The sequence below is a fragment of the Sciurus carolinensis genome, chromosome 10, assembly GCF_902686445.1.
Source record: "Sciurus carolinensis chromosome 10, mSciCar1.2, whole genome shotgun sequence".
Taxonomy (NCBI): domain Eukaryota; kingdom Metazoa; phylum Chordata; class Mammalia; order Rodentia; family Sciuridae; genus Sciurus; species Sciurus carolinensis.
The window spans coordinates 56,990,955-57,112,850 of NC_062222.1; the positions used below are offsets into that span (position 1 = coordinate 56,990,955).

The window sequence follows — 121,896 nt, forward strand, 5'->3', positions numbered from 1 at the left end:
TGTTTCTCTATTTGTACATGGAGTAAAGGCGCACCATTTATATAATCATAAATTTGCATAGGGTAATGTTGTTTGATTCATTCTGTTATTTTTTCCCTTCCCCCCACCCCTCCCACCCCTTTTCCCTCTATACAGTCCTTCCTTCCTCCATTCTTGCCCCCCTCCCTAACCCTAACTCTAACCCTAACATTAACCCCTCCCACCCCCCATTATGTGTCATCATCCACTTATCAGCGAGATCATTCGTCCTTTGGTTTTTTGAGATTGGCTTATCTCACTTAGCATGATAGTCTCCAATTTCATCCATTTGCCTTCAAATGCCATAATTTTATCATTCTTTATGGCTGAGTAGTATTCCATTTCCTTAGAAACCTCGGTACCATGGGCTATTTGTCTCTCCTGGGGCAGAGTCGGACGATCCTATCCCGGACGAGCCCCCAAATATTGGGGTTCAATATCAACCGATCCCCAGAAAGTCAAAGTGCACACACGGCAATGCAAATCACACAACAAGGTTTTATTGCAAGCTCGAGCCTGGACTGCAACCAGCCTCTCAGACCATTGCAATGGCTGAGTGGGGAGCGGCCTGTCCAGGCAGTCTTGATCTATAAATTCAAAGAGAAAACCACCAAAAGCAGTGTTTCATAGAGGAGATGCAGGGTAAAGAAGAAACGAAAAGAGGAAACAGCAAAGGAGGCAGCCTAAACTAAAGTGAAAATGACAGGAATTTGAAGCAGAGAATAAATGTGACAGATAAAGAACACAGGTCTTTGATATGAGGACCCAGACCATTTCGTGGGGAAGAAACCTGAGAAAATATTCCCACTAGCATAATTCCCCAATTGTAAACATGTTAGCCACAAAATATCAAAAAGAAATTCAATAAAAAAGAAAATATAAATGTTAGGGTTTTTTTGGGGGGGTGTTTTGTTTTGTTTTTTTGTTTGTTTGTTTTTTCAATCCTGGGAATTGAACCCAGGGGCATTCTACCTCTGAGCTATATCCCCGGTCCTTTTTATTTTGAGATAGGTTCTCACTTAGTTGCTCAGATTGGCCTGGAACTTCAGATCCTCCTGCTTCTGCCTCCCAAGTCACTGAGATTAGAGGCATGCATTACCTCACAAATATTGTTAAACCACATAAACTTAGTATATAAGCCCTAAAAACTTGCACAATCTCAATATGTATAGAAATATTCCTCAGGTTAGAAGTTGGGTTGGAGTTTAGAGCATTAAAACTGGTGCTCAGCTCCTCTACCACAACCCTTGACCCTGGAGTTCTTGGTCGCAGATATACCACAAGGAATGCTGAGTAAAAACCAAATGAAAATGCTGCATTGCTTTATTAGATAGGCAAGCCTCCCATATTCTAGTAATTAGTGGCAAAGCAGAAGCCTAGGGATAGATGTGTGAGTGGGCCTTTCTACTCCCTCACTGGCCCCCTGAGGAAACCACTGACTGCCTACACAGATGGAAAGGTAGCAACAGGAAAAGCAGAGGATGGGCCTTCTCATACATATTCACCATACGGGAACAGGGAGCACACAAGAGGACAGACCCTCCTACCACACCAACTGTACAAAAACAAGACAGTGGATAGAAGGGGATGGGGCACAATATCTGACTAGTCTGCTAAGATGCAGTGAAGCTGCTTCAGAGTGAGGAAAGGATACAGAGGTTCTCCTTCCACAGGTAGCTATAGCTTCCAGTCCCTGGGTGAAGAAAATATTCAGACATGGTACCCTGCCGATTGCCAGGGTTCCACAGCACCAGTAGTTATGTCTGAGAGAAGGAATTCTCTGTCCTTGAGGCTTATCTCCCTACTTTGCTTCCATGTGTTGGAATTATCAAGGATTGAAAACATTCAGGTTCTCAGAAAGTAGCATCCCAATACACCAAGCTCCGCCTCTTCTGATGCCCACCTTGCCCTTGGTGATAGGAGAGCCAAGAGCAGTGACTATTCCAAGTCCCCCAGTTTTCCAGTACCATCTATATAACATTATTAAAGCTATGAATTGGAAAGGATGACAAAATAGAAGAAATAAATCCTTACAAAGTGAATGTCTATAAAGATTAGATCAAATTCTGAAATGAAAAAACAAAAATCATTTGTGAGCTTTGGCTAAGTATTTTATGTAAACTGTACTTATTATTGTTTTATTGTTATTAACAGCATCCGAACAGTCCTGACTTTTTGAAGATGCCAGAACAATTTGGAATATTATTCAATTGAATCTGAATCTGTGTGGTTAATATATTACCTGACAAGATAAATCAAAGAAAGCTATGAGCTGTAAATGCATATTTCTGTTGCTGTCTCAACATAAAATAGTTATAAATGGTATGGCATCTATACTCATAAAATGTATTCAAATTTCCTATGTTAATAATTACGATTACTGAAGTATTTATGAATAGAATCATGTGATGTTTAGAAATTATTTAAAATTAGTTCTGGGGTGATGAGAGTGGGGGATGAAGGAAAAACAAAGTTATATTGACCATACATTTATAATTTTTGAAGCTGGTAGACAAACTCCATAGGGAATTCCATTATACTGTTATCTCTACTTTTGTCTATGTTGAAAATATTCTACAATTCACCAATTTTTACTGGAAAAAAAGTCACTATATATTATACACTTAAATAAAAATACTATCACATAATTTTGTGTTTGAATAAACTATAAACTACTCTATTAAATAAGCCGCTAAATAGATTTTCTTTTCAATACCTTTTTTTTGGTTGTTTTTTATTGTAAACAAATGGGATACATGTTGTCTCTCTGTACATGGAGTAAAGATGTACCATTTGTGTAATCATAAATTTACATAGGGTGATGTTGTTTGATTCATTCTGTTATTTTTTCCCTTCCCCCCACCTCTCCCACCCCTCTTTTCCCTCTATACAGTCCTTCCTCCATTCTTGCCCCCCTCCCTAAACCTAACTCTAACCCTAACACTAAACCCCTCCCACCCCCCATTATGTGTCATCATCCACTTATTAGCGAGATCATTCGTCCTCTGGTTTTTTGAGATTGGCTTATCTCACTTAGCATGATATTCTCCAATTTCATCCATTTGCCTGCAAATGCCATAATTTTATCATTCTTTATGTCTGAGTAATATTCCATTGTATATATATACCACAGTTTCTTTATCCATTCATCAATTGAAGGACATCTAGGTTGGTTCCACAATCTGGCTATTGTGAATTCAGCAGCTATGAACATTGATGTGGCTGTATCTCTGTAGTATGCTGATTTTAAGTCCTTTGGGTATAGGCAAAGGAGTGGGATAGCTGGGTCAAATGGTGGTTCCATTCCAAGTTTTCTAAGGAATCTCCATACTGCTTTTCAGAGTGGCTGCACTAATTTGCAGCCCCACCAGCAATGTATGAGTGTACCTTTCTCCCCACATCCTTGCCAACACCTGTTGTTGCTTGTATTCTTGATAATCGCCATTGTAATTGGGGTGAGGTGGAATCTTAGTGTAGTTTTGATTTGCATTTCTCTTATTACTAGAGATGTTGAACATTTTTCCATATGTTTGTTGATTGCTTGTACATCTTCTGTGAAGTGTCTGTTCATTTCCTACCCCATTTGTCGATTGGGTTATTTGCATTCTTGGTATTGAGTTTTTTGAGTTCTTTATAGATTCTGGAGATTAGTGCTCTATCTGAAGTATGATTGGCAAAGATTTTCTCCCACTCTGTAGGCTCTTTCTTCACATTGCTGATAGTTTCCTTTGCTGAGAGAAAGCTTTTTAGTTTGAATCTATCCCAGTTGTTGATTCTTGCTTTTATTTCTTGTGCTATGGGAGTCCTGTTGAGGAAGTCTGGTCCTAAGCCGACATGTTGAAGATCTGGGCCTACTTTTTCTTCTATAATCTGCAGGGTCTCTGGTCTGATTCCAAGGTCCTTAATCCATTTTGAGTTTAGTTTCATGCACGGTGAGAGATATGGGTTTAGTTTCATTCTGTTGCCTATGGATTTCCAATTCTCCCAGCACCATTTGTTGAAGAGGCTATCTTTTCTCCATTGCATGTTTTTGGCACCTTTGTCTAGTATGAGAAAATTGTATTTATTTGGGTTTGTGTCCGTGTCCTCTATTCTGTACCATTGATCTACCTGTCTATTTTGGTACCAATACCATGCCATTTTTGTTACTATTGCTTTGTAGTAGAGTTGAAGTTCTGGTATTGTGATACCCCCAGCTTCATTTTTCCTGCTAAGGATTGCTTTAGCTATTCTGGGTTTCTTATTCTTCCAGATGAATTTCATAATTGCTTGCTCTATTTCTGTAAGGTACATCATTGGGATTTTAATTGGAATTGCATTGAATCTGCATAGTACTTTTGGTAGTATGGCCATTTTGACAATATTAATTCTTCCTATCCAAGAACAAGGGAGATCTTTCCATCTTCTAAGGTTTTCTTGAATTTCTTTCTTTAGTGTTCTGTAGTTCTCATTGTAGAGGTCTTTCACCTCTTTTGTGAGATTGATTCCCAAGTATTTTATTTTTTTCGAAGCTATTTGAATGGGGTAGTTTTCCTAACTTTTCTTTCTGAAGATTCATCACTTATGTATAAAAATGCATTGGATTTATGAGATTGATCTCATAACCTGCTACTTTGCTGAATTCACTTATGAGTTCTAAAAGTTTTCTGGTGGAATTTACTGGTTCCTCTAAGTATATAATCATATCATCAGCAAATAGGGATAGTTTAAGTTCTTCTTTTCCTATTCGTATCCCTTTAATTTCTTTGGTCTGTCTAATTGCTCTGGCTAGAGTTTCAAGGACGATATTGAATAGAAGTGGTGAAAGAGGGCATCCCTGCCTTGTTCCAGTTTTTAGGGGGAATGCTTTCAGTTTTTCACCATTTAGAATGATATTAGCCATGGGCTTAGCATAGATGGCCTTTACAATGTTAAGGAATTTGCCCACTATACCTATTTTTTCTAGTGTTTTGAGCAAGAAGGGGTGCTGTATTTTATCAAATGCTTTTTCTGCATCTATTGAAATAATCATGTGATTCTTGACTTTAAGTCTATTGATATGGTGAATTACATTTATTGATTTCCTGATGTTGAACCAACCTTGCATCCCTGGGATGAAACCCACTTGATCTTGGTGCACTATCTTTTTAATATGTTTTTGTATGCGATTTGCTAAAATTTTGTTGAGAATTTTTGTGTCGATGTTCATTAAGGATATTGGTCTGAAATTTTCTTTCCTCGATGTGTCTCTGTCTGGTTTAGGTATCAGGGTAATATTGGCTTCATAGAATGAGTTTGGGAGGGTTCCCTCCTCTTCTATTTCATGGAATACTTTGAGAAGTATTGGAATGAGCTCTTCTTTAAAGGTTTTGTAGAACTCGACTGAGAACCCATCTGGTCCTGGACTTTTCTTTGTTGGTAGGCTTTTGATGACTTCTTCTATTTCATTACTTGAAATTGGTCTATTTAAATTGTGCATGTCCTCCTCGTTCAGTTTAGGCAATTCATATGTCTCTAGAAACCTGTTGATGTCTTCGAAATTTTCTATTTTGTTGGAGTATAGATTTTCAAAATAGCTTCTAATTATGTTTTGTATTTCAGTCGTGTCTGTTGTGATATTTCCTTTTTCATTCCGAATTTTGGTGATTTGAGTTTTCTCTCATCTTCTCTTTGTTAGTGTGGCCAAAGGTTTATCAATTTTGTTTATTTTTTCAAAGAACCAACTATTTATTTTGTCAATTTTTTGTATTGTTTCTTTTGTTTCAATTTCATTGATTTCAGCTCTCAGTTTAACTATTTCCTGTCTTCTACTACTTTTGGTGTTGGTCTGTTCTTCTTTTTCTAGGGCTTTGAGCTGTAGTGTTAGATCATTTATTTGTTGAGTTTTACTTCTTTTATTGAATGCACTCCATGAAATAAATTTTCCTCTAAGTACTGCTTTCATAGTGTCCCAGAGATTTTTATATGATGTTTCTTTGTTCTCATTTAGCTCTAAGAATTTTTTTAATTTCCTTCCTAATATCTTCTGTTATCCATTCATCATATAATAGCATATTGTTTAATCTCCAGATCTTGGAGTAGTTTCTGTTTTTTACTCTTTCATTTATTTCTAACTTCAATCCATTATGATCTGATAGAATACAAGGTAGTGTCTCTATCTTCTTGTATTTGCTAACATTAGCTTTGTGGCATAATATATGGTCTATTTTAGAGAAGGATCCATGTGCTGCTGAGAAGAAAGTGTATTCGCTCTTGGTTGGATGGTAAATTCTATAAATGTCTGTTAAGTCTAAATCATTGATTGTGTTATTGAGATCTATGGTTTCTTTGTTCAATTTTTGTTTGGAAGATCTGTCCAGTGGTGAGAGAGGCGTGTTAAAATCACCTAGTATTATTGTGTTATGGTCTATTTGGTTTCTGAAATTGAGAAGGATTTGTTTGACATACATGGATGAGCCACTGTTTGGGGCATAGATATTTATGATTGTTATGTCTTGCTGATTTATGCTTCCCTTAAGCAGTATGAAATGTCCTTCTTTATCCCTTCTGACTAACTTTGGCTTGATGTTCACATTATCTGAAATGAGGATGGATACCCCAGCTTTTTTGCTGAGTCCATGTGCATGGTGTTTTTCCCCATCCTTTCACCTTTAGTCTATGGTTATCTCTTTCTATGAGATGAGTCTCTTGCAGGCAACATATTGTTGGATCTTTCTTTTTAATCCAATCTGCCAGTCTATGTCCTTTGATTGATGAATTCAGGTCATTAACATTCAGGGTTATTATTGAGATATGATTTGTATTCCCAGTCATTTGGTTCATTTTTTAAATTTTATATATATATTTTTTTTGACATGACTTGGTTCCTCCTTTATTTAACAATCCCGTTAGGATAATTCCTCCCTTTGCTGATTTGCTTCTTTGTTTTTTATCTCTTCCTCATGGAATATTTTGCTGAGAATGTTCTGTAATGCTGGCTTTCTTTTTGTAAATTCTTTTAGCTTTTGTTTATCATGGAAGGATTTTATTTCATCGTCAAATCTGAAGGTAAGTTTTGCTGGGTATAAGATTCTTGGCTGGCATCCATTTTCTTTCAGGGCTTGAAAAATGTTGTTCCAGGCCCTTCTAGCTTTTAGGGTCTGGATTGGTAAAATCTGCTGATATCTGTATTGGTTTCCCCCTGAATGTAATTTGGTTCTTTTCTCTCACAGCCTTTAATTGTCTTTATTTTGTATGTTAGGTATTTTCATTATAATGTGCCTTGCTGTGGGTCTGTTATAATTTTGTGTATTTGGAGTCCTATAAGCCTCTTGAACTTGATTTTCCATTTCATTCTTCAGATTTGGGAAATTTTCTGATATTATTTTATTGAATAGATTGTTCATTCCTTTGGTTTGTTTCTCTAAGCCTTCCTCAATCCCAATAATTCTCAAATTTGGCCTTTTCATGATATCCCATAGTTCTTGCAGATTCTGTTCATGATTTCTTACCATCTTCTCTGTTTGTTCAACTTTGTTTTCAAGGTTAAATATTTTGTCTTCAATATCTGAGGTTCTGTCTTCCAGGTGTTCTATCCTATTGGTTGTGCTCTCTATGGAGTTCTTAATTTGGTTTATTGTTTCCTTCATTTCAAGGATTTCTGTTTTTTTTTTTTTTCAATATCTCTAACTCTTATTGAAATGGTCTTTTGCTTCCTGTATTTGCTCTTTTAACTGTCGATTGGTGTGATCATTTAATGCCTCCCCAACAGGAGAGACTCACCTGGTGGCTTTGAGTTGGTCCCAAGTCTCTCAATATCTCCTCTTCTTGAATCCTGAGTCCTGGAGCAACATGAAATGCAGCCACCCTCTAGTCCGCCATCTTGAAACACCCCTCAATACCTGTTAATTTCTTTTCTCTTAGCTCTACTTTATCATAATTTACTATAATCACACTCTAGGATATCAGAGTCTACATAAATGAAAATTTTAAAAATAAAAATAAATCTACAGTCTCAAATTTCTACCTCAAATAATTGCCCTTTAATCTTATAATAATTGTCAGAATACATAATGTTTAATGTTTTAAGTTCAATGATCTGTAATTGGCACTAATGTTATTTTTTATAGTCAACTGAAGGTAACATGGTACATTGCTTACTAATAATATAGAAAGTAAAAATATTTATAGTTAAAATATTTAACAGTAAGATTTATATAAAAAGCAAAATGGGAGTTTTTAAGCTATCATACTTATAGATATTACAATGGACAGTTACAAAGGATAAGATAGATAATATCAAAGTAACAAAGACAAGCTTTCAACTTGGAATAATTTCTGAAATCTATTAGTTTTCTTTAAAAATTATCTACTAGTTGGTGAACTCTGAGAGAAAAACATCTCTGAAGCTTTGGCTGAGGAGGGGAGCAAGATCTCAAAGCAGAAACATATTCCTGCTTATTTTTCTCTTTAATTAGAAAGAGAAGCTGGTCAATTTATCCTCGGTTGGCATTGTGGGGACTAAGACACACCCCTCAAGTGGTTGGCTTTTCTGGAGTAATTCCCTTCATCAGCATCTTCTCTCTCCTCTTCTCCTCTCTTTTGCTTCCTTGAATCTTTTGTAGGTTCAATTTGAGAACCACCTCCTACTCCGATCTTTACAGCCACAAGGTGTTTTCATTCCCTGATCTCCTTGGGTTCTTAGTCTTTACTGAAATCTTAACACTCACTGCTTCCATTGTTTTTCAAACAGACTTGTAATACTTGCTGAAGGCAGAACAAACTTTGAATCCATCCTCTGTCCCTTGCTCAATAAATACATGTTGCTTGATAACAAGTTATCCTCAGGAGTGTCCAAATAGTTTATATTTACTCTTTTTTGTGTTGGGGTTGGGAGAGTGGGCGCTGTGGGAGATTGAACCCAGGGCCTTGCACATGCTAGGTAATCTACTACTGAGCTACAGTCCCAGCCCACATGCACTCTTTTGAATGGAATTTTTCCAAAACATTTTTTTATATTTTTCTTTTCTCCCAAATAAAGAATCTCAAATCTAATCTTAATAATTCATATTTATTATTATCACTAATTTTTATGCTAAATTGTGATCCAGTAACCTCTATCACTCCTGCAGTAAGTGTCCATCAATCTTCTAATTTCCACATCTATTTCTGTGATTTGAAAAACAAAACAAATATGATTTTTCATAGGAAAAGTACTTAGAAGTTGGATACACTGACCCTTCTTATAATCCCAGCAACTCAGGAAACTGAGGCAGGATTGCAAGTTCAAGGCCAGCCTTAGCAATTTAGCAAGACTCTCAGCAACTTAGCTAGACTGTGTTTCAAAATAAAATATAAAAAGGGCTGTAGATATAACTCAATTGTAAAGCACCTCTGGTTTCAGTTCCCAGTGCAAAAAAGAAAAACAAAAAAATGATGTTAAAATTATTTGTACAGTCATTGAAACCCCAGAGTAAGGTGCATAGGGTTTAAGTTTCAACCTTAGTCATTCCTCAGTAGCAGAGGCCTCTTCTCTTCCATGCACCCAGTTGAAACTTTTAGTTGATGTAAGAACTGTACAATTCTTCAGAATGTATACCTAATTCCTGAGTTACCCAAATATATCTCTCTCTAAATGAAGAATGAATGTTGAATCTTTATTTGACATACTAGAAAAAACAAAAATCATATACCAATAATACAATTGGTAACATGTAGAAAACTTAAGAATCATACTTCAAAGACATTGAAAAGTATGCAAACTACTGACAGCTGCCTGCTTTTCCTGGTCTTTTGAAAGACTAGGGACAATTGAAGTTATACTTCCAGAGTGTCAAGCCACTGAAACAAAGAATAGAGCTTCACCCCTTTAAAGAAAAAAAAATTTTTTTTTTTAAGGTTTGAAGGGCAATCTACTTTCTCTTGTTCTAAAAAATTTCTCCAGGGGCTGAGGATGTAGCACTATCCGGCACATGTGAGGTCCTGGGTTCAATCCCAAGCACTGCAAAATTAAAAACAAATAAAATAAATAAATAAAATTAGCTCCCTAAAGAATTTCTCCAGAATTACCTGTACCCTCTCCCCCCAAAGTTCTGGTCCAAATGTGAAAATCTGTTTAAGGCACATATGTCATGGACCTTCAGGTTATTAAAGATTATTAAATTCTTAGGAAATAAAAAAGGTGTATTCTCCAACATAAGAAGATGTTCAGGTCTATTTCTTAAAAAAAGAAAGAAAGAAAAGCAACTTCTGTGTGTATGAAATTTTAAAACTTTCTAAGTTAACAGGGTGCTCAGTTCTTGAATTTAGAAGACAGTATAACCACAGTACTGTTCATTCTTCCAAGAAGGAATAAAGTTTTTAGATGTATGCACTATCCCTTCAAACACCTTAGACTTTCACAGTTCTCAAAATGCTACTAGGGTGCCCTCTGGTGTTGTTTTTTGTGTTTTTCCATCTCCTAGGTTTTGTTTTTTTTTTTTTTTTTTTTTTGAGATAGGGTCTCACTAAGTTGCTTAGGGCCTGGCTAAATTGCTGAGGCTAGCCTTGAACTTGCAATCCTCCTGCCTCAGCCTCCGAGTCACCACGATGACAGGTGTGCACCACCATGCCCAGCTTCCTAGATGCTATTTTCTTTAAGACAAATAATTAGGAAGAGAAAACAACAACTTTCATTTATATCATAGTTCAATTTTGTTTGGGTTTGGTTTTTTGGTACTGGAGATTAAACCCAGGGGTGCTCTATCGCTGAACTACATCCCCAGTCCTTTTCATTTTGAAACAGGGGTTTCACCAAGTTGCCCAGGCTGGTCTTGAACTTTCCATCTTCCTGCCTCTGCCTCCCAAATAGCTTGGATTACAGTGTAGCCCACTGCACCCGGCCATAGTTGACATTTTAAAGAGTACTTTCATATGTATTATTTCATCTGATTTCTTTGACACTTTCCGCTATACCATAAGTCTCTTGAGGACACAGTCATTTTCCTATTCTTTGAGTGCCTTACAGATGGCCATGCACCTTTGAAGTAGGCAGTACAGAATTTTTAACTTCATTGAAAGAACGTCACCTGTGTTATAGAACAAACATGATCTTTTACCAATTGACTTTATGAGAACAATCGTATTTAAAAGCTGAACATTATCTTATGGATGAATGAGAACAAACTGGGGAATGTTCTTATTCTTAGGAGATACTTGCCAAAGAAATTAGAGGTGAATTTCATGAGATTTGCAAATGCCTTTCAGATGGTTCCTCAAAACAAGAGAGATGGAAACAGAAAGTAAATTCAGAAAAAATATTAATTGGTATATCTAGGTGAAGGACATAGAAGTATTCCTTGTTCTTTTCTTCAACTTTTGAAATTTTGAAATCTTTCAAAATTAAAGATATGGTGAAGGACATTTCAAAATAAAAGTTTGGGGATGAGATGCAGTCGAGTGTGTTTGCCTCGAGGCCTTGGGTTGGACCTCCAGCACTACAAAATATTTAAAATAAATAAATAAAAGGTTGGATGAAGATCCAAATACAATAATCACTTTTTAAATATGCCTGTGTTCATCTAAACTTCAGTTAAACACCTTAAGGCCAATTTCTTCCTTATGGCTAAAGATAAGATCTGCTCTCTGGAACATCACAAAGGAAGCCAAATCCCTCTGCTAGTGAAGTCAGTGGGCATGAGGCTTCTCCCCACCATCACATCTTCTTCCTTCCTAATTATACTTCTCCTTAGTATGACATAAACTCAATATTCCATGTGCAGTGTAAATTTACCTAGTCAGAATAATATGCTAGTAAATGCTGTCTGTATTTTTTAACTATTTTGTAGTTTTCTCTCATTGTTGATAAATATTGAGCTTTATAAAATCTCTAAATATTTCCTCTCTGAAATCCAATTAAATCAGGTTGTTATTCTATAACATTAACCCAAGAATAGAACATTTATTGTCTCAGAGGTTTCAAGACCTTTTTTTGGAAGGAAATTGTAAGTAAACAAAGCACTTAATAATAAAGAAGAAAAACTATGTCTCCTTATTTTATTGTTATTAAATAACTTTGTATCCCTTTCTACCCTTCTGGCAATAAAACTCTGTCCTATAGACCTACTTATAAAGTAGCTAATAAAATTTCAGAAACTCGTCTTAAAAATGAACCTTTCTGTAATTAAACCAAAGGAGTCTGAGGAAGAGATGAAAGAGATGTCCCTTCTCCTGGCAGCTATGACAAAAGAAATACAATTCTACATTATAAGCTACTTCAAAAAGCCTGATTTGATAAGGTATTAAATTAAGAAAGTTACCATGAATATCAAGTTGTTCTCAGCAATGTGGACACGTGAATACACATAACTGTTACTAGAAAGTCATTTTTCTTTGTTAAAAAAAAAAACAAAACTTCATTCCCTGCTAATATAAATGTTATTCGAACCAAGGGGTCTTGTAAGAGTCCAAAGTCTTTAGAAAGTGGTAAACTGATCTTTAAAATCAACCTCTAAAATGAATCTATAACTCTGGTTGTCTTATTTTGACATGTTAAGAATGTTACAATTGACATCTCTGTATTTTTCTGTCAAATTAGAAGAAAAACATTAGCACAGTCCTTTTCTCTCACATGCATAATGGAATAATTAAAAACTTATGCCTTTGTTATATTTACTTTTCTAAATCTGAGTATAAAATTTATATTAATATGTCTATCCATGACGGTAGAAACAGAAGCATGACATAGCAGGAGGCAATTCTATAACCAGAACAAATATCAATTCCAATGAGAACAAATTTCTGCCTCCTCCCTGATGAAAGAGATCTGGTGTAATCAACTTGTCACATAGCAGCTATCAAATCTTGTGACATTGTACCACACTGGGGACACAGGGTTGCTGGTGTTGCCACCAGGGTTTTTAGCAGTGGCAGAGCTGGACAGCCTTGGTAAGGGAATGTCTATGCTCTTGAGCCCAGGCTTATCTCCACAGCTAATAACATTTATAAGCCCACTGAGTAAGTTCTTCAATGGCCTGTGTTTACTCAACACAGTATCCCCAAGGTTCCCTTGTTCACCTGATTATCGGCAACATCCTGCCAAATCCCAGACCTCCTAGTGAGAATCACATGGAGCATACATTTCCTCAAACCTAGGGCTCATTAGGAAAGATCCACCTTTTCTCCAAATATCCTTATTACCAATCTTACAGTCCTGTTACTTCAAAATCCCAGGTCATCTGACAAAATCATTAATAGTAATTAATGATTCATTACAATCAATCACTAATCAATGTAGAGCCCTACTTCAGGCTCGTTCATTCCTGTCAAAGAGGACTCACAGAGACATACTGCTTGAAGTTCTGTACACTAACAAGATTTCCCAAGTCTAGCACTACTACCTACCAGAATATTGTGCTGGACATTTGTAAACCAACCTGAAATTCTCTTCCTCCTCTATGAACTGCTCATAAGAAATCTCCCCAAAGGGTGGAAGTGAAGTAGGATGGTGAGCTAATTGCTCAGACAATAGTTTATGCCTTCAGATTCTGCTTGTGTCCAGTCCTGTAAATATCACTTCCACTTGATAATGTAATCTTCTTGGGAACATCCAGCCTTACAAATCTGTGGGTAAATAATACTGCATACATGGTGAGAAACCCAGATAACACAGTTACCTGGAATGTCTCACAGTTAGGCATTTAATCATAGCCAGGGCTGAAGAGGCCATGACTTTGCTGTAAAACTGCATGATTCTACTCTTAGAGGATGCTAGGCATCATACATCCTGCCACAAATACTCTGTAAAAGGAAAGCATCAGACTTGTCCTCATGTCTAGACAAGCTGGAGAGAATTCTTTGCTCTAAGCTCTACTCAAAGCTAACAGTCCTTTAAATCACACTATAACCTAATGGGGTAAGTTCAACTTCTTAGTATGATGAATAGGACAAAAAAAAATTTCACCTTACACAAGCAAGGAAAGAATCAGCTATGCTGAAACTGAATTGGGAGTCAGTTGGCCTTAGTGGTACTGCATTGCCTACTGACCTGCATCTGGCTGTGGCATGGACTGAAAAGAAGGCTTTCTCTGCCTAGAGAGCAATTTATTTCAATATAAGTAAAAAATCAAAATATTTTACTAAAATCTTGGTTTTAAGTAAAAACGGATACAGAGTATTTGTGGCAGGATGTATGTATGATGCCTAGCATCCTCTAAGAGTAGAATCATGCAGTTTTACAGCAAAGTCATGGTCTCTTCAGCCCTGGCTATGATTAAATGCCTAACTGTGAGACATTCCAGGTAATTGTGATATCTGAGTTTCTCACCATGCATGCAGGATTATTTACCCACAGTTATATAATCACATAACTATATATACACACATGTGTATATCACTATAAATAGGTAAAAGCCTTCCAAAGATGATGATGCCTACACTGACTACCGATGCATCAGTCATGATGGATACTGCTTCTTATAAATAGCTCCAGTTCAGTTTCAGCAACAAGCAAAAATGAGCTCCACTCTGGGAGATAATCCATGATTGTTCTAATTCCAATTCCCCTCTGCTGGTGACTGATCTGGAGTGGATATATGACTAACTTCTGGTAAACGAGATATAAGAAGTCAGCAAGGGGATTTTTGAGGAATAATTTCCCTCTTGATAAAAACAAAAGAGAGAGGGTGAAGAGAAGACCCATTCCTTCTACCTTTGGATATTACCACGTAAAAATAAGGCAGGCTAGACCTGCAACGATCACCTTATGACCATGATGAAAAAGACAAGAAAGTTACAAAGTAGCTGGCATTATTGGGCAACTGAACTTACTAACGCCCTCCAGGCTTTTGGCTATGAGAGATAATAAACCTTCATTTTTAAGCCTCTTTTACTTAAGTACTCTCTTATTTTCAGGCAAAACAACCTAATTGGTACATATGATATCTCCTTTGCCACCTACGAAAATCACAGTGGATCAGATATTATCCTGCTGTCTATCTTAGTGATTATGCCTCACTAGTAGGTCTCTATCACCAAAGTACTGGTACCCTGGTTGAAACCAAGAAATCCATCTCAACTATAACATCCCCCACCAACCTACAGGGGAATGAACCACATCAATCCCAACAGTGGATTTTCCTGCTGAGCGCAGTTGCAGATGCCTATAATCCAAACCAGGGGGGAGGCTGAGACAGGAGGATCACAAGTTCAAGGGCCAGCCTCAGCAACTTAGCAAGGCCCTAAGCAACCTAGTGAGAACCTGCCTCAAATTATTAAAAAAAAAAAAAAAGTGGATTTCCCAACACCTTAGTGCAAAGTGTACTTCTAGGGCCCTCTTAGAAGCATAGTAAATGGATTAGGTAAGCAGGTAACACATGACAAATTGTCCCCAACTTTTCCCTCTCTGCCTTTGTGTTTCTTCCTTTACATTATAAAGAAATATCTGGTATCTCAACTTCACTTAACACAGATCATTTTTGAGCTTGGGGTTCAACCTATAAATAGAACAATCTCAACTATTCTGTTAGAGCTTATACAATGAATAAAGAATTTCTACTGAGGGCACCTATAGTGATAAATTCAGTCTGACCTAAAATAATGTTCTGAAATTGAAGAAATCCTTATAAGATAGAAAGATTTCCCATGTTCTTGGATAGGCAGGATTAATATTGTCAAAATGGCCATACTACCAAAGGCACTATACAGAGTCAATGCAATTCCAATTAAAATCCCAATGACATTCCTCATAGAAATACAGAAAGCAATCATGAACTTCATCTGGAAGAATAAGAGACATCAAATAGCCAAAACAATCTTGAGCAGGAAAAGGGAAGCAGGAGGTATCACAATACCAGACTTTAAACTATACTACAGAGCAATAGTAACAAAAGCAGCATGGTGTTGGCACCAAAATAGACAGGCAGACCAATGGTGCAGAATAGAAGACACAGAGACAAACACACATAAATACAGTTACCTCATACTAGACAAAGGAGCCAAAAACATACAATGGAGAAAAGACAGCCTGTTTTAAAAAATGGTCTGGGAAAACTAGAAATCCATATGCAGTAAAATGAAATTAAACCCCTATCTCTCACCCTGCACGAAACTCAACTCAAAATGGATCAAGGACTTAGGAATTAGACCAGAGACCCTGCACCTAACAGAAGAAAAAGTAGGCCCGAATCTTCATCATGTTGGCTTAGGATCAGACTTCCTCAACAAGAATCCCAAAGCATAAGAAATCAAAGCAAGAATCAATAACTGGGATAGATTCAAACTAAAAAGCTTTTTCTCAGCAAAGGATACAATCAATAATGTGAAAAGAGAGCCCACAGAGTGGGAGAAAATCTTTTCCACCACATTTCAGATAGAACACTTATCTCCAAAATTTATAAAGAACTTAAAAAACTTTACACCAAAAATATGAAGAACCCAATCAATAAATGGGTCAAGGAACTGGAAAGACACTTTACAGAAGATATACAGGCAATTAATAAATATATGAAAAAGTGTTCAACATCTCTAGTAATTAGAGAAATGCAAATTAAAACAACTCTAAGATTCATCTTACTCCAATTAGAATGGCTATTATCAAGAACACAAACAATAATAGATGTTGGTGTGGATGTGGAGAAAAAGGCACACTTTTATATTGCTGGTGGAGTTGCAAATTTGTGCAGCCATTCTGGAAAGCAGTGTGGAGAGTACTCAGAAAACTTGGAATGGACCCACCTTTTGACCCAGTTATCCCACTCCTCCGTTTATACCCAAAGGACTTGAAATCAGCATAGTACAGTAACACAGCCACATCAATGTTTATAGCAGCTCAATTCATAATAGTTAGATTGTGGAACCAACCTAGATGCCCTTCAACAGATGAATGGATAAAGAAACTGTGGTATATATAAACAATGGAATATTATTCAGCCATAAAGAAGAATACTACTATGACATTTGGACAGAATGGACTATGGACAGAATTGGAGAATATCATGCTAAGTGAAATAAGCCAATCCCAAAAAACCAAAGACCGAATGTTTTCCCTGATAAGTGGATGATGATATATAATGGGGATGAGGGCTGGGGGTGAGAGAAGAATGGAGGAACTTTAAATTACGTAGAGGGAAATGAGAGGGAGGGGGTATGAAAAATGGTGGAACGAGACAGACATCATTATCCTATGTACACATATAATTACACAAATTGTATGAATCCACACCGTGCACAATCATAGAAATGAATAGATGTACCCCATTTGTGTACAATGAATCAAAATGCAGTCTGTAAAAAATAAATAAATAAATAAAATAATGTTCTCTTTTTGCCCTAGAACCCACAGAATTTATTCAAACAAGAATCAGTCAGATATTCATCAATATGCATTTATCAAAATAAAATATTAATTATTTTGGTGTTTAACCTTTCACCTTCCACATTTAATTTGGTAGTTTCCCCTCACAATTTAATCTATAATTTCAGATCTGAAAATTATGAGGGATGGTGGTAGATGGAATACTAGGACCCTGTCTTCTTATGGAAATGCTGCTTGGGCAAGGTCCTTATATAGTCCTCAAATCAGACAGTAACATCATCAAACAGGCAAGAGAAAATGTTACAGTGGGCATGGAAATATAAGTGGAGATCAAGGATTCATGGTTATCAGATTCATTTGAACTTTTTAATATATTTTCATTCCAATTTTTGGTATCCTATTATCTTCCAGTCAATGCCCTAATTTTCACATAAGATATCCAATGTTCCCATGAATCTAATCAATGCTGTAATCAGAAACCTACACTATCAAACTCTTAAATTTGTTTTTTAGATAGTGTAGCCTTACAGCTTTAAAAAAATGGATTAGTCTTCTATTATTGTCACAGAATGCCCTTAGGTTTCAGTTCATACCCTGGACCAATAATATGAAATTTTGAGCTTGCCATTCTTTCATTAAACTGTCTAGAACTTTTAGAGAAAACCACTACCTCCACAGACTTTGAATGACTCATTCACTTTAATGTTCTTCTGTGGCAACAACTCTATAGTCCTTAGGGCCTTACCTTCAATACTTATTTCCAGGAAATAAATGCTGAATTTTTTAAATTGAAGTTCCTGCATGCCTAAAGCTACTCATTTTTCTTAGAGTCAACTGAATTTTCTATTTCTTCAGCTTCCACTAGGTCAGGAAACTAATCACAGTAACCCATTTCATTGATTGTCTATTTTCTCATAACACTGCCAATATCATTTTTAACTGATTTCATTGTAAGTCACAAAAATCAATTCTGGTTTATATAAAATAATAAGGCATTTATTTAAAGGATTTTGGGTAGGTCACTGAATTATCAGAACTAGAGACATACATCTTGAAATTACGTCTAAACCTAGATAGTAAACTGATCTGGTCACTATTTCCCTTGCCCTTGGGCCAAAGAGGCTGCAGATTGAATCAATACCACCCCTTGACAAAGGATACCACCACCGGCTGTCATCACTGCCCCAGGAAGTTAATCATATTTGCAACCACTAATTTCACCGAAGATTTTCTATCTGAGGTTCACAGATTTCAGTTTGAAGTTTTAGCTATGTGAGTTACGTGTCCATTCTCTAGTTGTAAGGCAATATTTTCAGGCTTATGGAGAACTTTCCAAACATAGGAAGGGCATTTTAATGTCAGGCATCAAAATAAAGAAATACATCCATCTCAAAATTGCTTGTGAACTCATTTGGTCTTGGTTGTGTTTTTCCTGACTCAATGAAATCTTGGACAGATTTCATAACTCTTACAGTGAATTTCATATATATATATATATAAAGAAAAAAGTAAATAAGTCAAAAGTAATTGACTAATTTCATCCAATATAAAACTTCTCTCCCAATTCAGGTCTATCTCAAATTGAAAAGTCTGCAGTAGGGCAAGAGGAAGAAATTCGCATCTTCTGGTTTCCCTGCTCCATCTCTTCCATCACATGCCAGCCACTGCTTCAAGCCTTCTCCACTGTGTAGCCTGCAATGAAGGGGAAACTTGAAGAGATTATGTTTTACATGGCCAGCAATCTAATATTAGATTACAGTTGCAACATAATCTTAGTGCCCCTCTGCTGTAGTACGTTGTAGATACTGCATTCCTTTTTCAGTGGGAAATTTCCATGAGTTGCACAAAGAACTCCTGCCCCATATGGGATCTCTGGCCTACCACTCCTTTATAGGGATGATTCCTTCCATAATCATTCATTCAAGACTGTGCCTTAAGTCCTTGGCTTCCATAAAGGCCACCTTACCTGTCCAGGTGGAATCTGGTGAAGTTACTTTCAAGATGATTTACAACTGTACCTTTCCAGAGTCCACATTTGATCCATGGAAAACATGCTTATCCTTGTCCCCACTACACTCTGATCCACTTTATTCTGCCAGCGTAGACATATTGTTCTAGTCAGTCTCTTTCCTTAATTTTTTTTTTTTTTTTTTTTTTTTGGTTAGATATCAGACCTTGAGTCTTTTCTAGATTTCAGAGAAAGTATTTCAATCTTTCTAGGTGGTTTTCTTCTCTTGGCTTCAGATGAAGAGGAAGTGCTTCCACCACACTCACCATTGAAATAGAAAGGACATATACAGTACACTGAAGACTCTCCAAAGAAACCCTCACTTCCAAATATTTCCACCCTTCCCTGTGAATTCTTTGTCTTTTATTATGTAAATTGGAGATAGGAAATAAGTCAATACTGAGGGAAAAAATTTATCTATATCTTAGCATGTTCTACACAAGGTGGTCTAGAACCTTGCTTTATAATGTGGAGGTAATTAGGCATCTACATTGCTTGGCCTTGAGTTCTTAGCCAAAACTAAAACAGAATAAAAAGTCTCATTTTGAGTTCCTGTTATGTTTAATTATAAAATTATTCCTTGTACATCCCTAGACTCTCAATCTCCATAGTATCAAGGAAAAGATATATTTAAGTTACAATAATGAGTACCTTATAATAAATCATTGTCTACAAAAAATATAAAAGAAATTAACTTCTTCTGAACAAGACAGTCAAACTGAAGAGTCTCTGACCTTCTTATTCTGAGTGTTAGTCTTTAAAAGTGACAGAAAAAAATTACACTTTTCAGATTTATAGCTGCACACTGTACTCTATCCTCGCTATATTCCATCTGTATGCGTCCAGGAGAGTTTGATATGTTGCTTTGGTGCCTCTCCATATAGACTCTCAGTATTTGGTAGAACTAGAACCAACCACTTTTGGTTCTCTCATGTTTAACCCATCTGTGGCTACCTTAGTTATAGTTTCCTGTTTCAATTAATGTGATCTGTGGCAATGGCTGTCTCTTATCTCTCTAAGATAGTATGTATGCAAGCAATGTCATCTAGAGCTAGAGAAAAAGAAACCAACCAGTTCCCCTCAAGATGAAGTAGATAATTGTTTCATAAATTCTTCCTTCAACTCATTCAGTACTTATCTTTCTTTTTGTGAGCTTTATGAAATATGCTTCAACTTTTTGAAATCTGTTGACTATGTCTAGTGTACACTACTTAATGTAGTGATGAATTACTTTCACGTAGTCCTTCAGTTCAAAATACTCTTGGCTTAAGGATCAGAATTAAGTACAAATTAGCAGATTCTCCTGTTGTTTCCTCTTCTGGATGAAATGGAAAGAGATCCATCAAGTATTTAATAAATGGTCGCTGTCAAGTGGTATCAAGTTAAAGTTCCCCAACACTTCGTTTTGCTGCTATGCCCATTTTGTGATCTCTATATGAAAAATATAATCTCTATTATCCACCTGCTCAGGTTATTTCTACTATTGTCCACCACACTGATTCACAGAAGCCTCTTCGTGTATCTAAAAGTTATAGAAAACCTTCAGGAAAATTCCCTAATAAGACTGGTGACCTCTCATTTCACCTTGTGTCAATTTTCCTTCTAATAAAAGATGTGATTAACACATTTACTTACAATTCCTATTTTTTTATAAACTTTATTTTTAGAGTTTTGGCAAAATTGAGCATAAAATTCAGAGCTCTTTGTACCCCCTGTTCCCAACACATGTACAAAGTTCTCCACTATCCCATACCGGAGTGATACATTTGTTACCACCAATGAGCCTACATTAAAGTATCATTATCACCCAAACTCCATAGTTTAGAATTCTTCACTCTTAGTGTTATATATCCAATGAGTTTTATGGAAATGCACAATGACATGTATCCAACATTATAGTATTTCAAAAAATAGTTTCAATACCCTCAACATTTCTGTGCTTTCACTTTTCATCCCACCACCAAACTCTGACAACCAGTTTTTATTGTTTTTCTAGTTTTTCCTTTTCCAGAATGTCATATAGTTGGAATTACACAATAGGTAGCCTTTTAAGATTGGCTTCTTTCACTTAGTAATATGCACTTACTACTTCCTCCATATTGTTTCATGGTTTGATAGCTCATTCCTCTGCCACTTCATAACATTCCATTGTCTAGATATAGTTTATTGATCTACTGATCTACTGAAGGGCATCTTGGTTCCTTCTAAGTTTCAGCAATTATGAATAAAGTTGCTATGAACATTGGTGTGCAGGTTGTATGGACATATTTTCAGCTCACTTGGGCAAATACTAGGAAGCACAATTGCTGTGTCAAAAAGCACAAGTATGATCAGTTTTTAATAAAACTGCCAAACTGTCTTCCAAAGTGGCTGAATTATTTTACATTCCTTCCAGCAAGGAATGGTTTCCTCTTGCTCTATATCCTCACCAGCATTTAGTGTTGTCAGAGTTTGGGATTTGGGCTACTCTAATGTGTGTGGTGATATCCAATTGTTTTAATTTGTTAATGGCATATGATATTGAACATCTTTTATATGATTATTTGACATCTGTATTTCTTCTTTTTTTAAAAATTTTTTTAGTTACAGATCAACATAAAACCTTTATTTTACTTATAAATTTTTATGTGGTGCTGAGGATTAAACCCAGTGCCTCACACATGCTAGGCAAGCACTCTACCACTGAGACACAACCCCGGCCCCATGTATTTCTTCTTTGGTAAGGTGTGTTCAGGTCTTTTGCTCCTTATTAAATCAAGTTGCTAGATTTTTTAATTGTTTAGTTTTAAGAATTCTTTCTGTGTTTTCTCTAATAGTATTTCATCAGTTGTCTTTTTCAAGTACTTTCTCCCAGTCTGTGGTTTGTCTTCTTTTCTCTTGACACTGTCTTTCACAAAACAGAAAATTTTAATTTACATTATTTATCTGTCCACACAGTATGTTTACTTTTCCCACTAAAATGCTCAGCATATTAATTATGTTTGTTATAAATGCATGATCTGATAATTTCAACATCCCTTCCCTCTTCTGGTGTTATCAGGTAAAGGGTTTCCTCAGTTCTTATTCTCCTGAAAGATTTCAGTTGAGAAAAAGAAAAAGCATAAAGGGTTTATTTAGTGAAATGAAAATAAGGTGGAATGGCCCATTTTCAAAAGAAGAAAACAGCCTGTATTCTCCCACATGGTAAATTTTCATATTTAGCCTGGGAAACTCCCTCTTCATATATTATATATATTTGGAACAATTAGTGTGGTTTCCCACCATGCCAGAAACTTTTTCAACATAGATCATATCCATTTTCAACATAAATCATATGCAGATAGGGAGCTCTCTGACCACAAGAAGGTGATCGTTAGGTGGGTGGTGTAATAGCCAGTTGGGTGTGGCCCAGGGGCAGAGCCTGAATTTCCTTTCCCTACCTCCCTTGCTCATGTCTATCAAAACTACCTACTCCCACACTGGGACTGGTTATGATGCTTACTCTGTCCATTTGAACTGTTTAACTTTCTAGAGTGACTGCAATTTTTTATTGAAAAGCAGATATAATGTACTAAGCAAAAGGAACTGCAGTAAATAGATCTTTAGTAATAATAGTGGTAAGGTATAGAAAGGAAGCAAGCATTCTAGAGTTTTATGATTTGGTCTCAGTCTTTTAATGAGCCTGGACCCCTAGGTTGTGAACCTCCGAGTGCTTCCCAGTTTATTTTCCTTCTCTTTCACCCTTCCATAGGTGGTACAGGATGGCTAGAGGAGGCTGATATTAAATATTTCACTTCTCCCAGCAATGATGAAGCACTGGCAAAAATCACCATAAGTTAGGCCTTGAGGGCAAACCTTGTTAAGAACAGAATGTCCTGTCACATTTTAAATATGGTTACTTTTTTACTCACCTTTCAGGGAAAAGCAAGGAATTTTTCTTTCTTCTTCACTGTGACAGTAAAATAGGAACTTAGGAGTACATAAAAGAAAGATATACTGAGTATCAAAAGATAAAAGCTGTTTTTGGATCCAAGATGGCAGACTAGAGGGAGGCTGCGTTCCTTGTCGCACCTTAACTCGGGTTTCAGGCAGAGGATATCTGTTTCTTGGTAAGGCAGTTTTTGCTGCTTATTGATCCCCTGCTGTTTATCCCATTTGTCTACTGTGATCACCTGCTGTCTACCAGCATATGGATGCCTTTTTGAGTGCAGATTGCTCACTGTCAGGTGCCTATCATCCGCCATTTGCCTGCCTCTTGCCTGTCCATTGCCTTTCTTACACCTATTCATCACTTACCGCCTGGGGTTCACCTCCCGTCAGACAACAGTCAGCAAACTGATCGCCAACCACCAGTGGAGCACTAGCTGCCTGCTATTACCTGGAAGTTCACTGTTACAGTACCTGCAGGTTTGATTACACGTGGCTGCCGCCATTTTAAGTCAACAGCCAGGCCTCGCAGGACCCCTGGCCGGACTGACTGAGCCCCATCTCCAGGATCCCTCAGCCCGACCAATCACTCCCTGCCTCCGAGGCCCTCACATCGACTGACTGCTCCCTGCCACCAGGACCCACAGACCAAATGACTGCGCCCTATCACCGGGACCCTAGACCAACTGATTGCACTCCGCCTCCAGGATCCCGCAACCACATCAAACACACCCAACCTCCAGGACCCCTGCCTGACAAACCACATCCCGCCTCCAGGACCTCCAGCTGACCACGGCCACACCACGAGCTGCAATTCCCCACTTGCCAACACATTTGGAAGCCAGAGCAGCCATCTTGGGTAATCCTGGAAGCCGAAGCTGTAGCTCCCATCTTTAGGTGGGGCAAATCCCATCCTGAGACGCCTGCTGGAGACTGGAAGCTCATTGTCAGTCACCTCTCATACATCGGGCTACTGAAGACTGGGAGGTTTGAATACTATATGACTGTTAACAGTGTAGATTTTCTTTTTTCTCCTTATTGAACAATTTTAAGTTTTTATTTCTTTACTTTTCTTGCTCTCTTTTCCTTTTGTTTACCTGTTCCCTCAGAGTCTCTTTCTCCCTTTTTGCATGCTAACAACCAATTTCTTTTGATTATACTCTCACCCTTTCTATTATCTAGAACTTCTGTATATTCTTTTCTTATCCCATTAACAGCTACATCCTACATCCCTCTGCATCCTCTTTGTCCTCCATTAGAAACTGCCAACCTTATTGCAAATCTGTTTGTTAGACTGAAGATAATATTTGAACTCATTCTGTTTATTACAATAATATTGTTAATGTCCTCATAGGAGCTATTTGGTCTAGGATTGCACACTGTCTGAATTGGGCACTGCTAATATTGATCTCCCCCTTAAAGAAAAGGTTTGGGAAACCTATAGGGCCACTATAAGCCTATAGGGGGAAATCTGCAATACCCCAGATCTGCACTGCTAGAGGGGAAGATACATGAACAACATGAAAAAACAAGGGAAGAAAGCGATCCAAACAAATCTAGATTCTATATTAATAGAATCCAATGACAGTATGGTAGAAGAAATGTAAGAAAAGGACTCCAGATTATACATGATTAAGATGATTCATGAAGCAAAGGATGAGATAAGACAGTAAATGCAGGCAATAATAATCATACCAATAATATTTCAAGTGCTGAAAGAACATGGTTGCTGACCAAGAATCCTATACCCAGCAAAACTAATCTTCAGATTTGAAGATGAAAGAAAATCCTTCCATGATAAACAAAAGTTAAAAAAATTTACAAATAGAAAGCCTACACTACAGAATGTTCTCAACAAAATATTCCATGAGGAGGAAATGAAAAACAACAATGTAGGTCAGCAAAGGGAGGAACTACCTTAGAGAAAAATCCACTCAAAGGAGAAATCAAGCCAAGTTAAAAACCAAAAATAAGCCCAAATGACTAGGAATACAAATCATATCTCAATAATAACACTGAATGTTAATGGCCTAAATTCATCAATCTAAAGACATAGACTGGCAGAATGGATTAAAAAGAAAGAGCCAACAATATGCTGCCTTCAAGAGACTCATCTCATAGAAAAAGACATCCACACACTAAAGGTGTAAAGGATGGGAAAAAACCTACCATGCACATGGACTCAGTAAAAGAGCAGGAGTTTCCATCCTTATATCAGATAAAGTGGACTTCAAGCCAAAGTTAGTCAGAAGAGATAAAGAAGGACATTTCATATTGCTTAAGGGAACCATAAATCAGGAAGACATAACAATCGTAAATATCTATGCCCCAAACAACGGTGCATCCATGTACATCAAACAAATCCTTCTCAATTACAGGAATCAAATAGGCCACAACACAATAATTCTGGGTGACTTTAACACACTGCTGTCAACACTGGATAGATCTTCCAAACAAAAACCAAACAAAGAAACCATAGAACTCAATAACACAATCAATAACCTAGACTTAATAGACATATTTAGAATATTCCATTCATCAATGAGCAAATTCACTTTCTTCTCAGCAGCACATGGAACCTTCTTGAAAATAGACATATGTTATGCCACAAAGCAGCCCTTAGGAAATGCAAAAAAATAGAGATAATGCCTTGTGTTCTATCAGATCATAATGGACCGAGAGTAGAAATCAATGACAAAATAAAAACAGAAATTACTCCAACACCTGGAGACTAAATAATATGCTATTGAATGAAACATGGATAAGAGAAAACATCAGGGAGGAGATAAAAAAAATTCTTAAAGGTCAATGAGAACGATGATACAACATATCAAAATCTCTGGGACACTATGAAAGCGGTACTAAGAGGAAAACTCATTGCATGGAGCGCATTCAGGAAAAGAATGAAAAGTCAACAACTAAATGACCAAACATTACAGCTCAAAGTCCTAGAAAAAGAAGAACAGAAAAACACCAAAAGTAGTAAAAGACAGAAAATAATTAAAATCAGAGCTGAAATCAATGAAATTGAAACAAAAGAAACAATTCAAAAAATTGACAAAACAAAAAGTTGGTTCTTTGAAAAAGTAAACAAAATAGACAAACCCTTAGCCACACTAACAAAGAGAAGAAGAGAGAAAACTCAAATTACTAAAATTTGCGATGAAAACGGAAATATCATGACAGATACCATGGAGATACATAACATAATGAGAAGCTACTTTGAAAATCCGTATTCCAACAAAATAGAAACTAACGAAGACATTGACAAATTTCTAGAGACATATGCTCCTCCCAAACTGAACCAGGAGGACGTACACAATTTAAACAGATCAATATCAAGCAATGAAATAGAAGAAGCCATTAAAAACCTACCAACCAAGAAAAGCCCAGGACCAGACAGATTCTCAGATGAGTTCTACAAGACCTTCAAAGAAGAACTCATTCCAATACTTCTCAAAGTATTCCAGGAAATAGAAAAGGAGGGTACCCTACCAAACTCATTCTATGAAGCTAATATCACCCTCATACCCAAACCAGGCAAAGACACATCAAGGAAAGAAAATGTTAGACCAATATCCTTAATGAATATAGATGCAAAGATTCTTAACAAAATACTGGCAAACCATATCCAAAAACATATTAAGAAAATTGTGCACCACCATCAAGTGGGGTTCATCCCTGGAATGCAAGGATGGTTTAACATCTGTAAATCAATAAGTGTAATTCATCATGTCAATAGACTTAAGGATAAGAATTATATGGTTATTACACTTGACAAAGCATTTGACAAAATACAACACCCCTTCGTGCACAAAGCACTAGAAAAAAATAGGGATAGTAGGAACATACCTGAACATTGTAAAGGCTATTTATGCTAAGCCATGGCCAACATCATTCTTAATGGAGAAAAACTGAAACCATTCCCTTTAAAAATGAGAACAAGACAGGGATGTCCTCTTTCACCACTTCTATTCAACATTGTCCTAGAAACTCTAGCCAGAGCAATTAGGCAGACTAAAGAAATTAAAGGGATACGAATAGGAAAAGAGGAACTTAACCTGTCACTATTTGCTGATGACATGATTCTATATTTAGAGGATCCAAAAAAACTCCTCCAGACAACTTCTAGACCTCATCAATGAATTCAGCAAAATAGCAGGATATAAAATCAACACGCATAAATTTAAAGTATTTTTATACACAAGCAATGAAATATCTGAAAGAGAAATGAGGAAAACAACTCCATTTGCAATAGCCTCAAAAAAAATAAAATACTTGGGAATCAGTCTAACGAAAGAGGTAAAAGATCTCTACAATGAAAACTACAAAACATTGAAGAAAGAAATTGAGGAAGACCTTAGAAGATGGAAAGATCTCCCATGTTCTTGGATAGGCAGAATTAATATTGTCAAAATGGCCATACTACCAAAAGTGCTATACAGATTCAATGCAATTTCAATTAAAATCCCAATGACATACCTTACAGAAATAGAGCAAGCAATTATGAAATTCATCTGGAAGAATAAGAAACCCAGAATAGCTAAAGCAATCCTTAGCAGGAAGAGCAAAGCAGGGGGTATCGCAATACTAGAACTTCAACTCTACTACAAAGCAAGAGTAACAAAAATGACATGGTATTGGTACCAAAATAGAAAGGTAGATCAAAGGTACAGAATAGAGGACATGGACACAAACCCAAATAAATACAATTTTCTCATACTAGACAAAGGGGCCAAAAATATGCAATGGAGAAAAGATAGCCTCTTCAACAAATGGTGCTGGGAAAACTGGAAATCCATATGCAGCAGAATGAAACTAAATCCCTATCTCTCACCCTGCACAAAACTCAACTCAAAATGGATCAAGGACCTTGGAATCAGACTAGAGACCCTTCATCTTATAAAAGAAAAAGTAGGTCCAAATCTTCAACGTATAAGCTTAGGATCAGACTTCCTTAACAGGACTCCCATAGCACAAGAAATAAAAGCAAGAATCAACAACTGGGATAGATTCAAACTAAAAAGCTTTCTCTTAGCAAAGGAAACTATCAGCAATGTGAAGAGAGAGCCTACAGAGTGGGAGAAAATCTTTGCCACTCATACTTCAGATAGAGAACTAATTTCCAGAATATATAAAGAACTCAAAAAACTCTACACGAAGAATACAAATAATCCAATCAACAAATGGGCTAAGGAAATGAACGGACACTTTACAGAAGAATATCTACAAGCAATCAACAGATATATGAAAAAATGTTCAACATCTCTAGTAATAAGAGAAATGCAAATCAAAATTACCCTAGGATTCCATCTCACCCCAATTAGAATGGCGATTATCAAGAATACAAGCAACAATAGGTGTTGGCGAGGATGTGGGGAAAAAGGTACATTCATACATTGCTGGTGGGGTTGCAAATTAGTGCAGCCACTCTGGAAAACTGTGTGGAGATTCTTCAGAAAGCTTGGAATGGAACCACCATTTGACCCAACTATCCCACTCCTTGGCCTATACCCAAAGGACTTAAAATCAGCATACTACAGAGATGTAGCCACATCAATGTTCATAGCTGCTGAATTCACAATAGCCAGATTGTGGAACCAACCTAGATGTCCTTCAGTTGATAAATGGATAAAGAAACTGTGGTATATGTATACAATGGAATATTACTCAGTCATAAAGAATAATAAAATTATGGCATTTGCAGGCAAATAGATGAAATTGGAGAATATCATGCTAAGTGAGATAAGCCAATCTCAAAAAACCAAAATATGAATGATCTCACTGATAAGCAGATGATGACTCATAATGTGGGGTGGGAGGGGGGCAAGAATGGAGGAAGGAGGGACTGTATAGAGGGAAAAGAGGGGTGGGGTGAAGTAAAAAATAACAGAACGAATCAAACACCACTACCCTATGTAAATGTATGATTACACAAATGGTATGCCTTAAAAAAAAAAAAAGATAAAAGCCCATAAACTTTTGGAATGCAAGAAATACCCATAAACTTTTGAACCGCAAAACAAGCAACTTTGTGCAACTCAAACCAGACCTTGTCCTTGTCCTTAAAAAGTAACATGATACAAAGGCCATTCACAAGCACTAGGAAAACTGGCATGAAACTGCAGAACTCTGCCCTGACTCCACCTCTAGTCCAGACCTTAGCTACAGTCTCACTATAAATATTTAACACCCTAGACCAGGGGTTGCTGTCTCTCTCTCAATATCTCCCTTCAATGTGTATTCCTTGTTTCACCCCCAGAAGATGCCTCTGTCTGTCTCTTAGACCAGTCTTCCTTCAATTCATATTTCTTCCTGATTCCCCAAGGATGTCTCTTTCAAGATACTTCACATTCTTATGTGTATAGCTGCTTTCCTAAATAAATCTGGCCACATCTCTGTCATGTGCTAAAATTCTTCTCCATCACATATACCAAGGACCCCACTTGTCCTGAGTCAAGGTAACCCTCCCTAGGAACTCCTCTGGTGACAAGAACTCATAGAATAAAACTCAGAAGTATGACTGCACCCCTTCCTCATTACTGGGTGTCCCTAGAGTTCTTTAATTCTCAAATTAAACTGCAAGACTCCAGCAACTCATCAGTTACAGATCAGGTTCCCTTACCCCAGTAATGGTGCCTACAAACTTGAGTTTCTACTCTGGTAAATTGATTCTCTGTGTTCACCTATCTGTCTAACTTAGGGGCAGCAGTTTTCCTTGTGGTCTTACTTCTCATATTCTAAAAACATATTTTCTCCATTTGTTCAGCTTTTCACTGGAGTGATGATTTCTGAACACTTTACCTGTTAGACCAAAAATCAGAAATCCTATTATTGTTAACAAGATGCTACAAAAATGCAAATGTCTCTTCCCAGAAGATAAATGTATCTTCCATAGGGAAAAGAAAATTAACTCTACTAAAAGCTCTTTTTTTTTTTTTTTTTTTTTCACTAGAAATTGCTTACTGCATTCCAAGTAGAAGCACTGGCACATACAAGGACTAGAACCAAAAGAATCCTTTTAGAACCATTTTTTCCCAACATACTAGATGTGGAACACCTATAAAAACTTAAATTGAGCAACAAATATACCATTTATGGTAACTTTGGAATAATTATTGTGTTTTTAGGTTTAGTCTTTTGAGAAAAATAATAAGTGATTAGAGTATTTGAAAATATCTCATGTATTTGAAACAATATATAAAGGCTATGTGAATTCTAGATTATGATTTCCAACCTATTTTAATGCACATGTGTCAATATTTTTGCAATATTCAAGAATTGAAAACTTGGGACTTAATGGGTTAAAGAATTACAAATGTTCCATAAGGTTGGGGTAAGACTTGCATGGCAGAGTTGTGAGAAATGAAGATGCAGAGGTAAGCAGAGGTTAATCAGGGCCTCACTGGTCTAGCAGCAGAATTTGGATTTTATCCATCTCTTAGCCCTTGAAGATTTTTAAGTAGAATAAGTACATTTGTTTAAAATTCAACTTAACCAAAAATGTTTAGAGGCAGAAAAGAAATGGCATTGATCAATTTATATTTTATAAAGATCATGAAAGAGGTATTAAGTTCATTAGATTCAGGGATTCAGAGGTCTAGCATCAATGAAATAGATGGGAAACTCTTTCAGTAACCCTGTAAGTCCGCAGCAAGGGAGGGTAGAGGAAGAACATGATGTGATAGACATTAAGGGCTTAGAGGATACGCAGGGACAGAGGGAGAAGGAGAAGGTGTGACTTACAGGCTTTCCATGGATAGTATGGACACAGATACATAAAGAAAAGTCCCGTTAAGGACAAAAATACAAGATGAGTTGTGTTTTAAAGACTAGAATCCTAATAGAGACAGACATCCAGTAGGCAGGAGCCCACTCAAGCGTGGAGTTTAGGGGAGCCATCCGAATTGGAGATAATAATCTGGTAATCATCATTATATAAAAAGAAGTTAAAAGCCATAGTGTGAATGAGAGGGCGGAGTGAAGAAAGGGAAGGACTTTGGAGAGAATCTTTGAGATCATCAATCCTTATAGTGTATATTCAGGAAATGAGCCTTGATACAGACTGAAAAGCAAATAGGAAAAGTGGCTGGTAGGGTGTCTGGCAGAGCCATTGTAACAAAACACAGTGTCTACAACAATCAGCATGTTAAGAGTAAACCAGCGGGACTGGGGTTGCAGCTCAGTAGTAGAGAGCTTGCCTAATATGTGTGAGGCACTGGGTTCCATCCTCAGCCCCACGTAAAAATAAAAGGTACTGTGTCCAACTACAACTAAAAAAAATATGTAAACCGGCAAATACTCCAACCTTCTCTACATTGTGGTGCACATTTAAAACGTGGACAGGTTCTGGAAACTTTGTTGCCCTCGACCCTCCTTACAAAGTATGAACTATGTACTACCCCAAATCCTACACACCTACCAGGAGCTGCTGGTAAAAGCGTGAGAAGCGCCCAGAATGAGCCTCTCTCTCTTTTGTGCCCCTTCATCAACAGTCTCACAACTTGGTTTCCTCTCTTCGTGAAGAGTCCTCTGAGAGGTGGTATTTTTTTTTTTTCCAGTGCTGGGGATTGAACCCAGGGCCCTATGCTTGCAAGGCAAGCACTTTACTAACTGAGCTATATCCCCAGCCCAAGAAGTGGTATCTTATCCTGTGCTCCCAAGGGCACACAACGTGTCTAGAAGGGAAAGCAGCATTTGCCTACAGGGCACAAACATGAAGCAGGCCTGTCATTGTTTCTCATGCTCTTCCTGTGGAATTCCGGTTTCCTAACCTTCCACATCTCTTTTAAGCCTTATCTGTCATGACTGGCCCAAATCTTTTCCCAAAAAGACTTTTCGCAAAGAAGTCTGTGGCAGGACCCCTGAAGACAGAGCACCCGAACAAGCGGAAACCCACGCACCAAACACTGCGGTACCACTTCACCCCCAACCCCAGCAGCCGGCTCGCGCCAAGACTCAGACACGCCCTTCCGGTTCTGGCCGCGCCCCCACAGAGCCACGCCCCTGCCCTTGCACCGCCCATCTCCGGCGCCCACAGACCGGTGGACATGGCGAACCAGGTAACTGTGAGCATGCTTCGGGCCCGTGCTAGAGGAAGGAAGAACGCGGGTGGCACCAGGCCGCTCGCAGAGGCGCGCGGCTCGGCCTGGGACGGGATCCCGCCGCCCAAGCTGAAACGGAGCCCCCGGCCACCTCAGCCGGAAGGAGGGAAGGAAGCTTTGTTTTGTCTCCTCACTCCGGCTAGTTTTGCTTTCTGCTTCTGGAACTGCCGGAGCAGGATGGGGGTGGGGAGGACAGGAGAGTGGGGGCAGGGACTGGTCAAGTCCATGTCCTAATACAAATGGCCTTGGAGAAGCCATTCCTTTTTACGCGAAATTAAATAACTTGCTTGGCGTCGTGCAAAGGCGGAAAAACTGCAATCATCCTTACTCCTAAGTCCTATTGGTAGTGCTTCAGGGTTGCAGTTCATGACTTGGACTATGCTTAATTACTGTGCCACCTGGAAGTGTAGTTTGGGAAGACTCTTAGGTTTCTTTCTTTTTAATATTTTTGAGCTTTTAAGCACCAAGAGATTTATGCCCTCCGTTAATCCTTGCACAACACGTCTGCAAGGCATTGTTCCCTTCTCGGAGACCAGAAACTGAAGCTTAAGAAGTTGATTGTGCTTCGTGATCACACCAAAAGCAGCAATTCAGGATTCCGACTCAGTTCTGTCCATGAGTGACAAGATCCTGAAATGCATATTAAACAATAAAGGCAGAAGTACGTGAAAAAGATGAATTATCAGTCCAAAGTTGCTGATTGTTTTAATGTTTTACAAACTTTAGACGTTTTCTGGAGAAATATATGAACGTAAATGTTGAAGTTTAAAACGATAAATTCTTAAGGCTCTTTCAGGCTTAATAAGGAGTTGTTTTCCCTTATTACCAAGTATCTTCGGAGAGTGAAATATTCTAACTCCTAAGATAGTTTAAATGTTGAAGTAGGGCAGTTTTCCCTGGATTTAGAGTGGGGCTTTGTTTTGCTTAGGATTCTCAGTGAAAGGAAAAGTTTAAGTTGCTTTCAAACATTTTTTAAAAGGGAAAGGAATCAAACTTGGATTTCGTATAATTATTTATCTGTTGTTTTGACTCTGCGTTATGTGACTAAATTGTTAGCATTCTAAATTTGATGCTTTGGGATTTTGAGATCTGTGGTACATTAGGATGAAAAAAGATCCAAATGGCAGGGTCTAAATTCTTTACTGTCATATTTAATACCTACATTTCAAATTTAAAAGCAATATTTTGCAACCTCGCTAGTTACAATGGCCATTCCTTATATCTTTATATAGTTCACCTCTCCTTTTCCTCAACTCTGTTCTTCTGCCACTGATAACTACTTATTTTTGCAAAGCTTCACTATGTGGAGAACTGTATTAGGAACTTCATATTCACTTTCATTCACTTGAAATAATCCTATCTGTAGGTGTTTTATTTGTAACTACTTCCTCATTATTCATTAAAAGCGATGCTTTCCCAAAACCCCCAAGGTTACATTCTTCCTTTTTATATCACTTTGTGTCTGTTTCTTTAAATCACATTTAAAAATTATTGACTTACTTGTCTGTCTGCTGTAAACCTTTATTCTGTCAACATACTACATAAGCATTTTGTGAACTGTTCAAAACCTTCCTCATTATGCTTGATTTCCTGGTAATGGGGAAGCATGTGTACTGACTATAATCTCTTAACTTTCTATAGATACATAGTATAAGTCACCTATGTAATTTAAAATTTTCCAGTAGCCACATTAAAAAACAAAAGGAAACAAAATTGTTTTAATAGTATACTTATATAATCCAATATATTCAAAATACTATTTCAACATAATATTTTAAAAAATATTATACAGTTGAGTGCAGTTTCACATGCCTGTAATCCCAGCTACTCCAGAAGCTGAGGTGGGAGAATTACAAATTCAAAGGTAGCCTGGGAAACTTATCAAGACCTTGTCTCAAAATTTTTTAAAAAGGGCTGAGGAAGTAGCTCAGTGACAGAGTGTTACTGGGTTCAATTCCTGGTACCACCAAACAAACAATATGTGTGTATATAAATATATAATATATATGTACATATATGTGATATTTTTACTTTTTTGTGCTAAGTCTTCAAAATTCTGGCATATTTTACACATACAGCAAAGATCAGACTGTTTTGCTAGTACTGAAAACCATATGTGGCAAAATCCAGGTATATTAAATTTATACATGTTATGTGGCAGAGGCTACTGTATTAGCATAGTTATAAGTTTAAGTTCCCCCATTCTGATACTTATCTTCCTTCCTATCCTGTAGTTTTGCACTAAACTGGTGCTAATTTAAACCATTCTGAGCCAAAGAGTTTAAGAAGGCATATATTAAACATACAGCCTCATGATAGATCTACTGTATCAGATTCTCTTGGGACCTATATTCAAGACTTCTTAGCCAAAAGAGACTGTTGTATCAGATTGAGTAATCATCTCAAGTCTTTTTATTGTATTCTATGAAATCTACAAACAATTCTTTATATCACTTAGGGGTGTATGTCTCTCTGTGAATCTGTGGTATACTTTCTAAGATTAGCATTCTTGGTATCTAAATCAACCACTAAATAAACAGTTTAGGAAGATAAACAGCTTACTCTCTTTTTCCTCCCTTTAGGTTATCAAATGCAAGGCTGCAGTTGCCTGGGAAGCTGGAAAGCCTCTCTCTATCGAGGAGGTAGAAGTAGCACCCCCACGGGCTCATGAAGTTCGAATTAAGGTAAACAATACACCTGTACATTGGGAGAAGAAAGAAAGATTCACAATTAGGTCTCTGGGTGCGAGAGTAGATCTGAGGTCTACAGAGAATAAACCCCAAAGGACAGTTCAAGGAGAAGATAATGAAAGTATCCAACATTAGAATCGACATGCTCTTACCTCTCACTTGTCTGGCAAAGCACCATTCCTGTGGATTACTAGATTACTGCAATTGTGACTTTTATAGTTTAATGTGATTTTGTAAGCTCCTGCCCTTTCTGCTGATCCCATAACTTAAAATGTATGGTGTAACATTGGAAACAAGAATAAGAATAATACTCAAGTTTTGTTAGAAGGGACTCCAAATAAGATTTGGAAAGAGGTTCCTGATTAACTAAAGCAACAAGCAAATGAAGTCTCCTCGCTTGCTTAGAGAGCTTTAAAATACACTGTCCCTGGTGGACAAGGCCAAGGGTTCAGCGAGTTCATTATTCCAGTGCCTCTCAACCTCCACCGTGGCAAAGAGGGTAAGTTATTCGCATAGAGAGGCATATTACACAATGCCAGCAATCCTGGCATTTATAAATGTTAAGCATTCTACTCTCTACTTGTTTTTTATATAAAATTAATGTTTTAAAGTAGTGACCATTAAATAATTTTTTCCTGACATTCTACAAAAATGTTACATTTTAGGAAAAGATTTAGCTCTCTTTTGCTATTACTTTAAGTATACTTCCTCCCACCCCCCCCCCCCATCGTACTTCCAAATATATACTGCACATATTGGCTCATGCTGCTAAGGATTATATGTATCAGATGGGGGAGCACACAACCAAATAACTTTTTGAGACCCTTTTCAACTCAGACCCAAAAATCTAAAATCTTGCAATAGTTAGTGTATTTTTCTTCTTCAAGTTCAGAAATTAAACTGATTGTGTTTTTGCCACTGAAGAAGAGTATTTGTCCTGGATATACTAAGATGAACTGTCTAGGTACTATGAGTTCAGCTTTCATCCCTGAGAAACTGCTAACAGATAGCAAAGAGTGTTATATTGTACGTGGCCAGAAGCAGAGAGGCATAAGTACAAATACTCCAATATTCTGTGCTTTTTGTGCTTTGGAAAGACAAGATACTTGAAAACCAAAAAAACAGGAATAAAAGGTTTATTTAAATAGAAATAATGTGGCAAAAGGGTTGGTTCCACTAAAATCTCATAGTTCGGGCCCAGACTCAAGCAGACTGGCATATTTCAGAAATAGTACTTTTTTTAGATATCACATTTCCAGAAGCCATGAGGAAGCCAACAGTGAGATGGGCTACACTTGTTTTGCAACATGTAATATCCCTCTCCACACCAGAAGGCACAGTACACATAAAATTACCTTGTTTACCTTCTGCTAACATGCATTGAAAAAAAGAGAATAGATATGCCATATTTCAGTGCTTATAAATGCACCATTATTTTATGTACCACTAAAAATATGGTGCTAATTCTAATTAGCATGCTGTGGATTATGAACCCTTGCTGATTTAGAGAAGTTCAAATAGAAAAGAAACATATCTTAGAATCAACAAAATATGATATTAAAGTAAAATATCTTTGACTTGTACCTCACTCTGACTTGCATGCACACACACACTTCAGTGCTTTTTATTCTAACATCCTGACAGATCATTGCCACTGCACTTTGCCACACTGATGCCTATACTCTGAGTGGAGCTGATCCTGAGGGGTGTTTTCCAGTGATCTTGGGACATGAAGGTGCTGGAATTGTGGAAAGTGTTGGTGAAGGAGTTACTAAGTTCAAGGCAGGTAAGGAGAATATTTGAACCACTTATTTGATGATTTAGGCTTATAACTTTAGGGAAGTTACTTTTCTGATAAACTATACACTGTTTATAAACAGGTTATCGCCTAAAAAATGTCAAGGTCAATTTCTTTCCTCATATGGGAAGCACAAATGTTTGGATTTTTTTTTCCCCTTGATTTTGCAGACTGCTCTTCATCTGGAACTGTTTTAGGTACATTTCCAAGGCCAATTTTGGAAAATTAAGCAAGAATTCTTAGAGCTACATCAATAAGTCAATATTTTAAAGCACTTGACCTTGTTCTCCAGTATTGTTTTAAGAGTTTCATTTAGGTAAAAACTTTGAAACATACTTTTTGCATAGTCAGGCAATTTCTAAATGACATTATATAGGTAAAGTTTTAAACCTTGAAGCTGTTAACTTTGCAGGCTGTAGCAGAAAGAAATGGAATTTTCAAAGGCTGCTGTATTCGTTTAGAAATAGATACCACCCATTCAGGATGTCTTTGTATTTGTTTCCCAGGTGATACTGTCATCCCACTTTACATCCCACAGTGTGGAGAATGCAAATTTTGTCTAAACCCAAAAACAAACCTTTGCCAGAAGATAAGGTTAGTGACTTTTTATTGTATTCTTAAAACTAGAGGTCATATTAATGGTAATAATCACTAATTTTGTGGTAATTAAGCAGTGCATTTTACATGAACTCTTTCATTTCATCTTTAAAACATTCTCACTGTCACTATTATTAGTAACCTAATTTTCAAAGATGAGAAAATGAAGACTCAAGAAATTAAGGATTTGCACAGTATCACTGGTCATTAGGATATAGAACACAATTTTACGAACCCATTTTATTTCCATAACCCAAGGCTAGATTTGCAAGGAAGGACGTGTTTCTGAAATTAAGTGAAATCATTTTTATGAACCATTTTATTGTCCATTAAATCTGAGTAATAAAACGTATATCATAAGGTTGTTGGGAAGCCTAGAAGAGATAACATAACCCTTTGACACAGAAAATGTAGTTATTTTATTGTAAGATAATAGCACTTAAAAAACTACTTCTCGAAGCAATCTAAGATCCCCTTTTGTTTGTTCCTCTTTTTTTGTTTTTTTTTTTTTTAAGTAGAACATACTTATAATACTCTATTTACAATGTACAAATCTTGAGTTAAATCCAGTGAATATTATATATATATATATATATATATATATATATACACACACACACACACACACACACACACCTGTTTTTGTTAGACTCTTTACTCAGATCAAGAGGAAGGATCTCTGCCAGTACCCCACAAAGTCCCTCATGTCCGTTCCAAGTCAACACCTCTCTCCCTCAAAAGTAATCACTATCCTATCTTTGTAGAACTTTGTATAAATAGAATCATATAGCATGTGCTTTTTTGTCAGGTTTCTTTCATTTATAATATATGTGGGATATGTCCAAGTTGCTGTGTGCATCTCTATTTTTTGTTCTGTCTTATTCCATTCTAGATACCACCATTTATCCATTATCCTGTTGGTGGACATTTAGGTTTCTCCCAGCTTGTGGCTGTTAGGATTTGTGTTGCCAGTGACATTCTTACACATATCTTGTGATGGATATATGCACTACCTGCTTCGGGGTGTTTTCCTGAGATTGGTATTGGTAACTTGTGGGATACACATCTCCATTGTGAACGTATGAATTTATGCTCCCTCCACAATTAAATGGGAGATCCATTTGATCATGCATTTGTTTTCTAATGCCACTGAAAAAAATTTGTTTATACTTTTATAAAACAAAATTCCATTTATTTTATAATGTAAATTCAGTCACTTTTAGCAAAACTAGAGCCAAAAAAATTTTTTTAAGAATTCATTTTGAAAGGAAAATTGAAATACAGTCTAAAAAAATTTATACACATCAAGTATATAATGGTGATGAACTTGTTAAGACTGACCAGCCTTTTGGAGGAAAAATTTCTATGAAAGATGATGTATCCCATGTTACATTTGATTCAAGAAACTCCTCTGGTAAGAGTGACTTAACAAATTTTAATCACTCCTGTGAAGATATACAATTATTTTGGTGGAGCTTTGATACCTGTTCTTTGTTTCTGACTGTATTTTCTGTTTTTCTTTCAAAGGAAACATTTACTCTTGAATCTAGAAGCAAACCATTTTCTCATCTGTATATTTATTCATATATGTATTCCAAAGGATTTATCTAAGAGTATACATCAAATCAGTGTTTATAAAAAAGAATTAATATTTACTAACCATACTTCTTTCCAGACGTAACTCTAATATATTAGGTGTGTAATGTCTCATTGGATTTTTATAGAGATTTACAAGATTTTCCATGCTTTCTAGTAAGGAAACTGAAAACACAAAGGTTAACCTAACCAAGGTCACACAGAATTTGAACCAAACAATCTGGCTTTAGGGTCTGCTCTCCTAATCAAGATGTTTATACCCCTTCTGTTTTAGAATATCAGACATTAGAATATGACATTTATTGTGTTAGTTGCCTGTGTGAGGTTTTTTGAGTGTTTTTTTCTCTATCAGTGTAACCAACTACACAGACAGAAAGGGAAGAAGAAATATAACACGAATCCGTGAGGACAGTGGGACTTTTGAAAAGTGTCCCAAAAGATCTAAATTAGTCAGTTTGGCCATCTGTTTTCATCAGTTGATCTGGATAATTGCTTGTGTGCTCTATTTGTATTCATACTGATTTGGACTTCCTCATTTATGAAATTAACATTTGCTCTCAAAGTTCATGATGGATTCTTTTTTTGAGGTGGGAGCCGTACTGAGGATCAGCCCCAGGACCTCAAACATGGTAGGCAAGGCACTCTACTACTGAACTACAGCCCCATCCCTTATGATGGATTTTTCAAACAGTTTCATCTGATTCTTAAGTTGTACCTGTTGAAATGAGTTCAGGACCCCAAAGTGCTCCTCTGTCCCTACCACCACAGCCATGAGCAGCTTAAGGAGCCATGCACAAAGTGACATGCAAGCATCACTAGTGCTTCCATTGCTGGCTTGCCGGAGTTCATGAACATGGCAAAAAAAAGCCTGAAAACTCTTTTAACATTGATGGTCACCTTGGAAATGGATTTCTTATTATCAGGAATTGAGGACTCTGGATTTTGTCAGCTAAGGCTATGAAGATAGTCATGGCATTTGATGAGTGCAGGGGAAAGAGTTTTGTTTCTTTCTGCTTGATGCTTGGCTCTTACTTGTGAAAGATGATAGATCATCACTCTTCTTTGAGATTATTTCTTAACTTGCTCTGCATCTTGCAGGACCTCAGTGTGCTACAATTGAACATTTTCTTAGGAGTGTGGTTGCAATATTTGGTTTAGAATTAGGTTTAAATGTACCTTATATGTAAATAATGATAAACTAATCAAGATAATCGAGGTTGCCTGACTTCTTGATGTTTGTTGCAAAGGATGTTAGGCACTCTACTAGGGTCATTGTATATGAAGGCAATCTTTTTTCCTCTCAAGAAGGTGCATGCCTTTATTCCAACAACTTGGGAGGCTAAGGCAGGAAAATCACAAGTTTGAGGCCAATGGCAACAACTTAGGGAGACCCTAAAGCAACTTAGTGAGACCTTGTCTCAAAATAAAAAATAAAAGCGTTGTGGTTCAGAGTTTAAGCACCCCTGGGTTCAATCCTTGGTACCCCCCAAAAAGGGAGTGTGGATCCAAACTCACCAGTTTTAATCAGTACTTAGGAGTAGTTTTAGTATTATATAGTAACCAATTGTTAAGATGCTGGTGCTGAGACAGCTTTTAATGGTTCCCTGCCTTAACAAAAAGTGCCCAATTAAGATATGAAAGTTTCAAGAATGTTGACATGAACACCATTTCAGTACTTACAGTGAAGTTCAGGAATTACAGTACTTGGAGTTCCTATGAAAGAAGCTAACTTTAAACCCAAGTTAACTTGCATATCATAAAAAACCAAAATGCTGCATCTGGTTTAGAGAGAAAAGGTGCTTGCTTTATTGACCTTGGTTGCCAACCCTGCCCCATAATGACTATAGCCAGGAAGATGTGATAAATTCTCATATTTAGTTTTTGTCATTATTTGTCTCTGGAACTAAGTACACTTTATGGATTACCTGTTACCCTATTATTGGATGTAATTTCATATATGCACTGAAGAGAGATTATGTTTTATAATTTAAAGGTGAAGAAAAAGTGAAGATTAGCTGGACACCATGGCAAATGCCTATAATCCCAGCTACTTGGGAGCTGAAGCAGAATTGCAATTTGAAGTTCAGTCTGGGCAACTTAGCAAGACCTTGTTAAAAAGGGGTGGAGATGCAGCTCTGTGGTTGAGCACTTCCCTAGCATATGTGAGGTCCTGCATAAAATCCCCAGTACCATGAAAAGAAAAACTAAAGATTTGTCTAAGCTATGTAATATGGTATAACAATTAGAAACCTTGCTGATTTCTAAAATTTATTTACATAAGCAGTATACATAAATATATTCTTTTTTTATTTTATTTATTTTTTTTTAGTTGGAGGTGGACACAGTACCTTTATTTTCTCTATTCATTTATATGTGATGCTGAGGATCAAACCCAGCGCCTCACATGTGCTCTACGACTGAGCCACAACAAATATATTCTTAAAATAAATTTAGAGGAATGGGCTGGGGAGACAGCTCAGTTGGTAGAGTGCCTGCCTCGCATGCACAAGGCCCTGGGTTCAATCCCCAGCACCACAAAAAAAAAAAAAAAAAAGGGGGCTGGGGAGATAGCTCAGTCCGTAGAGTACTTGCCTTGTAAGCACAAGGCCCTGGGTTCGAACCCCAGCACCCAAAAAAAAAAATTTAAAGGACACCTCCATCAAAAAAAAAAAAAAACAAAAAACCAGGATCAGATGAGTACTTACAAAATATAGAATGTCACATTTAATCCTCACAATTGTCTAGCTTGAAGAATTTGGTTAATTATTGTATGTCCAAAGATAGTATGCAAGTTGACTTACAGAAGACCTAAATTCTATTATCTCCTCTTCACTTTACCAGTTACTCCTTGATACAACTCTGAACAGCCCTTAATGTCATTTCAGTACATTCTGTATTTATATTTTCTAACTGATTTAGATTGATTATCCAAAAAATTATAAAAGATTTTTGATTTGGCCAAGGAAAACCAACCAACAACCTGAAGTTAAAGTACATCTATTCTAAATTCTGACTGGTCACAAGCAAAACAGCTTTATAGGGACTCAAAGTGCAGGATGGTATATCACAAAATGGAAGAGATAACAGATTCTTTTTTACTGTATATGGCTTTTGTGCCCTGTTTCCATATGTCTTGCCTTTGCATTACTAGTTTAATATACTAAGAAATATTGTTTTACCTTGTAAACTTTACCACACAACTGTCCCATTGAACTCTGAGAATAAACCAGTTACAATCCCAGAAAAAAAAAAAATCGGTGCTTTGACAATAAGTTTTGGAAGATATGGAAGATTATAAATTTATTATAAGTTTACCAGTAAGGCATTGATGAAATGTGCTAAATTATTAATGAATAAAATAGAAACTAGACTTTTGATCTTTTCTGAATGTCATTACTTTAAAAACTAAGAAACCACATTCCATTTTGCCTTTTCCTTTTTTATTTTTAGAGTCACTCAAGGGAAAGGATTAATGCCAGATGGTACTAGCAGATTTACTTGCAAAGGAAAGACAGTTTTACATTACATGGGAACCAGCACGTTTTCTGAATACACAGTTGTGGCTGATATCTCAGTTGCTAAAATAGACCCTTCAGCACCTTTGGATAAAGTCTGCCTTCTTGGTTGCGGCATTTCAACTGGTTATGGTGCTGCAGTGAACACTGCCAAGGTGAGAGATCAGCCTGGGTTTTAGCTTCCACCTTCCAATTCACTTCAGCAAAGCTTTGCTAGAATAGTGAAATTGGCAAGATCTGTTAGAAGCCTAGCGATGTCCTTGACTCTTGTGGAATGAGAACCTTACAGACTGTCTTTACTGTTAGGTGGAGCCTGGCTCTACTTGTGCAGTCTTTGGGCTAGGAGGAGTTGGATTGGCAACTATCATGGGCTGTAAGGTTGCTGGTGCATCCCGGATCATTGGTGTGGACATCAATAAAGATAAATTTGCAAGGGCCAAAGAATTTGGAGCCTCCGAATGTATTAATCCCCAAGACTTCAGTAAACCCATCCAGGAAGTGCTCATAGAGATGACTGACGGCGGAGTAGACTACTCCTTTGAGTGTATTGGTAATGTGAAGGTCATGGTGAGTATACTTAGTTCATTCCTTTTTAGTTTGTGGAACTTTTTTTTTTTAATGCAGTTCCCTTGGAATCAAAAATTGATTTTTTTTTTTTTTTTTTAACAAACGAAGTCTTTTGAAAACAGTTATTCTGATGAAAAAATAGCTATGAGTAGAAAATGATACAAGAATGGCTTAGGGAAAGATGAAAAGATGTTTCTTTGCCTTTCAATACATACTAAATTTATGGCTCATTAAATGAAAAGTCAGAATATTGAAGTTGTACAGAATGTGGGCTTTGGAGTTAGGTATGCATATACTTACCAAGCTCAGTGACCTTGAGCCTGCACTTAAGTTCTGTAGACCTGAGTTTCATCATCTGTCAAATGCAAATAGTAACACCTACTTGACACAAGTAGATAGTGAAAAATACTGTTACTTCTGTCTGCTTCTTACACTAAAGTTCTTAGAACTTTGAGCTAGGATTTACTTTTTGCTTAAAACCAATATATAAAAACATAAAAATTATACATATTAGTGGAGTACTGTGTTAATGTTAATCAGGTTAAACATTTGTCTTCTCAAACACTTATTTCTTTATGGTAAAAACTTTCAAACTTTTTCTTCTAGCTTTGAAATGTACAGTACATTATTTGTACAACAGTATACCAGAGCCTCTTGCTCCTATCTAAATCTGACGTAATACCCACTGATCAACCTTTCCTCATTCCTTCCCCACCCTACTCTCTCCAGCCTCTGGTAACCACTGTTCTACTCTCAACTTCTATGAGATCTTTTTAGATTCCACACAAGAGTAAAAAGATTATGTGGTACTTATCTTTCTGTGCTTTATTCACTTAACATAAGCATCTGCAATTCCATCCATGTTGCCACAAATGACAAGATTTCATTCTTTTTCATGACTGAGTAGTATGCCATGGTATACCACATTTTATTTATCCATTTATCAATTGACGGACACTTCATTTGTCCATTTTCTGGCTGTTGTGAATATGCCACAGTGAACGTAGGAGTATAGATCTGTCTTCAATAAAATGATTTCATTTCCTTTGGACATATACCCAGCAGTGGAATTGCTAGATCATAGGGTATTTCTATTTTTAATTTCTTGAGGAACATCCATACTATTTTCCATAATGGCAGGTTTCCCCTTTCTCCATATCCTCACTGCACTTATCTTTTATCTTTTTGGTAACATTCTTACAGGGTGAGATGATATCTCATTGTGGTTTTGATTAAAAATGTTAAGCATTTTTTCATGTACCTGTTGACCATATGTATGTCTTCTTTTGAGAAATGTCTATTTATATCTGTTGCCAATTTTTTAATTGGTTTGTTTTTGCTGTTTTCGCTGTAGGGTTTTTGGAGTTCCTTATAAACTCTGGGTATCAACCCCTGTCACATATTTTCTCCCATTCTGTAAATTGTCTCCACACTCTAGTTTCCTTTGCTGTGCAGACATGTTTCAGTATAACCTAATCCCACTGGTCTGTTTTTGCTTTTGTTTCCTGTGCTTTGGGCATCTTGTTAAAAAATCCTCACCCACTCCAGATTTCAAAAGCATTTATTATATTTTTTTTCCCTAGGAGTTTCATAGTTTCAAGTCTTACCTATTGAATTTTAACTGGTCAAAGGAGCCTACCATTCTTCTATATGAAGATGTAGGATTTACTTTTAAAATACAAAGCAAATGAAAGCTTTATATTTGTTCAATTTATGTTAATATTTATCCAGGTTAGTAATTTTTTAAGTACCTGTTAGAATATAATTGCTCAATAAAATTACACAAAATTCAGACATTAGTCGGCATTTTTTTAAAAAACCTCTGTGCCACATACACCACTCCCGGCCCCAGAAGTTTCCAGGAAAGAAGTTATTCCCAGCAAAATGCATGGACTCATGGATTTGGTCTTACTCTGTGCTTGCAGAGAGCAGCACTTGAGGCATGCCACAAAGGCTGGGGTGTCAGCGTGGTGGTTGGAGTAGCTGCTGCAGGTGAAGAAATCTCCACACGTCCATTCCAGCTGGTGACAGGTCGCACGTGGAAAGGCACTGCCTTTGGAGGTAATTCAGTAGATGAGTCCTTTTCTCTTTTGTTACTTCCATTGGCAAATTTTTAATCCCAGGCTATTTGCTTGTATTAATAAGAATCTTCATGTCATGAGCTATGTTATCATAAATTGTTACATTCAAGCTTCTTTTTAAAGAAAGTTTTCAAATTTCCCTGAGGCTGGAAAGGTGCTCAGCTTCTTAAGCACATAGCCACTTTTTTTTAAAAAATCAGTATTCTGTTAATGAAGAATAAGTTGGGGTAGGACACAGGTGAAAAGTTGATTGTGGGATAAGCAAACAACATCTTCAGCCCTGCTGTTTTCACATTTTTACTTAAATTTTCCAGAGTGCAGTGATCATTGGTTGTGATCATACTTCTTTCTGAATTGTACTGATGTCATCAGTAACTGAGTCATAAACTGAACATATGACAAACTTTATTACAAAATTGAAAAGCTCCCACACCGATCATTTTTCCTGACTACCAGTAGAAGGCTTGGAAATAATTTCCATCTATTGGTGGTATGCTTATATATCATAACTATTGTGAATAAATGAAATCTAAAAAGTTTTGGTTTTTTAAAATTTTTTTTGAGTTGTCAGTGGACCTTTATTTTTTTTTACTTATTTATATACAGTGCTGAGAATTGAACCCAGTTCCTCATACATTCTAGGCAATGCTCTACCACTAAGCTACAACCCCAGCCCCTAAAGTTTTATAGTTTTTTTAAAAATATATCTTATGGTAATCTTGTTAGGCAAAAGAAAAAAAAAGTCAAGTTTTGAGTGATCTGTGTTTAACAAAATGTCTGCTACTTTCCCAGACCTTGTGTTATGATTAACCCTCCTTTCCAGGGCCCCAGATGTACCTATGTGTGCCTCAGCAGTGTCCTAGAACTGACTCTAAGCCACACACGCTTCTCGGGGCATCATCATCGCAGCTGTATTTGAAAGGACATTCGTTCTAAGCCTGGCTGACTGGGTCAAGGGGTCTTGGTAGCAACCTCTAACTGAAGCCTTCTAGCACTTGCAGCTGAGAAATTCGAGGGAGGGTTGCAGCCCTTTGTGTTGCTAAAATATGACCCAAAGATATAAATAGAAGTTTTGATCTAGACAATAGGGGTAGCCATGATTGTCTCAGTTACTAGGAGATTGAAAGGAGAAATTAGAAATTTCTACAATTTGTGGGGGAAACAATTGGCAGAGCATATAAGAAGTTTGGAAAAGGATCCAGAAAGGTTTGAAATATGCTCCAAAGCATCCTTAAAAGTGGGGGAAAGACATCTTTGTTGATTTATTGCTTCCTTCAATAAAAAGTGAAACATCAAGGCAACTCATTTTATTTAAAATTTGATCACTTAGCTAAAGATTTCCTACTTTGGGGGGGGGGGGGCAGGGATTGAACCCAGGGGCACTCAACTACTGAGCCACATCCCCAGCCCTATTTTATATTTTATTTAGAGACAGGGTCTCACTGAGTTGCTTAGCACTTCACTGTAGCTGAGGCTGGCTTTGAACTTAAAATTCTCCTGTCTCAGCCTCCCAAAGGACTGGGATTACAGGTGTGCACCACCACGCCCAACCTCCTACTTTGTTTAATTTCATGGCTTTCTGATATGCTATCCCTATTTCATTTTTGAACTCAAAACTCAGGAAAAAGGTTCTATATTGCTTCAGTTTTATCTACCCAGAATATCATGATTACAGAATCACTATTGTGGATCTAAATAAATTTGTTGCTAAAAAATCCAGAGTTCTATCCCACGTAGTTTAAAAGTCTTCACTGGCCAAACTTTAAGGAGATTATAGTAAATCTTAATACAAAAAAAGGAAAATACTCATAAGTATTTAACTCTTTCACAACTAAAGTTATTATGTCAAATTCTCTGCTTCAGTCTAATTTTGGAATTTTTCATTCCTCTCAAACTCATCAAAAAAAAAAAAATCATTCTTTTGGCTGGGCATAGTGGCACACACCTGTAATCCCAGCAATTCAGGAGGCAAACAGTACAATCCTAAATTCAAACCAGCCTCAGCAATTTAGCAAGGCTCTAAGCAACTTAGCAGGAACTTGGGGATATAGCTTAGTGGTAAAGCACCCCTGGGATTCAATCCCAGTACCCCCCCAAAAAAAATCATTCTCCTGGCAGGGAATGTAGCTCTCTATGGTTGACTGCTAACCTAGCATGCACAAGGCCCTCAGTTTAGTCCCCAGCACTGCCCCTCCCCACTCCACCCCCACAAACAAAATCATCCTCCATCCTCTTAGTATCTGTCACCAATAAACATAATGTAGAAATTTGTTGCATAAATTAATGAATAAATCTATTACTTCTTTTAGGATGGAAGAGTGTAGAAAGTGTCCCAAAGTTGGTGTCTGAATATATGTCCAAAAAGATAAAAGTGGATGAATTTGTGACTGGCAACGTGTCCTTGGACCAAATTAATGAAGCTTTTGAACTTATGCATTCAGGAAAGAGGTAAGCTTTCTCATAGCTATATATTACAGAATGTAATGATTTGGGGGTTCTAGGGGAAAGAGGATCAAAAACGATACAATTTTAGTGGTCTTAAAAGGTCACCATTTAAAATCTGTTTCTTTCTATCTTCTCTTAACAGCATTCGAACTGTTGTAAAGTTTTAAATTTAAGAGAGAAAAATGTATCCATCCATTTTGTGATCTGATGGAAACAGCCAGACAGGCAGAAGTTCTTCCAAGTTCATAGCCTCTTGGACCTTCAGTAACTACTCTAGAGAATAGTCTTAATATGTGTGATTCATAAGTCTGCAATCAAGGACAAGGCTAATACCATCCCAGACCTGTTTTCTGAACTCTCCTTCACATAACTAATTATGGCTCATTAACAAATGTTACAACATAATAAAAGTGATTTCTAGCAGTTGTTGTCATTTCTTTTGTGCTACATTCATCTTCATGGTTCCTCTGCATGTTATTTTCATACTGTGAAGGAAAGGAAAAAGAAACGGGGCGGTGCTGTGTTTTTGGGTTTTTTTGTTTTGTTTTGTTTTGTCTAATATTCAAGATATGCGAACAGGATTGTCAAACATTTTCATTTTTCATGTTCAATAATATATGACACAAGTGGTTTTATTATTCCAGTTCTTACAGCTGGTCAATTTATTGATCTTACTTTTCATTTCTGTCATAGTTAAGTACATACTCTTGAACCAGTCAATTAAGTCCAGTACTAACTTTCTTGAATTAAAGCAGTTCTCTTTCAGATCCAGTGTAAGAAACCAATTTTATAAGATGCTTACCATAAGAATTCCTGGATCATGAGACTTAACCATATATATAAAAAGTATTTCTTTTTTAAAGATTCTTTTAATATATCCTCCTGGATTGAATCTAGGATGGTATGTATGTTGCTGAACCACAAAGTTTTGGGAATAAAATACAGATAAAGCATAGGGCTAAAAACAATATGTGCATGTCAGCAAATCTATCTTGGTTGTCCTCAGGATTTTACCACTTTGAAAGGGTTGAGAAAAATTTTTGAAAATATCTTCAAACTGCTCTCTTGAACAAATGTATGTATGTAATTTCAGTACAAAAGGATATTAACATACACTGTATATTTCATGAAAACCAGTAAAATAAATCTCTTAAGTTTAGGAATCTAAAATCTTGCAACATTAGGAACTAACTTTAAGCAACTTTATCACATTTAACTGGAAATTTTCAAATCTTACCTGGATTTCCATTTTTAGCCATGTTGGACTATTCTGTTTTCTTTTTTAACCTATCTCGTAATATTTGTTGGAGAAAGAGACAAGCTCTTTATTACATGCACAGGAAACTAACAAAGTACAATGTATGGGGTCATTTGGGATGGAAGTAAGGAAAAAATGGCCTTATATCCACTACACTACTACAGTTGAGCTAATTAAGGTGTACAGTTAACACCAAAAATGGCTCCAAAAAATATAGTTACTTCCATTTATCTCATTTTAATGCAAGATTATACTTAGCTAATAATTCTCAAAATGTTTTGTTCGTATAGGTAAAGAGAAACATTTTTACATGCATAGAATGCTACAGAACTTTTTCTGTTGACTACCAATCTGCCCAGTAGGCTGATGATCAAAGTCAAATAACTGACAATTCTTTGTGTCTAGAGACACTGCTAACCCAAGAAAAAATCTAGATTCAGCCAGTTAGGTTGTAATTAACATGCAAGATCAGACTGTCAACCTATAACCTTTGAAAGAGAGTATTCCACAAATATATTTGAAAAATATTAAGTATAAACAATTATTTTCATAATAAATGCACAAACTATTGGGAATTGTGCTTTGACAATAACCAGGAGGACACAATCCTCCTACTTTATTTCTTTTGGTGGAACTTTATGGTAACAAAGCAGCATAATGGGCTCTTAAACAGATTTTAATCCAGCTGGTCACTAGCAGAATTCCACATATATGAGCTAAACATGAGCATGCTCCTTTCAAGAAAGCATGATTTAAATGTGCACAGAAACACTCTTGACTTACAAAAATATCAAGATTTAGAGCAGAAATGCCCTTTATAATATTTTGATTCCCTTCCTCTGTTCTACATTGTAATAGTAAAGTTCTCATCCCTTGTCTTTGTTTTCTCACACTTAACCTAAAGCTCAAATAAACTAAGTCTAAACAGTTCTACCCTGAATTATCTGGTGACCTCACCCAACCACAGAAATAAAGTAATTTGCTTATGGTCACATTATATATCAACCGTTACTAATTTATCACTACACAAGTAGGAGCTCGACAGAGAAGTGTGATTTGTCCTAACCATGCAACCAGTTAAAAATTGTGCAAATCAGAGCCCTACTATGTTCATTGTTGGTTGTATGCTCAAGATATCGTAATACAAATGTGCTTACAAGTTTGGGAAAATAAGTGTCATGAGTTTGTTTGGAGTGGGATGAGGAAGGCCAAATAAGAGTAAAGCTGTGGATCTCACTACTCAAGAAATCAATTTTGTAACTAAAAGTTTTACAACAGTAAAAAAGTTAGACACCATAGGAATTTCCACAGATTTTACTAAAACACTGTGAACACATCAATACTAAGTGAAAATCTTTATAGGAAGTCCTCGAATAAACCACATACTGATTTTCTTTTTTACATATTTTAGTAAAAATACCATACCAGTGTTGACACATTTTAAAAATAACCTCAGAATTGCCATATTCAGGCAGTTCTATTGTTGCTCAATCCCCAAAATGAAAGCAGCAGAGAATGTGGCCAAGGCTACCTTATTCTTTTTTTTTTTTCCTTGCAAAACGTTCAAATGCAAGTCATTATTCTTTTTCATACTTAGCTCCAAAAGGGTAAGACAGAGGAAAGGGAAGAGGCTGCCACAAAGTTTTCAGAGCAGCCACCAAAGGCTCCTTAGCCCTCAAGGAATCAAACAACATGGTCAGAGAATTTCCATGCATAGATGGTATGCTACCAAGCTAAACTTCCCAAAGATACTCATTTTTAAAATGAAACAAAACACGTTAACTTTCAGTTAGCCCAATGCAACCCCCATCTGGAAACAATGTGTTTCTAAAACATTTTCTAATGAGTTGGAAAATGGGCCACATACCTCATTACAAAATGGTATAATTTGCTCCCCTTGCAGCCAAAGCTTAGTATAAGATATACCATCAAACATAAGACAGAATCTTAACACACCATCTCATATCCTGGGGCTTCTAATTCCCAGATGACTAAGTTATCCTTCCCACCCCTACTATATGTTTTGCCCCCAAGATTCAGTGCCTTCTTCGTTTAAAATGTAGCTCACAATTTATAAAAATTTAGAATACAAGTAAGATCAAATTATGTCCTGAGAATAAAATGCACACATTTTGTACTTAAGTTTATTGTTGGTAGTAATTTTGTTGCAATAATTTTGAAATTTTACAAGTCTTATGGATCAACCAAATGTTAATGCTTGGAACCAAAGTTCTCACCAAGGGAAAAAGAAGATACAAATGTGGAACAGGGAAAGAAGAGGAAGATCAGTATTTTCATTTTGATACTTCAGAAGCATCAAAATGAATTTATTATTTTTTAAAAATGTATTTGTTCCCTAAAAGGGCCTAGAAGCAATGAGATCCCAGTAGAACACAGATCTTTAATCCCAAACACCATTCCCTGTGAAAAAAAACCAGGGATCTTGGAGAAAGTCAATTCCTAGTCTGTGGCAGGGAAAATAAATAGTACAAAGCAAAGATGTATTCAGATTGATGGTTCAAAATGACCCACTGGCCAAATATGGAACAATTCTAGTAACTAAACAGCATTTTTTTAAATGTCATGATTCCCCAATAAAACTCTTAAGTGGGAGGGGAGACAGGGACTAGGGGGAGGAAAGAGTTTCTTTGTAGAAGAATGTTAATAAATGTAGATGGGATGCTAGACTTAGAAAATGCCAACTAGGAGTCATCACTGTAGTAAATATTGGATTCAGGTGAAAATTACCAGTGAAAGCTAAAATCACTGAGTGAAGAGGATATGCAGTATTTTCCCAGTATCTCTCCCCAGAATAAGAAAAAAAAGATACTTTTATAATTAAAAAAAAAGCCTGACAGACACCAAGTGACCAAATAACAGTGGTAATAATGTGACAATTAGTGCCTCCTTATGAGAGATAATGAGTGGTACATATGACATGCCATCTATATAATTAAGGTTTAAATATGAGGTGTCCCCCAAAAGTTCATATGTGAAACGATGTAAGAAAGTTTAGAGGTGAAATGATTGGGTTATGAGAGCCTTGACCTATTCAGTACATGGATCCTGATAGGAATTAACTGATAATTGTAGGCAGGTAGGTTGTGGTTGGAGGAGGTATGCCAATGAGGTCATACCCTTGGGGTTCATACTTTGTACATGAGGGAAGCTGTCTCTCTCTCTGCTTCCTGGTGGCCATGTCCTGAGCCCCGTTCCTCTACCACACTCTTCTGCCATAATGATCTGCCACATACCTTAAGCAATGAAGCCAACCATCCATGGACCGGGACCTCTGAAACCGTGAACCCCAAATAAAGTTTTCCTCCTCTAAAACACACATCAATGGTAAGTGAAAATCTTTATAGGAAGTTCTTGAATAAATCACATACTGATTTTCTTTTTTACATATTTTAGTAAAAATACCATACCAGTGTTGACACATTTTAAAAATAACCTCAGAATTGCAATATTCAGGCAGTTCTATTGTTGCTCAAGGCCCAAAATGAAAAGCAGCAGAGAATGTAGCCAAGCCTACCTCATTCTTGCTTTTTCTTGCAAAACATTCAAATGCAAGCCATTTGAATCGTCCCAGCAGCAAAAAAAAACTGACTAATGATAAACACTCTGTCAAAATGTTTATCAGGAACCTATCCATGAAAAGAAGATTTTTGCAAATCAATTGGCCTGGTTTTTAAGTGTCATTTCATAAAACAACAAAGGGAAGGACTATTCCCAAAAAAAACAAGATATACAACAAATGCCATGGGCTAGGTTCCTGGATATTAAAAGAGAGAGAGAAAGAGAGTGAGAATCTTTGAAGAACACTAAGTAAAACTGAGAAAGTCTGCATATTATACGTTAGACAATTCTATCAATTATATTTCTTGTGTGATAATTTTATTTTTATCATATAGAATATCCTTACATTTGAAGAAATACATGCTAAGGTAGTAATGGTGCTAGGGGTTGAGAATGTAGCTCAGTGTAGAGCAGCACTTGCCTACCAAGTGCAAGGACCTGGGTTCGATTGCCAGCATGGGGGAGGGGGAATGTTGCTTATACAGATGTATGAAACGAAGGTGGCAAAATAACGACCAGTGAATATAAGTAAAGGATATATGTTATTTTATTGTACTGTACTGTAAATTTGAAAGTTTTTTAAATAAAAATATGTAAGTAAAAAAATATAATTTTAAAAGAAGAAAATGGCTTACATATACCGTGATTGTGAATTTGGAGGCTTTATCATAGTACAGCATCCTACTATCAAGTTTAACCAAATTCAATGAAAAACTAGAGGACAGACTGACAAATCAAACTAAGGTGGCAAACAAACTGCTAAACCTCCTCTTGTCTATTAATTTAGACATGTGGGTGGTCAGTAGTATAAGTGTTGCTAAGGGGGGGGGTTCTAATCCCAACAACCTATTTTATTAGCATAAGCCACAAAAAGATAAAAGGCAAACATGTTTCCCTTTTAAATTATAATTCCAAGGGAGTTGGAAGACTGACAGGAAAAAAACGATTACCCTACAGGTTAACCTAAAACAAGTAAATAAATTGACTTATTAAAAGTTGGCAGAGGAGTTGGGGATATAGCTCATCTGGTAGAGTGCTTGCCTCACATGCCCAAGGCCTGGGTTTGATCCCCAGCACCACAAAAAAAGGGGGAAAAAAAAAAAAAAAAAGTTGGCAGAATGATGAGTAGAGGTTTTGTCACCTAAATCTGATACATATTTGTAATTTGATATATGCAATTAGCCTAGAGCCCATATTGTTCCAAAAAGAATCTCCCAAACCAAGAAAAGCATTATCACAAGTGTAGTGTTTTATCTTTTCACCACAAAATTATCCTACAAAAATTTCCTTCCTTAAGCCTATTTTTAATGCTATACAACAAATAAGCCCACACTGTTAATTCCACTACCAGAAAGCAAAATGCTCCCCTAAATATTCAAAATGCTCAGTCTTAAAAGCTCTCAAAAATATGGCTGCATCTCAAAGGCTGCTTGCACACTCACCTGAATTAAGCACAATACTACGATTATGATACAGCCATTAAACCTGAAAAAATATTTGTACTCAGATGGCCAAGTTTTATTTTAGATTGTGAAATCCACCTCCCCATTCACACCAATCCCTCTGATATACCAAACAAATGCAGCAAAGTTAATGACTATATGGTGGGATAATCAAACTTTTTAATCTCCCTTTACACATTATATTAACATTCATATTACAAGGCATTCCATTCACAAATATTACAGTTTGATAAAAACTTCACATACATACCCCCAAAAGTCTATACCAGATTCAGTCACTTTAGTAAATCATTAAAATAATAAAAGTAATGAAAACATTATCATAATTCTCTTAAAGCAATAAGGTCTGAGGCACTCTGGGAAAGATGTTCTCTTACAAGTATATGTGTCAGTGGCATCAAATTGTATTTCCAGAAAGTTATCAGATACCCGGTAATCAAGTACACGCTAACAACAAGGACTTGATGATCTGATACATCTTCAGTGGATACACTTTTTGGACAACTGCTGAAAGGAACAGACACTGGGCAGCTGAGGTCACGCTAATGAGTCAACTGCATATAGGTGAGGTGGGTTTTTTTTCTTATTATTTTTTTTATTCCCAGCAAATCAAGGGCAGCTGCAAGGTTACAGTACTCAAATAAGTACCTTTCTCTTCATTGTCAGGATTACTAAATGTTAAGACTCTCACAGCCCACCTGACTTTACTGTGCTCACGGCTTGGAGACATCTCAGAACTCTCTCCTGGTCACCTATACAGCGCAACCTCCAACACTTCTCTGAGTATCTTCAAGATAAGCCCTTGAAATAAAAGAGAGGGAAAAAAAGGAGGTTTTCTACCTCCCATTTCAGACCAAATAAAGGTCTGAAATAGCAGGGTATTACAAATTTCTGTGCCCCGCAACAACCAGCCACCACATGGAGCATAGCTATTTATGTCATAAACTAGACTTTAAAAAACCTGATAACTTTCTTCCAAAGTGAATTTTACCACATTCATTCACTGACACAGAGTCCACATTGGAGAGAAAGTCTCACTGAGTGAGTGCTTCCCTACACACAATTACAAGGATAAATAATTAGCATTAGGAAAGGAGGAGGCCAATTCCCAACTAGGAATTAAATCTCTACAAACTATAGATCCACTTATGACAGCAAAAAACCCTGTCAGAGCAGAATCAACCCAAACCAAAGGTCACATAGTGTTCGATAATTACATATATGGAATTTAAAATGTATGCATATATATTTCCATATATATATATAATTTTAAAAATCTGAAGCAACATATGTTGCTGAAGTTTCAAGGATTCTCATCTTCAACATTTGCCTGGAAAGCAGCTGGCTCTTGATAGCCAGTTTGTGGCAGTGATTAAAGCAACTATAGAAGCAGGTCTAAGTAAAAGTGCTCAAGGGGCAAATAAGAAAAACAGGTGTGCAGAGAATGGGACGGGGGCGGGGGCGGGGGCGGGGAGGGGAGGGGTGCTGAAAGGACTTAAGCAATGTTTCCTTTATTCTTCTCAGTTTTTCAGACCCAAGACAAGCTCTTGAGGACACACATCAAATGCTGTAGTCCTTCCTTATCTATAGTCAAAACAAAACAAGTGATAAAAAATTGCCTCATCCTTTCTGTACTCTCAATAAAATGCACAGTACAGTAAGAAGGCATTATTGAGATGTGCCATCCTGGGAGAAATTAAAATTGGGACATGAAGTGAGGCCGTGCACTATCAAGTCGCCGGGTTAGGATTTCACAGCCAGTGTCCGTGACCAGCAGCGTGTGCTCAAACTGGGCAGACCGTTTCCCATCTCTTGTCACTGCAGTCCAACCATCTGGCCAGGTTTCATCCTGCCATCCACCTAAAACAAAAACAACTTCTTAATTTGGTTACTCAGTTTTCTAAACAAATACTCTAGATAAACACAAAGAAAACCAATTAGAAAATTACTATGATCCCTATTTATACTTGGTTTTAGCTAAAGTCTTAAACCTCATTTTTTTTAATATATGTATATATATTTTTAGTTGTCTATGGGACTTTATTTTATTTATTTATATGCAGTGCTGAGAATTAAATCCAGTGCCTCACACATGCCAGGAAGGCACTCTACCACTAAGCTTCACTACCTACAAAGCAATATGATGTTGAAACTTCCTCAGGTGGGCTGCGATGTCACATTTTGTATATTTCCCAATATCAAATCAAGATAGTATTTCCAAAACAAAGACACTGAACTTCGTTTTAGAAAACACATTGCTGCTACTTCTCATCACATCACTATGAGTGAACACTTGAACTAATAAATTTAGTTCTTTCCTGGTACAGCTTTGGCATTTGACTAAACTACAGCAAGTACATATTGTGATGGATATTACAAACATTTGTATTTCTATTACAGTATTTATATCCTGATATAATTTTTAGATGGCAGGCACACAATCAGATGGTGCCAACTGATCATACTAGGAAATTTTTGTAGACCTTACACTTGTAGCCATAAAGAGGAGCAAAGAAAAAGAAAGAAAGATTATCAAAAGATTAAGAAAATACCAGGAATGAATTAGAAAGGAGAGGGAACTAGAAAGGGGGAGTAACGTACAGAGAAAAAGCTAGAAAACAATGACAGAAAACTTGAGGATGTGATTAAGGAAAGGCAGAAAGGTAAAGCCCCAGAGAATATGAGGCAGAGGTGGAATGAGAAAGTCAGGCAATTCGAGACACTACTTTAAAAATATACATTTTCTCTGGGCACCGTGGTGCACACCTGTAATCCCAGTGGTTTGGGAGGTAGAGGCTCTAAGCAACTCAGTCAGACCCTGTCTCTCAATAAAATATTAAAAGGGATGGGGATGTGGCTCAGTGGTAAAGATTCCCTGGGTTCAATCCCTGGTACCGGGGGGAAAAAAAAAAAATGCATTTACAGAGACTTTCTCATTTCAAAATTAGATGTCAAAAAAATCAACACATCTTCATTTAGGTGGAATATTATTTCTAGGCCTCACTGACTCAAACAGAAAAATCCCAGAATATAAACTGTACTGAAGTGTAACCTTTTGCAATATTAAATTTCAGGATAAAAAGAAAATATGAGAAAGCTTAAAAACAAAGTTAACCCATGGTTCATCAAACACCAAAAGATGAGTAAACAGGAATTTTCCAATGTAATGATCACTACACAACTGGATTTAAGACATATTACTGTTCTGATTATACTGTGATCTGATGAAACAGTTTCTGTAGTATAGTCAAGTAAAATATACTTGGCTTCTATTCTGAGGAAATATACCCTACAACTGATTGCTCATGATCAACACTTTATTCTTATTCTACAAGAATAACAAAAAACACTATATTTGTGCAGTCTTTAATGCAATAAAGACTTTTTAATAATATAAATTAGCTCACTTAATTCTTATATCACCCCTGGGGTATTGGCAAGATAAGGATTATGATGTTCATTCTACAGAAAAGGTAATAAATCAGGTTAAGACAGCAGCTTTAAAAAGATCTTCAATGATTCCCACCTTTTGGTTGAGTTCCTGGTAATCCCTTGAGTGTGGGCTAGATTTACTGACTCACTTTAAAGGAAGAGAAGATGGAAGTTATTCCCAAGATTAGGTTACAAAAAGATTAGAAGGACCCAGAGAAGAGGTATCCTTTAATACAGGGCTCAGAGTTCACTAGCCCTAGCATTACTGCCTCCTTTGTATTCCCTAAGTCCAATGATGAACTAGCAGAAAGCATGTCCCAATTATTAACTGACGACTGCTCTGACACTCTTATAAAACTGAGCCTACCATCACTACCACATGCCTGTCATAGAGAGTAACAGTGGTGACAGAACAGCTGCCAAAGTTAAGTGTAGTTGTCCTATGTTTTCTCCACAATGCTACAAGATGCCACAGGACAGAGTGCACTCTGAAGAGATGGACTATTAATGAGTTGAGAGTCAGACATATTCTGTCATATAAGCAGTTAAGAAACCTGGGAAAGTTACCCTCTTCAAGGATCAGTCTGATCCTCTGTGTAAAGAGGACAACACCTTCCCCATAAATTGTGGAAAATTAAATCATAACTGTCTGCCTCAAAGTAAGTGGTTCAACAAACTCTCTCCTCCTTGGTTTCTCCTTTTCCCCTTCCTACATCAAGCAAAAACCTTTACACAGGTTTGATGCAGGCTCCTAATATTACAATACATGCTGTGACAAGCTCTTAATGAAAAGAGACTAGGATTCAAGTACTTCAGTGCCCACTGATGGCAAGAGAATTACCATGTAGGAAGTACACCTTCCTGTGAACCTTACATTGTCAATTCTCTACATGATGATCAAATTCAGGATGGGAGAGGAAAAGGGAATGAAGCACAAAGAAAGCAACTACAAGAGACTACTAATCTGAGAAATGACCAAAAGTAATAAAAATTCAATTAAAGAACATTACAGCATCATTTTTCCTCACCTTCACAAATCATTGGCTCAATTGTAAATACATGGCCAGATTTCATCACTCCAACTGCTTTATTTTCTGAAATTAAGGAAAAAATATCCAAAGTTAAGCAAACACCAATACTGTACTGTTGAAAAGCCCATAAAAAAGAATATACAGTTAATATTCCCATCAATGGTTTTTATGTTCTCTTCTCCTGGTTCTCTTTCTTAAAATAAGTCATTCAACAAACAGGTAGTATATTAGTAACCACCTACTTTGGAAGAGATATTGTGCTAGGCACAGTTCATTTGCTTATGTTTTCTACATTAAAATACAGAGATACCCATAGGACGGATTTCAGGTTATCATCATCACTTCTATAAGAGGAAAAGGGCTACACTTATATTACTGCAGATTAGAAACACAGAACCAAGGAGAGTGCCATCACCAATCCACGTATAAAAATTTGAATGACAGTATTTCAGATCATGCCTATCGTCTCCCAACACTTCGGGAAGAGGAGTGTATAGGGGCACAGCACACAGAAACAAACCACATGATTTTCCAAAGTTTTATGCATTATCTGTTTTTTCTCATCTTCAAATGAGAACAAATCCTTTCAACATTAGCCTATTTTTAAAAATGCTGGAGAGACCTTCCTATTTCAGAACAAACTCCATTTCTCCCTCCAAATACTCTTTTTTTTTTTTTTTTTACTTTTTGGTCCAAAGCTCTCTGAGAATATTTTTCAGGACCATCACAAGAAATATTATGATGAATTAAAATGTGTCCAAACCTGACATTCCTCAAAAAATGCCAAAAAAAATTAAAAGTAGGGACATGCCTTTTTAGACAATCTTTGATAAAAATGGAGAACTAAATTTCAAACTAAAAGAACTGAAAGGTGTCAGCTAAACAAATGACTGCACTTACTCAGCCTTACCACCAGATGGCAAACCTAGTTTTCCGGTAAGTGTTTTCTGTAAGGCTGCTGTGCCATCAGGATCATTACTTAATGAATGGTGAATATATGCGCTGGGACTCAACAACTAAATGCAACTCCTTCTAGGTGTGGTCTAACCTCACCCACAGGTTTACATTCCTACACCTTTCCTGGTGAACAGTTATCAGTGTTGTTTTCTGCTATCTCATATTTTGTCAAAATACTCACCAAAGACTCCAAATGTAGTTTTTAAACCCATATAAACTTAAAAGCAATTTCACTTTGAATCTCACAAACTTTCTCTAAAAATGATATGTAATTTACTACATATACAAAATCAGCCTATATTCCCTTGGGAAATCAAAAGAAGATGTCAGAGTGTCCATGAAGTGTCACAGAAAGGGGGAAAAAATAGATAAAGGAATCTAGAACTGTGCAGTTCAACAGCAGAGCTGGCTACTTGAAAAGTGGCTAATCAGAACTGAGATGGGGTAGTAAAAATACTGCAAATTTCAAAGACTAAAGCAGCATGTAATTATATATTGTTACCCAGTGTACTGCCTGTATCACCTAGCTAAGTTTCTACCCCACTCTAATCTTATCTGGAAGGACAAGGTTCCTGAAGGCCATCTGTTCCTCTTCAGGTAGGCTAGCCAAAACAAGTTGGATCTAAGAAGGCTACCCAAGTGACCACCAGACAACTGTCATACTAAGTGATAATCCATATCAGCTGCAATGACAGGAAGCAACAGACATATGAGGAGTAAACACAGATAAGATAGTGCCTAAGTTCTGGGAAATCTTTTGCCTATTCCAGGGAAAGATGTGAATATTTCCCCTCACCTTTATTACTTTACCCTCCCCCATTTCTTTTACCCTGTATCTATGGCTTTCCTACCCCAACAACAAGTTGAGGAATCTGATTGTGAATGTGCTTCTCTATTTTCTGGTCACTTAAAAAACTTGAGTTGTTAGTACTCAGCATTTGGCCCCAGTTTTTAGCTTTAACAACATCCAAATGAAAAAGATCCTGCTTTGGGGATATCCCCCTTTTAGGAGGAACCAGCAAATTATGGGTAACAATATCTCAATAATTTTTGTTCCAATTAAAGGCTGAAATGATATTTAGGATGTAATGATATAAATAAGATATAGTTTTAAAATACTTTCCACCTATTTTTACTTTTTAAATATAGCTACTAGAAATTTATAAGTCATTTATTTGCCTCATAATATATTTCTCCTGGATAGTGCTGACCCAGAGAACCTATGTACACATTCCACTCCTATTTCTGCCACTGATTTATTATTATTATTATAGAGATTACAACTCCTACTTATTTCTTAGAATCTTAAAGTTTATTTCTCAACATAGCTCACACAACAAAAACATTATCTGAGTAACTGAACTATTGCAGACAGTAATGTTAGGTAATTTTTTAAAAAAATCTGAACCCATTCTATCATCTACATCACAGAATTATTTAATATACACTGTAAATGTTGGGTATTGTCATCATTACTTTCCAACTGCTAATGACTTAAAGACGAAAACTCACCTAATGAGGATTTTTCTCACATTAGAAGGGGTGGAGAGAAGTTATTCAACAATTTCTGGTTCCTCCTTCATTTGGGTCAAGATCAGTTACAAATCAAAGCAGAGATTACTTACATTTCAAATGGTATCTCTGCTATACAAAAAAAAAACACCCTCAGCAGTTTCTTTTAACAATTCCCTAAGCTATCACAGTATTTTTTATTTTTTATTTTTTGTTTTTATTTTTGGTAGGGCTGGGGATCAAACCCAGGACCTTATGCATGCCAGGCAAATGCTCTCTCACTGACCCACATCCCCTTGCACAACATATTTTGATTTATATAAACCCAATTTATGCTCGAATTTTCATAAAAATCAAATTTATAAAATGAAGTATACTTCCTTGCTTCTTTATTCAATATTGTTTTTCACATCTAATTGAATCCTTTACATGAAACTCAGGTGGCATTTCTTGTATGCCAATGACACCCTATTTTATGATATTGCCTCCACTGACCCATATTGACTTTTCCCATAAATGTTATTTTCAGTCTCTCTCCCTAATTCATACCTAAACCCAAGTTTTACTGCCTTTGCATGTCCTTTGAACATTCACATATACACACACACTGTAATTACAACAGCTACTTCCATTCCATGAAAAGGAATGTATACTCAGGGACTAATAGGGCCTAACGGAAATGAAGTCAGTTACTTCTTTTCTGTTGCTTTTATTTCAAGCACAATTCACAAAATGGATGCCATCTATCAATGAATGCTGACATACACCAGATACTGTGCTACAGAGGACTGTTCCAGCTTTTCCTGTAGAGAAGTTTCTCATTCATTTCACTTCCTGTTCATAATATGCATGCCTAGGACTTACCACCTCATACCTAGACTCCCGCAACAACTGCCCATTAGGCTGACTATACTGAATAGCTTCCATCTGGAATACATAACCTCTACCAAATTAGGCTTCCCAAAATACAAGATTCATCATGCCATTCTTCTGCTCCAAAATGTTTCTGAAGATTCCTACAGATGAAGTCAGATTTCCTCAGTCTCGTATTCCTCAAAACCAGCAATGCCTACTGTCAATCCTCAAAACCTCACACTCAACCAAGCTTATCTTGTCCCTGTTCTGTCTCAACTTGAAGCACCTATTCAGGTTTCCCTCCACCTGGAATGTGTCTCATCTCCTCCACCAAACGAAAATCTCAACCATACTTTAATTCTCCCCCAGAACCCAACAACCAACCATTTCAATCCTTGCTGAGAGGAAACACGAAGTACAGAGAAAAGACCAACTCCAGAAAGTTAGACAGAATGCAGGTACCAATGTGAGCTCTGGCATTTGTTTACTAGATTGTGTGGCTTTCAGCAAACAGACTGCTTTCCATGTATTATGTCCCTTAATCCTTACAATTCTAAGATAGGTACCATTCCCTACTATTGCACAGATGAGAAAATTAAGCACAAGGAAATCCATGAATGGGTTTATATAACAATGATTTAATAAGAACGTGTGTGTCTGTCTATCAAATTTCTTTCTAGGTCACTAGTAGTGGAGAGCTTTCACTTCTAGCACTAAGTAACAGACTTGTTCCTACACATATCTAATCTCAGAGAAAAGGTTTATGAGAGACATTGTCTACTAGTTCCTTTTTTATTCTACTATACAGTTGTCAACTTGAGGAAAAATACTTTGTTTTTCCCCTCTATTTATGCCAATACATATTGTACAGTATCTGACATACCCTAAGAACTCACACCAAACCAAGCAAGATGAACTGATTTCACCTAAAGAATCAGAAGGGAGATGTGGCAGACTGTTGAACATTTGCCAAAACAGATTACTTTTCTTCCAGAGTACTCAGTTGGATTACATTTTCCAACTTGTATGCTGTTAAGATACAATATGTGAATATTCCTGCCAATGAAAATCAAATGTGCATGATTTATGTCACTTCTAGGCTGGTTCAATGAAACTCCCAAATATATTTCTCCAACTTTCTTCCCTTCCACACTATCTGTTCATTATCTGTTCCCAAGGTAACCTGAAACACCACAGGTTGAAGATGGCAGAACTTGAGACACAGAATAACCTCCCACTCTCACAGTGACTGTCTTATGTAAGCAAGATCCAAACTTGACCTGTTTGAACAAATACACATTCTGGGGGTCTATTTGTTACAGCAAATAGGTTAATGAATACAAAATAGTAGGCCCTGTTAAATATTTGAATAAATATTTGTTGAGTAAGTTGTTAGCACAAAACAAATCTTTGGACAGTACTTACTGGCATAGTGGGGTACATTGGGGGCTGTATGAAAAAGTTTATGGATTCCATGTCCACAATAGCTTCGAACAACTGAAAATCCATTTGCTTGAGCATGCTTCTGAATAATATTTCCCAATTCTCTGTATCGAACACCAGGTTTCACTGAAAGAAAAAGAGAAGATGCATGACAAAGAATAGTAATAACCAACATTTACTAAGTGATTTGTATCTATTGGACAGGAACTTTGTAAACACTTTTTATGCCTTCATGCCAAAATTTACAAATGAGGAAACCAAGTCACACAGAGGCCATACAGACAGTAAATGGCAAAGCTCTGACTCAAACCAAGAGCCCCTAAAGTTCCTCCTCTTAATGCCAGACAAACAGAACACCCTGAGTGCTAAACGGGTGAGGACAAGCATCTTTTGCTCTAACAACAGATATGAAACAACAGAATGGAAAATACATCTCCCTTTACATGATTCCTTAAGGTCAACAACTATTCTATTCTATCAGCAGAGGAGATAAGGAAGGCAAGTGTACCAGAAGAAAAATAAGTGTCTAAAAGAGTAACACAGCTTGTCCCAAGTTTCAGTCAGGTCAACTTGTGAAAGAAGTACTTCTCCCCAGGGCTGCTTCATCCACCTAACAATGGTTCTCAAACCATTCATAATTGCATCTACAAAAGGTCCTAAGGTATATCTTTCACTATATACATACTGCCCTGTTAAATTTTAATAAATTTTAGTAGTGCCTTGAAGGGGAAAAACAAAAGAAGTGGTTCTCACTGCTAATAAGGCCATTCTGGCACTAAAACCCCAGGAAAGGGGCACTGCCAAATTTCTGAAACAATGAGGTAAGTTCCAGGGGTCCTCTAACTCTTAGCCTACCTGATTTCCAAAGAGATGTTCAGATGCAATCTATTCACCCCATGTAATTAATAGCTTAAGGAATTATAATATAATATTTTTACTTGCTCTTAACCACACATTCCAGCTTGATGTTTTAGGCAGGAGGAAGGTGGTTTCTCATTTTGAGAAACCATACTGACTCTCACAATGTTTGTCTCTGTCCAGGTCCTCCTATCAGCCCTGGGTTGGAGAGCTGGTGGCACACACAAAAAATTGTGTAGTATATAAAAAAGAAAATCTCCACTCAGCAATGACGACAGAAGGTGACGGGGGAGATTCTTCCATAATTGTCAAACTTGAGTAATTTTGGTTCAGAGGGTAATATCTGGAGACATATTTGAATTATCACACAAGAGATGGTGGTATAACTGATGTCTAGTGTGCAGACACCAGAATGTTGCTAAGCATCTCACAATGCACAGGACAGGTTCCTATAACAAAGTATTAGCAGACCCAAAAATGCCTTCAATGCCTGCATTTAAACATACTACTCTAGAAAAGTTAATTTCAACAACTTTAAAGAGCAACATTAAATGAGTATTTTTAAACTACAGGAACAAGAATGACATATATAATATTGTTAATAGCACTTTCTAGAGTTCAAGCAACTTTTGTTCTTTCTTGGCTATTGCTATCAAGACTAGTTTCTGGCAGTTTCTTAAGTTCTAGTCATATGTCTTTGTGAAACAACACTACAGTTATCTGGCTATTTCAATGAACTCACAGAGAAGAAAAAGGATGTAGATTTTTATATATATATATATATGTGTATATACACACACACACACACACACACACATATATATATATAAAATCTGGTGGAAACCCTAAAAATTATTTAAAACTGAAGCTTCTACAAATGAGGATAAGCACAGAAATCCTCATTTCAAATACTACCTACAACATTAAAGTTTTAAAATAATCAGAAATGAATTTCCAAAATCTTCACATATTGATACATGAAAATATTATCTTTAATTTTCACACATCTAATATTATATAAATTAGTAAAAATTTCATCATCCTCCATGCACATTAAAAAGTGATAAAAACAATAAAAATAATGAACCCATGTTATTAGAGGTAACTATGTGTTAAAGAACTCTGTCCTGTTCAATACTCTATTATATCAGGGAAACTGGAGAAGTGGGGGAGAGGTAGCAATAATATACTGAATAATTCAGTTCAAACATTATGGATTTTAATAAAACTGTCCTCAAACTATCCTTTTATTAGCAATGTGTTAACAACTAAAACGAGCCTTTCCTTTTCTTCTCCCATTCCCAGAGGGTACTGAATAAACAAATTTTAAAAAGCCTGGATAAGCTGCTGGCACAAAGACAGCCTGGGAAAAATCCTACAGAAATACACACACCTCCACTCAGTACTACAACAGAGTGAAATCTGGAAACCACCAAAATCCAGTAAGGGAATAGTTACAGAAATTTTAATACTGTGAAATATAATATGTATCCATTAAAAGAATGGGATAGATCTGCTATTTTAAAAGATCCATAAGATACTAACTGGACAAATGTCAAATTACAGAAAATTACAAATATTATGATTCCATTTAACCTAATTAAACCCATACATATACCTATATATGTCAAGACATAGAAGAGAGGGGGAAAAAAATCTATTAACAATAGGTATCTCTGGATAGAAAAGAGAGAGATGAAAAGTGGAATAGGGAGGCAAATGTAAAGAAGGATCATTCATTTTCCTCTCAAAATCTTCAGGCTTGCTTCAACTTTCTATAATGGGAAACTAATACTAACATATGAAAGAATAAAAAGTAGAAATAAAAATTACACAAAAGAACCATCCACATACTCCTCCTCATTTAAAAGAAATGATAAATCTCAGAAGAGAGAGAGAATCACAAGTAATCACCTGATCCATCTTCATCACAACATTACCACATCATCTTTAAATTCATTAACTGTTAAAACACAAAGCTAACTCAGGTAGGGTAGTGGAAAAACTGTTATGTGTAAGAAACGCACAATGAGGCAGTGCCAAAGGGGGCCCGGCACTGAAGCTGACCTGCATCGATGGCTTGCATCAGACACTCATACGTGGTCTGAACTAGTTTCCGTGCTCCCTCATCCACATCTCCAACAAAAAATGTCTCATTCAGGTCCCCATGATAACCATTTCGATAAAGAGTGATGTCCACTGCAAAAGAATGTGTAAATACAAAAATCATATTTATTTTCATTCCAAAGTAGAACTTAGCTTTTCCAATATGACAGCATCAAGTAATTTAGTGGAAAAGATGACTTCTGCATTCTCAAATTAGATACCAGTGAATGTGTAGTTACTTCCTAACAGATACTCCTTGAGGGTAATTCAACTAAACTCACTGTGGAAAACAGATATATAGCCATGCAGCACAAGCCAGATGGTGGCTTTTTATACTCTTACAGTAATCAGAACATTTGTGGCAGAGAAAAAAGTTATGTGGGATACAATCATGCAAGATAAATAACCAGGGTTAGTAACATTAAACTGAGGACTGGCAGTTTGACATTAAATAGAAAATCCAATTCACTTATTTATCTTTAAAGAGGTTCTTCCTCCTTCTAAAAAATACGTAAACAGCAAAACTTAAAAAAAACTCCCCCACTACACCTCATTACCCCCCTGAGCCCCACAGAGAACCCAGGGCCTTGGGTGTCCTAGGCAAACACTCTGCCAGTAGGCTAAACTCCCAACCTTATTAACTCATTTGCCTTTAATTTACTTGTGAATATTCATCCTTCTCTTCATTCCCAGGCTTTAAGAACACAGATTACTAATATGTCACTATCATAACACTAAATGACTTATCGAGAAAACATACTGAATGTACATTTTCAAACCATGGATTTCAACCAATCTACAACATCAAAGAACAGGTAGGTGTTTCATCTCCAGCACAATGCATACATGTCTGAAAAATCTCACACACTGTACATGTAAAAAAATAGAAAGGTTTATATGAAAAACAGACACAAACTCTGTGGAACTTTATAAACACATAATCTAACTAGAGCGATAACAACTATAATAAAAATACTATCACAGTTAAATCTCTACTATCATTCTTGACCAGCCTCACAGCTGGTTGACTGTGGAGTCTTCAACCCTGGGACTCATGTTTCCTTGGATTCCTTTAATGTCCTAAAATAGAATAATTTCATTGATATTAAAAACACCATCAAGGGGATGCTTCTTCATTAACATTTATTTAATACCAGAGGGAAATGCCTTTGTAGCTTCTCCTCTACACCTGCAGCTTCCCAAGATAACACAATATAGAGGTCCTTAAAGGCACTGCTTTTTTAAGTAAGGCACTTCTGTGAACTTTTTAGCTTTCTTTTTAAGGTCTTCATTTATTGCCAAGGATTTTTCTTATCTGTTAAGAAAGTCTTTTCTGATCTTTTAAAAACCACTGGGGGGGGGCTTCAATTTAAAAAAAATTGCATTATACTCAACACTACTTCCACATTTCATTGACATTTGTCACCTTGAGTTTGAGCACCAAACGAATGCGTGATATACCAAACACATCATACTAGTTTTCTCTTAAACATCTAGTATGATGTGTCTTGAAAGAACAAACACAAAACTGTAAAAAAGAAAAAGAAAGAAAGAGGCTTTCACAGATTTTAGAATATTAAGTTTTAAACAGGAAAAAGCATAAGTATAGGAAGCAAGTAAAGAAAACAAAAGTCAAAAGTCACTAAAAATACTACCAAAATCTTGTAACTTCTTTATTCATGGTAACAAAAATCACACTTACATATTTCTTACCATTAACAATATCCCCTTCTTGCAAAGGTCGTCTGTCTGGAATTCCATGGCAAATGACTTCATTCACTGAAGTACAACAAGACTTTGGGAAATTATAGTAATTCAGGGGAGAAGGATAGCAATTTCTTGCAATGCATGCCTATAATAAATTAAAATTCAGAGAAAATAATTTGGAATGTGCAAAAAGAAAAAAATCTGCATGCATCAGATTTTAAAATCTGAAAAAAAGTTGGACAAAGGCCAATACAAAGAACTTATTTAATATTTTATTTTTAAAAAGGTGATCACACTATGTTGCCCAGGTTGTCTTGAACTCCCTGGCTCAAGTGATCTTCCTACCTCAGTCTTCCAAGAAGCTGGGACTATAGGCATACTCCACTGTGCATGACTAGTAGACATCATTTTAAATAGCATATAACAAGTTTTACGCCAGTCAGATATGCTGTATACAAACCAGTTTTACTGGTAATTGTATAAAGGAAAAAGCAAATTCACATACAACAAATACATATACAAATGGTACTATGTGAAGATTCTACTTCAGAATTTACCCTTGTGAAAAACATTTAAAGAAAAAATATTTAAAATAAGTACTTTTATGTGATTATAATTTCTTATATAGAAAAAAGCCTCTAACCCTATGACAAAAAATGAATAGTATAATTAAGAAATGATACAGAACTCCCTGAAACATTTTCACTGTTCACTACATTCATTTTCATTGTTCACTACATACCAGTGAACAAGAGATCTTAGAAAATGGTCTGGTTTCGGGCTGGGGAGATAGCTCAGCTGGTAGAGTGCTTGCCTCGCAAGCACAAGGCCCTGAGTTCGATCCCCGGTACCGCCAAAAAAAAAAAAAAAAAAAAAAAAAAGAAAATGGTCTGGTTTCCATAACAAGCTTTACCTTGGGTGTTTTTACACAATGGCAATCATAGCATATATCATTTGTATCCTTGCTGACACAGTTTTCAAGCTAATAATTTTCTCTTCTAATACTTACAAAAAATATCATTTGTGGAACATTTTTATTAGAACTTTTACTATTATTGAAAATCTAAATTAATTCAAAATTTTCTCAATTGTAAAAAAAAATCTTACAACCAATAACTACATCCCTTTGGTTTTTCCCTTATTTAGGATATATCTCTATAATTCACAAAGCAGTTTAAATAGCAGTTTAGAACACAAAAAAATCAGAACATCTTGACTAAAATGCCAACTCCATCATCACTTAAAAGTTGTATAAACTTGGACAACTTTATTCACCTCTCCTCAGTTTACTTATCTATAAAATAGAGATGATAACAGCATTTACCTCAAGAGGTTATTGGGGAGATTAAATAAGTTAATTTGAAAGAAGTACTTTTAAGAATTCCTGGTTCACAAGAAGCACTCAAAATGCTTAATGCATACTGGACATTTTATACTAACATATGTAACAATACCACAAAATCAAAATTCATAAAAATCTGAATAAAAGTATTTATAAACATCTAAACAGTTTAAGACATATCAAATTCTTTTAGAAAGGTTGTCTCCATTTACAATGTCATCACCAAGTAAAAAATACCAGTTTCATCCTCACCACACAGTGAGATATTAACATCTTTAAAATAGTTACCATAAATTTACCATGTCCTTATAATTCATTTATCTTATTACTAGAATATTTTAATGCATTTTCCATGTTTTAACTAGTCAACATTTCTTTTACGAACAATTTAATCATATAATGCATATACAAATCTATTAGTTTACAGTCTGACAGGCGGTCTTTATTAAAACATACAAAAAAAGATATCTGTGTATCATATTTATTACAAATACTTATCTGACCTGCTTACTGCCTTGTTTTTGCCGATATAAAAAGAAATACTTTGACCAATCTAGCTTCAGAAGTCATATTGCTTATGTCAGAATATTGGGTGCATGTGGCAGCAAAATATATTTAAAACACTGATAAAATTAATCATTTTGCAAAAGCACAACTGAAAATCCTAAGGCTTCTAAAACAAGATATTTCAAGTTCACCTCAGACTTCAGTACGACAAATACGGTCATTCCTCAGCATCAAAGGGGGACTAGCTCTAGGATAAGCCCTCCCCTCCACACACACTGGGTACCAAAATCTATAGATGCTCAAGTTTCTCATATAAAATAGTGTAGAGTTTGCATGTAACTCACATACATCCTCCCATGTGCTTTAAATCACCTCTACATTAGTTATAATACTTTTACAATGTAAATGTTACATGAATAGTTGTTATACTGCATTGTTTAGGGAATAATGACAAAGAAAAAGGTCTGTATGTGTTCCATATAGACATAATTTCCCCCCAAATATTTTCAATCCACAGTTACTTGAAACCATGGATGCCAAAGATCCAGAAGCAGACTATAAAATGGAAATAATGATTATTGAATGCTTTTCATATTTGAAACAAAGCAAAAATTAGCTTTCAAATTGGTTTAACCAAGTTACTTTAGACGTTCTGAATGTAAGTCAAAAACACCTAATAATGTGACTTTTTACCCCCCAGTGCTGGAAATCAAATCCAGGGCTTCACACATGCTGACATGTGCTCTACCACTGAGCTACATCCCCAATCCTGAAAGTTATTTTCCAAAATAAAAAAGTAGAGCTCTTACTAAGTGTACAGCATGATCTATTTCTTCAGTAGTTACACCTGGTTTAATCATCCCAGCAGCAATGTCCAGCACTTCTCTAGCAAGCTGTAAAAGAGGAACATTTAGTACATTCAAAAAGAAAACAAAAATAGAAACTTGTATCCTTTGTACTATCTTAAGATGTTTTTGGAAAAATTGATGAAATGAATTTTCCATTCAATATAATTTCATATAAAATATATACACATTTAACATAAAATATAAATATGTGAATATAAATTTATATAAAAATTGAGCTAAAGCTTATTTACTGAGTAAGCTTGACTGATTTCTACATGAAAATGTACATCCTAGGTTATATAAACAATAATCAACTAGCAGAGGTTGAATCTTCTCACACGTCTGTAATGGAGAAGGGTGGAGGGAAACAGATAAATGAATGTTCTCTAAGAATCACAGTAACTAAGTAAAAGGAATATGAAGTTATCCAGATTATCGAAACAAAGTAGTATCAAACCACTTTTAAAGTGCTGCATAAAAACATAAAGGATTACATCTAAATGAACGCTAGCAATGTTTCAATTATTTTTCTTTAGAAAAATATGAATGTGATTTCATCTTATTAATACCAACTACTACCATATATCATAGTTATTTCACAACAGGATCTTTAGTTTATCTTGTCTTAGGACATTAGTGAAAATAAAATAACAAAAACCTAGATCTTTAAAAAAAAGTGTGTGTGTGTGTGTGTATATATACATATATGTGTATGTATATATATAAATATATATGTATACACATATATGTATATGTATACATATATGTGTATGTATATATATATAAAAGTGTATATATATATATTTGTATACACATACACACACTCACACACACAGAATATAGAGAGAAAAAGAATCAAACTTGCAAGCAAATACAGATTACCTGCCATACTAATTTTCATACTACTTAAATGGAAAATAACTGTTGCATTAAATATATAGTAACAAAAGTTTAATGAAAAGTATAGCTAAATCACAGTCTTAAAGTCACATTTGATACCTTTAAAAATAAAGTACAAGCACTGAGCACTGCTCAAACTGTCCTACCTAAAGGGAAAAAATAATTCTTACCCTACATACAAGTCGCATCCCTTCTATGTCTTCAGATGAGAGCAATTTAATTTGAGAAGTACCTTTAAGAGCCTGTTCAGATTCTGACATTCCTATAACAAAAAATAAGCAAAATTAAAATGAATGGAAAGACGCAGAATTGATTAGCACAATTATAGTCAAGTCTTTCTATCACACACAATATTTCATATTTTGGGAGGTACAGGTTAATTTATTTAAAAAACAAACTTTTAACATGCAAAAGCAATTTACTAACCAAACTGAATGATGAATTCTAAAGAATGAATTTTCAGATCTATTAGAAATCGGTCAATATTTATGGAGTACTTATTATATGCCAGGCAGTGTGCTAATAAGCTCAGTAAACAATTCACATTTGGATAATAACATATAATTTACAAATTGCTTTTATGATCATTGTCTCATGAAGCAACTATAGACAAACAATTGATGAATCAATTACACTATTCTTCTGAAACAGAAACCCAAGTCAATGTTTTTCAAACTTAGTTTTTGATCTTTCTATGGGCTGTAAGTAACTTTTTTAAAAGCTAAAAAAAAAGGGAATAGAAATTATTGGCTTCTTTTATACAGACTAGGGTAAGTGCTGCTGTAAAATGTTTGTTAATTTATACACACACATATACCAATCATGCTATAAAAGCCATTTCTCATTCTGGCTCACAGTCAAAAAGTTTGAAAAATATTACCTTAGTAATCTTCACTAATAAAATTTGTCTAATTCAAGTTTCACATATATTTAAAAGAAGTCATTATAGCAATTATTTTAAAATTTGAAAAAATAATGTAATGAATTACCAAACAATCTTGTTTATAAGCACTAGTGGAAAAACTAAATACTACCAAACAGAATTTTTTAAAACAAACAAACAACAACAAAAAAAACACACCTTTAGGGAGATTCATACCAAAAGGCTGAAATAATTCAATATTAGCAATTCCATTAATCTAATTCATCAAAGACACATTAAGGAAATAAAAATAAATGACCATCTAGAAAGGTAATTCTGATAACATGGCCAGAAACCATCTTAATATGACAAATAAATCTCAAGCCAAGAACCAAACTTCCAGAATGTCCACTATCAACAGTATTATTTAAGATTGTTCTGGCAATATTAGCAGATTTAAGCAAAAGAAATAAGACACATAAAATTAGAAAAGGACAAAATCTTTAACAGTTTCAGACATGATTATATATCCCTAGAACAAAAGAATCATCTGATAAATGACTAGTAATAAAAATTCAGCAAGCTGACAGATTGTAGAATGAAAATATCAATATTAGGAATTTTCCTAAATACAAACCAAGGCTAAAAAATACAAAACATACTCTTCACAGAAGGAGGGAGAGGGGGTTTTAAAAAGTCGAGTTTGGTGGAACACAACTGAAATCTCAGCAACTCTGGAGGCTGAAGCAAGAGATCACAAATTCAAGGCCAGGCACAGCCATATACCAAAAACCTGTCTCAAAATCAATAATAAAATGGGCTACGGGCATAGCTCAATAATACAGCACCCTTGGGTTCAACTCCCAGTACCACAAAAATAAACAAATAACTAAATAAAGTACCCAGAATATGCAATAAAAGACCTACAGGAAGAAAATCTGAAAACACCATCAAAAAACATAAAAGGAAACTTAAATAAAATAGAAAAAAATACCCTGTTTTTGTACAGGAAGACTCAATATTGTCAAGGTATAAAGTCTTCTAAAATTAATCTACCAATTTAATACTACCCCATTAAAAAATGCCAGTAAGATATTTTTAGAAATCGAGCTGATTATAAATTTTACATAGAAAAACAAACATACAAGAATGGCCAGGAAGATTCTGAAAAAGAAGAAATGTATGGGCAACAAGGCAAACCAAACATGAATATGTTATACGGCTACAACAATTAGAGTTTGCCAATGGTACATAATTAGACAAACAGGTTAATGAAACAGAACAGAATCAAAAATGAACCCCAAAACATGTCAGAATAATATAGGTTAATAATATAGGTTGCATTTCAAATATAATAATATAGGTTGCATTTATTTTTCTACTTAAGAATGTTGAAAGTTTATCACAAATGTGAATAGTCAATTGGGGAAAAAATTTAACATATCAAAGGAGTATTTTTCTTAATAAAGAACAATTATAAAACAGTGTAGAAAAAAAAGAACAGGGAAAAAAGATAAAGATATGAATACACAACTCAAAAATAAAAAATACAAATAATTGAACATATGAAAAGATACTCAATCTTCCTCATAATTTAAAAATGCAAACTAAAATAATAGCAAACTATCAATCTCATCTTTCAGATTAGCAAAGATCAATGCTGGACAAGATAAAAGAGAAAAGAGACTCCCATATTTTTAAAATGGGAATAATAAATGGCAAAAAGCTCTGAAATTTTTAAGATTCCTCCAGGTAAAAAATGTAGGTATCCTTTGATCTAACTATTTTACATTAGGCAATTAACCTACAGATATACTCTCACATGTGGACAAAGAGGTAAACAGAGAATAGTGACTATAGTCAAACTGGTAGAAGCAAAAACTTGGAAATAATCTAAACCATTCATTAGTAGGGGCCAGCTTTAATAAATTATAACATAACCATACACTGAAATCCTTCAAGCACTAAAACAAAAGCAGTGACTTTATAAGGACTCATATGGAGCATTTCCAAGGTACCTTAACATATTAAAAAGTAAAGCAAGGTGAAAAGATGTACATGATGTTTTTCTTTTTGTATATCAATGGGTGAAAAAGCTAATGTATACATACACAGATTATCTCTGGATAGTTCTACAAGAAAAAGATAACAGTTACCTTTAAGGAGAACTTACTTATTACTGTATAACATTTTATTCTATTAGAATTTATCTTTTCTACATATATTTTTTAAAATATAAACTAGTATTATATTCACATTAAATAAAGAATAATTAAATCACATTGTGATTTAATTAATTCAGACTGTCTTTTCCTTCAATTTTTCTGTAACAATGAGTTTAACTGAATTTTAGAATTATATACAGAAGAACTTAATATAGTTCCCTACATCTTAAAGAACAAAGCAAAGGCAGCTTGGCTTATATTAAACCATGTGAAATTGCTGATATGGAACCATTTTTGACACACACAAAAAATTCAATAATTTCGCACAGTCCAATTTTAAATATATTGTACAAGCCTAAGATCAGAGACTGCTCCACTGACCTGTGCTGCAAATTACTCTGGATGTCTATCATTATCTATAAAATAAAGAAGACAACAGAACCTACCTCAGGAATGTTGAAAAGTACTAAATGGAGTAACACGTGCAAAGAACTTAGCACAGTGCCTGACATACAGTTAAGCAAAAATAAATATCAGTTACTATTACAGAATCAGCATCATCATCATCATCATTACTACCATTATCATCACCATTTCTATTTCTTATTGTTACAGTTCAAGGTCTTTAGTTAACCTGAGGCCTCCATAATCTGTTTTTGCCTTAACTTAGGTAGGACATGTTAAATAAAATCTAAACTATTCTTTTCTTCCATCTAGAAGTTAATATAACACCACAAAAGACGGTATTATTCTATGTGTAGTCTTTAGCAGTTATAAAAACAACATTTCCAGAACTGCACAGATTTCTAGTGGGGGCAAAGAATTTTTAATTCTCTTAAACGCTCTACTGTGGCTTGAAAAAGCAATGTTTAGGGCCTGGGTATGTAGTTTAAAGTGCTTGCCTAGCATGTGCAAGGTCCTGGGATCAGTCCCCAGCACCACACATGCAAACGTAAAAATTTTTAACAGCAATTCTTATGTTTATTAGAAATATAGCATTAAAAACTTTCTATAAGAAAAGCACTCCTTCCTTTGCAGCAGTCATCAAGCCCACAATCTGAAAAATGAAGAACCATCATCGAACTTACCTAAGGGATGATCGGCATAATCTGGTCTTTGAATATAACTTGGCACTGGCCTTGTTGGCATCTAAAAACATTGAAGAGGTTAGTTAAAGCATATTAGCTAGAAAATAAAACTGGAAAAACATTACTAATTTCAAGCAAAAGTTTTTAAATGAAAAAGCTTCCAATGACATCTTAAATATGGTATCTATTTCATTAAGACCAAGTATCACTCGCCTAGTGTTAATGCCACCACTTTCATGGATACTTAAAAGGTAGAGTGGCTAAGGCTATCAGTGATTTAGGACTTGATACAGGCCACAAGTTGCCCATGTTGTTCCAAAGACTTTCTTATATATTTAATATTTTTCTAGATTGTAAAAAATTAATAAAATCTTAATAAAAATTATCAGTAAATAATTTAAATATCAAAAGATAGCAGACAGATTTCAACTAAGTAAATTCCTATGTTAAAAACACAAGAAGGGGGCTGGGGAGATAGCTCAGTCAGTAGAGTGCTTGCCCTGTAAGCACAAGACCCTGGGTTCAATCCCCAGCACCAAAAAAAAAAAAAAAGAAAAACACAAGAAGGAATACAAATGGCAGAAATGTTGTAGCTAGTAAGGCAGAAATCATATTATGCTAAAAATATTTTAGAAAAGTAGTAATATACACTACTATAGTGCCAGTCAAAAAATATCAAGTCTACCTTACCCCACTCTTTTTAAAATTTAGTAGCTTTAGTCCTTTCATCTCAAATTTTCTCCACTTCCTCCAATTATCCCAATGAGCTTCCAAACAATGTACCATAAAGGCTATAACAGTTAGAAAACAAGTTCCTTTGTGAACTTAGTTCTATCTATATGGTTAACTATTGTAACACAGAATTACAAGTATCACTTTTAGGAAACCAAAATTGGTATAAAACAATGTTGAATTCTTATTACCTTATTTACTCACCAGTGGATAATGTGGTCTGAGTTTACCAGTATATCGATAACCTGCCCAGGGGTCAGTGTTTATATCACCTTCTACAGTCCAGGAAGACACTTCTCGCTTTGCCTTTTCATCTTCTGGGAGACAGACAGGTGGACAAACATGAAAGGTACAGAAAGGAAAGAAAGGAAAGCTTCAGTGATCAAGTTGATGAGCAGCAGCATACTTCAATTCTCACTTGTTTAAAAACCAAGTCAGAGCAACTTAGGAGGCTGAGCCAGAGGATCACCAGTTCAAAGTCAGCATCAGCAACCAAGAGAGGGACTAAGCAATTCAGTAAAACTGTTTCAAAATAGAAAAGTAATAAGGGCTGAGGATATGGTCAGTGGTTAAGCACCTCTGGGTTCAATTCCTACTATCAAAAAAAAAAAAAAAAAATATGGCCACCATTTGCCTCTTTTTAGAAGGAGTTTCTAAAGCAGATGGGAAAGAGGCAAAGGGAAGGGAATAATCTGTTTGAAGTTACCAAGTGTGGTAGAAAATTTAAGAATCATACATACACTATTATTAGTTGTTAATATATAATGCAATTTTTACTGAAATGCACCTAAGAATCATTTTCACAGAGCAGAATGACCCTCTATAATAACTCATTTCAGCAGACTAGCTGTACCTCTTATCCATGAAGCAAAATGAAGATGCTAACCCTAAAACATGAAATAGCAGGAATTCAAGTTCCTCCTAGACCAAGCACTGACCCACACACCTCCCAGCACACACAGATCCTTCCCTGATTACTGTCATATATCACAGGCTTTGAAGTTCAGGTCTCATTAGAAGTATGTGAGAAATACAAACTTCCCTCTTAAAAAAATCTATTCAAAATAGAAAAATAGGGCTGGGATCGTGGCTCAGTGGTACAGTATTTGCCTGGCACATGTGAGGCACTTGGTTCAATCTCCAGTACTACATAAAAAAATCTAAATAAAGAAAATAAAGGTATTATGTCTGTCTACAACTAAAAATAAAAAAAAAAAAGAAAGAAAGAAAATGATGCATGAGGCCCTGGGTTCAATTCCCAGAACAAACAGATAAATAAATAAATATGAAAAGAGGGAGAAAAGATGGAATCATGATGTTAAGCTAAAGAAAATCTTAAAGGACCTCATTTCCTCCTTTCACAAATGAGGAATCTGAGATGTATTTCACATGGGCAGTGAGGCAAGAATACAGGTGCTAAATCCAGTAACTCTCCAGAGAGCATGAGGTCACCTGCGGAATGAAAGCCCTTTGAGGCATAACTGACAAGAATTCAAAAACACAGCCAATTCAGCCATAATACTTTGAAAGACAATATATGTATTATCTTACTTACATAAGAAGTAAAAGAAAGGAAGATTCTACTATGCTACTCATTTTAAATCTTTCTCTTCTCTGAAGTTTTGAAGAAACCAATGTAAATGTTAATAACAGAACAAAAATTGCTTATCATCCCAGAACAAAACTGGACTCCATCCATTGTCACTAGGGTTAAACATTACAGAAAATTTTTCAAAATGCAGCCCAACTAATGCCTGCTTCAGCGGTGAGTCATTATCAAGTGATTTTTGTCTGAAACATGCACCTCAAGAATAATTTTCTCCTAAAACCTAGGACAGAACAGCAATCAAGATTCAGGCTTTTGCTTTAACACACTCCTAGGGAGGAAGCAGAGAGATGTAAAATCTTTGAAATCTTCCTGCTGATCTGCATTTCTGCCCTTCCACAATCTATTTTCAAATAAGAACTGAAAGCAGATCCTAAACATCTACACAAATAAAGTTGAAATATGCCAAGTTCTTTTCTAATCTCAAAGTGTAACTTACTTAGGATATTTACATCTTGAAAAGTTAGTTTATATTTTGGAGTCAATCTGATCTGAGCTCTGAATGCTAGACACATAGCAGACAACTAACAAATCTGAACTGAGCTAAGAATGGAAGCAAAACTGCAGGTGTTCCCTACCCTGTGGTGAAGGGCAAAATAACTCCACCCTTAGAAATCCTGATGAAATGGGCATACTTCAATCAACTAGCAAATCTTAGGGTAAAGAACCATTCTAAGTTCTTTTACTAACATTACTATTTAATTTCAGCACTTTAAACTTATGCTTTAACTTTCTCAGCATAAAATTTTAATAACTGGTTCAAAGAGCTCTGTAAGACTTCTACCACACTAGAATACAGTATATAACAATGAAAACCATTAAATGACCTTATTTAAACTTTCTCTATACTTTGATTTGAGGTAACACATCCAAATCAACAAACCCTGTCTTTTGTACTTTGACAAACTTTCACCTATTCACATCATTTTCTCTCACTCTAACCACATTTCTTCCCTCAACAGCCTAGGATTTCCATTAAACCTATCAATCACTTTATACAACCAAAAAAAAAAAAAAAAAAAGATATACATATATATCTCTCTTTTTAAATTTTTTATTTCCTTTTCCTTCAAAGATGGGTTAGTTCACCTCAGAGTTAGGTAAAAACAATCTAGCAAACTCCATTAAACCAACTAACTCTTAAAAATGACACATGGAGATGAATACAAGATATCAACATCACTAAGTTAAAATAAAAACCTTATACCAAGAATCATGTGCGACCTGCCAAGCCTTCATCCATCAGGACACAATGGATAAAGCCCTTGTCCATTTCCAAGTAATTATGGTTAGGCCATCTTAATCCAGTCACACTAATGACAAAAATTTATAACATGAGTAGATGAAGCAGTTATCTGAATAGCAGCTACATGAGTGTGGCTAACGCCAAGAGTTAAAAAACAGGCGACAGTTTAATTTTGTGGTATCACATAAAGTAACTTCAAAAAAGAAAATTAATAACAGTAAGAGATTTAAAAAAAAAAACAAAAGCTTAGGATGCCAATCAAGAATCCTATACCCAGCAAAACTAACCTTCAGATCTGATGATGAAAAAAAATCTTTCCACAATAAACAATGTTAAAAGAATTTACAAATAGAAAGCCTGCACTACAGAACATCCTCAGCAAAATATTTCTTGAGGAGGAAGTGAAAAACAACAATACAAGTCATCAAACAGAGGAACTACCTAAAGGAAAAGTCAATCAAAGGAGAAACCAAGTCAAGTTAAAAACCAAAATAAGCCAAAATGACCAGGAATACAAATCATACCATAATAATAACCCTGAATGTTAATGGTCTAAATTCAATAATCAAAAGACATAGACTGGTATATTGGATTAAAAAGAAAGACCCAACAGTATGCTGCCTTCAAGAGACTCATCTCATAGAAAATGATACTCACAGACTAAAGGATGGGGAAAAACATACCACACACATGGACTCAATAAAAAAGCAGGGGGTCTCCATCCTCATATCAGATAAAATGGACTTCAAACCTAAGTTAGTCAGAAGGGATAAAGAAGGACATTTCATACTGCTGCAGGGAACCATAAATCATTAGGACATAACAATTTTAAATATTTATGACCCAACAAATGAGCATCTATGTACAACAAACAAACCCTTCTCAATTTTAAGAATCAAATAGACCAAAACACAATAGTGGGGGACTTTAACAGACCACTCTCACCACTGGATAGATCCTCCAAACAAAAACTGAACAAAGACATTATAGATCTAAATAATACAATCAATGATATAGACTTAAGACATTTACAGAGTATTTCATCCATCATCGAGTAAATATACTATCTTCTCAGCAGTTCATGGATCCTTGTCCAAAATAGACTATATGCTATGCCACAAAGAAGTCATTAGTAAATACAAAAAGAGAGACACTACTTTGTATCCTATTAGACCATAATGGAATGCAATTATAAATCAATGATAAAACAACAAACAAAAACTACTCCTACACCTGGAGACTAAATAAAATGCTACTGAATGGTGCAACAATAACAGAAGACATCAAGGAAGAAATAAATTCTTAGAGGTAAATGAGAACAATAACACAACATATCAAAATTTCTGGGACACTCTGAAAGGAGTACTAAGAGGAAAGTTCATTGCATTGAGCTCATACATTAAAAAAATAAAAAGTCAACAACTAAATGACCCAACATTACATCTCGAAGCCCTAGAAAAGAAGAACAGATCAACACCAAAATAGTAGAAGACAGGAAATAATTAAAATTAGAGCTGAAATCAATGAAATTGAAACAAGAGAAATAATTCAAAAAAATAACAAAACAAAAAGTTGGTTCTTTGAAAAAGTAAACAAAATTGATAAATTCTTAGCCACACTAGCAAACAGGAGAGGGAAAACTCAAATTACTAGAATTCATGATGAAAAAGGGAAGATCATGACAGACACCATTGAAATACAGAACATAATTAGAAGCTACTTTGAAAATCTATACTCAAACAAAATAGAAAATATCAAAAACATTGACAAATTTTTAGAGACATATGAATCTCCCAAACCAAATCAGGAAGACATACACAATTCAAACAAATCAATTTTAAGTAGCAAAATACAAAAATCCATCAAAAGCCTACCAACCAAGAGAAGTCCAGGACCAGATGGATTCTCAGCCAAATTCTACAAGACCTTTAAAGAAGAACTAATACCAATACTCCTCAAAGTATTCCAGGAAATAGAAAAGGAGGGAACTCTTCCAAACTCATTCTATGAGGCTAATATCACTTTGATACCAAAACCAAAGACTCATCAAGGAAAGAAAACTTTAGACCAATACCCCTGATGAGCACTGATGCAAAAATCCTTAACAAAATGCTGGCAAATCACATACAAAAATATATTAAAAAGATAGTGCACCATGATCAAGTGGGGTTTATCCCAGGGATACAAGGTTGTTTCAACATCCAGAAATCAATAAATGTAATTCATCACATCAATAGACTTAAAGTTAAGAATCATATGATTATTTCAAAAGATGTGGAGAAAGCATTTGATAAAATACAGCACACCTTCATACTTAAAACACTAGAAAAAATAGGAATAGCAGGAACATACCTCAACATTGTAAAGGCTATCTATGCTAAGCCCATAGCCAACATGATTCTTAATGGAGAAAAACTGAAAGCAATTTCCTCTAAAAACTGGAACAATACAGGGGATGCCCTCTTTCACCACTTCGATTAAACATCATCCTTGAAACACTAGCCATAGCAATTAGACAGACCAAAGAAATTAAAGGGATACAAATAGGAAAATAACTCAAGCTGTCACTATTTGCCGATGACATGAGTCTATATTTAGAAGATCCAAAAAACTCCACTAGAAAACTTCTAGAACTAATAAATGAATTCAACAAATTGGCAGGATATAAAATCAATATGCATAAATCTAATGCATTTCTATTCATAAGTGATGAATCCTCTGAAAGAGAAAATTAGGAAAACCATTCCATTCACAATAGCCTCAATAAAATAAAATAAAATAAAATACTTGGAAATAAATCTAACAAAAGAGGAGAAAGACCTCTACAATGAAAACTACAAAACACGAAAAAAAATAAATAAATGAAGAAAACCTTCTAAGATGGAAAGATCTCCCATGGTCTTGGATAGGCAGAATGAACATTGTCAAAATGGCCATTCTACCAAAGGCACTATACAAATTCAATTCAATTCTAATTAAAATCCCAATGACATTCCTCATAGAAATACAGAAAGCAATCATGAATTTCACCTGGAAGAATAAGAGACCTCAAATAGCCAAAACAATCCTGAGCAGGAAAAGGGAAGCAGGAGGTATCACAATACCAGACCTTAAACTATACTACAGAGCAACAGTAACAAAAACGGTATAGTATTGGCATCAAAATAGACAGACCAATGGTACAGAATAGAAGACACAGAGACAAACTCACATAAATACAGTTACCTCAGACTAGACAAAGGAGCCAAAAACATACAATGGAGAAAAGACAGCCTGTTCAAAAAATGGTGCTGGGAAAACTAGAAATTCATATGCAGTAAAATGAAATCAAACCTCTATCTTTCACCCTGCGCAATACTCAACTCAAAATGGATCAAGGACTTAGGAATTAGACAAGACCCTGCACCAAATAGAAGACAAAGTAGGCCCAAATCTTCATCATGTTGGCTTAGGATCAGACTTCCTTAACAAGACTCCCAAAGCACAAGAAATCAAAGCAAGAATCAATATGTGGGATGGATTCAAACTAAAAGCTTTTTCTCAGCAAAGGATACAATCAAGAATGTGAAGAGATCCTACAGAGTGGGAGAAAATCTTTTCTACCACACTTCAGATAGAGCACTTATCTCCAAAATTTATAAAGCACTTATAAAACTTTACACCAAAAATACAAAAAACCCAATCAATAAATGAGCCAAGGAACTGGAGAGACACTTTACAGAAGAAGATGCACAGGCAATTAATAAATACATGAAAAAGTGTTCAACATCTCTAGTAATTAGAGAAATGCAAATTAAAACAACTCTTAAGATTTCATCTTACTCCAATCAGAATGGCTATTATCAAGAACACAAACAATAGATATTGGTGTGGATGTGGGGAAAAGGCACACTTTTACACTGCTGGTGGAGTTGCAAATTGGTGCAGCCACTTTGGATAACAGTGTGGAGAATCCTCAGAAAACTTGGAATGGACCCACCTTTTGATCCAGTTATCCCACTCCTCGGTTTATACCCAAAGGACTTAAAATTAGCATACTACAGTAATGCAGCCACATCAATGTTTATAGCAGCTCAATTCACAATAGCTACATTGTGGAACCAACCTAGGTGCCCTTCAACCGATGAGTGAATAAAGTGGTGATACATATACACAATGGAATATTATTCAGACATAAAGAAGAATATTATGACATTTGCAAATAAATGGATGGAACTGGAGAATATCATGCTAATTGAAATAAGCCAATCCCAAAAAACCAAAGGTCGAATGTTTTCCCTGATAAGTGGATGACAATACATAATGGGGGTAGGGGGAGTGGGGAGTGAGAGTAGAATGAAGGAACTTTAGATTATATAGAAGGAAATGAGAGGGAAGGGGATATGAAAAATGGTGGAATGAGACAGACATCATTACCCTATGTACATGTAAGATTACGCAAATAGTATGAATCTACATGGTGTACAACCACAGAAACAAAATGATGTACCCCATTTGTGTACAATGAATCAAAATGCAGTCTGTAAAAAACAAATAAATAAATAATTTAAAAAAAAAAAAGGCACAGTCATCCCTCAGTAACCCCAAGGGGTTGGTTCAAGGATACCTCCCTCACAAGATGCTCCAGTCTCTAATATGAAATGATGTAGTACTTGTTTATGGCCTATGTACATTTCTCATGTACTTTATATCATTTATAGATTACTTATAGTAACTAATGCATGTAAATGCTGTATAACTAGTTATACTGTATTGTTTAGAAAATGACAAGAAAAAAATCTGTACATGTTCAATATAGATACAAATTTTTTTTCAGATACTTTCAATATGCAGTTGATTGAATCTATGGATGTGGTACTCACAGATGTGAACCCCAAAGATAACGAAAGTTGACTATACTATAACTCTTGAGTAGAAAAACAATATGAACTGAAACTAAGCAAAAGGTGTCTGGCTCATGCATCCTCTGCCTACAATATGCAAACACTTCTAGCAAACATAAGAGAGTGCCAAAAGATTAGGGCACTACCGGGTATAGTCAAGCAAGATCCATTCATCCCAGCTAAGATCTCATGTTTTCATGTTAAATATGTGAAAAAAGATTCATGAAGATATTATTATGTCATGTTTTGTTTATCTGAGTATTACAAGGAATAAAAGAACACATTATAAACCTAGCTATCAGGATTATACTTTAAGAACTTTTTCTTTTTTGTTTGGGGGGGTGCTGGGGATCGAACCCAGGACCTTGTGCTTGCAAGGCAAGCACTCTACTGACTGAGCTATCTCCCCAGCCCCAAGAACTTTTTAAATACACATTTTCATAACTAGAAAAATTTCTGTCTTCTGGCACAAAAGTCACTTCTAAGACAAATAAGTGATTTTACTTACTTGCTTTCTTATGTAGTAACTTGTGAGTAGCCCAACTTCCTTTAAAACATTCCTAAAAGAACAAAAAGGAAATTAGTGTCAAGTCTTCCTTAATTAGAAACATCTTTAAGGAATATTACTTATAAGAAATAGTTATTAAAAATTCATTTGTAAGAAATAGAACTGGTGGGAAAAGCTTGAGAAATGACACCTATTCAAACTTTCACTTCAGGTGCTGGGATTGTGGCTCAGTGCTGTAGAGCACATACACCTGGCATGTGTGAGGCACTGGGTTTGATTCTTGGCACCACATAAAAATAAATTAAAATAAAAGTCCATCAACAACTAAAAATATAAAAACAAAATTTCACTTCAAAAAAGCAATCTAAACTTTACTTCCAATAAGCAAGATTAGCCTATATGTAAATTGAAATATATGACTATATTTCAACTTTATCTCACAAAATTATTTGGTTTTTTTAATTTTGTTTGCAGTATTGTGGACTGAACTCAGGGCAAGCCTCAGGCATGCTAGAAAGTGTTCCTTCTACCTCATTCTCATGAGTAGCTGGGACTTCCGGCATGTGCCACCATACCTGGCTTTCACCAAGTTATTTTGAAGTATGTGAAAAGACCCCCTAGTTAATTAATCAATCACACTAGGAAAAAAAAAAAAAAGGATAATTTCCAGATTCTTCCATTATTTATAGCAGAATCCAATCAGTCGTTATACACATTGACCCATCTGAGCAGTTGTTGTGTTCACTATGTGTCAACAGCCCTCAGACAATAAGCCTTGCAAAGGAAGGGACTGTATTAAAGTTCACCAATACTGTCCAGACCCAAGCAGAGCCTGGGACATGGCAGGGTTTCAGTAAGTACTTGTTGACTGACTGATCAGAATGGATGAATGTAACAGAAAGACAAAACTTCTCATTTAGGAAAATGTAACATGTTTCAGACACCAGGATTAAGTAATAAATTGTGAAAATGGAGTAATAAATTGAATTCAGGAACTCAAGTAATTAGAAATAATAATTCAACCAGACATAGACCTTATTTATTCTTCAATTTCTATCATCTCTTCTAAGAGTACAAAGTTACTGAAATCATTAAAAACACTAACAAATTCCAACAAATGTTTTTAATCTTTGAAGACAGGAACAAGAGAAAGGCTAAGAAAGACTCCCTACAATATGCAGTAATCAAACCATATTACACCAGTGACACTAAGGCTGCCCTCCCTAAAGGACTGACCAAGGTTCTCTAGAGGTCAGTTTCCCTCTCCCGGGCCAAGATCTTCACACCTTCCCCTTTACTCTCCACAACCTGCAACAGTTAAATAAAAGGGGGGTAGGGGGGAACACCTTGGGTCATAACTCTTCCTTCCTACAACATGAACACACACTTAAATGTATAAAATGGTATCCAGAGCACTAAAAAAATTTCAGTATGAAACTAAAACTGAGCCTAAGCCTCATCTTTTGGGGAGAATGGGATGCATGGCAATGAGAATTAATGGTCCTTCAAAGTTGTTCATGTTCTAATTTTTGGAACCTGTGAATATGTTAGGTTATGTGACAAATAAGATTTAAGGAGCTACCCAGCTATCTTGAGATGACAATTATCCTGCTTTATTCAGATGGATCAATATAATCATACAGGTCTTTAAAAGGTAGAAAAGGGAGGCAGAAGTAGTCAAGAGAAAGATGTAATGAGAGCAACAAGGTCAGGGAGATGTTCCATTACTGGCCTTAAAAATGGAGGAAGGTGGCCATGAACCAAGGAATGTGGGCAGCTTCTAGGAACTGAAAGGGGGAAAAAAATGAATTCTCCTCTAAGTCCAGAGGGGAACACAGACCTCCCGACACCCAAATTTAGCCCTGGGACCTTGGTCGGAACTCTGAGCCACTAATCTCTGAGATAATAAATTTGTGTTGCATTAAGCTACCAAGTTTGCAATAATCTGTTATGGTAGCTACAGAAAACTAATACAAGAGAATAAAATAGTTTATCCCTATTGTCAAACTGCAAAAAAAACAATTGGCAAAAAGATCATTTCCTCTGTACAACACAGTTACAAAAAAACTGGTAAGAAATAATTAATGATTCTGCCACAAAAGAGAGGGATATTATGATTAACCATCAGTCTCAATAACTAAAATGGGAACATGCGATTTCTTCAGTATTACCACATTTACACACAATAATAAGTCATAACGAGGAAGACAACAATAATAATTATGTTACCATTTACTGAATATCTGCACTTTCATTTAATTGTCACAAAAACCTACTGATCAGATAACATTATCCCCATTTTACAAATAGCAAAATTAAAGAAAGACAAATTTAGTTAATTTTGTTTATCACGCAACAAAAGCACAACACACAAAACAAGAACTCCAACCAAGGATTACACAACTAAAAGTCAAGAAAGCTGCTTTATTACTGCACATGCACACACTATATTCAAACCGTGTGTGTGGATGTGGGTATGTGTGTGTGCAAATGCTCATGCGTGCACTATATTCAAAGCCTTATGTTAGTATCAATCTTAAAACTAGAAAGCCAGGTTCTAATTAAGCAGCTCCATGTATTACCTATACCACTGTAAGCTCTAAAATACTATCTTCAACTCTAGGAGACAATAATAACCACCATCATGTATTCTTGGTTGCTTCCCTTATAAAGTGAGATTATTACTGCCTCTACTGTAGACTGATATCTCCAGAAGATAATATACAGAGTAAGTGAAGTATTATTAATAATTCATATGAAAACAGTGAACATGCTACCTAGTACATGGCAGGCACAGTCATGAATCAACTAACAATGGGGTGATTTCTTCATTATTTAAACATGAAAGAATATACTTAGACCTAGAAGTTATATCCTACTGCACACCTAAGCTATGTACTATATACTGTTATATATGTGGCCTGTCGTTGCTCAAAACATCGTTATGCAGATCATGACTGTGGTAACACATGGGAGCCACAGGCACCCACAATGCTTACTGCTGTGCCTGGCACTGAAGAGGTCTTCAATATATACTGAAGAATGAATGTAGATTAATGTGATCATATACACAAAAGACTTTTTTTTTACTTGTAGGTGAAAATGTACACTATTTTCATTACTACCTTCTGGAAAAAGACTACAAACAGTCTATTCAGTCAGTGTCCCCTTTTCTTAACACCATCAGAATTCTGCTAAAGTTCAGAGCCCAAGTACCTTCCCAACCTTCTTGATACTGGTGATCATGTAATCTAACCTAGCAAACAAAATGTAAACTCCACTGTGGGATGCAGCTCCTAGAAAATTTCTTAGGAAACAGGCAGGTTCATTTGACACCCATGTTCCACTCTTTGCTCTTTCTTACTCTAAACCCACAGATGAAGCTAGAGAACTTTGGCATGAGCAGCTGCATAACCACAAATAAACAAACACACCCTAAGAAGCTTGGTCCCACCAAGGCCACATGTGAGGGAAACCATCTCCTGTGAATTATCACAAAAAATAGGAAATTTCCCCCAAAAGTAAACAAATGACCAATAGGTGAAATTAAAACTAAAGAACACTAAAGAAAGAAATTGAAGAAGACTTTAGAAGGTGGAAAGAACTCCCAAGCTCTTGGATAGGCAGAATTAATAATGTCAAAATAGCCATACCACCAAAAGCACTATACAGATTTAATGTAATTCCTATTAAAATTTCAATGACATTCTTCTTAGAAGTAGAAAAAGCAGTTATGAAATACATTTGGAAAAATAAAAGACCCAGAATAGCCATAGCAATCCTCAGCGAAAAAGTGAAGCAGGAAGCATCACAATACCAGATCTTAAATTATACTCCAGTAACAAAAGCAGCATGGTATTGGCATCAAAACAGATACATAGACCAGTGGTACAAAATCGAAGACAAAGAGACAAACCCACATAGTTACCTCACTCTAGACAGAGGTGCCAAAAACACACATTGGAGAAAAGGTAGCCTCTTCAACAGCTGGTACTGAGAAAACTGGAAATCCATACATAGCAAAATGAAATTAAACCCCTGTCACTCTGCACAAAACTCAAAGTGGATCAACGACGACTTTGGCATTAGACTAGAGACCCTAAGCCTACTTAGAAGAAAATGTAGACCCAGCTCTCCACCATGTCGGCTTAGGAACTGACTTCCTCAACAAGACTCCTAAAGCCCAACAAGTAAAATCAAGAACCAATAAATGGGATGGTATCAAACTAAAAAGCTGCTTCACAGCAAAAGAAACAATTAAGAATATGAAGAGAGCGCCTACAGAATGGGAGAAAATCTTTGCCACCTGCACCTCAGATAGAGCATTAATCTCCAGGATTTATAAAGAACTCAGAAAACTTAACACCAAAAAAAAAAAAAAAAAAAAAAAAAAACCAATATATAATCCCAAACAATAAACAGGCTAAGGAACTGAACAGATACTTCACAGTAGAAAAAATACAATCGATCCACATATATATTAAAAAGTGTTCAATGTCTCTAGCAAGTAGAGAAATGCTAATCAAAACTGCACTGAGATTCCATCTCACAAAGGTCAGAATGAAAATTATCAAGAATACAAGCAACAATAAATACTGGCAAGGATGTGGGGGAAAAGGTATACTCATATGTTGCTGGTGGATCTGCAAATTGGTGCAGCCAGTATGGAAAGCAGTATGGAGATTCCTCAGAAAACTTGGAATTTCCAAAACTTGGAATGGAACCACCATTTGATCCAGTTATCCCACTCTCCTCAGTTTATACTCAAAGGACTTAAAATCAGTATACTATAGTGACACAGCCACATCAATGTTTACAGCAGCTCAATTCACAATAGCTAAACTATGGAACCAGCCAAGGTGTCCCTCAACAGATGAATGGACAAAGAAACACACACACACACACACACACACACATATATATATACACACACACATTTGGAAAAATATATATATACACACATACACACACACACACACACACACACACAGAAATGGAATATTACTCAATCTTAGAGAAGAATGAAATTATGGCATTTGCCAGTAAATGGATAGAACTGGAGAATATCACGCTAAGTGAAATAAGCCAATCCCAAAGAACCAAAGGCTGAATGTTTTCTCTGATATGTGGATGCTAATTCACAAATGGAAAGTGGGGGGGAGACAAGGGAAGAACAGAGGTACTCTGAATTAGACTGAGGGGAGTGAAGAGAGGGGAAAAGGTATGGGGGGATGGGCATGATAGCAAAATACATTGAACATAATATTATCCCGTGTGCATATGAGTACACAACCTATGTAACTCTACATCATGTACAACCAGAAGAATGAGAAATTATACTCCATTTATGTGTTATGTGTCAAAATGCATTCTACTGTCATTATAACTAATTAGAACACATTTTTAAAAAGAAAAAAAAAAAAGAAAAGTGAAATTAGACATGGTATTAGAGAACTAAGCCAAGGAGTCATTTAAACAATAAAGGTTTCAGAATGAAAAGGAAGAGAAAATCAAAGAAATAGCCTATAGTTTTCCATGACTGAAAAGGACAGGAGCTTCCACATTGAAAGGATCCTCAAAGGATAAAAATCAGCTAACCCAAAGCTTCTAACATGAAATTTCATAACATCGGGGAAAAGAGAAGATTCAATATGCTTCTAGTGAAAAGGGAGGAAAATTACAATACACCAAAGATTGTGAATACCAATAGCATCAGACTTTTCAACAACCACTAGAAACTAAAAGAATAAGAAGCAATAGAATTAAAATTCTGAGGAAAGAATTTCCACTCTAAAATTCTATATCTGGTCAAACTTCAAGTGTCAAGACTATCACAGACATTTTCATATACGCAGAATCTCAAAAATCTTTCTCAGCAAGCTATTGGAGGAAACATTACACAAAAACAAGAAAATTGACAGAGAGCCATCAGTACAAATAAGACATGACAAGAAAGACAAATGGAATCTCCAAAAAACTCTAAGGAAGACTTCTAGGAAGCCAACCCAGGAAATCGGAATTCTGATTAGTGGAAGTCAGAGAGTTGTCAGAGAGAGTTCCAAGATGAAATTGACAAAATGCCCAATGTACTTAAAAAGTATTGACAGGAGTTCTGTACAATTTTAAGAGTGCTGGAATAAATAAATGAGCAAATAATTTTTAAAAATTGTTAATACGTGGAAATAAGAAAAGGGGGAAAAGGATTTCTAAGTTAGAAGCAATTGGCCAGTTCTGAAATAACCTGATTTAGAGTTAAAGTTACAAAAACGTTATTAATTACCTATAGATATTTTGCCTCTACAATATTAGAACAGCAAACAAATCAAGAAACATTTCAGTTATCTTATTGTGAATTGATTCACTATAACATAGATTTAAAAATGTATGTAGATGCCAAACAAGAAACACTTAAGTTTAAAATATGAATTAGTGTCTAATAAAAATCAATACATAATCTTGAAAGGAAAACAAAGATTTTTAAAACTAGAAGAAATGCACAACTTTATAAAAGTTGAAATTTACCAGGCTGAGAATGTCCCATGCAACAAGCAGCTCTATCCTACTGCCACCACTATACATGTATTGTGTGTAAGCATCCCCATATCACTAAAATACTATATTCATAAAATCCATCCAACCATTAGTAACATTAGTTTCATGTTCTACAATGTAACAATTTATGATGCATGTACATGGTAACAAATAATAACATATGTCTAGATAACAAATGCAAAGTTACATCTTTAATTTTTGATAATACCATCTATGCTAAGTATCCACTTCACTCTCTATATAAATCTATATAAAGTCCTATAGCACATTCTTTTTCATTTGTTCTTTTTAGATATACATGACAGTAGAGTGTATTTTGACATATCATACATACATGGAATATAACTTCCCATTCTTGTGGTTGTACATGATGTGAAGTTATGCTGTTTGTGTATTCATATATGAGCATAAGAAAGTTCTGTCTGATTAATTCTACTGTCTTTCCTATTCTCATACCCCCTCCCTTCCCTTCATTACCCTTTGGCTAATCCAATGAACTTCTATCGTCTACCCCTTTTATTGTGTTAGCATCCCCATATCAGAGAGAACATTCGGCCTTTTGTTTTTTGGGATTGGCTAATGTTACTTAGTCTCCAGTTCCATCTATTACCAGATGTCATAACTTCATTCTTCATGGCTAAGTAATATACAACTGTGTATATGTACCACATTTTCTTTATCAATTCATCTATTGAAGGGCACTTAGGTTGCTTCCATAATTTAGTTATTGTGAACCGAGCTGCTGTAAACATTGATGTGGCCACGTCACTATAGTATGCTGATTTAAATCCTTTGGATATATACCGAAGAGTGGGATAACTGGGTCAAATGGTGGTTCCATTTCAGGTTTTCTGAGGAATCTCCATACTGATTTCTATAGTGGCTGCACCAATTTGCAGGCCCACCAGCAATGTATGAGTATACCTTTTCCCCCACATCCTTGCCAACACTTGTTGTTACTTGTATTCATTTTTTTTTTTTTTTTTTTTTTTTTTTTGTAGTACTGAGGATCGAACCCAGGGCCTTGTGCTTGCAAGGCAAGCACTCTACCAACTGAGCTATTTCCCCAGCCCTACTTGTATTCTTGATAATTGCCATTCTCACTGGAGTGAGGTGGAATCATAGAGTAGTTTTTGTTTTTGTTTTGTTTTGGTGGTGCTAGGGATTGAACCCAGGGTCTTGTGCATGCAAGGCAAGAACTCTACCAACGGAGCTATATCTCCAGTCCATAGAGTAGTTTTGATTAGCAGTCTCTACTTGCTAGAGACATTGAACATTTTTTCATATATATGTGGATCGATTGTATTTCTTCTTTTTTTTCCAATTAAAAATAAAAGGTGTTTTTCTGTTTTGTTTTTTGTTTTTTTTTTTTTGTACCCAGGATTGAGCCCAGGAGCACTGAACCACTGAGCCACATCCCGAGGCCTTTTTATTTTGTAGTTTGAGACAGGGTCAGGCTAAGTTGCTGAGACTGGCCTTGAACCTATGATCCTCCTGCTTCACCCTCCCAAGCCCCTGGGATTATCGGTAGTGTGCCTGGCAAAAGATTGCATTTGGGAAGAGCATGACTTTCACTGTCTAGACTTTAGAACTTTCTCAAACACAACTTTTTGAGAGTTAAGATCAAATATAGGGGGCTGGACTCACAGCAAATGTTTGCCTAGCCTGTGTGATGCCCTAGGTTTGATCCCCAGCATTATGGAAAAAAGATAAATATAATAGATAAGCAAACAAATGGAGGGGGAAGGGAGGGCATTCATTACAGAATAAATGCGTGAGCAACTACTTACAGCTCTATGAACTTTTAGAATTTTTATCTTTCTAATGGCTGCAGTGGTACATACCTGTAATCTCAGAGGCTCGAGAGACTGAGGAAGGAGGATCACAAGTTCAAAGCCAGCCTCAGCAACTTAGGCCCTAAGCAACTTAGCGAGACCCTGTCCCAAAATAAAAAGGGCTGGCAGTGTGACTCCATGAATAAGTGCCTCTGATTTAAAAAAAAAAAAAAAAAATTTTTTTTTTTTAATCTTTCTAATGCTTTTGGTTAGGAAAGAATAAAATAGAATAGAATAAAACTCAAATAGAATTCTTGACACAAAATCATAAGAATAAACAGTATTTGGGTAAAGCCTCCATTGAGCCAGTATTTATGAGAAATGTGGAAAAGGATTTTTAAAGTTAAATCTGAAGCTAGAAGAAGTCCATTGCTTGAAGTATTTGGTGTGTTATTAAATAACAAAATACCTATTCATCTATTTAATCTTTTTAAAGTTGTATCATATGAAAACCCAAAACGGAAATTGGACCAAGGAAATTGGAGCCCACAATAGCCTGAATGTGTCCTCCACAAATGCATATGCTGAAGCTCTAACTCCTAAGGGTTCTGTATTTGGAGGTAGTTAAACCCTTATCTTCTGAGTTGGACAGAGTAGTAAATTGTGCACACGTGACAAGGCAAGGTGGGTTAGCTAGAGTGGTTAATGGTGGACAAATGACAAGGAATATAAGGATTAATTTAACAAGGTGGACTTGTACAGATTCTTCAGCTTTGATGCCTCATCTCTGGGTATAATAATTCCTCTGTGTAGAGGGTGGCATCTTCCATGTGGAAGTTCCATCTCCTGCTTTTAGGAAAGTCAGGGTTGTCCTTCCTGTATGCGTCATTGTTTTTAAGGTTTTTGTTTTTTGTATTGTATCTCTTCTATTGTGAAGTGTCTGTTCACTTCTTTAGCCTGTTTATTGACTGGGTTATTTGGTTTTTTTGGTTTGTTTTGTTTTGTTTTGTTTTGTTGGTGTTAAGTTTTCTGAGTTCTTTATAAATCCTGGAGATTAATGCTCTATCTGAGGTGCAGGTGGCAAAGATTTTCTCCCATTCTGTAGGCGCTCTCTTCATATTCTTAATTGTTTCTTTTGCTGTGAAGCAGCTTTTTAGTTTGATACCATCCCATTTATTGGTTCTTGATTTTACTTGTTGGGCTTTAGGAGTCTTGTTGAGGAAGTCAGTTCCTAAGCCGACATGGTGGAGAGCTGGGTCTACATTTTCTTCTAAGTAGGCTTAGGGTCTCTAGTCTAATGCCAAAGTCGTCGTTGATCCACTTTGAGTTTTGTGCAGAGTGACAGGGGTTTAATTTCATTTTGCTATGTATGGATTTCCAGTTTTCTCAGTACCAGCTGTTGAAGAGGCTACCTTTTCTCCAATGTGTGTTTTTGGCACCTCTGTCTAGAGTGAGGTAACTATGTGGGTTTGTCTCTTTGTCTTCGATTTTGTACCACTGGTCTATGTATCTGTTTTGATGCCAATACCATGCTGCTTTTGTTACTGGAGTATAATTTAAGATCTGGTATTGTGATGCTTCCTGCTTCACTTTTTCGCTGAGGATTGCTATGGCTATTCTGGGTCTTTTATTTTTCCAAATGTATTTCATAACTGCTTTTTCTACTTCTAAGAAGAATGTCATTGAAATTTTAATAGGAATTACATTAAATCTGTATAGTGCTTTTGGTGGTATGGCTATTTTGACATTATTAATTCTGCCTATCCAAGAGCTTGGGAGTTCTTTCCACCTTCTAAAGTCTTCTTCAATTTCTTTCTTTAATGTCCTATAGTTTTCATTGTAGACATCTTTCACCTTTTTTGTTAGACTGATTCCCAAATATTTTCTTTTCGTTTTTTTTTTTGTTTTTTTTTTTTTTTGAGGGTATTGAGAATGGGAATTAAGTTTTCCTAATTTCTCTTTCAGTTGATTCATCACTGGTGTATAGGAATGCAACGGATTTATGGGTGTTAATTTTATATCCTGCTACTTTGCTGAATTCATTTATGTGTTCTAGAAGTTTTCTGGTGGAGCTTTTGGTCTTGTAAATATAGAATCATGTCATTGGCTAATAGGGATAGAGTTCTTTTCCTATTCCTTTAGCACATTCTTAACATTTTTAGATCACTGAATCTTTTGAAAATCACATCAAAGCGATCCCTTTGTGCACATACACACAATCCATGTATATATTACATGTGCACATAATTCTGATTTATCATTCAAACACTGAAAGTAAGTTATAACAAAAGTACTAGGCTAAGTGACAGGCATTCACCAGTGAATACAGACAGGTTCCTGACCATTCTAGACAAACATTACATGGCTAACTACATAATTTAAGTTATAAAGGCTAAAAAGAAAAAATATTATGAGAAGAAGAGGGAAAGCTAAAGATATCAGCAAGGGTCAAGTCAAGAAGTGGTCTATTCCAGCCACAACAGAAAGTTACCAAAATGTTTTAAACCAATCAAAATCCCATACAGACTTGAGTTCATGGCATCTCTGATCTCCATTCAGGAACCCAAAGTTAAAATTTTCTTTTTTCTAACAGTAGTACATAGTACACAGAATGGTCTTAAACAATTCCACAGTACTGTTTCTTAATACAGGCAGGCCTTGCTTTAAATGATAGTATGAAACCATAAAAAAACTTTATGAGCTGCACACAAAGTAAGTTTTATAATCAAAGGAGACATTACAATTGTTCCATGACTTTTACACTTCTCATTAAAACATAAATACTCCTACATCAAGAATACAAATAATCCAATCAACAAATGGGCTAAGGAGATGAAAAGACACTTCACAGAAGAAGATGTACAAGCAATCAACAGATATATGAAAAAATGTTCAACATCTCTAGCAATAAGAGAAATGCAAATCAAAACTACCCTAAGATTTCATCTCACCCCAATTAGAATGGCAATTATCAAGAATACAAGCAACAATAGGTGTTCACCAGGATGTGGGGAAAAAGGTACATTCATACATTGCTGGTGGGGTTGCAAATTAGTGCAGCCGCTCTGGAAAGCAGTGTGGAGATTCCTCAGAAAGCTTGGAATGGAACCACCATTTGACCCAGCTATATATATATATATATATACACACACACAATGGAATATTACTCAGCTATAAAGAATAATAAAATTATGGCATTTGCAGGCAAATGGATGAAATTAGAGAATACCATACTAAGTGAGATAAGCCAATCTCAAAAAACCAAAGGACAAATGATCTCGCTGATAAGCAGATGATGACACATAATGGGAGTGGGAGGGGGGCAAAAATGGAGGAAGGAGCGACTGTATAGAGGGATAAGAGGGGTGGGAGGGGTGGGGGGGAGAAAATAACAGAATGAATCAAACACCATTACCCTGTGTAGATATATGATTACTCAAATGGTATGCCTTTATTCATGTACAAACAGAAACAACATGTATCCTATTTGTTTACAATAAAAATAAATTTAAAAAAAAAACATAAAAACTCTTAAAAGTGTACCAGGCAATGAAAAACTATTGAAACTAGTATTTGTTTAGTGCACCATAACTTGAAATATTAGAATAAGTTTTATTTAAAACTGATGGACTAGTTGGAATATGTTTGCCTTCTTCTCACTGTATAACTTTTGAAACAGAAAAGTATTTTATGCTTGGCAAACTATAATACTCCTTTCTAGGTTTAAAGTAGCTTCTGCATTTTATCTTTTGTCTTTTCAATATCTCTGGAAGTTTCCATAATGTGAAGATTTTGCTGGTGTCCCTTCCCCTACAACATCATCATATTTTCATCACAACCACTCTCTTCATTTATGTCATTTTGCCTCCCCAGTTCTTCCCAGAGTCTCTAAAAAGGCTGCAATGTCCAGATCCCTGTGGTCATTCACATGTATTTCTTTTACAACTCCCATTTATGTTTGATTTAAATTTCACTTCCAGCATTATCACTTAACATTTCTTTGCTCTACTTTCATCTTTGTTGGTCAATTCCTCCTTGTGGTTGATTATTCATTAGTAAGTTTATGACTGGGAATCAAGAAGGCAACACAACTACAAGCTTTGCTGTCTGCATGTGAACTGAGTGGTAAACACACAATGACAGTCTTCACAGGCTTTCAAAGAAGTGAAGGGACTAATCAATGATCAAGATGCACATCTGTCAGTCTGCATAGTGATTTACAGACAGTAAGTCTACTTTATGTAATAAATACTTCACTTTAATATGCTATGGTAACTGCAATCTGTATTATTGTTGGAGAATTGGTTTTAAGTAAACCATGACAACTAAATTCATGCATATCAAAACTGTGCAAAATGAGAGCTGCCATTAGCAGTTAGCAACTTGATCCAACCCATTTATAAAACTTTTCTAAACAGGTTGTGAACATAATACTTTTTCATAACCCAACATCTTTTACATTCTCACAGAAACTGATACACATTTCCTTAAATAAATCACAATTCTATCCCCCAAATGACTCACTGAGAGAACACAGAAGTTTTACATACCAATTTAAATTTTAAAAGGAGAATGTAGGAACCATCAGGGAGGGATGGTAAAAGATACATTTAAAATGTTACAAGGGGCTGGGGATGTAGCTCAGCCACAGAGCACTTGCCTCCCATGCACAAAGCCCTGGGTTCAATTCCTAGTACAGCCAAAACAAACCAGCAAGCAAACAAACTGCAAAACATTACAAAAATAAGTATGTCTACCTAAAATAGACCATGACAAAGAAGGAAAGCCTACTGTAACCAAGCACAGCCTGTAACCAAGGCTTGCAGATACAAAAGCAACCCTTAAGAAAACTGCTTTAACGTTAAAAATAAACACAGTGAGCAGAATTACCAGTGGTCACAAACTGCAAAGGAGACAGACATGACAGATTTGGTCCAACTATGAAATCTGAAGAGAATGCATGGATCAACTTTTTGAAAGCTCTGAAAAGTAAATAGTGGCAGGCAGATTAGAGAAATGTAAAATTCAAAGTACCGTTGAACTGGTGATGAGTTTAGTATGTCCCCAGTTTGAAACCATGTGGGCAACGTGAAGTGACCACTGAAACATAAAATGCTCAGAAGAAACCCTGTAATTCTGGCTCAAGGATAGGAAAGAGAAATTTTTATCATGCTCTAAGAGTACAGAAATTTATCTTCCTTTCTGTTCTCTCACATCTAAGCCCCCACACAATGCTGAGGTGCAGCTCACAAAAGCCTGTATGAACCAAAATTCTGAGGGATGGGCATTTTCCACTGCTGACTGATGAGGCTGTGGTCCAAAGAAGGTGAAGCAAAATCTGATCGCTTTTTCTACTCTCCTCCTCCTGCCACTTAGCTCCAGACATGGGCACAATCATGGAAGGGCACAACAATGCAAGTAACTAAAACTCCAACTGTCCAGAAGGACAGAGGACCAAAATGAAGATATTCAAGAAGCCCAGAAATACCTCATGAAGTTATTCTGATGTTTGTGAGAACAGAGCTAACAATAGCCTATCATCTCCTTTTCAGGTTGAGCTCTGGGACAGATCTGAAAGTACTGCAAAATCCTTGACAAATGAACTGACATGTGAACCAAAATCCACAGAACTTGCAGCCTAAATCTAACCAGATTAGTGGCCTGCAAAGCAAAAATTTCAACAATGTCCAAAGAATTTATATAAGACCAAAGATCTCATAATACAGTTACCAGTCTCTCAGTATCCAGGGATGATTCCAGGACCCTTTCACAGATACCAAGTCTATGGATGTCCAAATCCCTTAGATAAAATGGCATAATATTTGCATATAACCTGTGCTCATCCTCCTTTTTACTTTAAAATCATCTCTAGATTACTTATAACCCCCAATTTAAAGTAAATGCCATGTAAATAGAGGTTATACTGTATTGTTCAGAGAATAATGAGAAGAAAAAAGTCTATACACGTTCAATACAGAGGTAATCATCAAAGGTCCAACTGCATAGTACATAACAAGACTCAAGGCAAACAATGCTCAAGCAGTGAGTGGTAGAGCAAGATGACTTGTGAAAAGGTGAGAGGCTATGAGAAAGTATGCCTACATGTCACTTCACTTAAGTGGATTCCATGTAGCACAAATTCCACACAGTGTGAATTCCAGTTTGGCTTTTGGAAGCTCTCTGGAATTTCCCCCTAAAATACAGATAATCTACAACTGGTTGAATCAATGGATATAAAACCCATGGAATATAGATGCATCACAAGTAATCCCAAGCTGCACCCTCCTGCCTTTGCATACCAGGAAGAGGTTCTGACTAACACACACCTCGTGTTACCAAAATTAATAGTTTGGTAATTAGAATTGATGAATTATATATTCTAACCAGTGCCATAATGACTGTATCTACTATTAATTGTTGAAAATGGTCAGCTCCTACCAAATAATGATAGTCACTCTTAAAGTTATTTTAATCTGCTTCAGTTTACTGCATTTTGACAACTACTCTCATTTATTTATTTATTTAGGTACTGAGGATTGAACCCAGGGCCTCACAAATGCTAAACACATGCTCTATCACTAAGCCACACTCCAAAACCCAGATTACTACTTTTAGAATCAAGCATATCTTAAATTAAAAAAGAAAAAGACACAGAAAAGTCTGGGAAGAATATTATCTACCTAAATGTTCTCTGTGGTTATTTCTAGTAACCTAAACATACATAAACACTATTGCTTTGAAAAACATGAAAAACATTAATTTAAAAAATATTTTATGCTATCTGTTAAGAGAAATCAATTAAAAGATTTAGAGAGAAAATGCAGAGAAAAATCACTATATAAAAACTGTAGGGCTGGGGTTGTGGCTCAGTGGTAGCGCACTCGCTTAGCATGTGTGGGGCCCTGGGTTCGATCCTCAGCACCACATCAAAATAAAGGTATTGTGTTCACCTACAACTAAAACAACAAAAAAAATTATTAAAAAAAACTATAATAAGCACTAGACAGAACACAATGTTATAAAGGTTCAGAAGACCAAGATCAGATTCTGAGACAGAATCAGAAGGAAGAAGTATTTGAGTTGAGCTTTCAAGGAAAGCAAATTCTGTATAAATGAAGCTACTATTTCACAAAGCAAGAAAAGGTACATTCAGAAACAGAACTCTGACTAACTCTGACAACTTTGCCTGCAAGCTCAGCTCCGAACGTGCAAGTGGAGATACTAAATTAGCCAAAATGACTGAAAAGCTTTTTCCTAACCTGGACTTTGTACAACCTCAGGTGGAGCCAATCCTGACTCTGTAATTTTGCAAGATTTCCATAAAACCTATCCCCATTCAGCCAAGTCAATAACAGAACAACATCAAGGGAACACAAGGGCTTGAAAAAGAAAGACTTGGGTTTTAACTTAAGAGCAATACTTGTCCTTGGGTAAATTTTTTTGCTGCACTAATGAGTATTTAATAATACTACCCTCATAGGGTTGCTCAGAGAATTTAACCAACAAGACTCTGAATGTGAAGAACCTGGTACACCAGTAGATAGGAACTGAACACACACACACAAGTTCCTTTCCATTCCAGTGAGGAGAGAAAACAGAGTCAATATTCTTAAAGGGACTGTTTATTTACATATACCCTTTAAGATACCTATATCATCACTCAGACTCCCTCTCAGCTCATTACAGCACAGGTTAAAGGAGTCTTCAGGAATGCCATGGACCTACTTTAATAAAGATGCAGTATAACTGTCCAAAAGTGACTCCTTACTGACAGAGCTAATAAACTTCCAAATTCTGTTAATTTTACTTACTGAGCAACTCTCAAATCATCCATCCTTATCATCTTTGTATCAATGAGTCCAGTGCCTTCACCAGCATAAGGCAGGTACATTTTTATGGCCAACAAGGCTCTGGGCAACCTGGCCCCATGTTTATTTCATTTCCCCATCTGTTTAGCATCACCCGCGCTCCCCCTTTTCTCTGTCCATTACAGGTGTACTTCTCCAACCCCATCTTTACTCACATGGTTCCCTCTTCTCCTCACCTGTTCCTCCCAGTTATCTGTCAAATCTCAAGTCAGATATCACTTCCTGTATGAGGCATTCTCTGACCACCATCTCACCACCTCTTCAGATGAATCACATACCTTTTTCTACCTATAATTTCTCACAAGTACCATACACCACCTTTCCTTTGTTGTACTTGTCATACATCTATTTAGTTAACCTTATCTGTGATTATTTAATGTAGCCTCCCTTAAAGACTGCAGACCCTGCGGGGCAAGGAACCTGCCCATTTTTCTCTTATTGTTTTATCCCCAGCACTTAGTATAGTGCCTGGCCTATAACCTAGTAAGCATTTAAATTTGACAAATTCAGGAAATGGTGATACAGTTTTATGAAATACCTACAGGTAAACCCATCACCCAAGAAGCCCCAGACTATAAAGAAGGTTCACTAAATGCATTCATTCAACTAATCATTTGGAGGTCCTACTGTGTGTTCCCTTAATATAAGGTGCTAACTAATGGGGAAGCTGATTTTTGTGGGGGTAAAGGGTGATCAAAGACCACTTAAAGAATTTGACAGTGACTATAATTTTTTAAACCAAATGCAAAAACAACATGAAACTGCATAATGTTTCAATTATAACTGCATAACAATGTGTATACTAACATTTGTTAGGCCCTCTATGAATAGCGATGATGAGGTGATAGGAATGGAAAATCAATCTTTTTCCCAATATTGTAAAATTGCTTCAACAACAAGAACTTACTGTTTATTTAGTTTTGTGGTACTAAGGATCATAACTGTTTTCAATATTCTCAAATAATTAAATAATGCTACTTGAAATATGTTGAAAAAGAAAAAATTACATACATTTTTAAATTAAAAAATGGGGAAAATATCAAGAAATCAACCTCACGGAAATTTAGTTTACAAAAAAGTTAAAGCTGAAAATAAAATCTTACACTTCTCTCCCAACTTTACAGCAGTTAGAACACAAATTAAGGCACTGGAAGGAAGCACTCAATCTTCATTATTTTGCTAGCTTTACATTCAGAGCCACTGTCACTACTTAAAACCCTTTAAAAAAAAAAAAGACCCTCAATTACCTTTACACCATACCTTGACCCAGTAATTTCCCTTACAGAAAGTTAACCAAAGGAAATAAATGCAACTTTAATGCTCATTTTAGAATTACCTTTGATGGCAAAAAATTATAAAGAGAATTTAAGTATCAATATAAAATATACTGAATTATGATTCAATCATGCAAGAAAATTCTACATAGCCAACAGAAGTAATGCAACTAACTTTACATATGAGCATACAACAAAGTCTACAATGCTTTACATTTTCAAAAAACTAAGTAAACACCTGTGATCCCAGTTACTCAGGAGGTTAAGATGGGAGGATTCCAAGTTCAAGACTAGCCTGGAATGGAATTTAGTAAGACCTTTTCTTAAAATTTTTAAAAAGGGCTGGGAATGTACCTCAGTGGCAAAGCACTTGCCTATCAAGCATGGGGTCCCAGGTTCAATCCCCAGTACTGCAAAAATAAATAAATAATAATTAAAAAAAAAAAGTTAAAGGCAAAGCAGGAAAATGCACAAATATGTGGAAATTAAAAAACACACTTGTAAACAACCAATAGATTGAAAAGAACTCATAAGGAAACCATGTGCTATACTTCTTTCTGATCTGGAATGTCCCACAAAGAACTGTCCCTCATGAGGTGCTATTGAGAGGTAGTGGAACCTATAAGAAGTAAGGTCTAGTGAGAGGTCATCAGGTCATAAGAGGTGGGTCCTTGAAGGAGAAGGTGGGGCCCACTCCACTATATATTTCTCTCTTTTACTTCCCAGCCACAAGTGAGTGACTTTGCTCTACCACATGCTGCCACCATCACCTGCTACCACAGGACAAAAGCAAGGGACTGAAACCTCTAAAACTGTGAGCCAAAATAAACCTTTACTCTTTACAGGGTGATTATCTCATGCATTACAGTGACAGAAAGCTACAACACCTTGAGATAAAAAATAAAACCATCAAACACCAAGGTTTATGGGATGCAGCAAAAACAATGTTGAGGAAAGTTAACAGCTATAAACACATTATGAAACAAAGATCTCAAATCCACAGACAAAACTTTATAACTCAAGGAACCAGAAGAAGAAATATAAACAAAAAGCTAGCAGAAGGAAGACAATAATAAATATTGGAGAATATTAAGAGATTATATTTTCAATGAAACTATTTTTTAAAAAGATCAGCATAAGTAACAAACTTTAGCTACATTAAGAAAAAGAGAGAAGCAATCCCTATCAAAATACCAATGATACTCTTTGCAGAAATAAATAATCCTAAAATTTATATAGCACCACAAAAGATCCAGAATAGCCCAAAGCAACAGTAAACAAAAAGAACAAAGCTGAAGATGGCTTAATACCTGACTTCAAAATATACAAGCAGTAGCAACCAAAACCGCATGTTACTGGTATAAAAAAAACTGACACACAAGTAGAACCTGGTGGCACACACCTGCAATTCCAGCACTAGGGAGATTGAGGCAGGAGGATCAAAAGTTTGAGGCCAGCCTTAGCAATTCAGCAATGCCCTAAGCAGTTTAGTGAAATCCTGTCTTAAAATAAAAAATTAAAAGGGCTGGGGATGTGGTTCAGTGGTAAAGTGCCTCTGAGTTCAATTCCCAATATTAAAAAAAAAAAAAAAAGACACAGACCAATGAGATAGAATGGAGAACTCAGAAATAAATCCATATCTACAGACAACTGACTTTTGACGAAGACACCAAGAACACACATTAGAAAGGACAGTCCCTTCAAAAACTGATGCTGAAAAACTTGCACATTCATATGCAGAACAAAATTAGATCCTCCTCCCCCCAACCCACCATCACTCACAATATACAAAAATCATCTCAGAATGGATTAAAGACTTAAATGTAAGTAAGACATAAAACTACCAGAAGGATGCAGCAGAAACACTTCAGAACATTGGTATGACAGAATTTTCTGAATAAGACTTTCCCAAAAATACAGGAAACAAAAAGCAAAAACAGAAAAACAGTACTACATCAAACTAAAAAGCTTTTGAACAGGAAAGCAAACAAGAGAGTGAAAAGATGGCATGCAGAATAGAGGAAACTATGTGTAAACTATTCATCCCAGAGATTAATATCCAGAATATAAGAAACTCAAATAATTCAATAGCAAAAAAACAAATAATCCACTTTAAAAACAAATGACACAAATAAACACTTCTCCAAAGATATACAAATATCCAACAAATACATGAAAAAATGCTCAACATCACTGCTCATCAGAGAAATGCAAATCAAGACCACAACAATGAACTCCTACATCATCTCCCCCCATTGAGACTAGTTATCATCAGAAACACAAAAAGTAACAAATACTGAAGAAGACGCACAGAAAGATTGTAGGTGAAAATGTAAATTAGTACAGTCACTAAGGAGAACAATATGGAGATTCAGCAAAAAATAAAAATAAGGGGCTGGTGGGGTTGTGGATCAGTGGCAGAGCACTCGCCTAGCACACGTAATAAGGCACTGGGTTTGATCCTCAGCACCACATTAAAAAAATAAAAGTATTGTGTCCACCTACAACTAAAAAATATAAATAAATAAATAAAAGTAATATAATCAAGCAACCTCACTACTGGGTATATTATCAAAAGAATGGAAGAGATAGCTACACTCCCATGATTACTGCAACACTACATATAATAGTAGAGTAAAGATATAGAATCAACCTAAGTGTCAACAGATGAAGGAAGAAAGAAAATGTGGTATAAACACACAATGGAATTTTATTAAGCCATAAATATTTGTGACAACACAGATAAGCCTAGAGAACCTTATATGAAGCGAGGCACAGGAAGGCAAACACCGTGTTCTCACTCATGTGAAAGTTAAAAGTTGATCTCACAGATGTTGAGAATGAACTAATGTTTAAGCTGGGAAGAGAGTCCAGGGAAGGAGAGCACAGAGAGGTTGGTTAACAGATACAAAATTATAATTTTGTAGGAAGAATAAGTTCTAATTTTCTATAGCATAGTAGGAGATTACAGTTAACAATAATTTATACTGTTTCAAAACATCTAGAAGGGCGGATTTTAAATGTTACCAACAAAGAAATGATAAATAATGGATATGGTAACTGATCATTACACATTATACACACAAAATGAAATATCATACTGTACATATCATTATACTGTACATATCATACTGTACATATACATATAATTATATATCAATCAAAAATTTTTAAACTATATTAATCGTTTTTGTATATCAATTAAATATTTAAACTATATTAATCTTTTTTGTACATTATATATGTTACCAGTAAAAAGAGAGAAGATGCAACAAAAATAAGGAGAAACTTACAAGATCATTCTATGACATCAGCACTACACTGCCACCAAAGCCAATCAGTCACAGACAAACATCTCCTATGAACACGGAAGCAAAATCCCCATCAAAATACTAACAAACTAGAATAAAAAGCACACTGAAAAGAGTATATTCCATGACTAAGTGAGATTTACTCCTGGAATTCAGGGGTAAATAGTTCAACATACAAGCATCATGTAATACACACACATATATGTACATATACACATTATATATTATATGTAATATTATATGTATTGAATATATAAATACATAGTCATTAACTGGATGAAGAACAAAATCACTTAATCATCTCAACTGAAGGAGAAAAAGCAAGACAAGATTATTGAACACAAGAAAAAAGTAAACTACGTCAACATAATAAAGGTTATGTATGAACAGCCACAGCTAACATCAAATTCAATGGTGAAAGACTGAAAGCTTTTCCTCTATGACCAGGAATAAAACAAATATAACAGCTCTCACCGCCTCTATTCACCACTGTTTTCAAAGTCCTAGCGAGAACAGGTATGAGAAAGAAAAAAAAGCATCCGAAAAGGAGGTACAACTATCTCTATTCGCAGATAACCTGATCTTGTATCTTAAAAGCTCTAAAGATTCCACCAAAAAAAAAAAAAAAAGTGTTAGATCTAATAAACCAATCCAACAAAGTTGGATCAACATGCAAAATATCATAAACTTCTACATACTAATAAGTAACAAATGGACAAGTAAATTAAGACAATGCAATTCACAATAGCATTAAGAAGAATAAAATACTTATGAATATACCTAACCAAGGAGATGAATGAGGTATATAGACCGAAAACTACAAAACATTCCCAAGAAAACTAGACACAAAAAATGGAAAGTCAGTCCATGTTCATGGATTTAAAAACATAATGTTAAGATGTCAATACTACACAAAGTCATCTACAGATTCAACACAATCCTTATCAAAATCACAAATGGTATTTTTTGCCAGGCACAGTGGCGCATGTCTGTAATCCCAGTGGCTTGGGAGGCTGAGGCAGGAAGATCATGAGTTCGAAGTCAGCCTCAGCAACTCAGCAAGAACCTGTCTCTACATAAAATATTTAAAAAAGACTGGGGATGTGGCTCAATGGTTAAGTACCCCTGGGTTCAATCCCAGGTATCAAAAAAAAAAAAAAAAAAAAAACACATGTTTTGTAGAAATTGAAAATTCTCTCAAATAACATTTTAAAAAGAGCAAAGTTGGAAGACTCACACATACTGATTTCAAAAACACATTATGCAGCCACAGTAATCCAATGTGGTCCTGGCATAAGAACAAATAAACCTCTACAAATATGGCCGAATGATCTTTAACAAGGATACCCAGATGGCTAAGTGGGATAAAGGAGTCTCTTCAACAAATGCTGCTGGAAAAATGAATATCCACATGCAAAAGAAGGAAGATGCACTTTATCCTACATCATAGACAAAAAAATTAATTCAGAATGGATTAAAGATATAAATGTAAGAACCAAAACTATAAAACTCCCAAATGAACATAAGGGGACAACTTTATGACACTGTATTTGACAATGATTTCTTAGAACTGACACCAAAAGTGCAGGCAACAAAAGCAAAACTGGACAAACAGGATTACATCAAATGTTAACTTTTATTCAAAGGACACAGGGAGTATAATGAAGAAAAGACAACCTACAAAGGTAGGGCAAGGATTTGCAAATCTAATATGATACAGAGTTCACATCTAGATTATGTTTTTAAAAAGCCTACAAATTAACATAAAAGACAAAAAATTCAATTAAAAAGTAGGTAAAGGACTTAGGTAGACATTTCCCAAAGATGATACATAAAGAGCCAACAACTGTATGAAAAGGTGCTAATATCACTAGCCAAAATTACAATGAGACATCACCTCACACTCATTGGGGTAATTGATTACTACGAAACAAGTGTTGTGGGGATGTGGTTCAACTGGAACACGTGTACACTATAGGAACTATAAAATAATTCAATTCAATCACTACTGAAAACACTATAGTAGTTAGTCAAATAATTAAAAATTGAGCTATCATATGATCCAGCAATCCCACTTCTGAGTATGCATCTACAAGAACTGAAAGTAGGTACTCAGAGATATTTACATACCCATGTTCATAAGCACCATTCATAATAACCAAGAGGTTGAAACAATCCAAATGCCCAAAGAATGATATGAACAAAATATGATGTATACACACAATGAAATAGTATGTAGCCTTTAAAAGGAAAATTATTCTGTCAGATGCGACAAAATGAACTAACCTTGCAAAGCAAATAACAAAAGGAAATAGATATCATTCCACTTGTAAAAGGTAGGTGAAGTAGTCAAAGAAAGAAGAATGGTGACTACCAGGAGGCAGGGAGGGGGTGAGGAGAGCCAAGGAGAGGTATTTAATGAAACAGGATTCCAGTTATACAAGATGAAAAAGTTTTGGAAGTCTGCTTCACAACAATGGAGATGCATTAACCACTACTGGATTGTACCGAGTACTTAAAATGGTTAAGATGATAATGGTTACTTTTTTAAAAGACATAAAAACAACTGTATATAATTTAGAGCAGTGATTATATTTTTGTTTTGAAAGAATAAAAACAATAGCTAACGTGGGAGTGTTTATAAACACTGACTTAGGGATTTACCACTTACTAACTGTTAATTCTCACAATAAATCTAAGAGGTAGGTACTATTATTACAAACACCCCATTCTAAAGATAAGAAAACTGCAGTACAGATTAACATGTCCAGAAAACACACAGCTAATTAATGGCAAAGCCATGCAGACCGGCTTGAAACAGTATCAATGTTTTTAAGCTCCATATAACACACATTCAAAAGTCTGGACAGATAATAAACCAAACTGTAAGATGTTTTTAAAATGCTGAGATTATGATAGTTTTAACTTTATATACTACTATATTAAATTTTGCAAAGATAATGAATGTACTGTATCTTATAATGAAAAACAATAAAAGATGTTTACATTTTGGGGGAAAAAAAGAAGTATTCAATGGAACAAGGCCTCTATTCCCACTAACAATCCATTCATTTCCATATATTTCTACATTGCCATACTTGTGCTCTTCACTAAAGTAAAGGTTTTCTACTTGCCATACACACATGCCTAAACTTTCTCCTACTTCCATAAACACATCCATCCCCTGGAGGGATTGTTCTCTCCTCTACCTTAAAACACGCCTTTTTATTTATCTACCTATTTATTTTATTCACATACCTACTTTTTTATCAAAATTCAGTTCTTAATTCATCTACTTCTGGAAGTCTTTAAGAGTCTGTCATTACCTATCCCATTTTTCAACTATTTAGTGTGGTACTTGAAAAACTGCCCTCTTTGCTGTCTTATGCTCTCCACATCTGAAAAGTTCCTTAGGACATCACTTCCCTTCTCCTAGAGGCAAGGACATTCCAATACCAAGATCTGGCACTTTTTAAATAAAATAATTTTTATTGCTACACAAAGGACATACTTAAGTAAAACTGGTTTCATTACTACAAAGCAATACAGAATATAACACTGGTACAGTATGGAGCTACTGCCTTGATTTATGCTAAGAAACCAGCAGTTTTATCCACCACTTTCACAAAACAACAACAAAAGATATATGCGTCTAATAGACATTGCTACCAGAAACCAGGAACTGCTTAGAAATAGATTTACTCCAGATCTAGGGTAGGAAACATACAAGGTAAATCAGATTTGTCTTGTACCAGAAAGAGAGGCAATCAGAAACTAATGGAGGAGGCTCAGAAGAAGTCAATTTAAAGATGGTACCACTGAACAAATAAGACAATTTGAACATCAAAAAAAAGTCACTAACCAGAAAAATTTAAAAAACAACAAAAATATTTGTAACCACTGAAGTGACTAGGAAACTACCCTTCCCTGTCTTTCTAGTAGGAATATTAACACTACCATTTTAGGTGGCATACTTCTTTTATCAATTGATTAGAAAAATCCTGCCTTACTGAAGAAAAAAAAATTCAGTTACTAAAAAACAGAACTGGAGCAAAATCACCACTTGCAGCCCCCAATGAAATAATTATCAAGCAAGAAATATCAAATATGCTAAAACCACTTAAAGACTACTGAAGAAATGCATATTTCTACAGTGCCAGAGTATCATCCCACAGATTATTTGCAAAGTGAAAGATATACATTTACAATGATTTGCCAGCACCTTCTTCACCAAGTGATCAAATTTAGAACCATTAGGACTGGAATAAACCAAGCATTCTGTGTCTCCTGACATGATGCAATATGAAAATACACAGTATTATCTATGAACTTCATCAATGTTTACCTAGAATCTAACTGGGCATTTTGACTTAATTTCTGATTTACAGAAAATGCAAGAGAGATAGCCAGATACGGTGTTGTACACCTGTGTATCCAGTGACTCGGGAGGCTGATGCAAGAAGAGATGGCAAGTTTGAGGCCAGCCTTGGCAACTTAGTGAGATCATCTCAAAATAAAATATAAAAGGGCTGGGAGGGCTGGGGATATAGCTCAGTCGGTAGAGTGTTTGCCTTGCAAGCACAAGGCCCTGGGTTCGATCCCCAGCACTGCAAAAAAAAAAAAAAAAAAAGGGGGGGGGGGGGGCTGGGGACCTAGCTCAGTAGTAGGGAACCCCTGGGTTCAATCCCCAGTACCACAAATATATATACGCACACACACACACAAAGGCTAAAAGAACAAGTAAAGACACTATGAGAAAATAATCAGATAATCCAAAATGTATGACGTTTATTTAGACATAGTGGTGCACACCTGTAATCCCACCTATTTCACAGGTCAAGACAGGAGGATTACAAATTCAAGGCTATCTTTGGTACCCTAAAGGATGTTGTTTCTCTGCACCTACTAGAAGAAAATGTAGGTCCAAATCTCCATCATGTTGGCTTAGGAACCAAATTCCTCAACAAGACTCCTAAAGTAAAGAAATCAAGAATCAGTGAATAGGATTTTATCAAACTTAAAAAGCTTCTTCACAGCAAAGGAAGTAATCAAGAACATGAAGAGAGTCTACAGAATGGGAGAAAGTCTTTGGCACCTACACCTCAGATAAAGAGCATTAATCTCCAGGATAAAGAACTCAAAAAACACCAAAAATAAACCAAATAACCCAATCAAAAAAATGGGCAAAGGAAGTGAAGAGATGCTTCACAGAAGAAATATGAATGGTCAAAAAAATATGAAATAATGTTCAACATCACCAGCATTTAGAGGAAATGCAAATTAAAACTACACTGAGATTTCATCTCATTCCAGTCAGAATGGCAATGATCATGAATACAAGTAACAATAAATGTTGGCAAGCATGTGGAGGAAAAGGTACACTCATACATTGCTGGTGGGATTGCAAATTGGTGCAACTACTCTGGAAAACAGTATGGAGATTCTTCAGAAAACTTGGAATGGAACCACCATTTGACTCAGTCATCCCACTCCCAGACATATACCCAAAGGACTTAAAAATCAGCATACTATAGTGATGTGGTCACATCAATGTTCATAGCAGCTCAAATCACAATAGCTAAGATATGGAACCAATCTATGCCCTTCAACAGATGAATGGATAAAGAAAATGTGGTACATATACACAATGGAATATTACTCAGCAATAAAGAAGAATGAAATTATGGCATTTGCTGGCAAGTGGATGGAACTGGAGACTATCATGCTAAGTGAAATAAGCCAATCCCAAAAAAACTAAAGGTTGAACGTTCTCTCTGATATGTGGGTGCTAACTCACAACAGGCAGGGAGGAGGGAGGAGTCAAGGTTCATAGAAATGCATGGAGGGTGGGGGCAAGGGAGGGGAGATGGGAAAGGGAAAAGACAGTAGAATGAACCAGACATAACTTTCCTTTGTGCATGTATGAATACATGACCAGTGTAACTCTACCTCACGTACAAACAAGAATGGGAAATTATACTCCATATATACATGTCAAAATACATTCTACTGTCATTTATAAAAAAAAAATTTTTTTAAACAAATTTTTTAAAAGGCCCTGTCTCAAAATAAAACGGGCAGCAATGTAGCTCAGTGTTTGTCTAACTGGGTTCAATCCCCAGTACTGAGGAGGAAAAAAAAAAAAAACCTAATGTGTAATATTCTATAAAACAAATGACTGGTGTCTTCAAAAAGTTAAATACAGATGAAATACAGATAAGAGGACAATTCTCAATTGAAATAGTCAAGAGACATGACAACCAAGTACTATGAGAACTGATAAGATTCTGATTTTAAAAATGCTTTTATAAAAGATGCTGGGGGCAATTGCTGGGGCAATTGAGATACTTGAATAGGATTGGCTATTAGACAGTATTAGGGAATTCTTATTAATTTTCTTAGGTGTAATAACAGTAATATAGTAAGAAAGATGAGAAGATGCATGCTATTTAATGAATGCAATGCCATGTAATCTGTGGAATTCTCAAATGTATCTCAACAAATGCACACATACAAGTACACATAAATTAAGCAAAGCAAAGTGGCACTTTAAGGCGATGTGTTACTAATTGTATACTGCGGTTAGTTACACCAGTTGAGTACCCCTTACTCAAACTGGCCAGGAACAGTTGTGGCAACATTTGCTCAGACTTCTCTGGTTTAACATTACTAATCCAGAAACTCAAATGTGAAAGGCTCTGAACTCTGAGACTTTTTGAGGATTATGTTGATACTCTAAGTTTCAGATTTCAGATTTAAATTAAGGATGCTCAACCTGTATTATTCTTCAAACTTTTCTATTTGTTTGAAAATTTTCATAAGATGCTAGGGAAACTCAATATTAAGTTTTTTAAAATTCAGGAAAAAACTCCGTATTTATAACTTTGACTACCACTTTCTTGGCATTTGTTTTTAAGTACTTCCTGTCTATACAAGTATAACATAAGCTACTTGAGGATATGCAAACTTTTTTTAAGTTTTTCCAAGTTAATGAATATGAAAATAGCCCAATAAATGCTGCTATTCCTAAGCAACACAATAGCTAACTGACCAAATTTTTTTAAAATTCTGTATTATCAAAATACCCAAGATAGGAAACTGTAATAATATATTAATATAAATACTATGTATTACAGAATATATAATATAAACTTTCAGATAATAGAAGTACACTTATAACCACTTGGAAAACAATTTGTCATCATCAAAGTAAAACTGAAGACATATCCTGTGACCCAAGAATTCTTCTCCTATATGTATCCCCAAAATAAACTCGCACACAAGCATCAGGCATTAGCTGCAAGCATGTTTAGGGCAGCACTGTTTATAGTAGCAAACAGCCCAAATTTCTATTAACAAAAGAACAAGTAAAGTATAATACATTAATTCACTGGAATACCAAATAACAATGCAGTGATTTCATTTATAAAACTTTTAAAACATAAAAACTGTAATAATATGTTATTTAAGGACTCAAACATGGAAAAGCAAATGAAAGATAAACACAAAATTCAGGATATGGAGTACCTGACACATAGGGAAGTAAGGGACATATAGGAGCCTTATTTTTTACTTGTTTTCCTGTAATGTTCTTTTTAATAAGTTATGGTATACAGGCATTTACTGCAGCACGGCATATGAATGAACTACTAATTTTTTAAATTTTTCTCAACACCGAAAAAATAAACACAAATCCTGATTTTAAGTACTTAAGACTTCAATTCAAAAGCAATACTAAATTACTCATGTAATAACTGAATTTATTTTTTTCTACATTTGTTTAGTCATGAATGGCACAAAGTTATCAGTATTCAAATGACCAACCCAGTTAACGATATCAGAGAAAAAAAGTCATGTCATTTCTAAAACTTAGTGCCCTCATATTTACCTATTTTACTGGCTGATTTAAACTTGAAACTTGATGGAAGAAACTTGGTTACCTTCAAAATCTGATACAAAGGGCTGCCTTTGGCACTTAAGTCAGAATAATTAAATACAGAATTACAATATGGAGAGGTCTTTTATTACTTACCACTTTATGATGGCAAAGGAAATTGCTAAAGTTTTTTTTTTTTTTTTTTTTTGGTACCAGGATTTTGAACCAGGGCACTTAACCACCAAGACACATCCCCAGTCCTTTTTATTTTTCATTTTGAGACAGGGTCTCTAAGTTGCTGAGGATGGTTCTGAACTTATAATCCTGTCTCAGCCTCCCAAGTCATAGAATTACAGGCATGCCACCACACCCAGCTTAAAGTCCTAATTTTATTTGCTATTTAAACCTAACTTCCCTAGAGGATTGAGTTTATGATCCAGATAAATGGCACACTAGCTGATAGCACACCCCAGCTGATTAGGTTTTGGGGAATGCTTTCCAAGATACACATAACAGCTCTGGCACGGCAGGATAAAGTCTCTATTTGGCATGAAACAGGTACCTGGAGACAAAACTAGGAAAAAACGTATTTACAATATGTAATGCAGGAGATATTTCACAGGGTCCCTCTCGCAGGTTTAACTAAAGCTGCCAAACATACTCAGTGAGGAAGGCAGGCCTGGTTCATAAAAGTATTTTGAATTGTTGTTTATTAAAAACCAGAGATAAGACTGGCACTAAATGAAGCAATCAAAATAAAAAGACATAACTGTTGGGCTGTGAGCACTACATACTCAAGCATGAATAAAAGAATGCTTCAAGTTAAACTGAGGTCAGGAGAGCTGAGTTCAGGATCAAGCAGAAAAAAATCATAATAATACTTACATCCTATTAAGTTAAAACTTCACTATGAAGAGAAGTCCTGTGGTTGTTCTATAAAGTACTATTACTTATGTTTCATCTACCTAAACAGGTTTGTTATTAACAAAAAAGGAAATTCCTCATCAATACAGAAGCAGTCACCATGCCAGTGCTTCTTCTTATCACCTAAAGTTGGGTAGCATTTAAAGCTCAGCCATGCAATTACATCTGTTCCAACCAAACTTACTAAACTATAAAAATTTTGCAAATATGCCAAACCTGAAAAAACTCACCTAAAAAAAAACCTTTTCAACCCACAATCTAAGTGAATAGGAGATTGTCTCCATTGTAATGGCCTTAAATTTCCAAAACGATAACTCGAGAGTTAAGACTTGTATAACTTCTGATTCCTCCCAACAAAAATAAGGTTCACTATTACAAGTTCTATGATAAGTATAATTCATGACAAAAACTCACTGACCACCAGAAGGCTCTTGAACCAACAATAATCCACTAACTATTCTGTGAGAACTATGTTCATGATAAGGACATAGAATCAGTTTGGGTGGTTCCACCTGGGTTCATGTATCAGTTCTATTATTCTACACTCATAAATAAATAAAAATTACTTAAATTTTATAAGAACTTATTAAAGAGTAAACAGCAGCTTAAAAAAGTGGGGAAAAAACTAAATTCAATCATCAGTGAATAAATGACAGTATTCAAATAAATCTACTTCATCCTTTACAGAAGATAACATAAAATGTAACTATGACCTGATACTCCCAATATATCATTTAAAATAAAAGACTGAGAAAATCCCCTACAATTATGTATATCATAGCACTAGCAAAAACATATATAAATGTATGCACATAAATATAAGAATATGCAAACATGTTCATAAGGATAAACACTAAAAAGTTCCCAGAAATTATCCCTGCATAAATAATTGTTTTTAACCTGCATTTTTTTTTTGCAATAAACAATTAGTGAGGTTATTTGTTTAAAAAGAAATCTACCCTTTTATGCCTCTGTCCTATTCTTTTACTTACAAACTCTGACAGTTGTACCCAAATTCACCTAACTTACAGCAGTGTTGAGTAATGTGAGGAATTCAAAGAAAATGCCTAGAAATTTAAAAAACACAATATGGAATATCTCTACTGATGATAAAGACAAGTTCCAGAAACACACTGCATTGTCAGGAACTTTGTTGCTAAAAAAGAAACAGTTTCAGTGGGTTGGGTTACATTTCAAAGATGCTGCATGTCTGAACAGTGTTCCTTCCTCACCTTCAACTTCAACCTACAAGATGCTCACCCAGACTTTCTTTCTGAAGAGCGAGTTAATCACATTACTTTACCACTGCTTCTTTCAAAGAACTTGAAACAAGAACCTGTCCAAATGTTCATAAATAAATAATACTTCCCTTCAAACATTTTTATACCTTCCTTAGGTATAAAATTAACTGATTTTAATAGTGTTACATATAGGCTGTAGGCATAACAAAATCATTTACAGAACACTATGCTAGGCGCTTGGCGTGCTCTCTTACTCACTCTTCCCCTCAACTCCAAGAAGATGCTCCATAAGATGCTTACAATTCAGAAGACACTGTATCCAAGGTCATGAGAATAAAGATTTAAGCCCAGGTCAGATTCCAAAATTACATTATATTTACTATCTTTCTCTCTCTCTCTCTCTCTCTCTCTCTCTCTCTCTCTCTCATGGTGTGGGGTGGGTTGGGGACATGTCTCTCACTATGCTACCCAGGGTAGGAACAACTCTTCCTCCTCAGCTTCTCAAGTAGCTTGGACTACAGGTGTGTGCCCACCTTTACTATCTCTTTTTCTAATGCCTATTAAGTATAAACAGTTACATATCACTCAGGTCCTTTCTAGCTAATACTTTAACTCAGGACAAGAAAGCAAGCAGCACAGGACAGTTGCTAAACTAGCAGCTAAAAAATTAAAAGAAATTAAATTCAATCACAAGTGAGTAAGTAAATGACAGTACATCCTTAGCCCAACATTTTATTCAGTCTTTATAAAGGATAATGCAAATGCAGAATTCTTTGCTTTCCATAGCAAGTCAATTGTTCTTTTTTTAATTTACTGAACGTGACCTGCTGTGCACAAGACACTTCATAATATACAAAAATGAGGACTATCTCCAAAAAACTGTTACACACTGAAAAGAAGGCATATACAAACTACTCTTAATTTAATAAGAATTAATACTTCAAGAAACACAATCAAATATTGAGAACTTTTGGAAAGTTCAATTTCAAGTAAAATGGGTTTTACTCCTAAAGAAGAAGTCTTCTTAAAATTAAGCTCCTGGATTAAAATATCTCTACCTTCTTAAACATAAAACCCAGTGTAACAATAAATGCTAATACTTATCAAGTTTGTGTTAAGTGCTTTACATACTTGGCATTTAGTCTTCACCAATATCCTAAGTACTACTAATGGTTCCATTTTAAAAAGAAAACATAAAAACAAAGTTTACTTGCCCAAAGTTACCTAGCTAGTAAAGGGAGCAGTTGTAACTCATGCAGCAGTCTACCGTCTATTATTCTGCCTTTTGACACTTTTATTCATTGATTCAAACATATGTTGACCACTTGTTACACAGAGTATCATTAGAAAATGAGCACAGAATAATGAACAAGATAGTTTATTCATGAAGTTCACCTTTTGATTGAAAGATATTAATATCTGTTTTCTAATAAGGTAATTATGAGCTTATAAAAAGTTACAAAGGAAATAAACAGGTGATATGACAAAATAACTGGAAAAAGTGTACACATTTTATGATGTTAAAGAAAGGCCTCTTAGAGTTGTGTTCTATTTGTTCCCAAAGACAGGTGAGACAGGCTAGGGACAGAGAGAAGACAGGTCACTCCTAGCGAAAATGATCAGAGAAGTGGCAAGGGTAAGTCTTAGTTTCAGCACAGATGTGCAAACAGGCTTAGGAAAAGTTACAGTGACTTAAGTCTCAAGCTAGGATTGAAATAACTATGATATCAGATGACAAATGACATTTTGGATAAGGAAAGACTACAAAGATATCCTCTGAATGGCACAAGAGAATAAGGCTAGACACAAGAGATACCCTAATTGTGGAGAAAGAATTCTGAAAGCAATGGGAACTCTATTATGAGGATAAGCATAATCAGACTGTGGGAAAAATAACTTCTATACAAAAGTCTTGTTTTGGTTGTTTGGGTTTTTTTGGTTTTGGGTGTTTTGGGGGGGTTTTGTTTGTTTGTTTGCAGTGTGTGTGCAAGGTGGGGAATTACAGCAAAGAAATTAATGAAGAGGCTACAGTAACTACAACTGACTGTGACAAATTTTAAAAAGTGACCATAGGGGGTGGTTGATAAGAATGAAAAAAGCTGAGAGCCACTCTGGATATGTCTGTGTAAGAAATACACATGCAAAATCCAATACGGAGTTCCCCCAATTCTACAATATAAATAAGCCCTGCATGCTTTCACCAATGTGTCTGACATTTGTCCACAAATGATTCAATATTCTTTCTGACAGTTACACTTGATGAATATGGCTTCCTAGTATTTTTTTAAATTTCTAAAAGAGAAGTGTCAGTACATATTCATTTATCATCACAAATATGTCATCAAATTTTAAATATGGTGTAAACCACATTATTCTACTCACATAGTACACAAATTTTCAAAAGCAAACTATTGTTTTTTTGCTTTAAGTCCAGGTGCTACATAGGCCTTAACAAATTAGAAAACCTTAAAGAATCAACAGGACCTGTGGCAGGTTTAGCATGTTGAGTAGCCCCAATGCTATTTTTAGCTCAAGCAACATTTCTTCATGTGCAAGTTTTTCCAAATGATACCAACAAGGTCAAGGATCATATCCCTATCTAAAAACAAGACCTACATAACTGCTAAGATCTCTCACAATGGCTTATCTAACAAGTGTTATGACCTTATGACCTGATTTTATTTGTATTTTTACTTTTACATAACCATTTTTTAATATATTTCATGTCTGAAAATACTTATTTGTATTAATACATTGTTTTCATTCTTATTTACACTTTATATATGGCAGCGTGAAATTCCACTATCATCCTTTTAAAAACAAAAAGTCTTATTTTGTACCAGCACTTCACGTTGAAATGGTAATTTAGGTCTCCGGACATCGTACTGAAATGCATAAGGAAAACTATCATACCCCTGAACAAACGCTGGAGCTCAGAGAGATTAATTAAATTAACTTTTCTAATTCAAGATCTCACAGAAATTGGCAAGGACAGCACCAACATCAGACCTCTGAACTCTAGACTCACACTCCTCTCCCCCCAGGAAACTACCAATTTAATACTTGAATATCTATGTGCCTCTCTTCAACAAACCTAGACTAAGAACCGAACTACTGCCGCCTTGCCATTATTCTGAGTCTCAAAATGCAGCAGAAACATTAGCATTCTTCCGTAAACACAAACACTGGACCACACGTTTCAGTCAGTACCCCATTCATCGCTGGGTTTGCCCCACTGCACAAAACTTACTAAAATACCCTAGGGCCTTAAAGCAAAAACCCTCAACGGAGCTGTCCTTTTCACTCCGTGGGAAATTCAGTCATGGAGAGAAGTGACTCACCCCGTTAAGGTTTTCTAAATTAATAATTTTGGATGCCGAAAGAATGAATTACACAAACCCCTTTTTACCCCCACCCCGAAGTTACCCGAGTGTCAAAAATGCGGTAGTAAAACACAAAGAAGCGGGGCTGGGTCTCGCTTTGCTCTTCTCTGTGAAGCCAGCTGTCCTGAGGCAACCCACTCCTCCAAGTCCAGCGGGTCGCTTCCGCCCCTTAAACCAGCGGGCACCAGCGACGGCCCGGTCCGCATCCCCCACGCCAGACCAGAGTCCGGCCGGGAAGACGGCTTAGCCACCTCGGGCTGTCCCTTCTCCCCTACCTGCACGGGGCTAGGCGGTCCACACCTGGCGTCACCGCCCCCGCGCGGGATGCGCGGCCGGAACCAGCCCCTTAACGCGTCGCCCTGGGGCTGCCCGGCCACCCGGGGCAAGTCGGCTTCCGCCCTCAGCTCGCATGGCCGCGGCGGACCGCGCCCCCGCCCCCGCCCGCGTCCCGAGTCCCCAGGGCCCCAGAACCACAGTGCCCGGAGGGGGCGGCGGCGGCGGCGGGGGTGGGGTAAGACGAAGCGCAGCCGCGGAAAGAGGAGGAGCGCAACCCGAACCACCGCGAGGGCGGGAGGGGAAACGAAGGCAGAGGAGGAAGAGGGTCCGCAGAGGAGGCGGCGCTCCGGGGAGCGGGGTCTACCTGCGAGCAGAAGTACGAGCCCTGGATGCCCAGCTTGATGCAGGTGGGACACTGGAGCTTGGCCTCGCTGCTGCAGCCGTCCGTCTCGCACACCCGCGTCTCCACGGCCGCCATGCTGCCTGCCTGCCGGAGGAGCACCTCACCGAGGAAGAGGGAGGGAGGGAGGAACCGCAGGGCGAAGGGGAGGAGAGAGCGAGCAAGCCGGGGGAGGAGCTCGGCCCGCTGCGGGCCTGGGCGCGGAAGAGGGAGGAGCGCAGGCCTGGCCCGGACCACGCTGCGCGCTCCGCCCCCGCCCAGCGCGCGCAGCTGGCGCCCCGCCCCCGCCTGCGCCCCGCCCCCGACCGCGCCCGCGCCCCGCCTTCCCCCGCCTCCGGGGCTGTGCGCTAGTCTAGGCTGCAGGGCAGTCCAGCCTCGATTTCTGCTGGTGGGGTGCAGTTCTGCGTCTGTGCGCAGCGAAAGCGACCTATCTGCTAGGGACTGTGAAGGCCAGGTGGTGTCTGCGAAGAGAGGCGGTCACACCGCGCCCTCTCGGTTCCTTGGGAGACACTTAACCAACGTCCTTCCTGACCAGGACTCAGGAGCTCTGTACGTCTCCACACTCAGAGGCAGAGGAAAAGGGCGCTCCGCTCTTCTGCTTTGGTTCGACCCGCCGCTCCATGGATCTGTTTCTCACCGATCGTGTTTGTTTGTTCTGAGGCCTAAGGACCACCGCTTGCCACAGAAAGGAGAATCACAGAGCTGTCAGTGAGGCGGCGAGCTGGGGTTTGCATCTGTCCTGCCATTTTTTACTTTTTTTTTTTTTTTTTTTAATTTTACACACAACACCACCACAACCCACCGTTCAAAATGTATACTGCTAGTAATAGTAACAACTACCAGATATCAATACACTTAATTCTTGTATTATCCTAATTAACTACGTAAGAAGTAAATAGGAAAAAAATGTGTTAATCTTGAAATATCAGAGTTGAGAGAAGTTTTAAGGGTTATCAAATGCAAACCTGTTGCCTTAAAACTTCAACTACATTCCAGATCTGCCATTTTCTAAGTTGTGCTTGAATACCTGTGTCACAAGGGAAGAGAAACAAATATTTATTGATCACCAACTAAATGCCGTGAACTTTGTTATTTTTTTAACTTTCATATACCAGAAAAGCTCACATGACTTTCATTAAACTGTTTTGCTTTATAAGCATTACATGTAAGGTAATAAAATCAAGTAATAAAAATGTTTGTATAAACATAAGCAAAAACTCAACAACTATATGTGTGTATATACATGTGGGTATATGACATTTGTATATGTATATATAAAATATTTTTCTTAAAAATTGAACCTTGTCTTGAATGAGTATTGTCCCTAAGTACTCGTTTACCACCTAATTATAGTGGCTACATAGTACTGGATAGTTACTGAACCAAATCCACTAATAACAGAAACTTCCATTATTTTTAATAGTTCTATACCATAAGGCTTCAATGAATATCATTTTAGTTAGACCTCTGCATACATCCTTATGTAAGATATATTCTTAAAAGTGGAATTGCTGCATCAAAGGATTTTTACTGTCTGTTGTTCTTTATATGGTTTGCCCTGTTTTTACATAGCTCATTGTAATTCGCTAAAGAACATTTATCATTTAAAAATGAAAGGTAGTGGGCTGGAGTTGTGGCTTATTTGCAGAGCACTTGCCTGACGTTTGAGGCACAGGATTGAATTCTCAGCACCACAAGTAAATAAAAAAAAAAGATCCATTGACAACTAATATATATGTGTGTGTGTGTGTGTGTGTGTGTGTGTATATATGAAAAAGTTTTTAAAAAGAAAGTTTACAATGGAGAAACCTGGCAGATTCTCTTGTAATAATGTTATCAAAGTCAAAATCACCACTAAAGAGCAAATTGATTTTATACCTCTCCTTATGTGAACCCAGAAGAATGCAGTATGTTTTTTGTGTCATTCCTGCCAAAAATGCAGGAATGGATTCTAATCATGAGGATATATCAGACAAACCCAAACTGAAGAGTCTGTGGTATATTTGACCTAGGTTCTTCATAATACCAGTGTTCCAAAAGCTGTTCCAGATCCAAGGAGACAAAAGAGACATGATCAGATGCAAGCATGATCATGGGTTAGAATTTAGACCACAAGGGGGAAAAAAATGTTTCCTTTAGAAAGGAAATTTAGGTTGCAGTATTTCCTCATAATCATCTGACTTTGACAATTATGGTGTACTTAACTATACATTGTGTGTGTTTATAATGAGAAAGAGAAAATGAATAAAATGAATGTGATAGAGTAGGGTACTTGCTGGATGCTCATGGTACTTGCTGCAGGTCCAAATCAAATTGTGTGTAACCCTGGATTACCTCTACTCTCGGTATTCTTTATGTCTATGCCTTAACCCTCTGGCAATAGCTAACTGCTCCTGGTTTTCTGAATACATAATGCTGTTTCATTCTTTCATGTACTTTCACATGCTATTTCCGTTTACCTGGACTGCCTTTTCCCATTTGATGGGCATAACTTTATTATTACTTTTTTAATGTGGAGCTGAGGAACAAACTCTGCCTCACATGTGCTAGGCAAG

At 36.0% G+C, this 121,896-nt stretch overlaps 3 protein-coding genes across 3 annotated transcripts in view; 2 read left to right on the forward strand and 1 right to left on the reverse strand.

Annotated features, from left to right (window-relative positions):
- Positions 1-2,719, forward strand: part of Adh4 (alcohol dehydrogenase 4 (class II), pi polypeptide) — a 17,177-nt gene extending 14,458 nt beyond the window's left edge. Inside the window, exon 9 of the mRNA XM_047567375.1 lies at positions 2,173-2,719. Within this exon, the coding sequence (XP_047423331.1) occupies positions 2,173-2,197 (25 nt within the window). The 3' untranslated portion in view covers positions 2,198-2,719. The remainder of the gene's footprint in view (positions 1-2,172) is intronic.
- Positions 2,720-32,183: 29,464 nt separating this feature from the next.
- On the forward strand, positions 32,184-47,996 carry LOC124994960 (alcohol dehydrogenase class-3). Its single transcript, XM_047567312.1, has 9 exons — positions 32,184-32,242; positions 34,867-34,968; positions 36,619-36,760; positions 37,279-37,366; positions 42,416-42,635; positions 42,787-43,047; positions 44,973-45,108; positions 47,438-47,576; positions 47,716-47,996. Exons 1-9 carry the CDS (start codon positions 32,231-32,233, stop codon positions 47,738-47,740), a joined length of 1,125 nt encoding a protein of 374 aa, XP_047423268.1. The 5' UTR covers positions 32,184-32,230; the 3' UTR covers positions 47,741-47,996.
- A 6,016-nt stretch (positions 47,997-54,012) lies between these two features.
- Metap1 (methionyl aminopeptidase 1) lies at positions 54,013-119,494 on the reverse strand. Its single transcript, XM_047566718.1, has 11 exons — positions 119,306-119,494; positions 84,462-84,513; positions 76,423-76,535; positions 75,487-75,547; positions 71,542-71,633; positions 70,433-70,516; positions 67,781-67,919; positions 66,029-66,160; positions 63,086-63,229; positions 58,334-58,399; positions 54,013-55,733 (listed from the first exon to the last, which is right to left on the reverse strand). The coding sequence occupies exons 1-11, from the start codon at positions 119,417-119,419 to the stop codon at positions 55,570-55,572; spliced, it is 1,161 nt and encodes a 386-aa protein (XP_047422674.1). The 5' UTR covers positions 119,420-119,494; the 3' UTR covers positions 54,013-55,569.
- Between the last annotated feature and the right edge of the window lie 2,402 nt (positions 119,495-121,896).

Bases quoted from the DNA above. Each gene is read 5' to 3' on its own strand.
- LOC124994960 (XM_047567312.1), top strand. The intron at 45,109-47,437 runs GTAATTCAGTAG...TACTTCTTTTAG, and splicing joins GAAAGGCACTGCCTTTGGAG to GATGGAAGAGTGTAGAAAGT. The intron at 47,577-47,715 runs GTAAGCTTTCTC...TTCTCTTAACAG, and splicing joins CTTATGCATTCAGGAAAGAG to CATTCGAACTGTTGTAAAGT.
- Metap1 (XM_047566718.1), bottom strand. From the start codon at position 119,419: ATGGCGGCCGTGGAGACGCGGGTGTGCGAGACGGACGGCTGCAGCAGC. The intron at 70,517-71,541 runs GTAAGAATTATT...CCTCTTTTACAG, and splicing joins GGATGCGACTTGTATGTAGG to CTTGCTAGAGAAGTGCTGGA. The intron at 63,230-66,028 runs GTCAGCTTCAGT...TTTTTCTTTCAG, and splicing joins GATGCAAGCCATCGATGCAG to TGAAACCTGGTGTTCGATAC.